The 144,179-nt window shown below is 42.0% G+C and overlaps 1 protein-coding gene and 1 long non-coding RNA gene across 7 annotated transcripts; one reads left to right on the top strand and one right to left on the bottom strand.

Annotated features, from left to right (window-relative positions):
- The first annotated feature begins 7,501 nt into the window (after positions 1 to 7,501).
- LOC139545980 (uncharacterized) lies at positions 7,502 to 9,019 on the top strand. The gene is made up of 4 exons (XR_011669170.1): positions 7,502 to 7,940; positions 8,059 to 8,163; positions 8,500 to 8,572; positions 8,784 to 9,019. It is a non-coding gene; the product is annotated as an uncharacterized lncRNA (long non-coding RNA).
- A 15,162-nt stretch (positions 9,020 to 24,181) lies between these two features.
- Positions 24,182 to 139,819, bottom strand: LOC139545814 (2-oxoglutarate dehydrogenase complex component E1). 6 transcript variants are annotated; one of them, XM_071354025.1, is made up of 26 exons: positions 139,666 to 139,819; positions 132,684 to 133,063; positions 114,066 to 114,242; positions 107,020 to 107,122; positions 104,468 to 104,512; positions 91,526 to 91,573; positions 87,991 to 88,106; positions 87,700 to 87,854; positions 72,405 to 72,551; positions 72,232 to 72,322; positions 71,955 to 72,134; positions 71,498 to 71,626; positions 71,162 to 71,341; positions 70,626 to 70,778; positions 70,268 to 70,370; positions 46,412 to 46,540; positions 46,001 to 46,151; positions 38,135 to 38,262; positions 34,766 to 34,944; positions 29,147 to 29,218; positions 28,414 to 28,539; positions 28,262 to 28,334; positions 27,963 to 28,126; positions 27,572 to 27,726; positions 27,002 to 27,491; positions 24,182 to 25,394 (listed from the first exon to the last, which is right to left on the bottom strand). In XM_071354025.1, the coding sequence occupies exons 2-25, from the start codon at positions 132,897 to 132,899 to the stop codon at positions 27,371 to 27,373; spliced, it is 3,141 nt and encodes a 1,046-aa protein (XP_071210126.1). In that variant the 5' UTR covers positions 132,900 to 133,063; positions 139,666 to 139,819; the 3' UTR covers positions 24,182 to 25,394; positions 27,002 to 27,370. The 6 variants fall into 6 exon arrangements, with proteins under 6 accessions (XP_071210126.1, XP_071210127.1, XP_071210128.1 ...); XM_071354026.1 differs by having other exon boundaries at positions 139,726 to 139,815; XM_071354027.1 differs by lacking the exon at positions 139,666 to 139,819 and adding an exon at positions 139,129 to 139,232.
- Between the last annotated feature and the right edge of the window lie 4,360 nt (positions 139,820 to 144,179).

The raw sequence follows: 144,179 nt of genomic DNA, 5'->3' as shown, positions 1-144,179 counted from the left end.
GGCAGGTGGTTAGAGCATTGGACTAGTTAACTGTAAGGTTGCAAGATTGAATCACCTTGCTGACAAGGTAAAAATCTATCTTTCTGCCCCTGTGGAAGGCAGTTTACCCACCGTTCCTAGGCCGTCATTGAAAATAAGAATGTGTTCTTAACTGACTTGCCTAGTTAAATAAAGGTGTAAAAAAACAACAACAAAAAACAATCGGTGTCCAAAAACACCGATTTCCGATTGTTATGAAAACTTGAAATCGGCCCTAATTAATCGGCCATTCCGATTAATCGGTCAACCCCTAATACAGTTGACTGGGTTTTCCATGCATGGGCAGGAAAGAACAACTACGTCCGGGTAAGACGAGGAGTGGTGGTGTGTGTCTATTTGTCAATAACAGCTGGTGCGCAATGTCTAATATTAAGGAAGTCTCGAGGTATTGCTCGTCTGAGGTAGAGTACCGCATGATAAGCTGTGGACCACACTATCTACCATCACCACAAACTGATTCTGGCACTAAGACCACACTCAAAGAGCTGTATAAGGCAATAAGTTAACAAGAAAATGCTCATCCAGAAGCGGCGCTCCTAGTGGCCGGAGACTTTAATGCAGGCAAACTTAAATCCGTTTTACCTCATTTCTACCAGCATGTCAAATGTGTAACCAGAGGAAAACATGCTCTAGATCACCTTTACTCCACACACAGTGATGCATACAAAGCTCTCCCTCGCCCTCCATTTTGCAAATCTGACCATAACTCTATCCTCCTGATTCCTGCTTACAAGTAAAAACTAAAGCAGGAAGTACCAGTGACTCGCTCAATATGGAAGTGGTCAGATGACACGGATGCTACACAACAGGACTGTTCTGGGATTCATCCAATGACATTGAGGAGTAAACCACCTTTATGCTCATTTTGAAGCAAGCAACACTGAAGCATGCATAAGAGAACAGGCTGCTCTGGATGACTGTGTGACCACGCTCTCCGTAGCCGATGTGAGCAAGACCTTTTAACAGGTCAACATTCACAAGGCCGTGGGGCCAGACAGATTACCAGGACATGGACTCAGAGGATGCGCGGACCAACTGGCAAGTGTCTTCTCTGACATTTTCAACCTCTCCCTGACCATGTCTGTAATACCTACATGTTTCAAGCAGACCACCAGAGTCCCTGTGCCACAGGAAGTGAAGGTAACTTGCCTAAATGACTACCACCCTGTAGCACTCATGTCGGTAGCCATGAAGTGCTTTGAAAGGCTGGTCATGGCTCACATCAAGACCATCATCCCGGAAACCCTAGACCCACTCCAATTCGTATACCGCCCCAACAGATCCACAGATGACGCAATCTCAATCGCTCTCCACACTGCCCTTTCTCACCTGGACAAAAGGAACACCTATGTGAGAATGCTATTCATTGAATACAGCTTAACGTCCAACACCATAGTGCCCACAAAGCTCATCACTAAGCTAAGGACCCTGGGACTAAACACCTCCCTCTGCAACTGGATCCTGGACTTCCTAACGGGCCGCCCCCAGGTGGTAAGGGTAGGCAACAACACATCTGTCGTTCTGCCCCTGAACAAGGCAGTTAACCAACTGTTCCTAGGACGTCATATAAGAATTTGTTCTTAACTGACTTGCCTAGTTAAATAAAGCTAAAATAAAAATATAAAATCTGCCACGCTGATCCTCAACACAGGGGCCCCTCAGGGGTGTGTGCCTAGTCCCCTCCTGTACTCCCTGTTCACCCATGACTGTGTGGCCAAGCACGACTAGAACACCACCATTAAGTTTGCTGACGACACAACAGTGACAGGCCTGATCACCGACAACGATGAGACAGCCTATAGGGAGGAGGTCAGAGACCTGTCCGTGTGGTACCTGGACAACAACCTCTCCCTCAACGTGAGCAAGACAAAGGAGCTGATCGTGGACTACAGAAAAAGGAGACCTGAGCATGCCCCCATTCTCATCGCAGTGGAGCATGTTGAAAACTTCAAGTTCTTTGGTGTTCACATCACCAACAAACTATCAATGCACTACACAGGGTATTGTGTACGGCCCAGTACACCACTGGGGCCAAGCTGCCTGCCATCCAGGACCTCTACACCAGGCGGTGTCAGAGGAAGGCCGTAAAAATTGTCAAAGACACCTTCCACCATAGTCATAGACTGTTCTCTCTACTATCGCACGGCAAGCAGTACCGGAGCACCAAGTCTAGGTCCAAAATGCTTCAGAACAGCTTCTACGCCCAAGACTCCTGAAATGCTCATCAAATGGCTACCCAGACCCCTCTTTGCGCTGCTGAAACTCTCTGTTTATTATCTACTCTCTTGTTATTATCTTTGCATGGTCACTTTAACTCTACCTACATGTACATATTACTTCAATTACCTCGACTAACCGATGCCCCTGCACATTGACTCTGTACCAGTACCCCCTGTGCATAGCCTCGCTATTGTTATTTTACTGTTGCTGTTTAATAGTTTGTTACTTTTATTTAAAACATTTGACCTATGTATTTTTTTTGTATGTTTTTCTTTTTAACTTATTAAAGCATTGTTGGTTAAGGGCTTTGTAAGTAAGCATTTCACTCTAATGTCTACACCTGTTGTATTCGTTACGTGTGACAAATAAAATTTGATTTGATTACTGACCACAACTACGAATGTAAACTACTCACCTACTACTCAACTACGGACCACAACCACACGATTACTGACCATGATTACTGGACCACGCGTCTAATTACAGACACTACTGACCACAACAACACAACTACTGACGAAAACGACTGGCCACATAACTACTGATCGCAACGAATGAACACAACTACTGACCAAAACAACACAACTACTGACCACACAACTACTGACCACACAACTCCTGAACCACACAACTACTCACCACAAGTACAGAACCACAACTACTGACCACAACTACTAAACACAACTACTGAACTACACAACTGAACCAAACAACTAATGACAACAACCACACAACTACTGACCACAACCTCAAAAGTACTGACCACAACTACTGATCACAACTACTGATCACAACCACTAATCACAGCTTCTTACCACAACAACTGACCACTAATGACCACAACCTAACAACATCTAACCATAACTACTGACCACAACTACTGACCACACGTTTACTGAACCACACAAACAATGAGTATAAGGACACAACTATTTACCACAAACACAATACTTCTAACCACACAACTAATGACCACAACTCCTGAACACAACTACACAGGCCACAACTACTCAGCACAACCACACAACTATTCACCACAACCACACAACTACTGACCACAACTGCTGACCACTAATGATCACAACTACTGATTAAAACTACTAACCACAAATACTGACAACTACTGACTATAACTACTGACCACATAACTACTGAACCACAACACAACTACTAACCACAAGTCCTGAACCACAACTACTAACGAGAACTGAACTACATAATTACTGAACCACTCAACTAATGACAACAACCACATAACTACCGACAAAAACTATTGACCACAACCACAAGTTCTTGACCACAACCACACAACTACTGACCAAAATTACACACCTACAGACTGATATCACTCACCATTACTGACCACAACTACTGATGAAAACGACTCGCCACAACTGACCACAACTACAGACCACAACCACATAACCACTGACCCTGACTACTGGACCATACACCTACTTACAGACAAGACTGACCACTACTGACAACAACTACTCACCACAACTACTGACCAAAACTACTGACCACAGCATTCTGTGGCACGTCATTTAATTCTCAGCCATTTCTTCTGTTACTGCAAGTTATTGCTAGTTTGACCACCAGAGGGCATCTTTGAGAATTATTTGATAGTATTCCGTATTGGCATTACCAGTTTTTTTTGTTGTTGTAATAACATAGTATATGGGATTGATTTTAAGAAATTTGGCTTAATTAAATTGATTAATATTATAGTGTTTCCATTCAGAGAAAAATTGTCAGTTTGTAAATTCAGACCGTTTCGCTTTCGGAGCGCACACTGGACGTTCGGGCTGAGGGGTAGGGTTGATTTGAGCGTTCTGGCCTTACAACGGCAGTCAAGCACCCAGCTAACGTTGGCTAGCTTGCTAGCTACTTCCAGACACAAATGACACCACTCTGACCATTTTACTCGCCCTAGCAGAGCTGGTAAGGCAGTTTTCGTGTTAACCAGAGCGTTGGTGACTGTAAACGTGCTGCTGTAAACAATTTAATTATGCTTTTTTCCGACGTTTACTGACACCGGCCATATTCAACGGGTGTTGAGCGCTCGTAAAGTAATTATTCTGCGCTCTGGTACACTCAGTTGAGAGTGCTCTGAAATCCATGTAGATAGTAGGCTGGACACATGAAATTTTTAACAACGTTCTTTTCTGATAAAAACTAGTTCAGTGCATCCGCTGTGGAGCCCAGTTTTTCCGCTGTGGAGCCCAGACCATATTTGCCAGCTTCTTGCCGTCATTTTGAAGTAATCGAGAAAAAACAGGCCTTATTTTAGTGCATTTTTTCACCCTGCCAGCTCCTATTAGTTCTTTCGAGCACCGTGGCACCAACTTGCATTCCGAAGGTTCAACGTCACAATGCCTCCTTCGCTATTGTTGGCAATGAGACCTCCTCACTAACTTTTTAATGTTAACAATAGGGGGCGCTGTTTTCACTTTGGAAAAAATCGTGCCCAATTTAAACAGCCTCGTACTCTATTCTAGATCATACAATATGCATATTATTATTACTATTGGATAGAAAACACTCTCAAGTTTCTAAAACTGTTTGAATTATATCTGTGAGTAAAACAGAACTCATTTGGCAGCAAACTTCCAGACAGGAAGTGAAAATGGGGCTCTGTTTCAGGGCCTGCCTATTCAACTGGCTTATATTTATCGATATACATGCACTTCATACGCCTTCCACTAGATGTCAACAGGCAGTGGAAGGTGGAATGGGGTGTCTAGCTTGATCTGAGGTCGAACAAGAGCTTTTGGAGTGGCAGGTCAGCCATTTTGTCAGTTTTCCAAGGCGCGAGAAGTACCTCGACATTGCCTTCTGAAAAGCGTTCGGTTTACACGGCGAATATCTCCGGCTCTGATTTTATTTGATACATATTAGAAAAACATCATAAAGTAGGTTTTTTCAACCGAGTTTCATCAGTTTATTCAACGTTTATTGGGACTTTTGGAGTTTTCCGTTCTTTGCGTCAAAAGAGGGTGGGAATGTTAGTAACCTTAGCTAGCATTGTGGCGCGAATTCGACAGAAGAAATGGACATTCTAAAACCAAACAACAATTTATTCTGGACCAAGGACTCCTTGTACAACATTCTGATGGAAGCTCAACAAAAGTAAGAAAACATTTATGATGTTATTTCGTATTTCTGTGTAAATTGTTGAGTCCTATTCTCCGCCGTTTTGGTGAGTGCTGTCTCACAATAACGCAAGCTGTATGTTATGGTAAAGTTATTTTTTTAAATCTAACACAGCGGTTGCATTAAGAACCAGTGTATCTTTCATTTGCCATACAACAAGTATTTTTATGTAAAGTTTATGATGAGTTCTTTGGTCAGATTAGGTTAGTGTCCAAAATATCTCTGGAGATTCTGGGGAATCGATGCTACGTATTCACAATGTATAATCAGGATTTGTAGCTCTAAATATGCACATTTTCGAACAAAACATAATTGTATTGTATAACATGATGTTATAAGACTGTCATCTGATGAATTTGTTCAAGGTTAGTGATTAATTTTATATCTTTTGCGGTGAATAAATGCGTTTGTGTGTTTGGCTATTGTGGTAAGCTAATATAATTCTATATTGGGTTTTCGCTGTAAATCGGAAATATTGGCTGGATTCACAAGATGTTTATCTTTCATTTGCTGTACACCATGTATTTTTCATAAATGTTTTATGATGAGTATTTATGTATTTCACGTTGCTCTCTGTAATTATTCTGGCTGCTTTGGTGATATTTTTGATGGTAGCTGCAATGTAAAACTATGATTTATACCTCAAATATGCACATTTTCGAACAAAACATAAATGTATTGTATAACATGTTATAAGATTGTCATCTGATGAAGTTGTTTCTTGGTTAGTGACTAATTTTATCTCTATTTGGTCGGTTTTGTGATAGCTACCTATGCGGTAGAAACATGGTGAAAATATGCGGTTGAGTCTTTGGCTATTGTGGTTAGCTAATATAAATACATATTGTGTTTTCGCTGTAAAACATTTTAAAAATCGGAAATTATGGCTGGATTCACAAGATGTTTATCTTTCATTTGCTGTATTGGACTTGTGATTTCATGAAAATTATATTATATGATATCCCTGTCCCGTTAGGCTAGGCTATGCTAGTCAGATCCCGGATCCGGGATGGGTATCACTGAAAGGTTAAAATGTAAACAACAAAAATAATATTGGAACTCTGTGGTCTTCAAATTGTTTCCTATGGGGGAAATATAGGCAAGTCTGTCTATTTCGCCAAATATCTCGCAATGTGTATATATATTTTTTTTTCAAGTCGGGTGTAACCGGTGTGAAATGGCTAGCTAGTTAGCGGGGTGCGCGCTAATAGCATTTCAATCGGTGACGTCACTCGCTCTGAGACCTTGAAGTAGTGGAGCGATGGGTAAGGAGGCTTCGAGGGTTTCTGTTGTCTATGTGTGCAGAGGGTCCCTGGTTTGAGCCCAGGTAGGGGCGAGAAGAGAGACGGAAGCAAAACTGTTACACGGGCACCATTTTAATCAGGAGAATCTCCTCTTTGTAATTATGTAAGTCTGGGCTGTGAGCTCGTTTGTCATCGATCGCTAGACCAGAAATAGTAGGACATTTTTTCCCCCCTACTTTTTCATTAGGCAGACATAAGCACAGTTGACACCATCGAGGTGCGGATGTTTACTTTCTACACAAGTAGTTTTTTTCCAGTTTCGTCCAATGAACAGATTTTAGTGGTAAAATAAAAAGGGATACATTTTTAAATGGAATTCTAAGCATCACTCCAGTCAAAACAGACTCTGTGAACGTTAGATTCCATTAATTTTCTATGGGCTCGTGCTAGTGTTCCAGTTTAGCCAACGTTCTTAAGCCATTTTTCAGCCTTGTGTGAATTTTGACTCATTCTATTGTCCAGCCTATAGATAGCCAGAGCAAATTTACGAAAGCACCCGAATGTCCATTGAGAAAGCATAACGACTATACCATTTAGCTAAGTTAAGAATGATGAGAATAATCAAGTCAATAAACGTTGGGTAGTTAGCCTATAGTTAATATACTGGCAAGTTTGATGTATAACTACTAACCGTTAGGTAGCTAGCTAACATTCCAGTACATACTCCTGTAATGATTTGCTATATGGTCCTTAAGGACAGCGTAGCTAACAAATTGTCAGCCAACATAACATGTAAGGTAACTTATTTGAAAAGTCATTACTTTATTACATTGCAAGCTACCCCTTGGTCGTTAGGGCAAATCTGGTCTGTGATAGGAGAGGGGTTTCACATATAGCTCGGCTATTAGACTATTCTTTAGTAAAGGTTGAATAGTCTATTGTTCAGCTAGCCCTCCTCCCCAACTTGCAACAAATTGCTGTTCCCATCTCATTCCTTTCCCTCTTCCACGCGTCATCATTCTGCTCCTGAGTGGCTCGCTTGTGGGCGTGCTGGCAGGATATGGCAGCATCTTCGGTTGTGCGTCAAGAATTCTGCATACAGTTGCACATTTGTATGAACGTGTGGTTATTCACAGGCAAATTGTTATATGCTATGGAGGTACATTTGTGTACTTTTGTCGAGAGCAAAACCATTATTATTTTCAATCAAAAATAATTGTTCTGAAAGCAACTTTTTTCCGACACAAAGGAAATCAAAGAGGACACCTACAAAAATCTCAGGTAAGCAGCACTGGGCTGTATTGACGTATCCTAAAAATGACATCTGCTGCTTTAGATTGAACGGTCATATCTCAGTTATTGTTTTCATATCTATAAAAATGTTTCTTTACTTTCAAAGAACGAGCTGATCAAGGGGTCGAAAATGTAGATATTGCCAGATGTTCACTGTCTGAGGAAAAGGCCGTGGAAGCCTTATTGCTGGCAAAAGTGCCCATAACCAGAGGTAATTAAACTGTTCTGTGTTATTTTTCTCCATCTCTGCCTGTCTTGTTGTACATGTAACCTGTCTCACATGCATTAATTAAAAAACCCTTAAGATGTCAGCTGCTAATTTTCACATAAACACAGACATTTTCACTGGACTATCTGTTGCTGCCAAGTCATGATTTCCCTGGGGGTTAGCCTTGCAATAACCAAGTGGTGAGAAACATGTTTGTCCTCGTGTGTCCGTTTTTCAGCATAAAGTACTCTGTGGACACCAGGTGAGACCACACACACACACAATAACAGTCTCTCTTCTTCACTTCATCCATCTCCACCTTCTCCCTAAATCCTCTAGGTTATATCAGCTGTTTTGGTGAACCTCTCCCGCAGCTGAACTGGCTGACACAGAGGGCACAGCATGATCATAGGTGAGATGTCACTTGGTCAGGTCAACAGGAAGTATTATTAAAGAGATGCTTTACATTGAAATACAGACAGAGATGTAGTAGTCCCAGAGTTAATGATCCAAGGTCAGTTTTGCATTTCACCTCCTGATTTAAGATGACTGATCGTGTTAGAATAAAAAAAACAAGGCTTAATCATGCTCTCTCTCTCTATCCATCTGTCACTCGTCTGCAGGTATGTTTTGATGTGAGAGAGGAAGCCAGTCCCGTCATCGCCACCTCACCCGCTCTTAAGATAACCTTCGGGCCAACTGGGGGCCCAAGGCTGGTTAGGAGCCACCGCAATTGTGATGATCTGATAGAATATTAGGGTAGCACTGTAATTCATGAATCATATGCTGTCTGCCGCTGTTATTACATCTTTCAATCAAATTCAATCAATCAAATTTATTTAAAAAAGCCCTTCTTACATCAGCTGATGTCACAAAGTGCTGTTCAGAAACCCAGCCTAAAACCCCAAACAGCAAGCAATGCAGCTGTAGAAGCACGGTGGCTAGGAAAAACTCCCTAGAAAGGCCTGAACCTAGGAAGAAACCTAGAGAGGAACCAGGCTATGAGGGGTGGCCAGTCCTCTTCATGCTGTGCCGGGTGGAGATTATAACAGAACATGGCCAAGATGTTCAAATGTTCATAAATAACCAGCAGGGTCAAATAATAATAATCACAGGGGTTGTCGAGGGTGCAACAGGTCAGCACCTCAGGAGTTAATGTCAGTTGGCTTTTCATAGCCGATCATTCAGAGTATCTCTATTGCTCCTGCTGTCTCTAGAGAGTTGAAAACAACAGGTCTGGGACTGGTAGCACGTCCGGTGAACAGGTCAGGGTTCCATAGCCGCAGGCAGAACAGTTGAATCTGGAGCAGCAGCACGGCCAGGTGGACTGGGGACAGCAAGGAGTCATCAGGCCAGGTAGTCCTGAGGCATGGTCCTAGGGCTCAGGTCCCCTGAGAGAAAGAAAGAAAGAAAGAAAGAAAGAAAGAAAGAAAGAGAGAATTAGAGAGAGCATACCTAAAGATACACAGGACACCGGATAAGACAGGAGAAATACTCCAGTTATAACAGACTGACCCCCCCCCCCCCCCGACACATAAACTAATGCAGCATAAATACTGGAGGCTGAGACAGGCGGGGTCGGGAGACACTGTGGCCCCTTCCGACAATACCCCCGGACAGGGCCAAACAGGCAGGATATAACCCCAACCACTTTGCCAAAGTACAGCCCCCACACCACTAGAGGGATATCTTCAACCACCAACTTACCATCCTGAGACAAGGCCGAGTATAGCTCACAAAGATCTCCGCCACGGCACAACCCAAGGGGGGGGGCGCCAACCCGGACAGGAAGATCACGTCAGTGACTCAACCCACTCAAGTGACGCACCCCTCCTAGGGACGGCATGAAAGAGCACCAGTAAGCCAGTGACTCAGCCCCTGCACAGCTCTGCCAGGGCCTGGGATCGGGAGAGACACTTAAGTGTTTTAGTACTATATCTCTTGACACAATGATGAAAATAATCATGGCCTCTAAACCTTCAAGCTGCATACTGGATCCTATTCCTACTAAACTACTGAAAGAGCTGCTTCCTGTGCTTGGCCCTCCTATGTTGAACATAATAAACGGCTCTCTATCCACCGGATGTGTACCAAACTCACTAAAAGTGGCAGTAATAAAGCCTCTCTTGAAAAAGCCAAACCTTGACCCGGAAAATTTAAAAAACTATCGGCCTATATCGAATCTTCCATTCCTCTCAATTTTTTTTGAAAAAGCTGTTGCGCAGCAACTCACTGCCTTCCTGAAGACAAACAATGTATACAAAATGCTTCAGTCTGGTTTTAGACCCCATCATAGCACTGAGACTGCACTTGTGAAGGTGGTAAATGACCTTTTAATGGCGTCAGACCGAGGCTCTGCATCTGTCCTCGTGCTACTAGACCTTAGTGCTGCCTTTGACACCATCGATCACCACATTCTTTTGGAGAGACTGGAAACCCAAATTGGTCTACACGGACAAGTTCTGGCCTGGTTTAGATCTTACCTGTCGGAAAGATATCAGTTTGTCTCTGTGAATGGTTTGTCCTCTGACAAATCAACTGTACATTTCGGTGTTCCTCAAGGTTCCGTTTTAGGACCACTATTGTTTTCACTATATATTTTACCTCTTGGGGATGTTATTCGAAAACATAATGTTAACTTTCACTGCTATGCGGATGACACACAGCTGTACATTTCAATGAAACATGGTGAAGCCCCAAAATTGACCTCGCTAGAAGCCTGTGTTTCAGACATAAGGAAGTGGATGGCTGAAAACTTTCTACTTTTAAACTCGGACAAAACAGAGATGCTTGTTCTAGGTCCCAAGAAACAAAGAGATCTTCTGTTAAATCCGACAATTAATCTTGATGGTTGTAAAGTCGTCTCAAATAAAACTGTGAAGGACCTCGGCGTTACTCTTGACCCTGATCTCTCTTTTGACGAACATATCAAGACTGTTTCAAGGACAGCTTTTTTCCATCTACGTAACATTGCAAAAATCAGAAATTTTCTGTCCAAAAATGATGCAGATAAATTAATTCATGCATTTGTTACTTCTAGGTTAGACTACTGCAATGCTCTACTTTCCGGCTACCCGGATAAAGCACTAAATAAACTTCAGTTAGTGCTAAATACGGCTGCTAGAATCCTGACTAGAACCAAGAAATTTGATCATATTACTCCAGTGCTAGCTTCCCTACACTGGCTTCCTGTTAAGGCAAGGGATGATTTCAAGGTTTTACTGTTAACCTATAAAGCGTTACATGGGCTTGCTCCTACCTATCTTTCCGAGTTGGTCCTGCTGTACATACCTACACGTACGCTACGGTCACAAGACGCAGGCCTCCTAATTGTCCCTAGAATTTCTAAGCAAACAGCTGGAGGCAGGGCTTTCTCCTATAGATCTCCATTTTTATGGAATGGTCTGCCTACCCATGTGAGAGACGCAGACTCGGTCTCAACCTTTAAGTCTTTACTGAAGACTTATCTCTTCAGTAGGTCATATGATTGAGTGTAGTCTGGCCCAGGAGTGTGAAGGTGAACGGAAAGGCTCTGGAGCAACGAACCACCCTTGCTGTCTCTGCCTGGCCGGTTCCCCCCCACTGGGATTCTCTACCTCTAACCCTATTACAGGGGCTGAGTCACTGGCTTACTGGTGCTCTTTCATGCCGTCCCTAGGAGGGGTGCGTCACTTGAGTGGGTTGAGTTACTGACGTGATCTTCCTGTCTGGGTTGGCGCCCCCCCCTTGGTTTGTGCTGTGGTGGAGATCTTTGGGGGCTATACTCGGCCTTGTCTCAGGATTGTAAGTTGGTGGTTGAAGACATCCCTCTAGTGGTGCGGGGGCTGTGCTTTGGCAAAGTGGGTGGGGTTATATCCTTCCTGTTTGGCCCTGTCCGGGGGTATCATCGGATGGGGCCACAGTGTCTCCTGACCCCTCCTGTCTCAGCCTCCAGTATTTATGCTGCAGTAGTTTGTGTCGGGGGGCTAGGGCCAGTTGGTTATATCTGGAGTACTTCTCCTGTCTTATCCAGTGTCCTGTGTGAATTTAAGTATGCTCTCTCTAATTCTCTCCTTCTCTCTTTCTTTCTCTCTCTCGGAGGACCTGAGCCCTAGGACCATACGTCAGGACTACTGGGCATGATGACTCCTTGCTGTCCCCAGTCCACCTGGCCTTGCTGCTGTCCCAGTTTCAACTGTTCTGCCTGCGGTTATGGAACCCCTACCTGTCCCAGACCTGCTGTTTTCAACTCTTAATGATAGGCTATGAAAAGCCAACTGACATTTATTCCTGATTATTATTTGACCATGCTTGTCATTTATGAACATTTTGAACATCTTGGCTCTCTCTAATTCTCTCCTTCTCTCTTTCTTTCTCTCTCTCGGAGGAACTGAGCCCTAGGACCATACGTCAGGACTACCGGCATGATGACTCCTTGCTGTCCCCAGTCCACCTGGCCTTGCTGCTGTCCCAGTTTCAACTGTTCTGCCTGCGGTTATGGAACCCCTACCTGTCCCAGACCTGCTGTTTTCAACTCTTAATTATCGGCTATGAAAAGCCAACTGACATTTATTCCTGATTATTATTTGACCATGCTTGTCATTTATGAACATTTTGAACATCTTGGCCATGTTCTGTTATAATCTCCACCCGGCACAGCCAGAAGAGGACTGGCCACCCCTCATAGCCTGGTTCCTCTCTAGGTTTCTTCCTAGGTTTTGGCCTTTCTAGGGAGTTTTTCCTAGCCACCGTGCTTCTACACCTGCATTGCTTGCTGTTTGGGGTTTTAGGCTGGGTTTCTTTACAGCACTTCGAGATATTAGCTGATGTACGAAGGGCTATATAAAATAAACTTGATTGAACTTGATTGATTAGCAGTAAAACCTTGAACTCATCCCTTGCCTTAACAGGAAGCCAGTGTAGAAAGACTAGCACTGGAGTAATATGATACTTTTTTTGTTTCTAGTCAAGATTCTAGCAGCCGTGTTCAGCACTAACTGAAGTTTATTTAGTGCTTTATCCGGGTAGCCGGAAAGTAGAGCATTGCAATAGTCTAACCTAGAGGTGACAAAAGCATGGATTAATTTTTCTGCATCATTTTTGGACAGAAGGTTTCTGATTTTTGCAATGTTACATAGATGGAATAAGATGTCCTTGAAACAGTCTTGATATGTTCATCAAAAGAGAGATCAGGGTTCAGAGTAACGCCGAGGTCCGTATGCCTATGTATGTTTCCCTTTCTGTCTTCTACACCTCTCTCCTCACCTCGTCTTTCTTCCTCATTTTATAATGCACACCATATGTGCATTGAAGTACAGATTGAACTTGTATTTACGTACTTATAACACCTGGATAATGAATTTCTTTCAATAAAGCGTTTCACATTCTCCACTGGTTGAAATTAAGTATCTCATTGAAACACTATCCTGTGTCCTCAGATTAATGCAGATGAAGGGAGTTAGATATGCATCGTTTTTTTTGTTGGTATATATGAATTACAAATCAATCATGTTTCTAGTCTATTGCATAGTTACAATGTGTAATCATTGATGTCCCAGGCGCAGGAGTGGTAAACACTGTTGAAGTGTATAATTGTAATACATATATGCAGAAACAGCATCATTCAAATAATGGAGTTTGATATGACTGAAAAAGAATGTCTCAGAGATTCATCCCTGAACCGCACCTTTATTTGAGTATATGATCAGTGAATATATTCAATGTACTGGCTACAATGTGGGAATCTCATGCGTGGTAATAACTACAGTACATGTGGATATAGGACTTGCATCCTTGGCACAATAAAGTTATTATATTCTACTCTATCCATAGGCTTCATTAATGCCATTCAGACGTGAAGTTGATACATCTATGATAGCTGAGGTTCATAGATAGGTTCTGAACTAATATTCACACCAAACGTTTTAGGGTCCATACACAGATCAGCTACATACTGTAGCTAGCTACACATCCATAGGCATACAGTTATGTTCATCCTCCACTACACAATAAGCAAGTAAATAGTTAGCAAGTTATCTTTTTTGGGATAGGGGGCAGCATTTTCACTTTTGGATGAATAGCTTGCCCAGAGTGAACTGCATCCTACTCTGTCCCAGATGCTAATCTATGCATAATATTATTACTATTGGATAGAAAACACTCTGAAGTTTCTAAAACTGTTTGAATGATGTCTGTGAGTATAACAGAACTCATATGGCAGGCGAAATCCTGAGAAAAATCCAATCAGGAAGTGGGATATCTGAGGTTGATCGATTTTCAACTCAGTCCCTATTGAATGCACAGTAGGATATGGATATGTTTGCACTTCCTACGGCTTCCACTAGATGTCAACCGTCTTTAGAAACTTGAATGAGGCTTCTACTGTGTTGTGGGGCTGAATAAGAGGGGAATGAGTCAGGTTACTGGCAGAGATTAATTTCCTGGTCAAGCGCATTTCACATGATAGCGACCTGTGTTCCATTGCTTCTCTACACAGAAAGGAATTCTCCGGTTGGAACATTATTGAATATTTATGATAACAACATCCTAAAGATTGATTCTATACTTAGTTTGACAAGTTTCTTCAACCTGTAATATAACTTTTTGAAGTTTTCGTCCGACGTTCGCCTGGACCTGCACGAGCGTTTGGATATGTGTACTAAACGTGCTAACAAAAGTAGCTACTTGGACATAAATAATGGACATTATCGAACAAAACAACAATTTATTGTGGAACTAGGATTCCTGGGAGTGCATTCTGACAAAGATCATCAAAGGTAAGGGAATATTTATAGTGTAATTTCTGATTTCTGTTGACTCCAACATGGCGGAGAATATATATTTTTTTCTCAGCACCGTCTCAGATTATTGCATGGTTTGCTTTTTCCGTAAAGTTTTTTTGAAATCTGACACAGCGGTTGCATTAACTTCTCTGCGCTACGGATCCCTTTAGCGAGATCATTTTCCTAAACAACCGCTGAATTGCAGGGCGCAAAATATTACTAAAAATATTTATAATCATGCAATCACAAGTGAAATATACCAAAACACAGCTTAGCTTGTTGTTAATCCACCTATCGTGTCAGATTTTGAAAATATGCTTTGCAGCGAAAGCAATCCAAGCTTTTGTGAGTGTATCAATCAATGCTAGAACAGCTAGCCCCAAATTAGCATGGTCACGAAAGTCAGAAAAGCAATAAAATGAATCGCTTACCTTTGATAATCTTCGGATGTTTGCACTCACGAGACTCCCAGTTACACAATAAATGTTATTTTTGTTCGATAAATATAATTTTTACAACAAAAAAATGCCATTTGGGTTGCGCGTTATGTTCAGAAAACTACAGCCTCGTTCCGGTCCTGAAAGGCAGAAGAAAATTCCCAAACGTATCAGATTCAAAAATATTACTAGAAATATTTATAATCATGCAATCACGAGTGAAATATACCAAAACACAGCTTAGCTTGTTGTTAATCCACCTATCGTGTCAGATTTTGAAAATATGCTTTGCAGCGAAAGCAATCCAAGCTTTTGTGAGTGTATCAATCAATGCTAGAACAGTTAGCCTTATATTAGCTTGGTTAGCTTGGTCACGAAAGTCAGAAAAGCAATCAAATTAATCGCTTACCTTTGATAATCTTCGGATGTTTGCACTCACGAGACTCCCAGTTACACAACAATTTTTCCAGCCAAAGATAGGAGTCACAAAAATCAGAAATAGAGATCAAATTAATCACTAACCTTTGATGATCTTCATCAGATGACACTCATAGGACATCATGTTACACAATACATGTATGTTTTGTTCGATAATGTGCATATTTATATCTAAAAATCTCAGTTTACATTGGAGCCATGTTCAGAAATGCCTCCAAAATATCCGGAGAAATTGCAGAGAGCCACATCAAATAACAGAAATACTCATCATAAACTTTGATGAAAGATACATGTTTTACATAGAATTAAAGATACACTTGTTCTTATGCTTTTTCAGCTGCATTGCAAGGCAAGCTTACACAATTGTACATTCAATTTGCAGTAAATGCTTTAGCTAGCTAGATTCTATACATCCACTGTTTCACAAGACAACAGTCTGGTTTGCTGGTTTTCTCAGGAGTCCCTAAAACATTAAACAACACAAATTACAAATTAATTCTCCTAACACTAGCTAGCTGGCTAATGTTAGCTAGTCAGATAACTTGCTAAATAGCGATTTTCGTAAATTAACCCAATGACAAAAAATATGCACAAATGTTTGTCTCTACATTAACTGTCTCAATTGTAAATTTTTTGCTTGACTCGTTATGACGTTATAACAACTTCCATTTGGTTCCGCCGTAATGTTTTGTGAGCCATCTTTGTTTAAGAACACCACAAGGCAAGGGTGGCTCGCGTCAAAATTTGTCATTGGAACCACTTGATATGATTTGTCAAATAAAAACCTTGGGACCCAAATGCATAATGAGTGCTCTCACTCCCCCTTGTGGTGGTCTGGAGCAATGAAGCCGTGACGATGGGTACCTTTAAGTCCCATGGTGCAAGCTCGCAACTTTTAAAGGTGGAACCACTGTACTGCACCACAACTACTGGCCAGAACCACAGACTTACTTACCACTATTACTGACAACAACTACTGACCAGACCTACTACAGAACCACACAACTAATGACTACAACCACACAACTACTATCCAAAACTACTGAACTCCATAATTTCTCAATCACACAACTACTGAAAGAAATACAAAACATTTGACCACAAATACTGACCGCTACTGAACAACCACACAACTACTAAATCACAATTACTGACCAAAAGCACAGAACTGCTACTGACCACAAGTATTGACCACAACCAAACAACTACTGACCATAACTACTGAGCACAACTACTGATCACACAACTACTGAACAAGACAAATAATAAGCACAGACACAAAACTATTGACCACAAACACAACACTTCTGACCACACAACTACTGACCCCAACTCCTGAACACAACTGCGAACAAAACTACTGACCACAAAACTACAACTTCACAACTACTGACCACAACCACACTACTGACCAATACTACTCACCATTACTGACCACAACTACTGAAAAAAACTACTCACCACAACTGACCACAACCACACAATTACTGACCATGACTACTGGATCACATAACTACTTACACACACTACTGACTACAACTACTCACCACAACTACTGACCACAACTACTGATCACAACGACTCACCACAACTACTGAACCACAACAACACAACTACTGACCACAAGAACTGAACCACAACTATTGACCAAACCACATAATTACTTACCAAAACTACTGACAACTACTGACAACAACTACTGAATAAAATACAAAACTAATGACCTCAGATACTAACCGCTACTGAACACAACTACAGATCACAACTACTGACTACAAGTATTGACCACAACCAAACAACTACTGATCAGTAGCGGTTAGTATAACGTCATAACGAGTCAAGCATAAAATGTACAATTGAGACAGTTAATGTAGAGACAAACATTTGTGCATATTTTTTGTCATTGGGTTAATTTACGAAAATCGCTATTTAGCAAGTTATCTGACTAGCTAACATTAACTACTGACCACAACTACTAACCACACAACTACTGAACCAGACAAATAATGAGCAAACACAAAACTATTGACCAAAAACACAACGCTACTGACCACAACTCCTGAACCCAACTACCAACAAAGCTACTGACCACAACCACAGAACTACTCACCACTACACAACTACTGACCACACCCACACAACTAATGACCAATACTACTCACCATTAATGACCACAACTACAGACCACAACCACACAATTACTGACCATGACTACGGGACCACACAACTACTTACATACACTGCTGACTACAACTACTCACCACAACTACTGATCACAACAACTGATCACAACGACTCACCACAACGTTTGAACACACAACTACTGAACCACAAAAACACAACTACTCACCACAAGTACTGAACCACAACTTTTGACCACAACCACACAACTACTAACAACAAATTCTGAACTACACAATTACTGAACCACACTGTTAAATGATGAGACAGAGACATTCATAGAGTAACCAGCCTTGTTCTGTACATCACAACACATCCGGGTATCTCAAGCACCCCGGTATAAATACATGAGTTGCAGTAATGAACATTTACCAACAGATGGCATCACTGTGCCATCTTACACCCATAACACACACAACTAATGAAAACAACTACTGACCACAACTACTAAACCACAACTACTGACCACAACCACATAATTACTTACCAGAACTACTGACAACTACTGAAAAAAATACAAAACTACAGATCACAACTACTGACCATAACCACACAACTACTAAACCACAATTACTGACCAAAAGCACAGAACTACTTTATTAAGAACAAAGTCTTATTTACAATAACGGCCTACTAGGGAACAGTGGGTTAACTGCCTTGTTCAGGGGCAGAACAACAGATTTTTACCTTGTCAGCTCGGGGACTCAATCCATCAACCTTTTGGTGACTGGGCCAACGCTCTAACCACTAGGCTACCTGCTGCCCAACTAGGTTACCTGCCACCCACAACTACTTACCACAACTACTGACCACAAGAATTGACTACAACCAAACAACTATTGACCATAACTACTGACCACAACTACTGACCACACAAGCACAAACACAATACGTCTGACCACACAACTGCTGACCACAACTCCTGAACACAACTACCAACAAAACTACTGACCACAACCAGACAACTATTCACCACAACATCTGACCACAACCACACAACTACTGACCTATACTACTCACCTATACTGACCACTACTACCGAAGAAAACTAATCACCACAACTGACCACAACTACAGACCACAACCACACAATTATTGACCATGACTACTGGACCACACAAATACTTAGAGACACTATTGACTACAACCACTCACCACAACTACACAACTACTGACCACAACTACTGATCACAACAAATCACAACAACTACTGACCAAATAACTACTGACCATACAACTACTGAACCACAACAACACAACTACTCACCACAAGTACTGAACCACAATTACTGACCACAACCACACAACTACTAACCACACAACTACTGAACCACACAAATAATGAGCACAAAGACATAAATATTGACCCAAAACACAAGACTTCTAACCACACAAATACTAACCACTACTACTGCCACCCCAGGTAGTCTATATAACAACATTTTGGAGATGAGCGATTGTAATCTGAATAAAGGCCAAAATAATATTTATGAAGGCCAAAATGTAGCCCTGCTAAAAGCCATAATGGTGCTATACAACGTGACTGTATGTTTGAAAGAGTACTTTCCAGTAAGCAACAATTTGTTCACCTTCATTAGACAACTTTGTTCAAATATTTCTGTAATTCAGTGATATTTATTCCCATAGTAATTCGTTATGGATCCATAACTAAATATATATATACTTTCAGAACATTAACCGTGTGTAGGTAGATATGTGTGTATGTAGATGTGGAAAGGTAGATACAAATGATTTGTTGCAAGTTGGTGAGGGGGGGGGGGGGGTTCACACCTACAGTTGAAGTCGGAAGTTTACATACACTTAGGTTGGAGTCATTAAAACTCGTTTTTCAACCACTCCACAAATGTCTTGTTAACAAACTATAGGTTTGGCAAGTCAGTTAGGACATCTACTTTGTGCATGACACAAGTCATTTTTCCAACAATTGTTTACAGACAGATTATTTCACTTTTAATTCACAATTCAAGTGGGTCAGAAGTTTACATACACTAAGTTGACTGTACCTTTAAACAGCTTGGAAAATTCCAGAAAATGATGTCATGGCTTTAGAAGGTTCTGATGGGCTAATTGACATAATTTGAGTCAATTGGAGGTGTACCTGTGGATGTATTTCAAGGCCTACCTTCAAACTGAGTGCCTCTTTGCTTGACATCATGTGAAAGTCAAAAGAAATCAGCCAAGACCTCAGAATTTTTTTTTGTAGACCTCCACAAGTCTGGTTCATCCATGGGAGCAATTTCCAAACGCCTGAAAGTACCACGTTCATCTGTAAAAACAATAGTACACAAGTATAAACACCATGGGATCACGCAGCCGTCATACCGCTCAGGAAGGAGACGCGTTCGGTCTCCTAGAGATGAACGTACTTTGCTGCGAAAAGTGCAAATCAATCCCAGAACAACAGCAAAGGACCTTGTGAAGATGCTGGAGGAAGTATCTATATCCACAGTAAAACGAGTCCTATATCAACATAACCTGATACGCCGCTCAGCAAGGAAGAAGTCACTGCTCCAAAACCGCCAGAAAAATGCCAGACTACGGTTTGCAACTGCACATGGGTACAAAGATTGTACTTTTTTGAGAATTGTCCTCTGGTCTGATGAAACAAAAATAGAACTGTTTGGCCATAATGACCATCATTATGTTTGGAGGAAAAATGAGGAGGCTTGCAAGCCGAAGAACACCATCCCAACCGTGAAGCACGGGGGTGGCAGCATCATGTTGTGGGGGTGCATTGCTGCAGGAGGGACTGGTGCACTTCACAAAATAGATGGCATCATGAGGCAGGAAAATGATGTGGATGTATTGAAGCAGTATCTCCAGACATCAGTCAGGAAGTGAAAGCTTGGTCGCAAATGTGTCTTCCAATGACCCCAAGCATACTTCCAAAGTTGTGGCAAAATGGCTTAAGGACAACAAAGTCAAGGTATTGGAGTGGCCATCACAAAGCCCTGACCTCAATCCTATAAAAAATTTGTGTGAAGAACTGAAAAAGCGTGTGCGAGCAAGGAGGCCTACAAACCTGACTCAGTTACACCAGCTCTGTCAGGAGGAATGGGTCAATATTCACCCAGCTTATTGTGGGAAGCTTGTGGAAGGCTACCCAAAATGTTGGACCCAAGTTAAACAATTTAAAGGCAATACTAGCAAATATTCATTGTGTGTATGTAAACTTCTGACACACTGGGAATGTGATGAAAGAAATAAAAGGTGAAATAAATCATTCTCTATTATTATTCTGACATTTCACATTCTTAAAATAAAGTGTTGATCCTATCTAACCTAAGACAGGGAATTTCACTAGGATTAAATGTCAGTAATTGTGACAAACTGAGTTTAAATGTATTTTGCTAAGGTGTATGTAAACTTCAGACTTCAACTGTACATGTAAATAGGTCTAAACAAAATGGCGCTATAATCCTACCTTGAAAGAAACGACGTGGTCCCAAAAACAACTCCCTGACATAGGGTCCAGCATATCTCGATGATTTCTTCCTCAAAGAAAGACGAGCCATGATACCCGAAAAAGGAGGCAAGAGTGAATTATTGTGAAACACATAACAGTTTGTGAGGTGTAGGCTACAATATTTTATGTACCATTATAGCCAAACGTACCATTAAAAATAAAATATGGGCTTGGTCGCTGGGGAGAAATTGCTCCCCACACATGGAGTGTGAGCGGATTCTTGGGACTCGGGTTTCTTGATTTTCTTCCTTTTTTTCTGTAGCAATTTTGAGCAAATTGCTCAAGGGCCACGGTTGATTCGTCTGTGAAGATGACGTCATTGAAAGTCTCACCAGCCATGATCCACTAGGTCGAAACTACAGAACAAGCTTACACACATGGTTAATGTTCAGAGAATTTAAAAAATATATATATAATTAATATATATATAAATAAAACATATAAAACATTTCTTATCGAGCCTTTCCATAAGTCTACACAAGTTTCTTCAACTGTCTTCTGACTGATTAGAGGAATGTTGATGTTGTGCCGTGATGCCAGCAGATTACAGATGGCCTTTGCCGATCGCTCATCGTCTTCATTCATCAGTGAGTCAAAGGCTTGAACAGTCTCGCTGGAAATGAAATACAATGTAAAAATATGCAGCATACAGTAAGTCCAGCAGACCAGCAGTCAATTTAATTAAGCATTATTTTTAGCAGTATTAGGCCTACTTTACAGTATTGCCGCCTACTGTACCTGTTAATTTTCCTGGACTTTCAAGTTCGGCATAAAACAGGCATCTGATGATAGTGTTTGCAAATAGCACTGTCCGTGACCAAAATCCCCAAGTCTATCATTTTCTTTTTTTTATGTCTCCAGTAGATTTTCCATTCCTGCTGATTGCCCTAATGGCACTACAGTATAATCAAAGCCTATTGTAACCTGAAAGTCACACCTTTCCTCACCCGGACCAAAACTCCACCCTTAACAAAGTTACCATTCAAAAACGAGCTGCTTATCTAAAAAAATGACATTGGGACCAAAGAGAACAGACAAAATGGACATAGTTTTCATCAAGCCAGCTTCTTTCTATGGTGCTACCCATTCCAGGGTTAGGACTGTAACCACCAGAGGACTTGAAAATGAGCTGGAGCTGAAAGGATCAAAAATACTAAAGGTATTTTGGTTTCAGTGTATTTTATATATCAAAAAAGGTATAGAGCCTATCAAACGCTTCTCAAAGATGCCCTCTAGTGGTCAAACTAGCACTAACTTGCATTAACAGAACAAATGGCCGACAATTAGATAACGTGCCACAGAATGCTGCAGCAGCCCGCAACGTGTGCTGCAGTATGACAACTTTTTAAGGAGGAACCAGTGTATGCAGGCTACTTTGCCTGATGCTTTAAGCACTGCAAATATAAATGAAGAAACACAAATGACTAAATTTGGCATGGGTCCTCAGATCCTCAAAAGGTTCTACAGCTGCACTATCGAGAGCATCCCGACGGCTTGCATCACTGCCTGGTATGGCAACTGCTCGGCCTTTGACCGCAAGGCACAACTGAGGGTAGAGCGTACAGCTCAGTACATCACTGTGGCCAAGCTTCCTGCCATCCAGGACCTCTATACCAGGCGGTGTCAGAGGAAGACCCTAAAAATTGACTCCAGCCACCCTAGACATTGACTGTTCTGTCTGCTACCGCACAGCAAGCGGTACCGGAGCACCAAGTCTAGGTCCAAAAGGCTTCTTAACAGCTTCTACCCCCAAGACACAGGTCTCCTGAACAGCTAATCAAATGGCTACCTAGACTATTTGCATTGCCCTCCCCCCCTCTCTTTTATACTGCTGCTACTCTGTTTATTATCTATGCATAGTCACTAACTCTACCTAAATGTACATATTACCTCAACTAACCGGTGCCCCCGCACATTGACTCTGTACCGGTACCCCCTGTATATAGCCTCTCTATTGTTATTTTACTGCTTTTTAAAATTGTTACTTTTATTTTTACTTAAACACTTATTTTTCTTAAAACTGCATTGTTGGTTAAGGGCTTGTAAGTAAGCATTTCACTGTAAGGTACCTGTTGTGTTCGGTGCATGTGACAAATAACATTTGATTTGATTTAAAGAGGGACCCAGTGATCAATATTTTGCCTAACCAGAAGAATGGGATGACATGACTCATGAAAGCCGAGTTAGCTAGCATACTTAAAGGTGGCAATATGGCTCAATGTAAAGCTTTGAATTTGAGGAGATAAGATGTTATTCTTAAATCTCATAGAGACTGGAAATATGGTGCAGGTTCCTAAATAACAAAGGATTAACTTGACCTGAATTCAACGGTCAAAATGGAATGACTCAGACAGATGAAGGACATTCAGAGGTCACTGACATACTCACCCAAATGTAGTAACGGACTCACTGTAATATAGTATTGGATGAGCTTGTTGCAAAACATGCCAATTCCCTTGGTACCACAACCCATAACCATACCACAACCCATTGCCCTCAGTCAAATTACAATCTCTGATTGCATTTGCTCCTTTCATTTGCTCCTGGGAACATTGGCACGAGAGATCGGCTCTTATTTGAACGAGGTAGTGAGATTTGCATTTGTATTTGTTATGGATCCCCATTAGTTACTCTTCCTGGAGTTAATTAAGGCAGTAATGCCAGAGATGGCATCTGATGAGCATTATTTGAAAGAGGCACAAGAATTCAACACCTGATTTGGGAAGATAAGTCTTTATTGAATAAAGCAAAATAATAAAAGGGGAAGAATCTCAATCCCCTATTTGAAAATAAATAATTAGCTTTCTTTCCATACAAAATGTGATTGTATAAATCTATTTGTATTAGGTATGCAGCTAGCTAAAAATAAATCCTCTGGTAATTAATTCATACACACCCTCAAACAAATTATAAATGCTTGGAAAAATGTTTTGGCACGGTGGGGGATATGTCAAGATCAGCTCCAACCTGCTTGTCCTGCACTGCAGAAGGACAAACATGGTACTAAGTCATCTCACCATTTCAACATTCCAATTTCCCTCATCCAACTCTCAGCCCATTTCGCAAGAAACTGTGCAAGATAGAGAAAAATAAGATCATTCATCTAGTTAAATGTACTAGTATTTCACTGAACACAACTGTGAGTGAATCCAAAGATATCGCCCATTCCCCTTATTCAATATCTCTTTTTCTATTAGCCATTACGAGAACGTTGATTTGAAAAGCAAAAAAATAAAACAACCAATAAACTAACTAAAAGGTAAATCTGTTGCAGATGGTGATATCAGCAACACTCACAAAGGGGATAGCCCTGGAGCTCAGAGAGGAAAGGGAAGGGGTTTCATCACTGCAGTGCACTCAGAGCAGAGAACAGGAGGTGGGAACACCTGATTCCTATCAAAATTGAACTAACCGTTGTGTGTTTGCCAAATACTAGCTGTAGTTATCTCAAACTGGTTGCCCCATCCTCTGGCTATGTAAGGAGCCAAAGGATGAAGGTGCTTTTCGAAAGGATGACAATTGTGATAGCAACAGAATGAAATACAATCACCAGTACAGCTCTCACACACACACACACACACACACACACACACACACACACACACACACACACACACACACACACACACACACACACACACACACACACACACACACACACACACACACACACACACACACACACACACACACACACACGGCTTAAGAAGCAAAATCCAACACAAGAAGGTTATATTGTTGGTGAGTGGAGTGTTAACCAGAGAAATACAGGTAGAGAACACCAGAAGAAGAATTATCATTTAATGACCATAGTAAATTGTAATGTTTGTTTATGTGTCAATTAATCCCATAAAGGATGGGTTGCCAATTTGACATGAAAATAAAATGCCATTAATTCGGTAGTAGAACATGAAATGAAGCTAAGGATCACTTACAGTGAGGGAAAAAAGTATTTGATCCCCTGCTGATTTTGTACGTTTGCCCACTGACAAAGAAATGATCAGTCTATAATTTTAATGGTAGGTTTATTTGAACAGTGAGAGACAGAATATCAACAAAAAAATCCAGAAAAACGCATGTCAAAAATGTTATGAATTGATTTGCATTTTAATGAGGGAAATAAGTATTTGACCCCTCTGCAAAACATGACTTAGTACTTGGTGGCAAAACCCTTGTTGGCAATCACAGAGGTCAGACGTTTCTTGTAGTTGGCCACCAGGTTTGCACACATCTCAGGAGGGATTTTGTCCCACTCCTCTTTGCAGATCTTCTTCAAGTCATTAAGGTTTCGAGGCTGACGTTTGGCAACTCGAACCTTCAGCTCCCTCCACAGATTTTCTATGGGATTAAGGTCTGGAGACTGGCTAGGCCACTCCAGGACCTTAATGTGCTTCTTCTTGAGCCACTCCTTTGTTGCCTTGGCCGTGTGTTTTGGGTCATTGTCATGCTGGAATACCCATCCACGACCCATTTTCAATACCCTGGCTGAGGGAAGGAGGTTTTCACCCAAGATTTGACGGTACATGGCCCCGTCCATCGTCCCTTTGATGCGGTGAAGTTGTCCTGTCCCTTTAGCAGAAAAACACCCCCAAAGCATAATGTTTCCACCTCCATGTTTGACGGTGGGGATGGTTTCTTGGGGTCATAGGCAGCATTCCTCCTCCTCCAAACACGGCAAGTTGGGTTGATGCCAAAGAACTCCATTTTGGTCTCATCTGACCACAACACGTTCACCCAGTTGTCCTCTGAATCATTCAGATGTTCATTGGCAAACTTCAGACGGGCATGTATATGTGCTTTCTTGAGCAGGGGGACCTTGCGGGCGCTGCAGGATTTCAGTCCTTCACGGCATAGTGTGTTACCAATTGTTTTCTTGATGACTATGGTCCCAGCTGCCTTGAGATCATTGACAAGATCCTCCTGTGTAGTTCTGGGCTGATTCCTCACCGTTCTCATGATCATTGCAACTCCACAAGGTGAGATCTTGCATGGAGCCCCAGGCTGAGGGAGATTGACAGTTCTTTTGTGTTTCTTCCATTTGCGAATAATCACAGAAACTGTTGTCACCTTCTCACCAAGCTGCTTGGCGATGGTCTTGTAGCCCATTCCAGCCTTGTGTAGGTCTACAATCTTGTCCCTGACATCCTTGGAGAGCTCTTTGGTCTTGGCCATGGTGGAGAGTTTGGAATCTGATTGATTGATTGCTTCTGTGGACAAGTGTCTTTTATACAGGTAACAAGCTGAGATTAGGAGCACTCCCTTTAAGAGTGTGCTCCTAATCTCTGCTCGTTACCTGTATAAAAGACACCTGGGAGCCAGAAATCTTTTTGATTGAGAAGGGGTCAAATACTTATTTCCCTCATTAAAATGCAAATCAATTTATAACATTTTTGACATGCATTTTTCTGGATATTTTTGTTGTTATTCTGTCTCTCACTGGTCAAATAAACCTACCATTAAAATTATAGACTGATAATTTCTTTGTCAGTGGGCAAACGTACAAAATCAGCAGGGGATCAAATACTTTTTTCCCTCACTGTATCACTGACTGTACAAAGGTTCTCTTTCCTGACCACTGACTGACTGGCTGGCTCTCTACTGCTGAGTGTGTGGTTTCGGGGCATGTGTCTGATGAAGGTGGGAGAGGGCATGCTCAAACAGAACCAAGAGGAGTGGATGAGGGAGGGTCTGGGTAGGGGAAAGATAGCAGTGGTTTAAAATGAACAGGACTGGTGCTGTTGTGGACTAGGCAGAGAGACCCCGGCCAGGAGAGTAGGCTTGCTGTGAGCGACAAGTTCAGGTGGTATGTGGGCATATGTGTGTGCGTGTATGGGACGGAGGGGCTTCTGGGTTGCAGAGGGTGAAGGCTACCCCTTCTCCTGGGACCGAGGAGGTGGGGGAGATGGTTACATCTGGTCCTTGAAGGCATCCAGATCAAAGGCAGTGTCCAGGAAATTCTTCAGCTCCACTAGGTGGGCCTTCTTGTTTCCTGTGGCTGGGGCCGCGGCAGGTGGGCGACCAGCATACCTGAACACACACGTGATGGAAGAGCTTAATAAGAGTTTAAACACAGAGAGAAGACAAGAAGAGATGAAGGGTTTGTTTACCAGACTGGCTTGGCGCGTTCGATGGTGGTGCGCATGCGGGGCTTGACATAGTCATAGTAGCCCTGATTCTTGTGCTCCTCCTGGCACCACACCAGGTCGGCATTGGGGTACTTCTTGGACTCAGCCTTCACTAGGTCGAAGGGGAAGGGAGACAGCTGCATACAGAGACAAGGGTCATGTGATGAGTAAGGGGAAGGTAGCTCGGATAGCCAAAGGAAGCACCAGTCGGTTTAGGTCACCATATACACAGAGAACACGTCAAACACTTTAGGTCAGGCAAAAGTTCAATTCTTTTCACCTTTCAACTGAGCATTTTTCTAGCACATACCTTTATGTATGTAGGAGCCCTGAGATGTATGCCTGTATACGTGTTGAGTGTGTGTGTAGCTACCTGCTCCATGCGAGCAATGGCGACCATGTCTTCCATGCCGTGGGCCTTGCGTTCCTTGGTTAGCTCGTAGTACACCTTTCCTGTGCAGAAGACTATGCGTTTCACCCCGGCTGGGTTCTGGGTCACGGGGCCACTGTCTGGGATCAGGCGCTGGAATTCTGTGCCTGGAACACAGCGTCGGGACACGGCAACACTCACTGACTGCCAGACATCCAAATGGCATATACACCAGCACTGTCCTTCACACACGCCTACACACCAACAAACACACACACACGCAAACACACAAGCACTCTTACCTGGCAACATCTCGTCAAAGTTGGACCTTGCATCAGGGTGGCGCAGCAGGGATTTGGGGGTGAAAACAATGAGCTATAAAAAAGGCCAGATCAGAGGTCAATGAGCTCTAATAAGCAGCTTTAGGGTAAACCTGTTGTTGACGGGGACTCACAGGCTTCCTGAAGGGCGCCAGAATCTGCCGCCTCAGCACGTGGAAGAAGTTGCCAGGGTTGGAGCAGTTGACCACAATCCAGTTGCAGTCATGGAGCTGGCGAATGGCAAAGTCGTCTGTGATGCTCTGGTGGCAAGGAGGGTGAGAGGAAAGGGTGAGGACCAGTCACTGTTTCATCCACATACAGTCTACACTTCCACTGATACTTTGTGTTCTCACATTATGTACCATGCCACTGAAGATTTAGGTGTTTAAATTTGATTTGAAATTCTGTTTATGGGACTTTTATATTCTACCCCCTCAGTCTTTGTCTTCATGTCTGACGAAGGTCTATGTGACTAATGTATACACTTGCGAGTTCACACAGTGTGCAGGAGACACATCGACCACCTGTTTCAGTTGCAAAATTGCCTTGATCGGTTACTGTATGATTCTGATTTACCCAGTCAGTTTATCTTGTGGATACCACTTTTATATCTCTGCGTGCAGTATGAAGAAAGTTTCATGAGCCAATGCTAACTAGCATTAACGCAATGACTGGAAGACCACAGGTACAGTAGCACATTGCCAGAATCTTGCAGTATTCTTTTAATAACATTACCCCAGCGAAAGCATAGAATCTGTTTGGAAGAAAATGTCTAGCTATGTCAGGCATGAACGAGTAAATGAAAGTGAGTGGTATTTTGGATACAAGAGGCAGTGCAGAATGATTAGGAGACAGGGATGGACCCACTGGGAGCATGTCAGGATCATCGTTGCACATCTGGAGGAACCTCTCTGGACGAGCAGAGGAGTGTTCTGGGCCCTGTGGAGAGAAGAGAAAGGAGGTCAGAAGGGCTGGCACAGTCACTGTATAATCGTGTAACTAACTTTATTGTCAAGTAGATATACTTTACCCAAAAGCATATAGTGTATTTGTATTTATTATGGATCCCCAGTCAGGCAGAATTAAGGAAGTGATACAATTTTAAAAACATGTGCCCTCAGGCCCATACTCCACTATCACATATTTACAACACAAAATCCATTGTGGTGGATGAATCAGAATTAGTTGGGTAACATAAGTAATTAAGATGTCATATCTGCATAATATTCTTATGTGATATACTTTTTATTAGAATGTATCCCTTTGGACTATAGTGTTGACAGTTGCACTTTTCCCTTCTCAAACAGGGCTCAGTCACTTGGGGCCCAGAGAGGGGAGAGGTCAGGCTTGTCTTTTACATGTCTCTGGTGCTATGCAGAATATCAGAAAGGGAAGAGGACAGGATGGAACATTGTCTTCATATGTCAATGTATCTGTTAAACCATGTGAAGGGATGGCGTGATTAAGGGGGAACCAATTACTTGTCTCTACAATGTCTGTGCGCAAGTCACTCCCCTCAGTGAGCTTGTCCAGGAGTGGGGTCAAGAGGGGGTTGACTTGAGATGGGAGTATCTAGAGTTGACAATTGAGTTATGCCTTGGATGAGGTAATGTTTTTGTACTATGAAGTACCAGGAACGAGATTAGAACCTCGTCTTAGAGACCAAACTGAACGATAATTTATAGCGAATGCTATCTGGCTATGGGATATTCCTCTCTCAAGTAAAAGGCCCTTTGTGAACTTTTCCTAAGATCTGTGGTTCGTCATGTAAGTTGAGAGGGGTGTATCTTGGCTATAAAATATATTTGTATTCTTATGTAGGGACTCTCAGAATTCATTATAGACACTGAATTGATCTGAGAGTCAAAGGGCTATTGTAAAGCTCATATTATTAAAGATGAAGTTTAAGTATAACTCTGACTGGTGTGTGGTTTGTAATTCTCCTCATTTGGTAATACAGGAAATTGCCACGACAGCATGTTATCATGTGTGTGTATGCATGTGTTTGTGCCTATGTTTGTGTTACTTCACAGACCCTGCTGTTCCATAAGGTGTATTTTTATCTGCTTTTTAAATCTGATTCTACTGATTGCATCAGTTACCTGATGTGGAATAGAGATCCATGTAGTCATGGCTCTATGTAGTACTGTGCGCCTCCCATAGTCTGTTCTGGACTTGTGGACTGTGAAGAGACCTCTTGTGGCATGTCTTGTGGGGTATGCATGGGTGTCCAAGCTGTGTGCCAGTGTTTTAAACAGACAGCTCGGTACCTTCAGCTTGTCAACAACTCTTACAAAAATAAGTAATGAGGAAGTCAATCTCGCTTCCACTTTGATCCATGAACGATTGACATGCATGTTAGCTCTCCGTGTACTTTTAAGGGCCAGCCGTGCTGCCCTGTTCTGAGCCAACTGCAATTTTCTCAAGTCCCTCTTTGTCGCACCTCACCACACAACTGAACAGTAGTCCAGGTGCGACAAAACCAGGGCCTGTAGGACCTGCCTTAGTGATAGTGTTGTTAAGAAGTCAGAGCAGCACTTTATTATGGACAGACTTCTCCGCATCTTAGCTACTGTTGTATTAATATGTTTTGACTATGACCGTATACAATCCAGAGTAACTCCAAGCAGTTTAGTCAACTTGCTCAATTTCCACATTATTCATTACGAGACGTAGTTGAGCTTTAGGGTTTAGGGAATGATTTGTCCCAAATACAATGCTTTAAGTTTTTGAAATATTTAGGACTAACTTATTCCTTGCTCCCCATTCTTAAACTGCAGCTCTTAATGGGCCTAAACAGCTACCCTGGGAAATTCCTGATTCTACCTGAATTATGTTTGAGACTTCCATTAAAGCACACCCTCTGCGTTCACCCACTGAAGTCTAACAAGACAGCCCCCACAATCATTTTATCATCAATTTCGCTCAGCCAATCATCAGTCATTTGTGTAAGTGCTGTGCTTGTTGAGTGTCCTTCTCTCTTTGCGTGCTGAAAGTCTGTTGTCAATTTGTTTACTGTGAAATAGCATTGTCTGGTCAAACACCATTTTTTCCAGAAGTTAACTACGGTTTGGTAACAGGCTGATTGGTCGGCTATTTGAGCCAGTAAAGGGGGCTTTACTCTTCTTGGGTAGTGGAATAACTGTAGCTTTCCTCCAGGCCTGAAGGCACATACTTTCTAGTAGGCTTAATTTGAAGATGTGGCAATATCGTCCACTATTATCCTCAGTCATTTTCCATCCAGATTGTCAGACCCTGGTGGCTTGTCATTGTTGATAGACAACAATCATTTTTTCACCTCCTCCACACTGGCTTTACAGAATTCAAAAGTACAATTATTGTCTTTCATAATTTGGTCAGATATACTTGGATGTGTAGTGTCAGCGTTTGTTGCTGGCATGTTTATCTTGCCAATGAAAAAGTAATTAAATATCAGTGGGTTTTGTGATAAATGAGCCATCTGATTCAATGAATGATGGAGCCGAGTTGGCTTTTCCCACCCAAATGTCATTTAAGGTGCTCCAAAGCTTTTTAATATCATTCTTTATATAATGTATATTTGTTTCAAAGTATAGTTTCTTTTGATTTCGCTTAGTCACATGATTTCTTAATTTGCTGTACGTTTGCCAATCGGTGTAACGGTTCTCCTCCTCCTCTTCATCCGAAGAGGAGGAGCAAGGATTCGACCAAAATGCAGAGAGGTGTGATGACATATTGAAATTTATTTAGAGACGAAGACGAACACGAAAAACACTTGGAAAATTACAAAATAACAAAACGACGTAGACAGACCTGAACATGGAACTTACATAACTACACGAAGAACTCACGAACAGGAACAGACTACATCAAACGAACGAACAACCGAAACAGTCCCGTGTGGTGCGCAGACACAGACACGGAAGACATTCACCCCCAAACAAACAGTGTGAACAGCCAACCTATATATGGTTCTCAATCAGAGGAAAACGTCAAACACCTGTCTCTGATTGAGAACCATATAAGGCTAATTACAAGTGACCTAAACATAGAAACACAAAACATAGAATGCCCACCCCAACTCACGCCCTGACCAACTAAACACATACAAAAATAACATAAAACAGGTCAGGAACGTGACAATCGGTTGTACAACCAGACCGATTTGCCATTTATTTTGCCTCATCACAATTTTTAAATTCCTCATCAATCAAAGGGGATTTAACAGTTTTTACAGTCATTTTCTTAATGGGTGCGGGCTTATTAGAACTGGAGTAAGCTATTTCAAATGTGTCAAGTGCAGCGTCTGGTTGCTCCTCATTACACACCACAGACCAGCAAATATTCTTTAAATCAACATATGAATCACTACAAAACTTCTTGTATGACCTCTTACACTATATTAGGCCCAGCCTTTGGAACTTTGGTTTTCCTAGATAAGTCTATTATATTGTGATCACTACATCCTATGGATTTGGATACTGCTTTAAAGCAAATAACTGCGGCATTAGTAAAAACGTGATCAATACATGATGATTTCATTTGTGTGCTGTTTGTAACTACCCTGGAAGGTTGACTGACAACCTGATCCAGGTTGCAGGCACTGGTTACAGTTTGAAGCTTTTTCTTGAGTGGGCAGCTTGATGAGAGCAAGTTAATATTTAAATCACCCAGAAAATATACACTGCTCAAAAAAATGAAGGGAACACTTAAACAACACAATGTAACTCCAAGTCAATCACACTTCTGTGAAATCAAACTGTCCACTTAGGAAGCAACACTGATTGACAATAAATTTCACATGCTGTTGTGCAAATGGAATAGACAAAAGGTGGAAATTATAGGCAATTAGCAAGACACCCCCAATAAAGGAGTGGTTCTGCAGGTGGTGACCACAGACCACTTCTCAGTTCCTATGCTTCCTGGCTGATGTTTTGGTCACTTTTGAATGCTGCCGGTGCTTTCACTCTAGTGGTAGCATGAGACGGAGTCTACAACCCACACAAGTGGCTCAGGTAGTGCAGCTCATCCAGGAGAGCACATCAATGCGAGCTGGGGCAAGAAGGTTTGCTGTGTCTGTCAGCGTAGTGTCCAGAGCATGGAGACGCTACCAGGAGACAGGCCAGTACATCAGGAGACGTGGAGGAGGCCGTAGGAGGGCAACAACCCAGCAGCAGGACCGCTACCTCCGCCTTTGTGCAAGGAGGAGCAGGAGGAGCACTGCCAGAGCCCTGCAAAATGACCTCCAGCAGGCCACAAATGTGCATGTGTCTGCTCAAACGGTCAGAAACAGACTCCATGAGGGTGGTATGAGGGCCCGACGTCCACAGGTGGCATTTCTTTGGGGGGCCGCACAGCCCTCCATGTGCTCGCCAGAGGTAGCCTGACTGCCATTAGGTACCGAGATGAGATCCTCAGACCCCTTGTGAGACCAAATGCTGGTGCGGTTGGCCCTGGGTTCCTCCTAATGCAAGACAATGCTAGACCTCATGTGGCTGGAGTGTGTCAGCAGTTCCTGCAAGAGGAAGGCATTGATGCTATGGACTGGCCCGCCCGTTCCCCAGACCTGAATCCAATTGAGCACATCTGGGACATCATGTCTCGCTCCATCCACCAACGCCACGTTGCACCACAGACTGTCCAGGAGTTGGCGGATGCTTTAGTCCAGGTCTGGGAGGAGATCCCTCAGGAGACCATCCGCCACCTCATCAGGAGCATGCCCAGGCGTTGTAGGGAGGTCATACAGGCACGTGGAGGCCACACACACTACTGAGCCTCATTTTGACTTGTTTTAAGGACATTACATCAAAGTTGGGTCAGCCTGTAGTGTGGTTTTCCACTTTAATTTTGAGTGTGACTCCAAATCCAGACCTCCATGGGTTGATAAATTTGATTTCCATTGATAATTTTTGTGTGATTTTGTTGTCAGCACATTCAACGATGTAAAGAAAAAAGTATTTAATAAGAATATTTCATTCATTCAGATCTAGGATGTGTTATTTTAGTGTTCCCTTTATTTTTTTGAGCAGTGTACTTCTCTGTTGATATCACATACATTATCAAGCATTTCACACATATTATCCAGATACTGACTGTTAGCACTTAAAGTCTTAATTCTTTACTGGGAAACTTATCAGAAGTAGACTTCACAGTCCAGGGTGAGCTACACAATGGGGTCTTCCTACTAGGGCACACCGCCTCAGTGCTAACAGTAACTCTGATTCATAGGCTCATGATTACTGCATCCAATAGCTGTAGGATTAACAGAGGTATTCTGGAAATTAAGTTACTTACATTGTGTCTGCCAACGCCCCTAGGATAATGTACATTTTATGCAGCATTATGACGACTCATTTTCACAATGGTAGGGATTAATTGAGCTGGTTTTGGGTAATTGATAAGTCATTGTAAATTAATGATTGTGTAAATGTGTAAAAGGGTAAATTAATGATTATGAACAATTGACACTCCATCTCCTCCCTCCAATTGGCGCTCTGGAGGACTCACCATGCCCTCCATGCCGTGGGGCAGCAGCAGGACGATGCCGTTCTGGCGGACCCACTTGGCCTGGCCGGGGCAGATGAACTGGTCGATGATGCACTGGGCTGTGTTGTGGAAGTCTCCGAACTGAGCCTCCCACAGCACCAGGGCATTGGGACTGGCCATGGCAAAGCCCAGCTCGAAACCTAACAACACAGACAGGGAGAAAAGGAAAGAGAATGCAACTGAGAGAGAGTAAGAGAGGTTCATAACTCTGGACGATGCACACTTGCCGAGATGATAATCAATGAGCAAGTCGTTGAGATCTCTTCTGGTGGGTGTATCATTCAAACAGAATGCATGACGGCAGTTGTTATAGCCAATGGCAAGAGCTGCCCTTTCCCAATTGGCTGTCGCGTCACTGAAATTTGAATTGTTGAATGTTGGCTGCTGCTGTGCATCTACGTTCATTGAAAAGGACTGGTCGCTGATTATCTCACGAAGTGTGAGTCCCCAATTAGTAGCGGTGGAGACAGTAGTAAGCGGTTATTTGAATGAGCATTCCTGTGTATTCCAGTTTCTCCAATTGTAGTTTCACACTAAATGCGAGTGAGTGAGTGAGTGAGTATGTGAGGGAGGATACTGTGTGTGTCAGTGTGGTGTCATGACTGTCCTATGAGGATTCAAATAGGTCAGATCAGGTTTGCAATGAATGACTTCAACCAGACCCCCTCTCACCCACAGAGGGGTAGAGGAAGGAACTGGTGGGGGTTAAAAACTCACACCCTGTTGTAAATCAAGGACAGAACATTCATCTCTCCCTCTCCAAATTCACCAAAGGAATGTGCCTTTGTTTCAGGAGTTTTTTTCCCACCAAAACTAACACGTTCAAGGGCAACTACTGGAACAATGTTTCTAACATAGAACGTGGGGAATGGTCAGAGGCGATCTAAAGATCTAGCAAACTTTCGGTTACTGGCCCAACGCTCTAACCACTAGGCTACCTTCCACCCCAAAGAACAGTGAAGTCGTTTTGGTTTGTTATTTTGTGATGTCTTTAAAAATACTATAAAAGGAAATACTGTAACCTGGAAAGTGTACCCACTACAAGTACGAAGTTTCCATCCTATGTGTTGTGTATGAAATATGAAAAGAATGTGTTTTTGTTGAGAGGGATGTGATTTGAGAAACTATAAGAGAAAAGTGTTTCTATAACTGTGCCCAGTAAGTAGTGAGGTCAGAGCGTGTCATCCGGACGGAACCGCCTCCTAACAAACTGTATAAAAGAATGGGTTAAGAATGAACATATCAGACCAGAGAGACGTAGAGCTGCAGGTCTGTGGTCTGAACTCAATCTCAACGCGAGGTAGAGACGATAAACTCAACTCCCGGACCATCACTGGTACGGCTGATTAGCTGTCCTCAGTATCTAGAAAAGTGAATTTAAGTGGGACCATTCTATTACTCTGCTCAAACCATCTCATCACCCTACTGCGAACCATCGACACGGCTGGCTAGCCTATCTTCAAAAAGGCATCTTCCAGAGTGAATGGAAGGAGAATCAACTCTGTAGTTCTGTTCAGGACTACACGACAAGTCACCGGTTACTGGACAACTGCAGAGGAGAACAACAGTAGAAGACTTGTGGAACCATTTTGGGACAATCAGAGTCTTACAAGCGTGCCGTGAAAAGGCCCAACCCCCTTTCTAAGGCGGCCCGGTTCCGAGAGATACACGGCGAACCAAGGAATTGCGCGTAAATACATTCACGTGCAAGCGTCCGGTGGTTCGTGTGCAAAGTATAAGAGTACTAAAACAGAGTAGTTTCTAAATGTACCAGCGTTAAGTTACTCTGTCCCGTTCTCTCTCACGCCATCTCCATGTCTTTTGTAACAAGCAGCCATATTGTTGACAGTCTGCTAGGGACCTGTTTTTAACATATTAAGTGTGTATGTTTATCCTGTGTTACCATTTACTATCTAGTAAATAAATAATTAAACCAATTTGTGTAGTACTGAATCATAAGTAAGGCTCAGGTTTTTGCAGATGCAAGGAGGTTACGACTGTTCAGAATTATATGATATTAGGTTATGATTAATAAGTTGACTGTTTATAAACATTTACAGTTTAATTCGGGAGATTGTAACTCTTTAAAGAACCGCTCTCGTGGTACCCCAGATCCATCACGATTAATTTAAAATCGGGTAACAATTAAACATAGTCAGTTGATTAGATAAATAACAGTCTTCAGATTAATGTTAAGTCACGACAGTGTGTGCGAGAAAGATACAGACAGACACAGAGAGAGAGAGAGACAGACACAGAGAGAGAGAGAGAGACACAGACAGATAGACACACAGAGAGAGAGAGAGAGACCGAGACACACACAGAGACCGAGACCCAGACACACAGAGACCGAGACCCAGACACACAGAGACCGAGACCCAGACACACAGAGACCGAGACACACACACAAACAGAGACCGAGACCCAGACACACAGAGACCAAGACCCAAACACACAGAGACCGAGACACACAGAGACCGAGACACACAGAGACCCAGACCGAGACCGAGACCGAGACCCACACACACAGAGACCGAGACCCAGACACACAGAGACCGAGACAGAGACCGATACCGAGACAGAGACACACAGACAGAGACCGAGACACCCAGACAGAGACCGAGACACACAGACAGAGACCGAGACCGAGACACACAGACAGAGACCGAGACACACAGACAGAGACCGAGACACACAGACAGAGACCGAGACTGAGACACACAGACAGAGACCGAGACACACACACAGACAGAGACCGAGACACACACACAGACAGAGACCAAGACACACACACAAACAGAGACCGAGAAAGACACACAGACAGAGACCGAGACACACACACAGACAGAGACCGAGACACACACACAGACAGAGACCGAGACAGACACACACAGACAGAGACAGACACACAGAGACAGACACACAGAGACAGAGACAGACACACAGAGACAGAGACAGACACACAGAGACCGAGACAGACACACAGAGACAGAGACAGACACACAGAGACCGAGACAGACACACAGAGACCGAGACAGACACACAGAGACCGAGACAGACACACAGAGACCGAGACAGACACACAGAGACCGAGACAGACACACAGAGACCGAGACAGACACACAGAGACCGAGACAGACACACAGAGACAGAGACAGACACACAGAGACCGAGGCAGACACACAGAGACCGAGACAGACACACAGAGACCGAGACAGACACACAGAGACCGAGACAGACACACAGAGACCGAGACAGACACACAGAGATCGAGACACAGAGACCGAGACAGACACACAGAGACAGACAGAGAGAGAGACCGAGACTGACCCAGCACACCGTACTCCGACAGGGAGCTGTTGCAGACGGTGTAGGGGGCCTGGTTGGGGGCCACGTGGTTCATGGGGATGCAGACCCTCTTGTCCACGTTCTGATCGTGCAGCACATGGTGACGATGACTGGCAAGGAGGGAAACACACCAACAAGGACAATGAGGGACAAGATCTGCAAATCCCAAACGGCACCCTATTCCCTTTATAGTGCACTTCTTTTGACCAGACATTTCTTCATATGGATTGCTCCGCACTTGCCTTTATTATGCCGGACTCTGAATTGGCTCTAGAACTTCTCATCTATTCATTTTTAATTTTTAATTTCTGGCAGACAAAAAAATGCCCCTTTAAACACCTTAGTTAAAACAAATAAAAAAATAAAGATTGATCCTTGGTTCTCTATAGAACTTTCAGATGTCATTATGATGAGAAATCAGGCCTGGGCCAAGGATAGAAAAACTGACTTGGTAGCTGATTGCCAGCGCTTCAGGCAATTAATAATTAGATGTACAGTTGAAGTTGGAAGTTTACATACACTTAGGTTGGAGTCATTAAAACTCCATTTTCAACCACTCCACAAATGTCTTGTTAACAAACTATAGTTTTGGCAAGTCGGTTAAGACATTTACTTTGTGCATGACACGAGTAATTTTTCCAACAATTGTTTACAGAGATTATTTCACTTAATCACAATTCCAGTGGGTCAGAAGTTGACTGTGCCTTTAAACAGCTGGGAAAATTTCAGAAAATTATGTCATGGCTTTAGAAGCTTCTGATAGTCTAATTGACATCATTTGAGTCAATTGGAGGTGTACATGTGGATGTATTTCAAGACCTACCTTCAACTCAGTGCCTCTTTGCTTGACATCATTGGAAAATCAAAAGAAATCAGCCAAGACCTCAGAAAAAAAATGGTAGACCTCCACAAGTCTGGTTCATCCTTGGGAGCAATTGCCAAACGCCTGAAGGTACCACGTTCATCTGTACAAAGAATAGTACGCAAGTATAAACACCATGGGACAGCACAGCCGTCATACCGCTCAGGAAGGAGACGTGTTCTGTCTCCTAGAGATTTGGTGCAAAAAGTGCAAATCAATCCCAGAAAAACAGCAAAGGACCTTGTGAAGATGCTTGAGGAAACGGGTTCAAAAGTATCTATATCCACAGTGAAACGAGTCCTATAGACACAATCTGAAAGGCCGCTCAGCAAGGAAGAAGCTACTGTTCCAAAACCGCCATTAAAGCCAGACTATGGTTTGCAACTGCACATGGGGACAAAGATCGCACTTTTTGGAGAAATGTTCTCTGGTCTGATGAAACAAAAATAGAACTATTTGGCCATAATGACCATCGTTATGCTTGGAGGAAAAAGGGGGATGCTTGCAAGCCGAAGAACACCATCCGAAACAAGAAGCAGGGGGTGGCAGCATCATGTTGTGGGGGTGCTTTGCTGCAGGAGGGACTGGTGCACTTCACAAAATAGATGGCATCATGAGGAGGAAAATTATGTAGATATATTGAAGCTCAAGACATCAGGAAGTTAAAGCTTGGTCGCAAATGGGTCTTCCAAATGGACAATGACCCCAAGCATACATCCAAAGTTGTGGCAAAATGGCTTAAGGACAACAAAGTCAAAGTATTGGAGTGGCCATCACAAAGCCCTGACCTCAATTCCATAGAAGAGTTGTGGGCAGGACTGAAAAAGTATTTGCGAGCAAGGAGGCCTACAAACCTGACTCAGTTACACCAGCTCTGTCAGGAGGAATGGGCCAATATTCACCCAATTTATTGTGGAAGGCTACCCAAAACGTTTGACCCAAGTTAAGCAATTTAAAGGCAATGCTATCAAATACTTATTGACTGTATGTAAACTTCTGACCCACTGGGTATGTGATGAAATAAATAAAAGCTGAAAAATAATTCTCTACTATTATCCTGACATTTCACATTCTTAAAATAAAGTGGTGATCCTAACTGACCGAAGACAGGGAATTTTTACTAGGATTAAATGTCAGGAATAGTGAAAAACTGAGTTTAAATGTACAGTGGGGAGAACAAGTATTTGATACACTGCCGATTTTGCAGGTTTTCCTACTTACAAAGCATGTAGAGGTCTGTCATTTTTATCATAGGTACACTTCAACTGTGAGAGACGGAATCTAAAACAAAAATCCAGAAAATCACATTGTATGATTTTTAAATAATTAATTTGCATTTTATTGCATGACATAAGTATTTGATCACCTACCAACCAGTAAGAATTCCGGCTCTCACAGACCTGTTAGTTTTTCTTTAAGAAGCCCTCCTGTTCTCCACTCATTACCTGTATTAACTGCACCTGTTTGAACTCGTTACCTGTATAAAAGACACCTGTCCACACACTCAATCAAACAGATTCCAACCTCTCCACAATGGCCAAGACCAGAGAGCTGTGTAAGGACATCAGGGATAAAATTGTAGACCTGCACAAGGCTGGGATGGGCTACAGGACAATAGGCAAGCAGCTTGGTGAGAAGGAAACAACTGTTGGCGCAATTATTAGAAAATGGAAGAAGTTCAAGATGACGGTCAATCACCCTCGGTCTGGGGCTCCATGCAAGATTTCACCTCGTGGGGCATCAATGCTCATGAGGAAGGTGAGGGATCAGCCCAGAACTACACGGCAGGACCTGGTAAATGACCTGAAGAGAGCTGGGACCACAGTCTCAAAGAAAACCATTAGTAACACACTACGCCGTCATGGATTAAAATCCTGCAGCGCACGCAAGGTCCCCCTGCTTAAGCCAGTGCATGTCCAGGCCTGTCTGAAGTTTGCCAATGACCATCTGGATGATCCAGAGGAGGAATGGGAGAAGGTCATGTGGTCTGATGAGACAAAAATATAGCTTTTTGGTCTAACTCCACTCGCCGTGTTTGGAGGAAGAAGAAGTATGAGTACAACCCCAAGAACACATTTACATTACATTTAAGTCATTTAGCAGACGCTCTTATCCAGAGCGACTTACAAATTGGTGCATTCACCTTATGATATCCAGTGGAACAACCACTTTACAATAGTGCATCTAACTCTTTTAAGGGGGGGGGGGGGGTTAGAAGGATTACTTTATCCTATCCTAGGTATTCCTTAAAGAGGTGGGGTTTCAGGTGTCTCCGGAAGGTGGTGATTGACTCCGCTGACCTGGCGTCGTGAGGGAGTTTGTTCCACCATTGGGGTGCCAGAGCAGCGAACAGTTTTGACTGGGCTGAGCGGGAACTGTACTTCCTCAGAGGTAGGGAGGCGAGCAGGCCAGAGGTGGATGAACGCAGTGCCCTTGTTTGGGTGTAGGGCCTGATCAGAGCCTGAAGGTACGGAGGTGCCGTTCCCCTCACAGCTCCGTAGGCAAGCACCATGGTCTTGTAACGGATGCGAGCTTCAACTGGAAGCCAGTGGAGAGAGCGGAGGAGCGGGGTGACGTGAGAGAACTTGGGAAAGTTGAACACCAGACGGGCTGCGGCGTTCTGGATGAGTTGTAGGGGTTTAATGGCACAGGCAGGGAGCCCAGCCAACAGCGAGTTGCAGTAATCCAGACGGGAGATGACAAGTGCCTGGATTAGGACCTGCGCCGCTTCCTGCGTGAGGCAGGGTCGTACTCACCATCCCAACCGTGAAGCATGGAGGTGGAAACATCATTCTTTGGGAATGCTTTTCTGCAAAGGGGACAGGACGACTGCACCGTATTGAGGGGAGGATGGATGGGGCCATGTATCGCGAGATCTTGGCCAACAACCTCCTTCCCTCAGTAAGAGCATTGAAGATGGGTCGTGGCTGGGTCTTCCAGCATGACAACGACACGAAGCACACAGCCATGGCAACTAAGGAGTGGCTCCGTAAGAAGCATCTCAAGGTCCTGGAGTGGCCTAGCCAGTCTCCAGACCTGAACCCAATAGAAAATCTTTGGAGGGAGCTGAAACTCCGTATTGCCCAGCGACAGCCCCGAAACCTGAAGGATCTGGAGAAGATCTGTAGGGAGGAGTGGGCCAAAATCCCTGCTGCAGTGTGTGCAAACCTAGTCAAGAACTACAGGAAACGTATGATCTCTGTAATTGCAAACAAAGGTTTCTGTACCAAATATTAAGTTCTGCTTTTCTGATGTATCAAATACTTATGTCATGCAATAAAATGCAAATTAATTACTTAAAAATCATACAATGTGATTTTCTGGATTTTTGTTTTAGATTCCGTCTCTCATAGTTGAAGTGTACCTATGATAAAAATTACAGACCTCTACACGCTTTGTAAGTAGGAAAACCTGCAAAATCGGCAGTGTATCAAATACTTGTTCTCCCCACTGTATTTGGCTAAGGTGTATGTAAACTTCCGACTTCAACTGTATATCTGTTGGTCACAGATACTGTAGCTTAAAAAAAATGCAGGGGCCTAGATCAGAAAACCAGCCAGTATCTGGTGTGACCACTATTTGCCTCGTGCAGCCCGACACATCTCCTTCGCATAGAGTTGATCAGGCAGTTGATTGTGGCCTGTGGAATGTTGCCCCACTCTTCAATGACCGTGCGAAGTTGCTGTATATTGGAAGGAACTGGAACACGCTGTCGTACACGTCAATTCATGATCATGCCATTTAATCAGCTTCTTGATATGCCACGCTTGTCAGAAGAATGAATTATCTTGGCAAAAGGAGAAATGCTCACTAACAGAGATGTAAACAAATTTGTGCACAAAATTTGAGAGTAATAACATTTTTGGCGTATGGAACCTTTCTGGGATCTTTTATTTCAGCTCATGAAATCAACACTTTACATGTTGCGTTTATATTGTTTTTCAGTGTATATGTTACTCTACAAATCACAAAAATGTATCTGATGATTTATGCATATGTTATTTGGATGGAGCCCTCATTGATCCGAGTCCCCGCTTATAAATATCTGGGTATCTGAATTGACGAAAAGCCATCTCTCAAAAAGCATCTTGATGAGTTCAATAATAGGAATAGGTCATGCCTTTCATTAATCCCTATGATGTCCGGAGCCTGCTGGTTTTCTATTCTACTTGAAAATTAATTGCACACACCTGGTGTCCAGGTCTAAATCAGTCCCTGATTAGAGTGGAACAATAAAAAAAAGCAGTGTTGAGTTTGAGGGATCTATATTAGAGGTCGACCGATTAATCGGAATGGCCGATTAATTAGGGCCGATTTCGAGTTTTCATAAAAAAAAATGTTTTTACACCTTTATTTAACTAGGCAAGTCAGTTAAGAACACATTCTTATTTTCAATGACGGCCTAGGAACGTTGGGTTAACTGCCTTGTTCAGGGGCAGAACGACAGATTTTTACCTTGTCAGCTCAGGGAATCAATCTTGCAACCTTAACGGTTAACTAGTCCAACGCTCAAACCACCTGCCTCACGATGTCACGTTCCTGACCTGTTTTCTTTTGTCTTGTATTTATTTAGTTGGTCAGGGCGTGAGTTGGGTGGGTTTGTCTATGTGTGATTTTCTATGTTGGGATGTTTGTGTTCGGCCGGGTATGATTCTCAATCAGAGGCAGCTGTCAATCGTTGTCCCTGATTGAGAATCATACTTAGGCAGCCTGGGTTTCACGTGTGTGTTGTGGGTGTTTGTTTCCGTGTTTGTATTCGTGCCACACGGGACTGTTGTCGGTTGTATTCATTTTGTTATTTTGTTTCATGTTAGTGTTCAGTTTCGATTTAATAAATTATCATGAGCACTACCCACTCTGCGTGTTGGTCCGATCCATGCTCCTCCTCGTCTGAGGAGGAGAACGACTATGACGACCGTTACACACGAGGAGCCCGCCTGTTACGCGAATGCAGTAAGAAGCCAAGGTAAGTTGCTAGCTAGCATTAAACTTATCTTATAAAAAACAATCAATCAATCATAATCACTAGTTATAACTACACATGGTTGATGATATTACTAGTTTATCTAGTGTGTCCTGCGTTGTATATAATCGATGCAGTGCGCATTCGCGAAAAAGGACTGTCATTGCTCCAACGTGTACCTAACCATAAACATCAATGCCTTTCTTAAAATCAATACACAGAAGTATATATTTTTAAACCTGCATATTTAGCTAAAAGAAATCCAGGTTAGCAGGCAATATTAACCAGGTGAAATTGTGTCACTTCTCTTGCGTTCATTGCACGCAGAGTCAGGGTATATGCAACATTTTGGGCCGCCTGGCTCATTGCGAACTAATTTGCCAGAATTTTACGTAATTATGACATAACATTGAAGGTTGTGCAATGTAACAGGAATATTTACACTGATGGATGCCACCCATTATATAAAATAAGGAACGGTTCCGTATTTCACTGAAAGAATAAATGTTTTGTTTTTGAGATGATAGTTTCCGGATTCGACCATATTAATGACCTAAGGCTCGTATTTCTGTGTGTAATTATGTTATAATTAAGTCTATGATTTGATAGAGCAGTCTGACTGAGCGATGGTGGGCACCAGCACGCTCGTAAGCATTCATTCAAACAGCACTTTCGTGCGTTTTGCCAGCAGCTCTGCTGTTTATGAATTCAAGCCTATCAACTCCCGAAATTAGGCTGGTGTAACCGATGTGAAATGACTAGCTAGTTAGCGGGGTGCGCGCTAATAGCATTTCAAACGTCACTCGCTCTGAGACTTGGAGTAGTTGTTCCCCTTGCTCTGCATGGGTAACGCTGCTTCGAGGGTGGCTGCGAGGAGAGGGATGGAAGCTATACTGTTACACTGGCAATACTAAAGTGCCTATAAGATCATCCAATAGTCAAAGGTATATGAAATACAAATCGTATAGAGAGAAATAGTCCTATAATTCCTATAATAACTACAACCTAAAACTTCTTACCTGGGAATATTGAAGACTCATGTTAAAAGGAACCACCAGCTTTCATATGTTCTCATGTTCTGAGCAAGGAACTTAAACGTTAGCTTTCTTACATGGCACATATTGCACTTTTACTTTCTTCTCCAACACTTTGTTTTTGCATTATTTAAACCAAATTGAACATGTTTCATTATTTATTTGAGGCTAAATTGATTTTATTGATGTATTATATTAAGTTAAAATAAGTTTTCATTCAGTATTGTTGTAATTGTCTGCCGATTAATCGGTATCGGCTTTTTTGGTCCTCCAATTATCGGTATCGGCGTTGAAAAATCATAATCGGTCGACCTCTAGTCGACCTCTAAATGCAGCTGCCACTGTATTAAAGCCATTGGACGCAGTTTGTCACAGCGCAGTATGCTTTATTACATGTGATAGGTTAAGTACACATAACTGCAATCTGTATTAGAAAGCAGGCTGGCCGTCTTTCAAGTCTCATAGGTCAATGCATTGTACTCTTTTTGTTTATAAAGCCCTCCTGCAGAAACTTCCGCCGTACCTTACTTCATTGCTAACTTAAAATGTACGATACCAGACCCGGTCTCAGGGATGGCTAACTCTGTAGATCCCTTCGATCTCCACGGAGTTAGGTAAATCTGCTTTCAGGTTTTCTGCACCTTACTTGTAATCTCCAAGGCTCTCTAAAGTTTGATGAATTGGTGCCTCTTGGGCAGATCAAAGAGCTGATTGGGGACATTTTTACTGAAGAGTGTGTTCTCTATGATTGTGTTTTTCGTTTCATGTATGGGATGTCAATAATGTATGTGTATAGTGTATATTGATGTGTATATAGGGCTCATCTGTGAAAGAGACCTTGGTCTCAGCACGACACCCTGTACAAGGTACAAAAAAATTAAGTAGTGCACTATAAAAAGGCCCGTTTGACACAAGCCAAGATTACACACTCAAAAATGGAAACCATTGTTTTGTCTGAGATCGAGACTCTTTTCCCCCCTTCTCCTCACCTGAAGGTGCCTCTCTCCACATCCTGGCCACTGAGGCGAACATGGATGCCCTCTTTGAGCAGTGAGCCAAAGGCCATATACTCCCCCAGGGCCCAGTCCACTGTGCGGTTTTTGATCATCTCTCCTCGGGCCTTCAAGATACGGCTCAGACCTGCGGAGTAGCAGAAAACCAGACGTTCGTCACCAGGTAACGAGGCAGTCTTTTTGTAATCTGTTCTCACCTAAAACCGCTCCAATCTTATGGTGTGTACATTTTACTGTATGCACAGAAAACAAAGGTGCCATCAAATGTGTGTTTAAAGCCAGTCATTGAAAAGCCATGTGTTCACTCTTTTGGCCTCCCTACCTCAAGAAATACATGATATCATATTATTATGTAATATTTATGCAACGGTCAAGAGGGTTTCCCACCACCATGGATGGTGAAGTCTTCGACTGGCACTGAAGAGGCCACCTGTCCGATGTGGATCAGCTCCTCCTCAGTCAGGCCGGTTGTCGGGCAGGTCAAGCTCTTGGGCTGGCCATCGAGGTTGAAAAAACCTGCACACAAACAGGCACATTATTCACAACCTACAACACACACACACACACACACACTGCAGGGTCCGACAATGTGTGTTATTAGTTTAAGCAGACAGTGTTTGTCTGTTGTTGCGACTTACATGAAGATCAGATCAAATTTTATGACCAATTTATGCAGAAATCCAGATAATTCACATACTTTTTCTTGCAACTGTACCTGCTCTGTCACAGTATACCATTGGAGACTACACACAGAAAAGTCGTGCCATTTGTACATTGTACATACAAATGGCACGATGGTACATATTTGGTACATATTATTTTACTTAGTTACAGTTCATATAAGGAAATATGAACAGATATGCATCTGTTGGTCACAGATGGCTTAAAAAAAAAGTAGGGGTGTGGATCAGAGAAGTAGTCAGTGTCTGGTGTGACCAACATTTGCCTCATGCAGCACGACACATCTCCTTCGCATGGAGTTGATCAGGCTGTTGATGTGGCCAGTGGAATGTTGTCCCACTCCTCTTCAATGGCTGTGCGAAGTTGCTGAATATTGGAGGGAACTGGAACACGCTGTCGTACACGTCGATCCATGAACATGCTTCTTGATATGCCACGCTGTTGTACGCGTCGATCCAGAACATCCCAAACATGCTCAATGGGTGACATGTCTGAGTATGCAGGCCATGGAAGAACTGGGACATTTTCAGCTTCCAGGAATTGTGTACAGATCCTTGTGACATGGGGCTGTGCATTATCATGCTAAAACATGAGGTGATGGCGGCGGATTAACGACACGACAATGGGCCTCATGATCTCGCCACGGTATCTCTGTGCACTCAAATTGCCGTCCATAAAATGCAATTGTGTTCATTGTCGGTAGCTTATGCCTGCCCATACCATCACCATGGGACACTCGTTGACACACTGTATTTGTATTTATTATCGATCCCCATTAGCTGCCAAAGCAGCAGCAACTCTTCCTTGGGTCCAGCAAAATTAAGGCAGTTCATACAATTTTAAAACATTACAATACATTCACAACACACTGTGTGCCCACATGCCCCTACTCCAGCACTACCACATATCTACAGTACTAAATCCATGTGTATGTATAGTGCATATGTTATTGTGTGTGTGTGTGTCTGTGTGTGTGCATGCGTCTGTGCCAATGTTTGTCTTGCTTCACAGTCCCCGCTGTTGCATAAGGTGTTTATCTTATCTGTTTATATTTTTCTGTTTTTTAAATCTAATTTTACTGCGTGCATCAGTTACTTGATGTGGAATAGAGTTCCATGTAGTCATGGCTCTATGTAGTACTGTGTGCCTCCCATAGTCTGTTCTGGACTTGGGGACTGTGAAGAGACCTCTTGTGGCATGTCTTGTGGGGTATGCATGGGTGTACAAGCTGTGTGCCAGTAGTTTAGACAGCTCGGTGCATTCAAAATGTCAATACCTCTTATAAATAAAATTAGTGATGAAGTCAATCTCTCCTCCACTTTCAGCCAGGAGAGATTGACATGCATATTATTAATATTAGCTCTCTGTGTACATCCAAGGGCCAGCCGTGCTGCCCTGTTCTGAGACCATTGCAATTAAGTCCTTTTTTGTGGCACCTGACCACACGACTGAACAATAGTCAAGGTGCGACAAAACAAGGGCCTGTAGGACCTGCCTTGTTGATCGTGTTGTTAAAGGCAGAGCATCGCTTTATTATAGACAAACTTCTCCCCATCTTAGCTACTACTGCATCAATATGTTTTGACCATGACAGTTTACAATCTAGGGTTACTCCAAGCAGTTTAGTCATCTCAATTTCCACATGATTTATTACAAGATTTAGTTGAGGTTTAGGGTTTAGTTAGTGTTTTGTTCCAAATACAATGCTTTTAGTTTTATAAAAATGTAGGGCTAACTTATTGCTTGCCACCCACTCAAACTAACTGCAGCTCTTTGTTGAGTGTTGCAGTCATTTCAGTCGCTGTAGTAGCTGACGTGTATAGTGTTGAGTCACCTGCATACATAGAAATTCTGGCTTTATTCAAAGTCAGTGGCATGTCATTAGTAAAAAAATGTAAAAAGCAAGGGGTCTAAACAGCTACCCTGGGAAATTCCTGATTCTAACTGGATTATATTTCATAGGCTTCCATTAAAGAACACCCTGTGTTTTGTTAGACAAGTAACTCTTTATCCACATTATAGCAGGGGGTGTAAAGCCATAGCACAAGTTTTTCCAGCAGCAGACTATGATCAATAATGTCAAAAGCTGCACTGAAGTCTAACAAGACAGCCCCCACAATTGTATCGTCAATTTCTGTATGCCCTTCTTCTCCAGGGTGGCAGTGGCCATCGAAGGTGAGCATTTGCCCATTGATGTCAGTGTCGACGCCGATCTGCAGTCAGGTCAAGACCCTGGTGAGGACAACGAGCACGCAGATGAGCTTCCCCGAGACAGAAATTCTTCAGTTGTGCAAAGCCACAGTTTCATCAGCTGTCCAGGTGGCTGGTGTCAGACGATCCCCGCAGGTGAAGAAGCCAGATGTGAAGATCCTGGGCTCCACAGGTTGGACGTAGTGAAAATATTCTCTAAAACAACATTTGAGGTGGCTTATGGTAGAGAAATACACATTAAATTCTCCGGAAACTGCTCTGGTGGACATTCATGCAGTCAGCACAGCATGACCAGCCCCCAAACTTGATACATCTGTGCTATTGTGTTGTGTGACCAAAGTGCAAATTTTAGAGCGGGCTTTTATTGTCCCCAGCACAAGGTGCAATGATCATGCCGTTTAATCAGCTTCTTGATATTCCACACCCGTCAGGTGGATGGATTATCTTGACAAAGGAGAAATGTTCACTAACAGAGATAAACAAATGTGTATACAAAATTTGAGAGAAAAGTTTTTTGTGCATATGGAAAATGTTGGGGGATCTTTTATTTCAGCTCAGGAAACATGGGACCAACACTTTACATGTTGCATTTATATTTTTGTTCAGTATAATTAATACAATGCAATTCTAAAGAATAGAGTAATGCCTTACGATTGGTTGATATGATGTATTTAAGTGCATACACCTACCGGTGCCCAGCCCACCTAGGCATACAAGACACTACTAAACACAGTATCATTTCCTTGTACTCAAAGCAAAATAACAAATTATACACATACAATAATCATGGCAAGTATATCTACCATTTAGCCACAAACAGTACATTTCTCATTCTCCTCCAAGCATTTTGAACAAACTGAGTAATCTCAAACACACCCTGTCTGAAACAAAATTCAAGCCTCTGCTCGTCCCGTAACCAGAATACTTCAGGGTAATCGCCAACATTTTTACAAAAAATGATCATACAGAGGGAAATAAAACAAATTGGATTTTGTTTTCCCCAAGATCACGCAGTAGGCAAATGCTGTCTTCAGGTACTCTGTTAAATCTACCTGTCTATAGCCAGGGGGAGGGTGCCGGATCTGTTGTGCACAAACTAACCTTCGGCTTTTTGTTGTAGTTCTCTTTGATGAGAGTGTATGTTCTAAGTTAAAGTTTAAACCAAATATCAGCTGCCCATTTTACATTGTGGATCAGAAAAAGCTTGTCCTTGATTTGATTAACACCACTTGGTAATTTGTTCCTGAATATATTCTGCAAATCAGTTTCACAAAAAATAGATGATTCTCTAGCCCACGGATAGTTATGAGTAAGGTCCCAGTTGAACACTTGTTTTGTGATTCTGTTTTCTGGCATATTTAACAGTCCGTTCCATAGACATACCGTGTCATCTTTTGCCTAACCACACATGGTTCCCAACCCATATCTCCACAGATGGGTTTGGAGTCAGTTTGTGCACACAAAGAGAGCAGCGGATTGCTCTGTTTTACAATTAGTACGCACTTTGGATCCCCATAACCTAGCAGCATAGTCCATCACTAGGCAAACACAGGATGTATAGAGCTGAGAATAAGCAAAGTAACAAAGATCCTTACATATTTTAATTTTGTTTAACAATGACCCCAAGGCTCTACCTGCAGAATCTGCTAGTGATCTAATGCCATCTTCAAAGGTCATCTCTTCATCCAGAGTGAAACCAAGGTATTTATAGAGCCTAGTGTAGAATAATGGGGTTGTACCAAAACAAAATTTGTATGCACTTTTCTGCATGCCTTTCTGTCTGAAATGAACATTATGGGTCTTCTCTTGATTTATCGAATGTCTCCATTTACTACACCATAAATTAACCATATTCAACATATTCTGGAGGTGATCTTCGGTCTCAGCAAGGATAACTATGTCACCAGCATACAACAAGATGGCCAGGAATATATGCACAACTTTAACTCCAAGTTTAGCATGTTTGATTTGTAGGGCTAAATCAATAACACCCTACAGTCGATTGACACACCAGCGCGTCAATGTAAGTAACATTTAAAAAAATCCCCATCAAAATCCGTGTTTTTTTTGCATTGGATGCGTCTCAATCCACCACATTCTCTGATATCGCACTTCAACATCTGCAGTGAAAGGTGAAAGAGCTAGAGCGGTGTTTGTCAGACCATGAGACATCCCAGAAAATCGGTCTTCTCACGAAAACATCTGTACCGTCCGGTTTGACCTACAAACTATTGTGACCAGTCTATGGAAAAGGGAGACTATGACCCCCATAAGTGTCAGGGGACTCGTCTGAAGTCGGTACAGTCGATATGCCAACTTCTGTTTGTAGTGTTCAAACTGTTTGGGCTACACACTGTGGAAAAGGGAGATTATCACGAACGTGGTGGCTTTCTCCGTTTTGCTCTACGACAAGTGTCACAGAACGTGTCTGAAGGTAACCAGTACAATTTTATTTATTTTTTAAATTATCAAAAAGGTAGTTTTATGCCAAAAAAGGGGTTAAATGTGTAAAAAAAGAGCTCTTATATATCCTAGATATATTCCAAACACATCAAAACCTTGCTTCTTGTGATACATCTTTTTGACTTCATTTATGAATGTGTTATTCAATGCGTTTCTCTGGGCTACAGTAGTTAAGGCCAGATATATCTCTATAAAAAAATAGATATAAAGGGGTCCTAAAATTAAAAATCAAATAGCTAAATGATCCACAATTCCATGTCAGCTTAGACCTCCCCAACGGCAAAGAGAACTAAGAATGAACAACGCCTTAGACTTAAGAATTAACATGTAGTACAAATAAAGTGGGCGAGAGTATGCCCCCCCTACTTTACACCTTAAGGGGTTGGAAACGAGCCTGATAAAGAGCTTTGACGGCGTCACAGAATCTTCCATCATATACCATTTTAATTAGTCTAAAAGCAAGGAGGTCTCTATTCACCCAATTGAAAGCCTTTTGAAAATCAATAAAAACAGGCTAAAGTTGCAGCCCGAACCACTGTGGAGACCGTAATGTGGTTTATACACACTGGCTTCCATTCTGTTCACTATAGAGAGCCTATTTAGAATGTAGGAATACAATTGACATAGTGTTAATTATCCCTCAACAGATCTATGGGATTCTAGGGTCATTTGGGGACAGGCTTGATTATGGATGTGTACCATACAGCTGGAATAATGCCATTCTCAAAAGAAGCCTGGAAGAGTTCAAATAATATTTGAAACTATTTCGATGACTCCAAAACTTCAAAAGACAAATAATCAATTCCTGTAGCTTTCTTGTGGTTTTGCATGCTAAACCACTTACTGACCTTCTCTAGGGTAAGACTGGCATTCAGATACTGGTTAGGGTAGTATGACTCCCTATGCATTTCCTCCTCCAACTAACTCATCACTACAAGAACATGTTTCTAAAATAAAAATAAAATAAAAAAAAACATTTTTGGGCTGAAAATAAACCTGAAAATAAAAGTGCTAAATCTATTTTCAAATTTTCATGTTAATTTGATTAACCTTTTTGGAGCCCAACTTGTTGATCTCACTCCAAAACTGTTGTGAGTTGTTGGTCTTTTGCTGCTCTAGTTGTAACGCCTAGTAAGTAGCCTTGTACGAGCCTGGGCTTGTGTGAGCCAGAACGGCTCATAGGTTCCTGCCCTATCTCCTGTTTCTGTAGTGTGAGGCAGCTTGACGTACAAGTACACCCCCTGGTCTATCGCAGGGCCTTAACCCTAATCCATCTCCTTAATGCTGAGTGCCAAGCAGAGACGCACCAGGATCCATTTTTATAGTTTTTTTTAAACCTTCCAATTGTAATGCCTAACCAAAAATCTACATATTATAGACCGTTACTTTTTATAAAATATATTTGACACTTTAAATACATTTCTTAGCTCTTCCTACAGCTTTTGATTTCCTTTAAATTGTAGAATAATAGTTTAGACATCAAAACAATGAAATAACACATATGGAATCATGTAACCAAAAGTGTTAACAAATTTTAGATTTGAGATTCTTCAAAGTAGCCACCCTTTGCCTTGACAGCTTTGCACACTTGGCATTCTCTCAACCAGTTTCACCTGGAATGCTCTCCCAACAGTCTTGAAGGAGTTCCCACATATGCTGAGCACTTGTTGGCTGCTTTTCCTTCACTCTGCGGTCCAAGTCATTCCAAACCATCTTAATTGGGTTGAGGTCGGGTGATTGTGGAGGCCAGGTCATCTGATGCAGCACTCCATCACTCTCCTTCTTGGTCAAATAGCCCTTACACAGCCTGGAGGTGTGTTGGGTCATTGTCCTGAAAAACAAATTATAGTCCCACTGAGCGCAAACAAGATGGGATGGCGTATCGCTGCAGAATGTGCTGTAGTAGCCATGTTGGTTAAGTGTGCTTTGAATTCTAAATAAATCACAGACAGTGTCACCAGCAAAGCATCATCACACCTCCTCCTCCATACTTAATGGTGGGAACCACACATGCGGATCATCCATTAATCTACTCTGTCTCACACGGTTGGAACCAAAAACCTCAAATTTGGACTCAGATTTCCACCAGTCTAATGTCCATTGCTCATGTTTCTTGGCCCAAGAAGGTCTCTTCTTACTGGTGTCCTTTAGTAGTGATTCACGCAGTCTCCTCTGAACAGTTGATTCTGAGATGTGTCTGTTACTTTAACTCTGAAGCATTTATTTTGGCTGCAATTTTTTAGGCTGGTCATTCTAATGAACATATCCTCTGCAGGAGAGGTAACTCTGGGTCTTCCTTTCCTGTGGCGGTCCTCATGAGAGCCAGATTCATCATAGCGCTTGGCGGTTTTTGCGACTGCACTTGAAGAAGCATTCAAAGTTCTTGAAATTGTATGGATTGACTGACCTTCATGTCTTAAAGTCATGATGGACTGTCGTTTCTCCTTGCTTATTTGAGCTGTTCTTGCCATAATATGGACTTTGTTCTTTTACCAAATAGGGCTATCTTCTGTATACCACACCTACCTTGTCAACAACTGATTGGCTCAGACGCATTAAGGAAAGAAATTCCACAAAAGAACATCTGTTAATTGAAATGCATTACAGGTGACTACCTCATGATGCAGGTTGAGAGAATGCCAAGAGTGCGCAAAGCGGTCAAGGCAAAACATGGCTACTTTGAAGAAACTCAAATATAAAATAATTTCATTTGTTAAACAGTTTTGTTTACTACATGATTCCATGTGTTATGTCTTCACTATTATTCTACAATGTAGAAAATAGTAAAAAAATCGAGAAAAACATTTGACTGGTACTTTATTGAAACGCAACAAGTTAACTGTTTCATGAGCCCATGTTTCATGAGCCCATGTTTCATGAGCCCATGTTTCATGAGCCCATGTTTCATGAGCTGAAATAAAAGATCCCAGAAATTGCACACATACAAAAAGCTTACTTCTCTTCAATTTTGTGCACAGATTTGTTTACATCCTCATTAGTGAGCAATTCTACATTGCCAAGATAATACATCCACAAGACACATGTGGCATATTAAGAAGCTAAATGTTAACGTCTTTACCATAAGCCGCCTCCAACCTTGTTTTAGAGAATTTGGCAGTACATCAAACCAGCCTCAACCTCAAACCACGTGTAACCACGCCAGCCCAAGACCGCCACATCTGGATTCTTCACCTGCAGGATTGTCTGAGACCAGCTGTAGGTTAGCACAACCGAAGAATTTCTGCAAAAACTATCAGAACTCGTCTCAGGGAAGCTCATTTGCTTGCTCAGTGTCCGGACCTGACTGCAGTTTGACGTTGTAACTGACTTCAGTGGGCAAATGCTCAACTTCGATGGCAATTGGGGAAGTGTGCTCTTCACAGATGAATCCGGTTTCAACTGTACCGGGCAGATAGCATACGGCGAGCAGTTTGCTGAAGTCAACGTTGGGAACAGAGTGACCCTTGGTGGCGGTGGGGTTACATAAGCTATGGGAAAAATACACAATTGCATTTTATCAATGGCAATTTGAATGCACAGAGATACCGTGACAAGATCCTGAGGCCCACTGTCGTTCAATTCCTCCGCCGCCATCACCTCGTGTTTCAGAATGATAATGCATGACTCCATGTCGCAAGGATCTACACATAATTGCTGGAAGCTGATCATTTCCCAGTTCTTCCATGGCCTGCATACTCAGACATGTCACAGCTTGCTGTGGCGCCGACAGAGATGGTCGCCTCGCTTCTAGTCCTTAGGAAACTAAGCAGTATTTTTATGTATTATTTCTTATATTTTTAGCCCAGAAAATCTTAAGTGTTATTACATACAGGCGGGAAGAACTATTGGATATCAGAGCGACGTCAAATTACCAACATTACGACCAGCAATACGACTTCCCCGAAGCGGATGCTTTGTTTGCACCACCACTCAGGACATTGGATCTAATCCCAGAGGCCAACACCCATGACAACGTCGCCGCAAAAGAGGTAGACGGAGCGGCCTCCTGGTCAGACTTCGAAGGCGTGTACACCACCCACCGCTTCCGAGTATATTACTTGCCCATGTCCAGTCTCTAGACAACAAGGTAGACGAAATTAGGGGCAAGGATTGCTTTCCAGAGAGACAGAGAATGTAACATTCTCTGTTTCATAGAAACATGGCTCTCTCGTGATATGTGTGAGTCGGTACAGCCCCCGTAACATACACGAACTCAAGTCCTTTGTTCACCTGACCTAGAATTCCTTACAATCAAATGCCGACCATATCTCCCAAGAGAATTCTCGTCGGTGATTGTATATCCCCCCTCAAGCCGATACCACAACGGCCCTCAAGGAACTTCACTGGACTCTATGCAAACTGGAAATCATATAGCCTGAGGCAGCATTTATTGTAGCTGGGGATTTTAACAAAGCAAATTTGAGAACAAGGCTACCTAAATTCTAACAGCATATTGATTGTAGCACTCGTGCGGGCAACACACTGGATCACTACTACTCTAACTTCCGCGGTGCATACAAAGCCCTCCCCCGCCCTCTCTTCGGTAAATCCGACCACAACTCCATTTTGCTACTTCTGTTCTACAGGCAGAAACTCAAAACAGGATGTGCCCATGACAAGAACTGTTCAATGCCGGTCTGACCAATCGGAATCCACGCTTCAAGATTGTTTTGATCACGCGGACTGGGAAATTTTCCGGGCAGCCTCAGAATAACATTGATCTATATGCTGATTCGGTGAGTGAGTTTATGAGGAAGTGCATTGCCGATGTTGTACCCACTGACTATTAAAACCTACCTTAACCAGAACCCGTGGATGGATGGCGGCATTCGTGCAAAACTGAAAGCGCACATTTAACCATGGAAAGATGACTGGGAATATGGCAGAATATAAACAGTGTTGTTATTCCCTCCGCAAGGCAATCAAACAAGCGAAATGTCGGTATAGGGACAGAGTGGAGTTGCAATTCAATGGCTCAGACACGAGATGTATGTGGCAGGCTCTACAGACAATCACGGACTACAAAAAGAAAACCAGCCATGTCACGGACACTGAAGTCTTGCTTCCAGAGAAACTAAACACCTTTCCCGCTTTGAGGATAATGCAGCGCCACCAACGCGGCCCGCTACCAAGGACTGTGGGCACCCCCCCCTCTTTCTCCATGGCCAACGTGAGTAAGATATTGAAACGTGTTAACCCTTGCAAGGCTGCCGGCCCAGACGGCATCTCTAGCCGGGTCCTCAGAGCATGCGCAGACCAGCTGGCTGGTGTGTTTACGGACATATTCAATCTCTACCTATCCCAGTCTGCTGTCCCCACATGCTTCAAGATGTCAACCATTGTCTCTGTACCCAAGAATGCAAAGATAACTGAACTGTCTATTGCCCCGTAGCACTCACTGTCATCATGAAGTGCTTTGAGAGACTAGTCAAGGATCATATTACCTCCACCTTAGACCCAATTCCGCTTACTTACCGCCCCATTAAGTCCACAGACAAAAATATCGCCATCCGTCTGTAACACTGCCCTATCCCATCTGGACAAGAAAAAAACCTATGTAAGAATGCTGTTCATTGACTACAGCTCAGCATTCAACACCATACTACCCTCCAAGCTCATCATTAAGCTGGAGGCCCTGGGTCTCAACCCCACCCTATGCAATTGGGTCCTGGACTTTGACAGGCCGCCCCCAGGTGGTGAAGGTAGGAAACACCTCCACTTCACTGATCCTCAACACTGGGGCCCCACAAGGGTGCGTGCTCCACCCCCGCCTGTACTCCCTGTTCACCCATGACTGCGTGGCCACGCACGCCTCCAACTCAATCATCAAGTTTGCAGACGACAACAGTAGTGGGCTTGATTACCAACAACGACGAGACAGTCTACAGGGAGGTGGTAAGGGCACTCGGAGTGCGGTGTCAGGAAAACAACCTGTCACTCAACGTTAACAAAACATAGGAGATGATCGTGGACTTCAGGAATCAGCAGAGCTATCACCCCCTATCCACATTGACGGGACAGCAGTGGAGAAAGTGGAAAGTTTTAAGTTCCTCGGTGTACACATCACAGACAAACTGAAATGGTCCACCCACACAGACAGCGTGGTGAAGAAGGCGCAACAGCGCCTCTTCAACCTCAGGAGGCTGAAGAAATTGGGCTTGTCACCTAAAACCCTCACAAACCTTTACAGATGCACAATTGAGAGCATCCTGTCGGGCTGTATCACCGCCTGGTACGGCAACTGCACCGCCCACAACCGCAGGGCTCTCCAGAGGGTGGTGCGGTCTGCACAACGCATCACCGGGGACAAACTACCTGCCCTCCAGGACAACCACAGCACCCGATGTCACAGGAAGCCCAAAAAGATCATCAAGGACAACAACCACCCGAGCCACTGCCTGTTCACCCCACTACCATCTAGAAGGCGAGGTCAGTACAGAGGTCAGTACAAAACATCCTTCACTAACACAGAGAGGCTGCTGCCTACATACAGACTCGAAATCATTGGCCACTTTAATAAATGGATCACTAGTCACTTTAATAATGCCACTTTAATAATAATGTTTACATATCTTGCATTACTCATGCCATATGTATATACTGTATTTTATACCATCTTGCCTATGCCGCTTGGTTGTTGTTCATCCATATATAACATTCTTATTCCACCCCTTTACATGTGTGTGTATTAGGTAGTTGTGGAATTGTTAGATTACTTGTTGATATTACTGCACTGTCGGAACTAGAAGCACAAGCATTTCACTACACTCGCAATAACATCTGCTTACCATGTGTATGTGACCAATAAAATTTGACATGATTTGATTTGACTTGGAGGATGTTGCGAAAAGTCTGCCTACAAGTCCCAGCCAGTCGGCGCCAACGACTCAAGTGGACAGCGAACCCAGCGGAGAGACCGGAGCTGCGCCAGGACGAAAAGAGGGAGTGGCTTCTCAGCCCAGCAGAGAGGTGGACCCAGCTCCAGAAATGCACACACCACAGAGAGAGGTGTGTATGCCCAGTAATAAAGACTAAAATTCATGGACAGATAAACCAGAAAGATAAGCTCAGCTTCAGCAGCCTAGAACATCAGATTGTAAATGGACTGAAAAAAGAATACAGTGATTTAGAAATTAGAAGTAATCAGAGATGTCAGCCCATGGCTTAAGTTGAGGAGTTATCTGGAGTGAAAAACAGACATGACACTCTACTAGGGCTGTCCCAAACAAAAAAATAATAAGTAGTCTGATCAAGAGTAAGTAGTCTGATCTTTTGACCAATGGATTCGTACATTTTTAAATGTGTATGTTTCCATATATTGACACATCCCATGTGTTTTCATCAAATCTATTCACTGAGCTTGTCTGATGCTTTAAGCTCACGGTTTGGTTAAAGAACTAAGACACAACGAATGACAAGAGGGAGTCCGACCAGCAAATGGTTCGATTGTGCCAGGCTGGGCTCAGACTGGCACAATCTGTGAGAGAGAAAAAATTATGCTGAAAATATTAGTTTTTCGGATGTTGAAATGTGGCTCATTTTTGGTTCTAAATGAAAGGTGTTCATCAAAATAACAACACAATGTCAAATACAGGTATCCTAGTCAAATAATTAACATCCAATCACATTAACCGTTACTCCTTCGCAGTAACGTAGCTGCAATCAGTACAGATACCAACATGTGCAGCAGCTACGTTCCCGCGAGAGATTAACTTCTCTAGGATAGGGGGCAGCTTTCGGAATTTTGGATGAAAAGTGTGCCCAAATTAAACTGCCTGCTACTCATGCCCAGAAGCTAAGATATGCATATTATTAGTAGATTTGGAAAGAAAACACTCAGAAGTTTCTAAAACTGTTTGAATCATGTCTGTGAGTATAACAGAACTTATTTGGCAGGCGAAAGAGGACAAACCATTCAGATCTTCTTATTTTTTTAGGTCAATCTTTTCAATGAGTTTTCATTGGGAATCCAGATTTCTAAGGGACCTTATTGCAGTTCCTATCGCTTCCACTGGATGTCAACAGTCTTTAGAAATTGGTTGAGGTTTTTCCTTTGAGAAATTAAGAATTAACACTGTTCAGAATGAGGGTAGAGGGAAGTGTACTCTTTGTTAGAGGCGCGTGACCAGAAAGCTAGCTACACTTTGTTTTCCTCCGGTATTGAACACAGTATATGCTGTCTTCAACTTTATCGATTATTTAAGTAAAAAAATATCTAAAGTTGTATTACAAAAGTAGTTTGAAATGTTTGGACAAAGCTTACAGGTAACTTTTGAGATATTTTGTAGTCAAGCGCAAGTTGGAACCAGCGTTTTTCTGGATCAAACGCGCCAAATAAATCGACATTTTGGATATATATCGACGGAATTAATCGAACAAAAGGACCATTTGTGATGTTTATGGGACATATTGGAGTGCCAACAGAAGAAGCTCGTCAAAGGTAAGGCCTGAATTATATCTTTATTTCTGTGTTTTGTGTCGCGCCTGGAGGGTTGAAATATGATGGTCTGTATTTGTTTGCTTTGGTGTTATCCTCAGATAATAGCATTGTTTGCTTTCGCCGTAAAGAATTTTTGAAATCTGAGGCGTTGGCTGGATTCACAACAAGTGTAGCTTTAATTTGGTATATTGAATGTGTGATTTCATCAAAGTTGAATTTTTATAGTAATTTATTTGAATTTGGCACTCTGCATTTTCACTGGATGTTGGCCAGTTGGGACGCAAGCGTCCCACATATCCCAGAGAGGTTAAGAAGTTGGAGCTCTTCTCTGTCTGCATTAACAAGGACAACACACAGGTCTTTCCATCATTGGATGATTTGTGTGCAAATGAACTCAACCTTACGGACAAATGTGATACAGCGAAGCACCTGAGTGAGTTTGGTGCGCAATTACACAGGTACTTTCCCGAAACGGATGACACAAACTGGATTCGTTATCCCTTTCATGCCCTGCCTCCAGTCCACTTACCGATATCTGAACAAGAGAGCTTCATCGAAATTGCAACCAGCAATTCTGTGAAAATTTAATTTAATAAGAAGCCACCGCCAGATCTCTGGATTGGGCTGCGCTCAGAGTATACTGCCTAGGCAAAACGCACTGTTAAGACACTGATGCCCTTTGCAACCACGTACCTATGTGAGAGTGAATTCTCTGCCCTCACTAGCATGAAAACTAAATACAGGCACAGACTGTGTGTGGAAAAGGGTAGTGAGGGTAGTGCTTACGGCCCAGTAGATCACTGGGGCCAAGCTTCCTGCCATCCTGGACCACTATACGAGGCGGTATCAGAGGAAGGCCCTAAAAACTGTCAGACCCTAGCCACCTTAGTCATAGACTGTTCTCTCTGCTACCGCACGGCAAGTGGTACCAGTGTGCCAAGTCTATGTCCAAGAGGCTTCTAAACAGCTTCTACCCCCAAGCCATAAGACTCCTGAAAAGCTAATCAAATGGCTACCCAGACTATTTGCCCCCCCAACACTGCTGCTACTCTGTTATTATCTATGCATAGCCACTTTAATAACCCTACCTGCATGTAATTGTACATGTACAGTTCCCGCTCAGCCCAGTCAAAACTGTTCGCTGCTCTGGCACCCCAATGGTGGAACAAACTCCCTCACGACGCCAGGTCAGCGGAGTCAATCACCACCTTCCGGAGACACCTGAAACCCCACCTCTTTAAGGAATACCTAGGATAGGATAAAGTAATCCTTCTAACCCCCCCCCCCCTTAAAAGAGTTAGATGCACTATTGTAAAGTGGTTGTTCCACTGGATATCATAAGGTGAATGCACCAATTTGTAAGTCGCTCTGGATAAGAGCGTCTGCTAAATGACTTAAATGTAAAATGTAATGTAATTAATTACTCGACACCAGTGCTCCCGGACATTGACTCTGAACCAGTACCCCCTGTATATAGCCCCGCTATTGTTATTTACTGCTACTCCTTAATTATTAGTTTTTCCTATCTCTTACTTTTTTTTTGTTGGTATTTTCTTAAAACTACATTGTTGGTTAAGGGCTTGTAAGTAAGCATTCCACTGTAAGGGCTACCTATACCTGTTGTATTCGGCGAATGTGAGAAATAAAATTATCTGATTTGAAATGATTTAAGACAGAGACTCTCTCCAATACAACATTGCAGAGTTATGTGCATCCTTTCAAGCACACCCTTCTCATTAACCTGTGGTGAGTTATTCACAGTTTTTGATGAACAAATAAGGTTTCATATGTAAGATGGTTAAATAAAGAACAAAATCGATTATTATTATTTGTGCCCTGGTCCTATAAGAGCTTCTGTCACTTCCCACGAGCCGAAAACTCACATTCATTCTTATGTTTAATAAATGTATCGTATAGTGTGTGTGTGTGTGGCAGGCTTACAATGATGGCAAAAACACAATTTGAGAGTGCACTGACTCTGCTGCTAGAGGGGGTACGCAGCTGGAAGTTGAATGTTTGAAGGGGTACGGGTCTATAAAAAGTTTGGGTACCACTGCAGTAGCCTATTGAAGTATTGAAATATATTACTAAGTTACAGTATTAAGACTAAACAGGATGTGTTCTAAGGCCTACAGCTCGATGGTAGTTATGCAAGGCTGCTATACTAAGCCTACTAAATGATGACATTCCTTATTATAATAATAAGGGGATATTATTATCATAAATATAATTTTTCCGACAATTTGGAACAGTGTAAACACTAAATAAATTATACAAAGTTAAAATAGTGTAAAGCCTTTATTACAGCAAAGCAAAGTTTAAAACAGCCAAATTTGTGAAATTGGTTACTTGACAGGGCGTTGCGTGAGGCTTTGTGCACACTGAATCAGTAGGCTATTAAACAAACACCCAAAACAGGCAACAGAAGCAGGATCTGTCTTATTTCTGTAGATAAATTGACTTATAAAGCGAGGCACATTTAACAGTTAGGCTGTTGATTTATAGACCTAATTAAATTTGGGTTTCCTCTCTCCTCACTTTTCTTAGACAATAAGGCAAGGGCTGTTTTCTCATCTCCTCATTCTGCTGCTGCCTCCACGGCATTGTTCTCAACACCAATATGCTGGTTAACTTTGCTATTATGCACATAGCAACATGGTCTAGGAAAAGGCACCAATTCAACAGCGCACTGATGATTTCAGATCCGTGGACAACAACCGCTATCCAACGAGGGAGAAAGCACATTTGTAATAAAATAATATTTTTATTAGTGTTGCACCATTGTTCTTATGAAACATAACCACATACAATTTCAGTAGCACATCTTAGACTGATGGACTCTGCCATCCCAACGGCCTCCACAATTGAGCAGTCCACTCACAAGCGCAAATCAGACAGGTGTCTTTTTTTGCTACTGCTCGACTAAAGAAATCTTAGTCAACCAAAAGCCTATCGACCAAACAATCGACCAGTTGACTAAATGCGGTCAGCCCTACAATCTACACACTAAGGCAAATCTTGAGGACACATTATGCAGAGAAGGACGCCACTGAACTGTATCACAAGTTGAATTAGGCAACACAAGAGTCGGGAGAGTCCACCTTGGACTTCCTAGTCAGACTCTTCGACCTGAGACAGAAAGTGTTAGCCTCAGCTCGTGCCCAATCAGGACTGAAAAATGGCACAGAGTTAGAGCCAATGCCTGCAGGCCATTGTTTGTAACTGGATTAACAAATGATAACGTCAGGGCAGAGAGGAGAGTGCATTTCCAGAATATTAACACCAGTGCTGAACTTAGAAAATGCAAATTGCCCAGGGAAATTAGAGTGCGCGCATGCCAAATGCTGGGATTTCACTCAAGTTCACACTCACATGAGTGAACGCAGTACAGAGTGATGATAACAGACATAGTGGAGAGGAATGTGCACAGGTCGAGCCCCCACAGACCACAGTCCGAAAACGAAAGAAATACAATCGTCTCCCGGTTAAAATGTTTGCGAGCAATGAAGCAATCAAAGAACTGACCTGTCAGGTAGCATCATTAGTACAGTCAGTGCAGGGCCAGTGGGACAGTTTAGTTAGGAATTGCTCCAACAGAAAACCAAATACAACCAACAGAGAGAAAATAAAATGCAAAAGTTATGAGACTGGTCAACATTGCTACAAATGTGGCAGTGATAGCCATTGGGCAGTAGGATGTAGAATCAGGGGCAACGCACACCCATCAGGAAATGCCTGGGGTTCACAACCCTGGAGCGGGGAGTGACCTCAGATACATCTAGTTCCATCCAGGGTTGCAGCGGCTGCAGTGCAAAGGGAGTCAAGAGTCAAGAGTCAAGCGTCAAGAGAGGATGGGAATGTTAGCAACCTTGGCTAGCATTGTGGCGCGAATTCGACAGAAGAAATGGACATTCTAAAACCAAACAACAATTTATTCTGGACCAAGGACTCCTTGTACAACATTCTGTATAACATATGATGTTATTTCGTATTTCTGTGTAAAATGTTGAGTCCTATTCTCCGCCGTTTTGGTGAGCGCTATCTCGCAATAACGCATGCTGTATGTTATGGTAAAGTTATTTTTTTAAATCTAACACAGCGGTTGCATTAAGAACCAGTGTATCTTTCATTTGCCATACAACAAGTATTTTTATGTAAAGTTTATGATGAGTTCTTTGGTCAGATTAGGTGAGTGTCCAAAATATCTCCGGAGATTCTGGTGAATCGATGCTACGTATTCACAATGTATAATCAGGATTTGTAGCTCTAAATATGCACATTTTCAAACAAAACATAATTGTATTGTATAACATGATGTTATAAGACTGTCATCTGATGAATTTGTTCAAGGTTAGTGATTAATTCTATCTCTATTTTGTCGGTTTTGTGCAAGCTATTTTTTGCGGGGAGTAAATTGCATTGTGTGTTTGGCTACTGTAGTGAGCCAATAGAAATATATATTGTGTTTTCGCTGTAAAACACTTAAAAAATCGGAAATATTGGCTGGATTCACAAGATGTTTATCTTTCATTTGCTGTACACTATGTATTTTTCATAAATGTTTTATGATGAGTATTTATGTATTTCACGTTGCTCTCTGTAATTATTCTGGCTGCTTTGGTGCTATTTGTGATTGTGGCTGCAATGTAAAACTATGATTTATACCTCAAATATGCACATTTTCGAACAAAACATAAATGTATTGTATAACATGTTATAAGACTGTCATCTGATGAAGTTGTTTCTTGGTTAGTGACTAATTTTATCTCTATTTTGTCGGTTTTGTGAAAGCTACCTATGCAGTGGAAACATGGTGAAAATATGCGGTTGTGTGTTTGGCTATTGTAGTTAGCTAATAGAAATACATATTGTGTTTTCGCTGTAAAGCATTTTAAAAATCGGAAATGATGGCTGGATTCACAAGATGTTTATCTTTCATTTGCTGTATTGGACTTGTGATTTCATGAAAATTATATTATATGATATCCCTGTCCCGTTAGGCTAGGCTATGCTAGTCAGCTTTTTTGATGAGGAGGATCCCGGATCCGGGATGGGTATTAAGTAAAGGTTATTAAGCTGCTGATTGTTCCAAAGTGTGCAAACAGGATCATTGGAAACAGCAAGGGCTCAGGTATCCATCACTCAAAGAAACACAATTTAGACCACTGGCAGAAATCTGATGGCATTCAATGGCACTGAAATTCCCTTTCTGGGTGTGATGGACATTTGTTTTAGTTTGCTTGATCCCAAAGCTGATGCCATTGCAGGAAAATAATTGATGATTCTTCTATTAGTCACAAATGAAAGACTGGAGAAACCAATCATTGGGTTTAATGCAATTGAAGAAATAGTAAAAACTAAAAGTAACAATGAGCCCTCAGAGCTGATGTATACAGTAAAGACGATAAGAAATGCACTTAAACTAGGAAACGGCAAGGCAAATAATCTACACAATCTGCTTCAGCACATGGAGGAATGCTTGCTTACAGCAGGCAAACGTGACTTTGTCATTCCAGGTTGACAAACAAAATGGATTCGTCCCTGTATCTCAAAAGAGGCCTCCTTCAATGATGAAATGGTGTTCTTTGAACCACACATAAGAGTGATCTGGGGCCTGGACCTACAAAGTCAGGTAGTGAAAACATCAAAACGCCCATCTCGAAACATTGCAGTAGTGAATACTACCACACATGACATTACCTTAGACAAACAGTGACAGGGACGTTACAAAGAGCGGTAGCGTGTCACCCAATTTCTGTGCACACATGAGATGCCCACCGGAGCCTGGCCCTGACACCGGTCACAGAGTGGTGGGACCCACCTGTAGCTATACAGCACTTGAACCAAGAACAGGCTTTAATCAAACAGATGCTCAGAAAGGAATCAATCATTTTTGCCAAAGATGACATCTGTATACCATATTTGGATGTGCTTATTATTTGTCGTCAGTCATTTGAACAACATGTGGAAGATGTCCGTCAGGTACTCAGGCAGCAAAATAAATGGGGTATTAAACTTAGGGCGGAATGAGGTCCGTTATTTAGGAAAAAATAATTTCTGCTGAGGGTTACAGAATGGATATTAAAGAAATTGTAGCAGTGCAAGAATTTGGTAAACAGGCCTCCAACAAACGTGAGAGAGCTGAGGAAACTACTGGGCTTTATAGGGTACTACAGGGGTTATGTATAGAACTTCACACAACATGCAAAATGTCTCTGATTTACTAGCAGTGAAGTCAGAGACCTCAGCATCCGGGAAGCGAAGGACCAAGATAGCTATACAGTCGGGACAGGCTCCGCCTCACCAAAAGTTATTTGGGAGGATGCGCACCAGAGAGCATTAGAACATTTCATGAGTGTGTTGATTAATCCAACTGTGCTTGATTACCCAGATTTCATGAACCCTTTTATTTGCACGTTGATGCCTCCGAAGAAGGATTGGGAGGTGTGTTATACCAAGAACAAAGTGGCAAACAGAGTCATTGGATATGGCTCCCGCACACTGACACAAGCAGAGACAAACTATCACCTTCACTCGGGGAAAGTGGAATTCTGGGCACGCAAATGGGCAGTGACAGAGCGGTTCCGAGATGACCTCTTTTATGCTCCCCTCTGTGACAGTGTACAGTGATAATAACCACTTGACATGGGCTCTCGAGTGGCACAGCGGTCTAAGGCACTGCATCTCAAGAGGCTTCACTACAGTCCCTGGTTCGAGCTGTTGGTCCCGAACTTCATGAAATGGGTTTCCATGGCCAAGCAGCCGCACACAAGCCTAAGATCACCATGCTCAATGCCAAGCGTCGGATGAAATGGTGTAAAGCTCACCGCCATTGCACTCTGGAAAAGAGGAAACGCGTTCTCTGGAGTGATGAATCACGCTTCACCATTAGGCAGTCCGACGGACGAATCTGGGTTTGCGGATGCCAGGAGAACACTACCTGCACCAATGCATAGTGCCAACTGTAAAGTTAGGTGGAGGAATAATGGTCTGGGGCTGTTTTTCATGGTTTGGGCTAGGCCCCTTAGTTCCAGTGAAGGGAAATCTTAATGCTACAGCACACTGTACAATGACATTCTAGACGATTCTGTGCTTCCGACTTTATGAAAACAGTTTGGGGAAGGCCCATTCCAGTTTCAGCATGACAATGCCCCCTTGCACAAAGCGAGTGCACGCCCTCACTAAAGCTTGTGGCTGAATGGAAGCAACTCCCCATAGCAATGTTCCAACATCTAGTGGAAAGCCTTCCCAGAAGCCTGGAGGCTGTTATAGCAGCAAAGGGGGGAGCGACTCCATATTTATGCCTATGATTATGGAATGAGATTTTCGTCGAGCAGGTGTCCAGTCGTGGCCAAAAGTTTTGAGAATGACAAATATACATTTTCACAAAGTCTGCTGCCCCATTTTGTATGATGCCAATTTGCAAATACTCCAGAATGTTATGAAGAGTGATCACATGAATTGCAATTAATTGCAAAGTCCCTCTTTGCCATGCAAATGAACTGAATCCCCCCCCCAAAAATTCCACTGCATTTCAGCCCTGCCACAAAAGCTGAGAATCAGTGATTCTCTCGTTAACACAGGTGTGAGTGTTGACGAGGACATGGCTGGAGATCACTCTGTCATGCTGATTGAGTTCGAATAACAGACTGGAAGCTTCAAAAGGAGGGTGGTGCTTGGAATCATTGTTCTTCCTCTGTCAACTATGGTTACCTGCAAGGAAACACGTGCCGTCATCATTGCTTTGCACAAAAAGGGCTTCACAGGCAAGGATATTGCTGCCAGTAAGATTGCACCTAAATCAACCATTTATCGGATCATCAAGAACTTCAAGGAGAGCGGTTCAATTGTTGTGAAGAAGGCTTCAGGGCACCCAAGAAAGTCCAGCAAGCGCCAGGACAATCTCCTAAAGTTGATTCAGCTGCGGGATCGGGGCACCACCAGTACAGAGCTTGCTCAGGAATGGCAGCAGGCAGAAGACTTTTGGAGGACGGCCTGGTGTCAAGAAGGGCTGCAAAGAAGCCACTTCTCTCCAGGAAAAACATCAGGGACAGACTGATATTCTGCAAAAGGTACAGGGATTGGACTGCTGAGGACTGGGGTAAAGTAATTTTCTCTGATGAATCCCCTTTCCGATTGTTTGGGGCAGCCGGAAAAAAGCTTGTCCGGAGAAGACAAGGTGAGCGCTACCATCAGTCTTGTGTCATGCCAACAGTAAAGCATCCTGAGACCATTCATGTGTGGTTGTTGCTTCTCAGCCAAGGGAGTGGGCTCACTCACAATTTTGCCTAAGAACACAGCCATGAATAAAGAATGGTACCAACACATCCTCCGAGAGCAACTTCTCCCAACCATCCAGGAATAGTTTGGTGACGAACAATGCCTTTTCCAGCACGATGGAGCACCTTGCCATAAGACAAAAGTGATAACTAAGTGGCTCGGGGAACAAAAGATCAATATTTTGGGTCCATGGCCAGGAAACTCCAGACCTTAATCCCATTGAGAACTTGTGGTCAATCCTCAAGAGGCGGGTGGACAAACAAAAACCCACAAATTCTGACAAACTCCAAGCATTGGTTATGCAAGAATGGCCTGCCATCAGTCAGGATGTGGCCCAGAAGTTAATTGAAAGCATGCCAGGGCGGATTGCAGAGGTCTTGCATTCTGCATGAGCCTGCCCATGATCTTGCCCCACAGTTCAGACGGGCAGAGGAGGCCTTCTCTACGGCTGGCCATGCTTTCCTCCTGGCTACCCCAACCCCGGCCAACAGCTCTGCACCATCCGCAGCTACTTTTTCCGAGCCTCCCAAGCTTCTCCTTCACCCAAATCCAGATCGCAGATGTTCTGAAAGAGCTGCAAAACCTGGACCCGTACAAATCAGCTGGGTTAGACAATCTGGACCCTCTCTTTCTAAAATTATTCAACCTCTCTTTCATATCGGCCGAGATCCCTAAAGATTGGAAAGCTGCCGCGGTCATCCCCCTCTTCAAAGGGGGTGACACTCTAGACCCAAACTGTTACAGACCTGTATACATCCTGCCCTGCCTTTCTAACATTTTCGAAAGCCAAGTTAACAAACAGATCACCGACCATTTCGAATCCCACCGTACCTTCTCCGCTGTGCAATCCGGTTTCTGAGCTGGTCATGGGTGCACCTCAGCCACGCTCAAGGTCCTAAACGATATCATAACCCGCCATCGATAAAAGACAGTACTCTGCAGCCGTCTTCATCGACCTGGCCAAGGCTTTCGACTCTTTTTTGTCACTAAACAGTCCCCCATATTACTTCCATTTATTTTTGCAACTGGTACAGGGGGACCTTCAGACGAGTCTTGTGAGGCCTGTGGGCATCCTAGAGCAAACTGATCGGACACTACAGACAGAAGATGTCAAATCGACTGTGCCAACTTCAAACGAGTCCCAAGACGCTTTTGGGGGTCGTAGAGCAAAACGGTGAACACCATCGTGTTACTCAGAGTCCTAGTCTCATCTTTCCATAGAAGGGTCAAAATAGTTTGTAGGCCAAACCATTCAGACGCTAGAGCCGATTTTGTGAGAAGACCAATTTTCGGGATGTCTCATGGTCTGACAAACACTGCTCTAGCTCGGTCACCTTTCACCGCAGATTAGGAAGTGTTACATAGGCCTATGCGGTGGATTGAGAAGCATAATCCAAAAACGGATATATCTTGCTTAAACTGATAGATTTTTAAGGGGATTTTTTTATTATTATAATTCTATTTCTGCAGGGGAGTGGACATCGACTCTAGGGGGTTAACCTCAGACCTTATTTTCAGAGTTTATCTAAAAACCCTACAAAATTCCCTTTCATTTCCCCAAAGGCTTAGACCAACAAGCCATTGCTAACTCATTTCTGTTTTTTAGGACTATAAGCTGGCAAGATTTATTTTGTAATTGTAGAGTAATCATTGTAAAAAATGTCCTCCCGGGCCATTACGTTCTATTGACATGGCATATTGTAGTCTGCTTCTAGATACACCCATCAAGGCATTCTAAACTATTGACAATGGCTGAATATCAACTACAATCACTTCTATAAACAGCGCAGTGATTTCCTCACGGTCCCTTATCGCACTTCTTTTGTGTGAAGCCGTCTAATGTCTGTTGTTGTGGGGCCTGCGCTGCTGCCAGTAACGGTTTGGTTGTCATTGTGTGTCCCTTTCAGATGGTTAAGCATTGCGCCTGTACTACCATTACACCTCGCTAAGTTTGCATTTCACCATCGTCTCATTTAACTTTCAAAGTATTGCCATACAGGACTTTGCTGCCGTTTCTTGCTTTTCTCTGCCATTTTTCAACTGTTAATGACAATGACGAGCGGAGTGCTTTATATCAGTTTTTCGGTTAAGGATTTTTTCTTTAACGATCTCAATTTAGTTTAAACGTTCACACCCCTAGTATGTGTCTGAGCAGTTAGCACACTCACCAGGCCAGGGAGAGTCCAGCCAGTGCTTGATGTGGAGGATCTTCTCATCCTTGGAGCGAACATGTGCCTCCTCACAGATCTTATCATACTTGGCTATCTCCTCCTGTAGAGAGGGAGATGAGGGTGGGGGCAGACATGGAGATAGATGGTCACCACAAGACTCTGTTCTATGTAGTGTGTGTGTGTGTGTGTGTGTGTGTGTGTGTGTGTGTGTGTGTGTGTGTGTGTGTGTGTGTGTGTGTGTGTGTGTGTGTGTGTGTGTGTGTGTGTGTGTGTGTGTGTGTGTGTGTGTGTGTGTGTGTGTGTGTGTGTGTGTGTGTGTGTGTGTGAGATCGGGTCAGAGCGGTCAAGCCCTGACCTCGTACTCCTGTCTCGAGACGGCGCCCTCGGCGATTAGCTTCTCGCCATACTTCTGCATCACTCCCTTCTGCTTCTTGATCTGCTTGTACATCAGGGGCTGGGTAAACATGGGCTCGTCCATCTCATTGTGGCCCAATCGCCGGTAGCACACCTGCCGACACAAAAACATTACTGCTGCTGCTTGATAAACACAAAACCGCACACACAGTGATAATGATGACTGCGGTGGACATGGGTCATAAGGTGGGGGTTACACTGGTACTCCTGCATACGTGAGTAATTAGACAGATTTCCCTATTTATTTCCCCTAACCTCTATGGTGTAATGTGTGTGTACTATGTGTATGACATGAGTAATGTGCTATGTATGTATTATGTTTAGTGTATTATGTTTAATTTGTATATTGCAGTACTGTGTGTCAAAGACAAATGTGTGTCGAATGTCCCCTTGGGGACATTAAAGTTCATCCTATCCTATAACCACAGTGAGTTGAACTTAATTATAATTTCCAGGGAGTGGGGAACTCTTACTCACCAGGTCCACCACCACGTCCTTGTGGAAGGTGGCTCTCCACTCGGCCGCCACGTTGCACACGTACACCACAGCCTCAGGGTCGTCAGCGTTGACATGGAAGATGGGAGCATTGACCACCCTGGCCACGTCAGTGGGGTACGGAGAGGAACGCGCCATACGGGGGTCAGTGGTGAAGCCAATCTAGGGGTAGACAGGTTAATATGGTTAGCATGCCATCCATCCACACCACTAATGGTTTCCTGGCATGGCTGTAACCCACGTGGAACAAAGTCTATTTCTATCTTCTCCAGACCAGGTGTGGTCTGTGGTTAGCTTGGTGTGAGTGTGTGTCTGCACCTGGTTGTTGACAACCACGTGCACCGTGCCGTGAGTGGAATAAGAGGGCAGGTCGCTGAGATGGAAGGTCTCGTACACGACGCCCTGGCCGGCGAAGGCAGCATCACCGTGCATCAGGATAGACATCACCTGGAACACAAACAATCCAAATTCAAAAACCATTTACAACCCAATATTTAAGGTAATAACGCAACAGATAAAGTCAGATTGGTGAAACCGATATGGTGAAAAACATAGTTTCACTCATCCGTTACATATCAGTGTGTATGTGAAGGGTAGAAAAAGGTGCATTTCTTTTTGTTGCTGCCGAAACCCGGGATTGAACCTTAAGGGTGCATTTTTTACAGAACAAAAAAGGACAATGATCTTTACAAGGACTTCCAACACTTTGAGAAAATGCATATATCGCTATTCAAACTGCATTTTAAACCAGCTGTGTCAGTCAGTGGGTTGGTACCTTGTGTCCCTCTGTGTCTCCACAGTAGAATTGCTCGGCCTTGGTCTTGCCCTGCACCACGGGGTCCACGGCCTCTAGGTGGGAGGGGTTAGCCATGAGGGACAGGGTGATGTTGCGGTCCGTCACACGGTTGATCCTCCTGTGGTACATTCCCAGGTGGTACTTTACGTCTCCAGAGCCCTGAAAGAACACAGCCATATCCCACTGAAAGCAGTTGTATTGGATTGATTACAGAATCGAGAATTCCCATGCAGTGGGTGGGCTAGATGGGACTCGCCTCATCAGCAGCCTCCAGCTTGGAGTCAAACTGGCAGAAGATTTGCTCCAGCTCCTTGCGGATGACGTTGGCCAGGACGTTCAGACGACCCCTAAAAAACGAGGAGCACTTGTCAGATAAGGCAGACAGTGAAACCCCTTAGCAGAAACTCAAGCGTTCCTGTTGTTACCTACCTGTGTGGCATGCCCATGACAATGTTCTCCACACCCTTCTCGCTGGACTTGTCAATGATGGTCTTGAGGGCGGGGATCAGAGACTCGCAGCCCTCCAGGCCGAACCGCTTCTCTGATGACCACTTCCTCTGGAGAAACTCCTCGAACCTGCGGTACACAGCATACGACGTCAGCACACAGCCATATCCCTTTGGAGAGAAGGACTCCAGAAATCTCCTTTGATATTAGTGTGTAGGATTGGCACAATGTAGTGTTGCACGGTATACCGAAACTTCTGAACTTTTTCGATACTAGAACATTAATAATGGTTCAGTAGTAGAATTTGTGTTACTTTCGGCACTTCTATCAATTAAGTCTCGAGTCGTATACTGACTGAGCGGATCATGTCTGTCTAGTAATTTGTCTGAATTTTCTCAAGGAGGCAATAGTAGGCTGTGTTACTTGCTCTTGCGCATGCAATGTTGCATCAGCTGAAACAGAGCAAGCCACTTGTAAGAACCAAAGAGAGCAAGAGAAGACTGGGAGAGACATAGGGCTTCTGACAACAAAACGAGTAATGAACAACAGAATCAGACAACCCCATTGTAGAATAGTTAACCTAGTCAGCTTGACGTTGCGCGCTCCATGCGAGAAATAAATATTCCTCTGGAGGTGCATTCAACTTGTGAGTTCAAAAACGGAGAACGCCATGCATTCTGATAAGCAGACAATGCACCACATTTCTTAATGCAAAAATCGGGAAAAACCCTCCCACCACTTTGTTAAACACTTTGCACTGTTTTAAGAGTATCAGCATAGGTAGGTGTGTTAGCGCTCCCGAATCTGTAATTTTGGCGTTCCAGTTCAACACTTACCTGCTCTGTCGCAGTCTACCATTAAAAACAATTGAAGACCACACGCGGAAAAGTCATGCTATTTGTGTTTGAGCAATATGATTGGCCGTTCATTCAATCACCACCATGCTCCCGAAAGTCACAACTTTCCCGATCAGTAGGCTACATAAGTCTACACATCATACACAAGCTGTCCAGAGCAAAAAGAAGCACCCATCAATCTGCTCACTGAACTTATTTACTTAAGGAAAGTGATTTACAAAAGTAAACCTTCAATAGCGGACATACTAGCAATATGCTGTTGACAGTCTGCAAAAAGAAGGCTACAAAAAATAAAAAACCAGCAAGTCGATATCTCTTTAAGAACGTTTGTCTTAAAGAGGCAGCGTCCTATTCTCAAAATGACTTACTTTAGAGATAAAATGAATACAATTAATCAAATGCAATTCTAAGGAATTCAGTAATGACTTGCATTGCTAAATTATATTACTGTTTTTTTTTATATATATATATCATAATAACCAAATATAGCCTATTAAACCTCTAAAAGTCTATGCCGTGGGGGGGGGGGGGGGGGGATTGTAACATATGGAATTGTTTTAAGATGTTCATACCATGGATCATTTTACATTTTAGGTATCTCAAACAAGTATTTGTGTTAACTTCTACTTGCTACGCATCCCGGATCCGGGAGCACCCCCCACAGTAAAAAAGCTGACTAGCATAGCCTAGCATAGCGTCACAAGTAAATACTAGCATCTAAATATCATTAACCTTTTCTCAATCTAGGGGGTGCTGTTTCCACTTTGGAAAATATCATCTCCAAATTAAACTGCCTCATACTCAATTCTTGCTCGTACAATATGCATATTATTATTACTATTGGATAGAAAACAATCTCTAGTTTCTAAAACCGTTTGAATTATGTCTGTGGGTGAACCAGAACTCTTTCTGCAGCGAAATCCATGACAGGAACTGCGAAGGTCTGAAAACGAGGCTCTGTTCTCAGATCAGTTTAAAGCTCTGTATGTATCCTATGGGTCGACATGAACTGTACCCGCCTTCCCCTGGATGTCAGTAACCAATGAGAAGTGGAATGGAGTGTCTACGTAGTTCTCAGAGCTTATAAAAGGCCAAGGAACGAAGTGAGCTCTCTTTTCGTCGTTCGTCATTGCGCAAAGCAAGACCTCAAGATGGCATTTTGAAACGCTCAGTTATCGGCCTTAGCTATATCCGTCTGTAATTTAATTCGATATAGGTGTTAGAAACATCATAACGAAGTTATTTTAAACCGAGTTATATCAGTTTATGCGAGTATATTGCTATTTTCGGAATTTCCTTAGTATTGCGTTTTGGGGATTTGGGCATGTTGTGGCCACATAGCTATTGTTAGCTGCTAATTCCGAAGTTGAAGACGACGTTTTACAACCAAGCAACGATTCTTTTGGACAAAGGACACCTTGCCCAAGATTCTGATGGAAGCTCGTCCAAAAGTAAGAGCTATTTATGATGTTATTCCGTATTTATGTGGAAAAATGTAAACGCATTTGTCCGCCATTATTGCGGCACTAGTCTGGCTGTAACGCACACTGTATGTCTAGTAACGTTAATTTTAAAAATCTAACTCAGCGGTTGCATTAATAACTAATGCATCTTTCATTTGCTGTCCAACCTGTATTTTTTAGTCAATCTAATCGATAAATAATCGTAAACTTAGGTGCCTTTCCAAGATGGCGCCGGCCAGAATGCATGACCTGTTGCCACTGATCACATTGTATAGCCACGATTTGTGCTGCTAAATATGCACATTTTCGAACAAAACCTATATGCATTGTGTAATATGATGTTACAGGACTGTCATCTGACGAAGTATATCAAGGTTAGTCAAAAATTATATATCTTTTGCTGTATTGTTACGATCGCTAACCTGTGCTGCTGGTAAATTGCTTGTGTTTCTGGCTATTGTGCTAAGCTAATATAATGCTATATTGTGTTTTCGCTGTAAAACACTTAAAAAATCTGACATATTGGCTGGATTCACAAGATGTTGGGCTTTCATTTGCTGTACGCTGTGTATTTTTCAGAAATGTTTTAAGATGAGTAATTAGATATTTGACGTTGGTCTCTGTAATTATTCTGGCAGCTTCGGCACTATTTCAGATTGCAGCTGCAATGTAGAACTGTGATTTATACCTGAAATATGCACATTTTTCTAAAAAAACATATGCTATACAATAAATATGTTATCAGACTGTCATCTTATGAAGTTGTTTCTTGGTTAGTGGCTATTTATATCTTTATTTGGTCGAATTAGTGATGGCTACTGATGGAGTAAAAAACTGGTGGAGTAAAAAAAAGTGGTGTCTTTTGCTAACGTGGTTAGCTAATAGATTTACATATTGTGTCTTCCCTGTAAAACATTTTAAAAATCAGAAATGATGGCTGGATTCACAAGATGTGTATCTTTCATCTGGTGTCTTGGACTTGTGATTTAATGATATTTAGATGCTAGTATTTACTTGTGACGCTATGCTAGGCTATGCTAGTCAGCTTTTTTACTGTGGGGGGTGCTCCCGGATCCGGGTTTGGGAGGAATTAGAGGTTAAATCACAAGTAATCTAAATGATGAAAGACAAGAATTGTACTTTTGAATTCCGTAAAGTCAGTGTCGAAGAGGTGCAGTTAGTTTCGGAATGGGTAGCAAGGAATAAGATAGTCCTAAATATTAACAAAACTAAATGCATTGTATTTGGGACAAATCATTCACTAAACCTCAACTACATCTCGTAATGAATCATGTGGAAATGTATCAAGTTGAGGTGACTAAACTGCTTGGAGTAACCCTGGATTGTAAACTGTCAGGGTAAAAAACATATTGATACAACAATAGCTAAGATGGGGGGGATGTCTGTCCATAATAAAGCGCCGCTCTGCCTTCTTAACAACACTATCAACAAGGAAGGTCCTACAGGCCCTAGTTTTGTCGCACCTAGACTACTGTTCAGTCGTTGTGGTTGAGTGCCACAGAGACAGACTAGGGAAAAGTGCAGTTGGCTCAGAACAGGGCAGCAAGGCTGGCCCTTAAAAGTACACGGAGCGCTAACAATGACATGCATGTCAATCTCTCGGCTCAAAGTGGAAGAGAGATTGACTTCATCACTACTTGTTTTTGAAAGAGGTGTTGACAAGCTGAATGTACCGAGCTGTCTGTTGACAATACGAGCACACAGCTTGTACACGCATGCATACCCCACAAGACATGCCACCAGAGGTCTCTTCACAGTCCACAAGTCCAAAACAGACTATGGGAGGCACACAGTAGTACAAAGAGCCATGACTACATGGAACTACAGTTGAAGTCGGAAGTTTACATACACTTAAGTTGAAGTCATCAAAACTCGTTTTTCAACCACTCCACAAATTTCTTGTTAACAAACTGTAGTTTTTGCAAGTTGGTTATGACATCTACTTTGCGCATGACCCAAGTAATTTTTCCAACAATTGTTTACGGACAGATTATTTCACTATCACAATTCCAGTGGGTCAGCCGTCATACCGCTCAGGAAGGAGACGTGTTCTGTCTCCTAGAGATGAACATACTTTGGTGCGAAAAGTGCAAATCATTCCCAGAACAACAGCAAAGGACCTTGTGAAGATGTTGGAGGAAACCGGAACAAAGGTATCTATATCCACAGTAAAACGAGTCCTATATCAACATAACCTGAAAGGCCGCTCAGCAAGGAAGAAGCCACTGCTCCAAAACCGCCATAAAAAAGACAGACTACGGTTTGCAACTGCACATGGGGACAAAGATTGTACTTTTTGGAGAAATGGCCTCTGGTCTGATGAAACAAAATTGGCCATAATTGCCATAAAGACCATCGTTATGTTTGGAGGTAAAAGGGGGAGGCTTGCAAGCCGAAGAACACCATTCCAACCGTGAAGCACAGGAGTGGCAGCATCATGTTGTGGGGGTGCTTTGCTGCAGGAGGGACACTATTTTGTGCACTTCACAAAATAGATGGCATCATGAGCGAGGAAAATTACGTGCATATATTGAAGCAACATCTCAAGACATCAGTCAGGAAGTTAAAGCTTGGTCGCAAATGGGTCTTCCAAATGGACAATGACCCCAAGCACACTTCCAAAGTTGTATCAACATGGCTTAAGGACAAAGTCAAAGTATTGGAGTGGCCATCACAAAGCCCTGACCTCAATCCTATAGAAAATTGTGTAGGCAGAACTGAAAAAGCATGTGTGAGCAAGGAGGCCTACAAACCTGACTCAGTTACACCAGCTCTGTCAGGAGGAATGGGCCAAAATTCACCCAACTTATTGTGGGAAGCTTGTGGAAAGCTACCTGAAACGTTTGACCCAAGTTAAACCATTTAAAGGCAATGCTACCAAATACTAATTAAGTGCATGTAAACTTCTGACCCACTGGGAATGTGATGAAAGAAATCAAAGCTGAAAGAAATCCTTCTCTAGTATTATTCTGACATTTCACATTCTTAAAACAAAGTGGTGATCTTAACTGACCTAAGACAGGGAATTTTTACTAGGGTTAAATGTCAGGAATTGTGAAAAACTGAGTTTAATGTATTTGGCTCAGGTGTATGTAAACTTCCGACTTCAACTGTATATTCCACATCAGGTAACTGATGCAAGAAGTAGAGTCAGATTTTTTTTAAACAGGTAAAAATACACCTTATGGAACAACAGGGACTGAAGAGACAGACAACGGTACAGACACATGCATACGCACACATTGTGATATTGTTGTATGGTGATACTAAACATTTTGTATTGTAGATATGTAGTGGTGTAATAATGTTATATGATGTACTGTTTAATCTTTTGCTTTAATATGTTTCAACCCCAAGAAGAGTAGCTGCTACCTTGGCAGTAGCTAATGGGGATCCCTAATAAATACAACTACAAATACCTTCAGACGACTCTCCTGAAACTTGTGTGTATCATAGAGCAAAACAACCGACACCTTCGTGAGAGTCTCCCCTATCGATATTGGTGACATATTAGTTTGTACCTCAAATGATTCGGATTTTAGAGATTTTCTTGTCCGGATCTTAATTTGTAAAAAAAATTAAAATAAAAAAGAGAGAAAAAAATAATACTTTCACAAGCCCCATGTTATGGAATAGGAACAAGCTTTATATTGGCGGAAAGAGGGGATTGAGCTGCAGCCACCACAAGAAACGGCAAGTCTCTAGCATAAACATAATGACATCCCTGTGTGACGCTAGGGAGCATCAATTGACCTTAGGGGGTTGAACATTCAGGTGTATATGATCATTTTTAGATATACAGTGGGGAGAACAAATATTTGATACACTGCCGATTTTGCAGGTTTTCCTACTTACAAAGCATGTAGAGGTCTGTAATTTTTATCATAGGTACACTTCAACTGTGAGAGAAGGAATCTAAAACAAAAATCCAGAAAATCACATTGTATGATTTTTAAGTAATTAATTTGCATTTTATTGCATGACATAAGTATTTGATCACGTACCAACCAGTAAGAACTCCGGCTCTCGCAGACCTGTTAGTTTTTCTTTAAGAAGCCCTCCTGTTCTCCACTCATTACCTGTATTAACTGCACCTGTTTGAACTCGTTACCTGTATAAAAGACACCTGTCTACACACTCAATCAAACAGACTCCAACCTCTCCACAATGGCCAAGACCAGAGAGCTGTGTAAGGACATCAGGGGTAAAATTGTAGACCTGCACAAGGCTGGTATGGGCTACAGGACAATAGGCAAGCAGCTTGGTGAGAAGGCAACAACTGTTGGCGCAATTATTAGAAAATGGAAGGAGTTCAAGATGACGGTCAATCACCCTCGGTCTGGGGCTCCATGCAAGATCTCACCTCGTGAGGCATCAATGATCATGAGGAAGGTGAGGGATCAGCCCAGAACTACACGGCAGGACCTGGTCAATGACCTGAAGAGAGCTGGGACCACAGTCTCAAAGAAAACCATTAGTAACACACTACGCCGTCATGGATTAAAATCCTGCAGTGCACGCAAGGTCCCCCTGCTCAAGCCAGCGCATGTCCAGGCCCGTCTGAAGTTTGCCAATGACCATCTGGATGATCCATAGGAGGAATGGGAGAAGGTCATGTGGTCTGATGAGACAAAAATAGAGCTTTTTGGTCTAAACTCCACTCGCCGTGTTTAGAAGAAGAAGAAGGATGAGTACAACCCCAAGAACACCATCCCAACCGTGAAGCATGGAGGTGGAAACATCATTCTTTGGGGATGCTTTTCTGCAAAGGGGACAGGACGACTGCACCGTATTGAGGGGAGGATAGATGGGGCCATGTATCGCGAGATCTTGGCCAACAACCTCCTTCCCTCAGTAAGAGCATTGAAGATGGGTCGTGGCTGGGTCTTCCAGCATGACAACGACCCGAAACACACCGCCCGGGCAACGAAGGAGTGGCTTCGTAAGAAGCATCTCAAGGTCCTGGAGTGGCCTAGCCAGTCTCCAGATCTCAACCCCATAGAAAATCTTTGGAGGGAGTTGAAAGTCCGTGTTGCCCAGCAACAGCCCCAAAACATCACTGCTCTAGAGGAGATCTGCATGGAGGAATGAGCCAAAATACCAGCAACAGTGTGTGAAAACCTTGTGAAGACTTACAGAAAACGTTTGACCTCTGTCATTGCCAACAACATCTCGACAGTATTGAGATAAACTTTTGTTATTGACCAAATACTTATTTTCCACCATAATTTGCAAATAAATTCATTAAAAATCCTACAATGTGATTTTCTGGATTTTTTTTCTCATTTTGTCTGTCATAGTTGAAGTGTACCTATGATGAAAATTACAGGCCTCTCTCATCTTTTTAAGTGGGAGAACTTGCACAATTGGTGGCTGACTAAATACTTTTTTGACCCACTGTAACTCCACCAGTCCTATTCATGATACCATTCACTAAAATTATACCTATTTTAAAAATGTATTCAAAAATATGTTTAAAAAAAAATCTATTAGTATATTTGAGTTTAATCACAATATTTGTTGTATCATTTGTTCTGTCTGTTCAGGTGGATTAAACTGAAATTGCAACCAACTTTCTAAGGCTTGTTTAAAAAAATAACAATATTGGAGATTATTTCCTTTTCAAACAACCGAAAGTGAGCAGGTATAATATGAACAAAGGGAAAAAGGCCATTATTGAATATAGGATGAGACATTCTTACCAATTTACTAGAGAAACAGTTTGGATTTATGTATAACTTTTGTATGACTGATGCCTTTAATGAGAGTTCTAATGCTTTAATATTCAATTTCTGCCCTCCAAATTCATATTCGTTATATAAATAGGCCCTTTTAAGTTTGTCTGGCTTGCCATTCCAAATAAAATATAATATTTTTTGCTCATATAATTTAAAAAGCAGGTTACTAGGTATAGGCAAAACCATAAGCAAATAGGTCAACTGTGATATGACTAAAGAGTTAAATCAGGGTGATTTTTCCAAAAATAGACAGGTATTTTCCTTTCCATGGTAGCAAGGTCTTATCTATTTTTGCTAACTTTTTGAAAATGTATTGGAGTGAGATAATTTCTTTCTTTTGGGATTTGTATGTCCACATCTCCGTCAAACAATTGATTTGGTAAACTACACGGTAATGTAAAATTCACATTTTTCTAGTGATCCAATACGTAATATAGTACACTTATCATAATTTGGTTTTAATCCAGAGAGGATAGCAAAAGTATCTAGATCCCTCTATGAGGCCGTGGAGAGATTCTAATTGTGGTTTTAAAAGAAAACATGAATCAGCAGCGTACAATGACACCTTAGTTTTTAAGCCACGGATTTCTAATCCCTTAATATTATTGTTTGATCTAATTTTAACAGCTAACATTTCAATGGCAATAATAAATAGATATGCCGATAGTGGACAACCTAGTTTTACTCTAGATAGTTTAAAACTTTCTGAGATGTAGCCATTATTTACTATTTTATACCTTGGGTTACTATACATAACTAACCCATTTTATAAGAGATTCCCCAAAGTTGAAATATTCTAGGCATTTATATATAAACTCCATTCGTACTTTTTTTGTTGTTAACCTTTATTTAAGTGAGTCAAGTGAGTTAAGAACAAATTCTTATTTTCAATGACGGCCAAGGAACAGTGGGTTAACTGCCTTGTTCAGGGGCAGAACAACAGAATTTTACCTTGTCAGCTCAGGGATTCGATCTGCAACCTTTCGGTTACTGGCCCAATGCTCTAACCACTAGGCTACCTGCCGCCCCAACGCTCTAACCACTAGGCTACCTGCCGCCACCACTTTATCAAAAGCCATAGTATTCTATTGTTTCCAGTACTTGTCTTATATTATCTCCAATGTATCGTCCATGTAAAAAACCTGTTTGATTAGGATAAATAATATCTGACAACACTTTAAGTCTACGCGCCAAGCATTTTGCTAGGACTTTTGCATCACAACACTGAAGTGTAAGAGGTCTCCAATTTTTTTAATGGACTGGATCTTTATATATACACCACTTGGGTCCTGTCTCAGGAATAATGATATCAGACCTTCTTGTTGCATGCCTGATAATCTACCATTTATATAGGAGTGGTTAAAACATGCTAATAATGGTCCTCTGAGTATATCAAAAAAAGTTGCGTATACTTCCACTGGTATGCCATCCAGCCCTGGAGTTTTCCCAGCCTTAAAGGCTTTAATTGCATGAAGAAGTTCCTACTTTGTAATTTGGCCTTCACATGAGTCTTTCTGTACAGATGTTAATTTTACATTATTAGGAAAAAAATCCATACAATTAGCTTCAGTTAGCGGAGATGGAGGAGACAAACGAAAACATATTCTTAATGTACTTTACTTCATCTTTCAAAATATATTTCGGTAAATTATGCGTGACTCCATTTCTAACAAGTTTCAATACATTTTTTTTTAGTAGTATTTCTATGTTGAATTATGTGATGATCCGACCGCATTCTGTCCCCTATCAACACTAACTTTTGGTGCCAGAGAGAATGGCATAAGAAAGTAATCAAGACAACTAGCTTGATTAAGCCTCCGCCATGTATATCTCACTAGGTCAGGGTATTTAAGTCTCCATATATTCACTAATTCCAATATATCCATAACATTCATGACTTCCTTAAGTGCCCGAAGGTGATAGTTTGTAGTGTGATTTCCTTTCCGGTCCATAGAGGTATTTAAGACCGTATTAAAATCTCCCACTATGCCTCCAGGGTGGCGCAGTGGTCTAAGGCACTGCATCGCAGTGCTAGCTGTGCCACCAGAGACTCTGGGTTCGAGCAAAGGCTCTGCCGCAGCCGGCCGCGACCGGGAGGCTCATGGGGAGACGCATAATTGGCCCAGCGTCGTCCGGGTAGGGAGGGTTTGGCAGGGAGGGTTTGGCTGGCAGGGATATCCTTGTCTCATCGGGCACTAGCGTTCTTTGTTTCACGGAAACATGGCTCACTCGAGACACGCTATCGGAGTCGGTACAGCCACCTGGTTTCTTCACTCATCGCGCCGACAGAAACAAACATCTTTCTGGTAAGAAGAAGGGTGGGGGTGTATGCCTTATGATTAATGAGACGTGGTGTGTTCATAGCAACATACAGGAACTCAAGTCCTTCTGTTCGCCTGACTTAGAATTCCTCACAATCAAATGCCGACCACATTATCTACCTAGAGAATTCTCTTCGATCATAATCACAGTCGTGTATATTCCCCCCCAAGCAGACACATCGACAGCCCTGAAATAACTTAATTTGACTATGTAAACTGGAAACCATAAATCCTGAGGCTGCGTTTATTGTAGCTGGGGAATTTAACAAGGCTAATCTGAAAACAAGGCTCCCTAAATTCTATCAGCATATCGATTGCGCAACCAGGGCTGGCAAAACCCTAGATCATTGTTATTCTAACTTCCGCAACGCATATAAGGCCTTCCCACGCCCTCCTTTCGGAAAAGCTGACCAGGATTCCATTTTGTTGCTCCCAGCCTATAGACAGAAACTAAAACAGGAAGCTCCCGCGCTCAGGTCTGTCCAACGCTGGTCTGACCAATCGGATTACACGCTTCAAGATTGCTTCGATAACGTGGACCGGGATATGTTCCGCACTGCGTCGAACAACAGCATTGATGAATACGCTGATTCGGTGAGCGGGTTTATTAGCAAGTGCATCGGCGATGTCGTACCCACAGCTTCTATTAAAACATTCCCAAACCAGAAACCGTGGATTGATGGCAGCATTCACGCAAAACTGAAAGCACATATCTGCAGCATTAGCGAAGATGTGATCAATACATGTTGATGATTTAATTCCTGTGCTGTTTGTAACTACCCTGGAAGGTTGACTGACAACCTGATCCAGGTTGCTGGCACAGGTTAGTTTATTCCTGAGTGGGCAGCTTGAGGATAGCCAGTCAATATTTAAAATCACCCAGAAAATATACTTCTCTGTTGATATCACATACATTATCAAGCATTTCACACATATTATCCAGATACTGACTGTTAGCACTTGGTGGTCTATAGCAGCTTCCCACAAGAATGGGCTTTAGGTGAGGCAGCTGAACCTGTAGCCACATTACTTCAACAGTATTTAACATTAGATCGTCTCTAAGCTTCACAGGAATGTGGTTCTGAATATAGACAGCAACACCGCCCCGTTGGCATTTCTGTATTTTCGATAGATGTTATAACCATGCATTGCTACCACTGTATCAAAGGTATCTCTAAGTGAGTTTCAGAGATAGAATATGAATGTCATCTGTTACCAGCAAGTGATTTACTTCATGGACCTTGTTTCTTAGGCTACATATGTTAATATGGGGTATTTTTAGCACTTTTCTGGGTTGCTTGATTGTTTTTAATGCTTTACTGGGAAGCTTTTCAGAGGTAGACTTACTCATGTTATTTACATTGGAGCTGATAGTGCAGAGTGAGCTGCATAAAGTGGTGTTCCTACTATTGCACACCGCTTCAGTGCTAACAGTGTAACTCTGGTTTATAGGCTCATGATTACTGCTGTCATGACTGTCCTGATCAGGTCAGGTTACAGGAGACCACAACCCTACAGATTATCTCTTACCCCCAACAGAGGAGGAGAGATCTAGGGGTCTGAAGATGTGGGGGTTTTATGACCCCTCACGCCCATGGTAAATCTTAGGCCACAGACAAAATTCCTTTGTCCTCTCACTATGGAGAACCAGCCTCAGAACATTAAACATGCAATAAAGGGACTTTGGAACAATGGTTTCCGTCAGCCACAATGGTGGTCATGACGATAGATGGAATATGAAAATGTATGTAATTTTTGTTTAGTTATTAAAGGTTAATAGATGACGTTATTACAAAAACATTGTAACTTTAAGAGTTTTCCCAGTATATGCTTGATGTCTATACATTGTACGATGTGTGGAAAATGTCCAAATCAAAGAGAATGTTTTGGTAAAGATGAAATGTGAAGTTAGTTGTTTAAAACACGATTTGAATAAAATCTATACCTTGCCTCTTAACCTCTCTAGGGTATGTGGGACGGTAGCGTCTCACCTCGTCAACAGCCAGTGAAACTGCAGGGCGCCAAATTCAAAACAACAGAAATCCCATAATTAAAATTCCTCAAACATACAAGTATTTTACACCATTTTAAAGATACACTTGTTGTAAATCCAGCCACAGTGTCCGATTTCAAAAAGTCTTTACGATGAAAGCACACCAAACGATTATGTTAGGTCAGAGCCAAGTCACAGAAAAACACAGCCATTTTTCCAGCCAAAGAGTCACAAAAAGCAGAAATAGAGATAAAATGAATCACTAACCTTTGATGAAATTCATCAGATGACACTCATAGGACTTCATGTTACACAATACATGTATGTTTTGTTCGGTAAAGTTCATATTTATATCCAAAAATCTGAGTTTACATTGGCGCGTTACGTTCAGTAGTTCCAAAACATCCGGTGATTTTGCTGAGAGCCACATCAATTTACAGAAATGCAACCGCTGTGTCAGATTTCAAAAAAACTTTATGGAAAAAGCACACCATGCAATAATCTGAGTACAGCGCTCAGAGACCAACACAACCCAAAGAGATATCCGCCATGTTGTGTAGTCAACAGATGTCAGAATAGCATTATACATATTCACTTACGTTTGATGATCTTCATCAGAATGCACTCCCAGGAATCCCAGTTCAACAATAAATGTTTGTTTTGTTCGATAAAGTCCATCATTTATGTCCAAATACCTCCTTTTTGTTAGCCCAGTAATCAAAATTCATGACGCGCGATCACTAGGTGCAGACGAAAAGTCAAGTTCCGTTACAGTCTGTAGAAACATGTCAAACGATGTATAAAATCAATCTTTAGGATGTTTTTAACGTAAATCTTCAATAATGTTCCAACCCGAGAATTCCTTTGTCTTCAGAAATGCAATGGAACGCAAGCTAACTCTCTCACGAACGCGCCTGGTCAGCTCGTGGCTCTCTGGCAGACCTCTGACTCATTCCCCTCTCATTCGCCCCCACTTCACAGTAGAAGCCTCAAACAAGGTTCTAAAGACTGTTGACATCTAGTGGAAGTCTTAGGAAGTGCAATATGACCCCATTCCCACTGTACCTTGGATAAGCAAAGAGTTGAAAAACTACAAACCTCAGATGTCCAACTTCCTGGTTGGATTTCTTCTCAGGTTTTTGCCTGCCATATGAGTTATGTTATACTCACAGACATCATTCAAACAGTTTTAGAAACTTCAGAGTGTTTTCTATCCAAATATACTAATATTATGCATATCCTAGCATCTGGGCCTGAGTAACAGGCAGTTTACTCTGGGCACGCTTTTGATCCGGACGTGAAAATACTGCCCCCTACCCAAGATAGGTTAACTTGGTACGCCCAGAGAATTGCCCTAAAGGTGGTTACGCCCACTTCTGACCTGAGGGTATAAGACATGTGAGTTAAGAATTAACATAGGAGACTAAGTGACCCAAGCTGCAGCCAAGGTCTAAAATGTCGAACCCAAAACGCAACACAAGACTGAAGAAAAATAAATATTTGTTTTTTTACCCATGCTACGGATCCATCGAATCGTGGTATCTACACTGTTTCATTCCTACGCTGTGACCTCTGAGCTACAGAGCTGTCTGTCCTCAGAAGGACACTGACATCGTGAGGACAACCAGAGAGTTGCGCCGGAGAAGTGCGTCATTGAGAAGCCTAAACCACCCACGCGGAGCTTCCCCTCAGACCTCCAACACGTAATTACATCATTATATTCTGACCCATAAGAACGGCAGTTCGGGGCAAGGCTAGGGTTAAGATAAGCATTGCTGACAAATGCACCCAAATGTATATTTCTGTCGTGTACTTTCTCTTTTTCTCTCTCTTTTAAATCCCCATTTTGGGTAACACGCGCCATAGTGTGTTGGCACGTTATACTAAGCTCTAATCAATAGCCAAGAGTGTGTTTTGTGTATGTGTATCTGTTATCATCATTTTAGCTTCCTAGTAAATAAATAATCAACTAAGATTGGTGTGGTACGAACTCATTGGTGGGACCTGGATCCGTGCAGATTCCCGGATTATGCGAAGTTCCGAATGAGATTGAAGAGGAAACTGATTAATTAGCGACTGTTGTAAAATCGATATTCTGATATTCTTTGAGTTGTCAAATTGTCAAATTGACACTTATCAAGAGAACATCCCTACTGCATATGATCTGGCAGACTCACTAAACACAAATGCTTCGTTTGTAAATTCTCTGAGTGTTGGAGTGTGCCCCTGGCTATCAGTCAAAAAAAAATAAAAAATAATAATAATCAAATATGAAAATGTTGTACTTTTTCCACCACTGGATGTGGCTGGGGGTTACAGCATTTCTTTCACATGATCCATCAATTTAAGGGTAAGCAAGTGTGTAAGGGTAAGCGTCATCTAATATTTCTAAAATATTTTTTATCTGGACACTTTGTTAACTTGGAATTTTTCCTTATTGTAGGCTACTACCACTTTTAGTCTTAAACTTTACTACACTACTCACTGTTTAGCACATGACCTCACATGTGAATCCTTAATGAGATGGGTGGGGCTGGTTTAAGAGGGTGTGAACAATGCTGAATGGGTGTAGACAAAGGAGAGCTCTCCAGCAGGTACCAAAACATTCAAAGGCCATTTTTTACAAGTGTTTTAGTTTCCCATTGTTCCTCAAAAATGCTGTGTATGATATACCATTTTGTAGTCTCTACTTTTAGCCAATGTAAAAAAAATTAAAAAAATCTAATTTTGCTACATAAGACCAAATTCAGGTGGTGAGTCAAATCACTTAAGGACAACTGTTGATGTGAAAAGGGCTTTATAAATACATCTGATTGATTGATTGGCTGACTAAGATGTTTGCGTAGGTGGGGGTGAGTGAAGTGTTGTAGAGCGTCGCTCTGACCTGGTGGAGCGAACCATGCGGGCCAACAGGGTCCTCTTCTCCTCCAGGGTGAACTGCATGACGCCGGGCTTCTCAAACTTCTCCCTGATCCACTGGCACTGGTCCAAGTCATTGATGAACATGAACTCCACCCCAATGTGCTGGCAGTAGGCCATCTGAAATATGGGACAATGTGTCTTGTCACTTTACAAGGCTAATAAGCCTGTATTGTACACCATTCACCCATTCAAGACAAAACGGTTGACAGGAACCCAACTTCTTTGACAGACGTGTGTGGTTTAGTTTGAATACCTCCAGGCGGCGGATGATCTCCCTCAGGGGCAAGACTGTCTCAGTGCCCCCGATGAAGGTGGTGGTAGGCAGACGGAACACTTTGTCCAAGTCCGACTCATCCAGTCCATAGAAGCCTGTCCAGCATCCAGGGGCAGCAGACCGTCCAGAAGGGCAGAGGAGCAGGAGGGAGGGGGTTGAGGAGGAGGGCATATGTGGAGACAGTCAGGCCAGAGGAGAAAACACCCAGAGACCAGAAACACAGAGGGAAAGAATGTAGGCCACAAAGACATCCACCATCGAAAAACAAAACAGAAAAACAACCAGAGATTAGTTATTAGGATTTAGGCCGGAAAAAAAGAGGGCAATGGATGGATTAAAACACAGGAATATGCCATATGGTTGATGGCACCATAATGGCAACATTGAGTTAATGCAGCAAAATCAAAAGGTTGTGCAGCATCACAGGCAAACGAATATGACAGAGGTGGAGGCATGCAACATGAATGAATGGAAAGTGAATGAAGGGGTGAAACAAAGCGTGGTTGAGTGGTTACAAAACAAGCACAAGCCATTGAATGAGGTATACTTGTGGGGTAAAAAAAAAATATGCCTGGTTTTACAGGGTCTAGCAGAACGCTTATGACCTGAGCTGCACCCAAAATTATAATTTTTCATATGTTCTTATACACCTTAAGATCCAGTCAACTCATTTCTTGGGGACTATATCTACTTTGAAAATAATGGTAACTGTGATGAACATTTGCAAAGTTAATTTCAAAATGCTGTTTCCTGTGATGCAAATATGAGCCCATGTGTCTCTATGGTTTCAGTGCTTCTCTATTAGAGAGGGTATGGAGAAGGTAATAGCATCTAGAATACCCAGATTGGTGGAGCATGTCTATGAAGTAAGGGAAGGCTACACCAGTTTTAGGTCAACAGATACAGCAGTGTTTCCTCTGCGTTCATTTAAGTGTGGCGCTGCGCCACGGCATAATCATTGCCTCTACATCAAAGGAAACATCCATTTCTACCGAACATAGTTTCAATAAAGTTGCTTTTCTTGGTAAATAGATCTGTCTGGGTTCAACACAGTTCTTAAGGTTATTTAGCTCTGTGAGCTGTGGCAGGCAGCCTGCAACTCAACACAGCGCGCCAGTGACCAGTGCTCAATACAGGTGCTCTGGCACAAAACACAATTCACTTGAATCACGTTAGAATGCACCTGTGCGAGAAATGGAATGCCAGGGAACAGTGCATGAGTGACCAGTGCGCAATACAGAAGCTCTGCAGCGCGAAACACAATTAACTTGAATCACCTCAGAGTGCTCTTGTGTGAGAAACTGCAAGGTACATTAGCTTGTTTGACTAACATTAGCTAGCCTACTACTTAACTACATAAGCTAGGTATAACCTAAAAACTCTACTAACATAATTTAGATCTATAATATTGCTGCCACAATTGTAACGGCAATTAGCTATCTGAATTCCACAAGTATGTTGATGATAGAAACATGGTTACTAGTTAAGCAAGTTAGCTAGCTAGTTTGTTTGGAACTGTATCAAGTGCAAGCAAGATAGCTACATTTATCGGTCTTCGATTAGATAATTGTTTTCTCAGATGAGTTCATTGTAATATTTCCAGCCACAGCAGCGAAAGAGAAAGGGGAAACAGGGACAAGAGTGTCAGGTAACTCTTCTTTAATGTTGTATATTTTTTGGTTTTTCATGTATTTCAGAGCTTGGACCAGCTGACACCAATGACAAAGCTGGCCTCACAGTTTGATGAGTGGGGGCAGTCTACCCCTGCCTTAGACAGCTGGCAGCAATCGCACTGACTTTACCAGTGTCTTCCGTTAATTGAGAGAGGGACTTCTCTGCAATGAAACGAGTAAGAAGATTTGAATGTACTATAATAATTTGACCAATACGTTATTGAGCTCATTTCTTGGGGTGGAAATTATATTTAGTTTTTTCTGTTTAAAAAGTCACCAGAACCAAGCTTTTCAGTACTTATATTATATTATTATTATATATATATTTTAACCCCCCCCACCCCCGCTAACTTTTCCCCCACAGCTAACACATTTTCCAGAGGAAACACAGATACATTAGATTTTGTTTTTCAAAGACAGCCTACTCCGGATAAGCACCTTTCCTACAAAATGTACAGACACATCGAAAATCTTTTGTTAGACAAACAATAGCTGGTAGGGGAAACATGAAATTGTTAAAACTCTACCCAACAGAGCAAGTGTAGGGGGGGAAAACACACCTAACTATCCACACAGATCAATGCGTGCTTAAAGTTAAGTGTAGATTTCCACCATATCTTTATGGGGACTAGATTTTCCAGGAGATGAAAGCGAATTTAAAGAGATATTTTGAGGCAATTAAGAAATAATCAGATTTCATTACCCAAATTTGTAGTGTGGCATCTATGGTCCAGGAGGATAACTAAATAAATTGCTTGTTGTTTTATGGTAGAGGTAACTCTTAAAATGCAAGTGCCAAAAGAAAGGTAATGAACTAGAAGTCAGGGCAATCTAAGATAAGAATAATCATCTCTGTTTCTTTGATTGCCTCAGGAAAAGAAGAGAAGGGCAACAACATTGTAATTGCAAAAAATAACAACTATGACCTTGGCTAGTCAATGCATAAACCAAAAAAAATGAATGCGAGCATTGGTGATATAGGAAATTCATTTAACAACTGTAATAGTTCTAGCTACAACAAATTGGCAGTTATAGGGATTATATTATATAGATCAAAGAAAGACAGATCAAAATGTAAAAGAATGTGTGTGTGGGTTTGTGCATGACTGACTGAAAGGGTGTGTTAAGGACTTGAGCAATACTGAAGAGTATCCAAGCAAAGAAGAATAAGCTCTGGGACAGAACAAAAGCTTCAAACGACTGGACAGGAAGCAGGACAAACTATGGGTATCCTATAACACTGTGGCATCAGAAACAAACAGCATTTAGCTGACCTGACCGAAGAGCTGACCTGCAGTAGTGAAGCTTCTCCAAGGACAGGGAGAGCAGCTTCTGGCAGACTCTGCACACTGACTGCAAGTTCACTTCCAACAACAAAACTGTCAGCTCACAAGGCAGCAACAAACATGGCTGCTCCTTAACGCCAGACAGACAGCAGCAGCACACAGCAAGGAATACACATTCTCCACCGCAAAGTGGAGACAAGACATGGCTCACCAATGCCCAGGTCATTACCATCGCGAGCGAGACAGCACACGTCATCTTTATATGGTGTGAGAGACAGTGTGACCCATGGCGGTTCCATAGCAGCAGTCTTCTAGCATTACACTGGGCCAAAGCTGTGCAAAAGCAGCTGTGCAAAAGCATCATCAGGGTACAACGAGGGTCGGTGATGATTTCTTAATCGCAGTTATCCAAAGGCAAGATCCTGCTATTCTACAGTATGTCGTAGTGCAAGCAGTGAAGTGCAAAAACTTGTGCACATTTTCAAAAACCTAGCATAAGGCAACTAACTACGAGAGCATTTGGGTGCGTGTTATGACAAATTAGTTGATTATTACCACTCTCCCAATGTTTGTCAGCTCTAAAATGTGACACGCAGTCAGATTCTGAAACAAAGTGGAAGCAGATAAACACACTTAAGTTGGTTTTACAAGAGATCCAACTGGGACTTTCAGTGAAATATTCCTACCGACAATTTAAACAAAACTCGCCACAGTTTGAGAGAAATATTACTAGGCATCACACATCACACATCCACCAGTAAGCAAACAACAACTACAACTTTAACACTTATGTACAGTGCCTTCAGAAAGTATTCACAGCCCTTTACTTTTTCCACATTTTGTTGTGTTACAGCTTGAATTTAAAATGTATTACATTTAGATTTTGTGTCACTGGCCTACACACAATGCCCCATAATGTCAAAATAGAATTTATTAAAAAGTTTTTACGAATTGTTTAAAAATGAAAAGCTGAAATTTCATCTTCAGTCAATAAGTATTCAAGCCCTTTGTTATGGCAAGCCTAAATAAGTTCAGGAGTCAAAATTTGCTTAACAAGTCACATTAGTTTAATCAAATCAAAATCAAATCACATGTTATTTGTCACACTCGCCGAACCTTACAGTGAAATGTTTACTTACAAGCCCTAAACCATCAATGCAGTGTAAAAATTTTTTTTTTGAATGTAAGAGATACGAATAACAAACAACTAAAGAGCAGCGGTAAAATAACAACAGCAAGACTATATACAGAGGGTACCGGTACAGAGTCAATGTGCGGGGGCACTGGTTAGTCGAGGTAATATGTAGATGTAGGTAGAGTTATTAAAGTGACTATGCATAGATAATAACAGAGTAGCAGCAGAGTAAAGGGGTAATCTGGGTAGCCAATTGATTAGATGTTCAGGAGTCTTATGGCTTGGGGGTGAAGCTGTTTAGAAACCTCTTGGACCTAGACTTGGTACTCTGGTGCCGCGCGGTAGCAGAGATAACAGTCTATGACTAGGGTGGCTGGAGTCTTTTACAATTTTTAGGGCCTTCCTCTTACACCGCCTGGTATACAGGTCCTGGATGGCAGGAAGCTTGGCCACAGTGATGTACTGGGCCGTACGCTCTACCATCTGTAGTGCCTTGCGGTCGGAGGCCAAGCAGTTGCAATACCAGGCAGTGATGCAAACCGTCAGGAATCTCTGTTGGTAATGTGGATGCCAAGGAATTTGAAGCTCTCAACCTGCTTCACTACTGTCGATGAGAATGAGGGCGTGCTCGGTCCTCCTTTTCCTGTAGTCCACACTCATCCCCTTTGTCTTGATCACGTTGAGGGAGAGGTTGTTGTCCATGCACCACACGGTCTCGTCGTTGTATGTGATCAGGCCTAACATTATTGCGTCATCGGCAAACTTAATGATGGTGGGGCCTCCCGGGTGGCGCAGTGGTCTAGGGCACTGCATCGCAGTGCTAGCTGCGCCACCAGAGTCTCTGGGTTCGCGCCCAGGCTCTGTCGCAGCCGGCCGCACCCGGGAGGTCCGTGGGGCGACGCACAATTGGCATAGCGTCGTCTGGGTTAGAGAGGGTTTGGCCGGTAGGGATATCCTTGTCTCATCGCGCTCCAGCGACTCCTGTGGCGGGCCGAGCGCAGTGCGCGCTAACCAAGGGGGCCAGGTGCACGGTGTTTCCTCCGACACATTGGTGCGGCTGGCTTCCGGGTTGGAGGCGCGCTGTGTTAAGAAGCAGTGCGGCTTGGTTGGGTTGTGCTTCGGAGGACGCGTGGCTTTCGACCTTCGTCTCTCCCGAGCCCGTATGAGAGTTGTAGCGATGAGACAAGATAGTAATTACTAGCGATTGGATATCACGAAAATTGGGGAGAAAAGGGGATCAAATTTATTAAGAAATTAAATTAAAATAAAAAATAAAAAAACTTAATGATGGTGTTGGAGTTGTGCCTGACCGTGCAGTCATGAGTGAACAGGGAGTACAGGAAGGGCAGAGCACGCACCCCTGAGGGGCCCCCGTGTCGAGGATCAGTGTGGCGGATGTGTTGTTACCTACCCTTCCCAGCTGGGGGCAGCCCATCAAGAAGTCCATGATCCAGTTGCAGAGGGAGGTGTTTAGTCCCATGGTCCTTAGCTTAGTGATGAGCTTTGAGGGCACTACGGTGTTGAACGCTGAGCTGTAGTCAATGACTAGCATTCTCACATAGGTGTTCCCTTTGCCCAGGTGTGAAAGGGCAGTGTGGAGTGCAACAGATATTGCATCATCTGCGGATCTGTTGGGGCGGTATGCAAATTGAAGTTGGTCTAGGGTTTCTGGGATAATAGTGTTGATGTGAGCCATGACCAGCCTTTCAAAGCACTTCATGGCTACAAACATGAGTGCTACGGGTTGGTAGTCATTTAGGCAGGTTACCTTAGTGTTCTTGGGCACAGGGACTATGGTGGTCTGCTTGAAACATTTTGGTATTACAGACTCAGTCAGGGACTGGTTGAAAATATCAGAAGACACTTGCCAGTTGGTCAGCGCATGCTCAGAGTACACATCCTGGTAATCCGCCTGGCCCAGCGGCCTTGTGAATGTTGACCTGTTTAAAGGTCTTGGCTGCGGAGAGCATGATCACACAGTCGACCAGAACAGCTGATGCTCTCATGCATGTTTCAGTGTTACTTGCCTCGAAGCGAACATAGAAGTAATTTAGCTCGTCTGGTAGGCTCGTGTCTCTGGGCAGCTCTCGACTGTGCTTCCCTGAGTAGTCTAATAGTTTTCAAGCCCTGCCACATCCGACGAGCGTCGGAGCCGGTGTAGTACGATTCGATCTTAGTCCTGTATTGACATTTTGCCTGTTTGATGGTTCGTCGGATGGCATAGCGGGATTTCTTATAAGCTTCCGGGTTAGAGTCCCGCTCCTTGAAAGTGGCAGCTCTACCCTTAAGCTCAGTGCGGATGTTGCCTGTAATCCATGGCTTCTGGTTAGGGTATGTACGTACGGTCACTGTGGGGATGACGTCATTGATACACTTATTGATAAAGCCAGTGACTGTTGTGGTGTACTCCTCAATGCCATCGGAAGAATCCCGGAACATATTCCAGTCTGTGCTAGCAAAACAGTCCTGTAGCTTAGCATCTACTTCATCTGACCACTTTTTTATTGACCGAGTCACTTCCTGCTTTAATTATTGCTTGTAAGCAGGAATCAGGAGGACAGATGGAGGGCGAGCTTTGTACACGTCTCAGTGTGTGGAGTAAAGGTGGTCTAGAGTTTTTTTTCACTCTGGTTGCACATTTAACATGCTGGTAGATCTTGCCCTGCATTAAAGTCCCCGGCCACTAGGAGCGCCACCTCGATGAGCGTTTTCCAGTTTGCCTATGGCGGTATACAGCTCATTGAGTGCGGTCTTAGTGCCAGCATCGGTCTGTGGTGGTATGTAGACAGCTACGAAAAATAGAGATGAAAACTCTCTAGGTAGATAGAGTATCTCATGATAAGCTGTAGACCACACTACCTCATGCGAGCAAAACCTCGAGACTTCCTTAGATATTGTGCACCAGCTGTTGTTTACAAATATACATAGACCGCCACCCCGTGTCTTACCAGAGGCTGCTGTTCTATCCTGTCGATACAGTGTATAACCCGCCAGCTGTGTTATTAATGCCGTTGTTCAGCCACTACTCAGTGAAACATAAGATATTACAGTTTTAAATGTCTCGTTGGTAAGATACACGTGCTTTTAGTTCATCCAATTTAATATCCAGCGATTGTACATTGGCCAATAGGACCGATGGCAAAGGCAGATTAGCCACTCGTCGGCGGATCCTCACAAGGCACCCCGATCTCCTGCCGCGATACCTCTTCCGTCTCTTTCTCCTGGAAATGACGGGGATGAGGGCCTGTTCGGGTGTCAGGAGTAAATCGCTCTCGTCCGACTCATTAGAGAAAAATTCTTCATCCAATTCAAGGGGAGTAATAACTGTTCTGATGTCCAACATTATGTACAAAATAAGTTAAACAATGCAACAAAATAATAATAATAATAGCACGGTTGGTTAAGAGCCAATAAAACGGCAGTAATCCTCGCCATTACTAGATGGACTCACTATGTGCAATAATAGCGTTAAAAATACTTTTTTGAATGACTACCTCATCTCTGTACCCCACACATACAATTATCTGTAAGGTCTCTCAGTCGAGCACTGAATTTCAAACGCATGATTCAACCACAAAGACCAAGGAGTTTTTCCAATGCCTTGGTATATGCATTATACCTATTGGTATATGCATTAAAGAAAATACATTGAATATCCCTTTGAGCATGGTCAAGTTAATTAAATTTTGGATGGTGTGTCAATACACCCAGTCAATACAAAAATACAGGCGTCTTTCCTACGTCAGTTGCCAGAGAGAAAGAAAACCACTCAGGGATTTCACCACAAGGCCAATGGTGACTAAACAGTTAAAACAGTTAAAGTTTAATGGATGTGATAGGAGAAAACTGAGGATGGATCAACAACATTGTAATTACTCCACAATACTAACCTAAATGACAGAGTGAAAAGGAGGAAGCCTGTCCTGAATAAAAAATAATCCAAAACATGCATCTTGTTTGCAATAAGGCACTATTTGAGGTAAGTCCAACAACACATCACAGAGTACACCTCTTTATATTTACAAGCATGGTGGTGGCTGGAAAATGCATTATCATGGTTCACCTCGGCGTTACTCTGGACCCTGATCTCTCTTTTGACGAACATATCAAGACTGTTTCAACGATAGCTTTTTTCCATCTACGTAACATTGCAAAAATCTGAAGTTTTCTGTCAAAAAATTATGCAGAAAAATTAATCCATGCTTTTGGTACTTCTAGGTTAGACTACTGCAATGCTCTACTTTCCGGCTACCCGGATAAAGCACTAAATAAACTTCAGTTAGTGCTAAATATGGCTGCTAGAATCCTGACTAGAACAAAAAAATTTATCATATTACTCCAGTGCTAGCCTCCCTACACTGGCTTCCTGTTATTAAGGCAAGGGCTGATTTCAATGTTCTACTGCTAACCTACAAAGCATTACATGGGCTTGCTCCTACCTATCTTTCCGATTTGGTCCTGTCGTACATACCTACACGTACGCTACGGTCACAAGACGCAGGCCTCCTAATTGTCCCTATAATTTCTAAGCAAACAGCTGGAGGCAGTGCCTTCTCCTATAGAGCTCCATTTTTATGGAATGGTCTGCCTACCCATGTGAGAGACGTAGACTCGGTCTCAACCTTTAAGTCTTTATTGAAGACTCATCTCTTCAGTAGGTCCTATGATTGAGTGTAGTCTGGCCTAGGAGTGTGAAGGTGAACGAAACGGCACTGGAGCAACGAACCACCCTCTGCCTGGCCGGTTTCCCTCTCTCCACTGGGATTCTCTGCCTCGAACCCTATTAGAGGGGCTGAGTCACTGGTGCTCTTCCATGCCGTCCCAAGGAGGGGTGCGTCACTTGAGTGGGTTGAGTCACTGACGTGGTCTTCCTGTCTGGGTTGGCGCCCCCCCTTGGGTTGTGCCGTGGGGGAGATCTTTGTGGGCTACTCTCGGCCTTGTCTCAGGATGGTAAGTTGGTGGTTGAAGGTATCCCTCTAGTGGTGTGGGGGCTGTGCTTTGGCAAAGTGGGTGGGGTTATATCCTGCCTGTTTGGCCCTGTCCGGGGGTATTGTCGGATGGGGCCACAGTGTCTCCCGACCCCGCCTGTCTCAGCCTCCAGTATTTATGCTGCAGTAGTTAATGTGTCGGGGGGGTTGGGTCAGTCTGTTATATCTGGAGTATTTCTCATGTCTTATCCGGTGTCCTGTGTACCTTTAGGTATGCTCTCTCTCTTTCTTTCTTTCTTTCTTTCTTTCTTTCTCTCTCTCAGGGGACCTGAGCCCTAGGACCATGCCTCAGGACTACCTGGCCTGATGACTCCTTGCTGTCCCCAGTCCACCTGGCCGTGCTGCTGCTCCAGATTCAACTGTTCTGCCTGCGGCTATGGAACCCTGACCTGTTCACCGGACGTGCTACTTGTCCCAGACCTGCTGTTTTCAACTCTCTAGAGACAGCAGGAGCGGTAGAGATGCTCTTAATGATCGGCTATGAAAAGCCAACTGACATTTACTCCTGAGGTGCTGCACCCTCGACAACTACTGTGATTATTATTATTTGACCATGCTGGTCATTTATGAACATTTGAACATCTTGGCCATGTTCTGTTATAATCTCCACCCGGCACAGCCAGAAGAGGACTGGCCACCCCTCATAGCCTGGTTCCTCTCTAGGTTTCTTCCTAGGTTTTGGCCTTTCTAGGGAGTTTTTCCTAGCCACCGTGCTTCTACACCTGCATTGCTTGCTGTTTGGGGTTTTTGGCTGGGTTTCTGTACAGCACTTTGAGATATCAGCTGATCTAAGAAGGGCTATATAAATACATTTGATTCAGTCTGCTTTCCAACAGACACTGGGAGACAAATCCATCTTTCAGCAGGACAATAACCTAAAACACAAGACCAAATATACACTAGAGTTGCTTACCAAGACGAAATTGAATGTTCCCGAGTGGCTTAGCTACAGAGGCCTAGTTACAGTTTTCACTTAAATCGTCTTGAAAAGGGCTGTGTTGCAATGATCAACAACCAACTTCACAGAGCTTGAAGAATAAAAAAATGGTGGAAATATTGTACAAAGCTCTTAGACTTACCCAGAAAAACTCACAGCTGTAATCCCTGCCAGGTGATTTCAACGTATTGACTCAGAGGTGTGAATATTTATGTAAATTAAATTTTAAAAAATTTGATCGGTCATGGCAATAAGTTCTGAGAGACGGAGAACAAGCTATGAAGTAGAAATACTGGAGTTTGGGTGCAGGTACTGCCAACAAGCGCAAAAATATTGTGATATTCTCAAAACTATACATCGTCAAAAGAAATATCACGATATGTAACTGCAACGATTTCTTCCCACATCACTAGTTGTTTATAAAGTGCATTCTACTTTATGTAAATTTGATATTTTTGTATTTCATTTTCAATACATTTGCAAACATTTCTAAAAACATGTTTTCACGTTGTCATTATTGGGTATTGTGTGTAGGCGGGTAAAAAAAATATATTTAATCCATGAATTCAGGCTACAACAAAATGTGGAATAAGTTAAGGTGTATGAATACTTTCTGAAGGCACTGTGGATAGATTTAAATAAACCTATTGACTACTCCACACCCAGTGTCTACTCAGCTGGAGCAACGACAGGAAAGCACTATAGGAGGACTATGGCAGGAGCAGGACTGAGAAACACACTGCACTAAAATGTGAAAAGTACACTGACATATAGAGGAGCTTATTGTCTTAAAGAGTAATGGAAACACCTCAGCAAGTAAATCTAAGCAAAGAGATGTATTCAATCCACTATTACTAAACATGAAGACGTGCATTTAACATAAAAACAAGGTTTATTTGAGCTATGGTCAGCACCATTTTAAATTGCCATAGTAATGACCAACGCCAGTGCGTCACTAGCAGGAATCAAATTATCTGTGGTATTGAGTTTTCACGTGTATAGTGAATCAAAGAGTGAGGTTAAGTGCAGACAACGAAGATGGCAACAAGTAGTAATTCAAACATGAACTGTATAGCGCCAGGCTGTTCGACTGCCCAAGGACCCACAACTTTCGAAGTGGCTCCATGTCCTGAGAGGAAGAACATGTCAGCACAAGCTAGCAGGATCTGCAGACAGCACTTCGCGATGAAGGGCACTTTCGATTCGGCAACTGGGAGTTTCCGAATGGAAAGGAGTCATAGGCCTACGTTGAAGCCCTCTGCTTGCACCTCCATTTTACATTGAGGGTTATGGTGTAGGGGTTACCGACCGACCATCATCGCTTACTTCGGAGACAAGCAAATAAGACTGAACGGAGGAGGTGACGCGAGTCAATGCAATGGAGCCTAAGGTAACGTTAACCGGTCATTAGAAACTGGACAACTTTGTTGCAACTCTAGTTGAAGGTAACCAGCTAATTGCGTCTGAAGTGTTTTGTGTAACACCCCCCCCCCCCCCCCCCAGCAAATAACGTTAGCAAGCAACTCAACTGCAACAGTTTCTCCGTGAACCCATTATTAGGTAGTTACTGTAGCTAGCTTCCACCTCAGATTGTCAAGTAACGTTACTGGAATACATTTTGTTGACAGATTTGTTTTTGTAATGTTTTGTTAGCTCCACCTCATTTAGCTAGACTGAAGTTGACAAAGCTAGTTTGCTAAAAAAAAATCCCTTTATTTGCTGTGCGTGTTGACAAATCATAGAATACAGGTAGCTTGTGAATACCAACTGATATATTTGGGTTCAGTTGTCTTAACAAAAGGTTTGTTTGTTTTCAGGATGACATCTTCATCCCTGAAAAGGAGGCAAATCCATGTTATTCCTAAGTCTATTGTTTATTTCAAGTATATGCAGGGATTCTTGAATATAAATATAGCCTAATAGATGCCTTAATTGTTTCTACCAACAGGAAAGAACGGTTAGTACAGCATGCCAAACTGACCCCTGGGTGACAGTGTTCCTGTGCTGCGGTGGAGGAGAGGTCGACCGAGACCATCCCTAAAGAGCTCGAGGACCAGCTAGATTAAGCTCACAACCATCCGTGTACAACCGAGTCGTGCCCCTAAACGCCACAGATGGAGCTGACGGAGAGTGAGATCAGTGAAGAGCATAACTTGCTGTATGAACCTGAGAGCTCAGAATCACAATCATCACAGTGCGAACCAAGATATACTATCGATCACTTTGGGGGAGCGGGCTGGTGTTCTGAAAATGGAGAAGGATGTGCTACCTTGTCCCGGTCCTGCCGTTTCGACTCTCTCAACCTATGAATGCTCAGCTATGAAAAGCCAACTGCCATTTGCTCCTGAGGTGTTGAACTGTTGCACCCTCTATAACCACTGTGGTTATTATTTTGATGTAAAAAGGGCTTTTGTAAAATACATTTGATTGATTGATTGCTGTGCTGGATGCTGTGTATTCACTAACTGTCTGAGTGATGGGACATTTATATAGTACCTGTAACTAGGGATGCACGATTTATCGGTAAGGATATCGGAATCGGACGATATTAGATAAAAATGCCAACATCGGCCTGATGTCTAGTTTAACGCCAATGTGCAAAACCAACGTCAAAGCTGACGTGCATACCTACACTACTGTTCAAAAGTTTGGGGTCATTTAGAAAGGTCCTTGTTTTCCATGAAAACATACAGAAATTAGTTGCAAAATAAATACGAAATAGTCAAGACGTTGACAAGGTTATAATCATTTTTTATTTAAATAATTAGTGTCCTTCAAACTTTGCTTTCGTCAAAGAAACCTCCATTTGCAGCAATTGCAGCCTTGCAGACCTTTGGCATTCCAGTTGAGGTAATCTGAAGAGATTTCACCCCATGCTTCCTGAAGCACCTCCCACAAGTTGGATTGGCTTGATGGGCACTTGCGTACCATACGGTCAAGCTGCTCCGAAAACAACTCAATAGGGTTGAGATCTGGTGACTGTGCTGGCCACTCCATTATAGACAGAATACCAGCTGACTGCTTCTTCCCTAAATAGTTATTGCAAAGTTTGGAGCTGTGCTTTCGGTCATTGTCCAGTTGTAGGAGGAAATTGGCTCCAATTAAGTGCCGTCCACAGAGTATGACATGGCGTTGCAAAATGGAGCGATAGCCTTCCTTCAAGATCCCTTTTACCCTGTACAAATCTCCCTTTACCACCACCAAAGCACCCACAGACCATCACAATGCCTCCACCATGCTTGACAGATGGTGTGAAGCACTCCAGCATCTTTTCATTTCTTCTGCGTCTCAAAAATGTTCTTCTTTTTGATCCGAACACCTCAAACTTAGTTTAGTCTGTCCATAACACTTTTTTCCAATCTTCCTCTGTCCAGTGTCTGTTCTTTTGCCCATCTTAATCTTCTTTTTATTGGCCAGTCTGAGATATGGCTTTTTCTTTACAACTCTGCCTAGAAGGCCAGCATCCCTAAGTCACATCTTCACTATTGACGTTGAGACTGGTGTTTTGAGGGTACTATTTAATGAAGCTGCCAGTTGTTTCTCAAACTAGACACTAATGTACTTGTCCTCTTGCTCAGTTGTGCACCGGGGCCTCCCACACTTTCTATTCTGGTTAGAGCCAGTGTGTGCTGTTCTGTGAAGAGAGTAGTATACATATCTAATACAGCACACCCCATTATTGGTTAGAATGAGATTTCATGAATCATGATGCTGTCTGCGATTCAAACTCCGGTTGTCTAATCAAAAGGTAAATGTGTTTCCATCGCGCCAAACAGAGCTGGTGATAAACATCGTTATAGGATACATACATACACACACACACACATACACACACATACACTTGAAGTCGGAAGTTTACATACACCTTAGCCAGATACATTTAAACTCAGTTTTTCACAATTCCTGACAATGAATCCTAGTAAAAATTCCCTGTCTTAGGTCAGTTAGAATCACCACTTTATTTTAAGAATGTGAAATGTCAGAATAATAGTTGAAAGAATGATTTATTTCAGCTTTTATTTTTCATCACATTCCCAGTGGGTCAGAAGTTTACATACTAATTGAGTGTATTTGATAGCATTGCCTTTAAATTGCTTAACTTGGGTCAAACGTTTTGGGTAGCCTTCCACAATAAATTGGGTGAATATTGGCCCATTCCTCTTGACCGAGCTGGTGTAACTGAGTCAGGTTTGTAGGCCTCCTTGCACGCACACGCTTTTTCAGTTCTGCCCACACATTTTCTATAGGATTGAGGTCAGGGCTTTGTGATGGCCATTCCAATACCTTGCCTTTGTTGTCCTTAAGCCATGTTGCAACATCTTTGGAAGTATGCTTGGTGGCATTGTCCATTTGGAAGACCGATTTGCAATCAAGCTTTAACTTCCTGACTGATGTCTTTAGATGTTGCTTCAATATATCCACATAATTTCTCCTCCTCATGACGCCATCTATTTTGTGAAGTGCACCAGTCCCTCCTGCAGCAAAGCACCCCCACAACATGATGCTGCCACCCCTGTGCTTCACTGTTGGGATGGTGTTCTTCGGCTTGCAAGCCTCCCCCTTTTTCCTCCAAACACAACGATCGTCATTATGGCCAAACAATTATATTTTTGTTTCATCAGACCAGAGGACATTTCTCCAAAAAGTACGATCTTTGTCAACATGTGCAGCAAACCATAGTCTGTCTTTTTTATGGCAGTTTTGGAGCAGTGACTTCTTCCTTGCTGAGCTGCCTTTCAGGTTATGTCGATATAGGACTCGTTTTACTATATCTACTATTTAGATACTTTTGTACCAGTTTCCTACAACATCATCACAAGGTCCTTTGCTGTTGTTCTGGGATTGATTTGCACTTTTTGCACCAAAGTACGTTCATCTCTAGGAAACAGAACGCATAACCTTCCTGAGCGGTATGACGGCTATGTGGTCCCATGTGTTTATACTTGCGTACTATTGTTTGTACAGATGAACATGGTACCTTCAGGCGTTTGGAAATTGCCCCCAAGGATGAACCAGACTTGTGGAGGTCTTGGCTGATTTCTTTTGATTTTCCCATGATGTCAAGCAAAGCAGCACTGCGTTTGAAGGTAGGCCTTGAAAGACATCCACAGGTAAACCTCCAATAGACTCATCAGAAGCTTCTAAAGCTGTTTAAAGGCAGTCAATTTAGTGTGTAAACTTCTGACCCACTGGAATTGTGATAGCTAATTTCACTTATAATTCACTGTCTGTAAACAATTGTTGGAAAAATTACTTGTGTAATGCACAAAGTAGATGTCCTAACCGATTGCCAAAACTATAGTTTGTTAACAAGACATTTGTGGAGTGGTTGAAAAACGAGTTTTAATGTCTCCAACCTAAGTGTATGTATGTAAACTTCCGACTTACACTGTATATACATCAGTATCCTGAAACGATGTTTATCACCGGCGCTGTTTGGCAATATTTCACCAATTATTTAACTGGCATATCGGCTGCTGACTGGTTCGAGTAACCTCTTCTGCCAGGAAGTCCTTCATAAGGATTAGTGACACGTCCCCAAAAATATATCGCCATCCAGACAGATTGACAGGATGAATGACTGGATGAAATACAGCCACCATCCACTGGAATTTTGTGCCGTATCGCCACCATCTCTCTACAACACACACTCATACTCTCTAGCCATTATCTGGCAGCATTCGCACTCACACCAGATTGTGTCACCGCTACGCCGACCCTCTAGCTTAGGTGTTTCAGGCGGCATATCTGTGTTACTGCTACGAGAACAAACTCTTTGATCTGGGGCAACGATCAGCTCAAACATGAACGGCTTCAGTAGGTTTACCGGCTCCCTAACTAACGTTATTTCATCCTCTGTTATAAACTAATTCTCAGACTCTGAGCTACTCTTGATAAATTCAGCCATTTTTGGGAGTTCTAAAATTCTTTCCTGCCAGTGACGCAACAATGCCAACATGGCGATTTTCAGTTAGCTGGCGTTCTAAATCCTAGTGTTTCCATTCCCCTTTAAGACATCCGTGTGCTCCGACAGAGAGAGGCTCTTTATCTTTCTCAGTCTTTGTTTCAGGGCGGCTGTCTGAACGGCTTTGCATCCAATCATCTGATAAAAAAAAATAATAGGGAACCAATTGTTTATTTAAGACAGAGAACAAGCTATGAAGGAAAAATACTGGAGTTTGGGTGCAGGTACCACCAAATAGTGCAAAAGAATATTGCGATATTCTCAAAACTATACATTAAAAATAATATCACGATATGTAAACTGCATCGATTTCTTCCCCCATCACTAGTTGTTTATCAAGTGCATTCTACTCTGAAAAGAGGAAAAAGACATGAGAAAGATAAAGCAGAAGTTCCTACGTGAAAAATACAAAAAGCAAATACTCAAGCACAAAGATAGAGGGACAGAACTACAGGGACTTATGTTTCCATACCTCCAACAGTTAGAATACTGAGACGGTCCTTGAACATTGCCAGGTCTGAAGGAGGCATCAGGGGGCGAGAGACCCAGAAAAGGTTAGTGACTCATGCCCCCATCATGGACATGGGGGCCATCTCTACCACTACTCACGCAAACACCTCGAAGGGGTTGGCAAACTAGAATCGAAGTGGAACTGTGGGTGGTTCTCGAAGACAATAAGATGTCCTTTTCTCAAATTATACTCTGTGAAGTCATGTTCTCACCTATAATACTCAGATACAGTAAGTGGTGCTACTAGTGCCACTAGTATCTTTTGCTGGTGATGTGTGGCAGCAGGTTGTCAACTTTGCTATGACTTGGTACTATTTAATTAATTTATTGCCATAAACAGACTGTATGGGATGTAGCCAACACCAAGCTATGTAGCTAGCTAATACCACGATTATGTCCAACCTGACTTTTCCGAAATACAACTTTTAAAACTCGGAGCAACAAGTCGTGTCCATTCATGTGTTTCGAACTTGTTGAGAACGCTAAAGTACAGCTATCATGTTCACAAAATAGTAGTGTTCAAAGAGTATTGTTTTTGATAAATAGCATTTGTTTTCGCCGGGTGTGGCAACCACAGCCAAGTTACCTTGAAACAAAATAACTAGCTACCTAGTTATGGAAAAGTGCTTGTGTGAATGTAACACCAAGATAGTTTGGTAATATTTCCACCATCTCTGCATACCAGAGACCACCATTATGATGGTCAGCAGCCAGGGCAGGCATAAACGACTGGGAACCCTCCCACCACTTAATTAAATTGATCAGACAGTGGTGGGTTGGTGTTTGCTAAGTTAGAACATTTCAGTTGCAAACACCTCTGACAAACAGGTATTTTATTTTTAAATGTATCTAGTTTTGGACATTATAGAGAGCGGATGACAGTGGGGAAAGATAGGGGAGGTTGTGTCTAAGGACAGTAGGCCGGATTGGAACATATGCAGACACTAGACATGTGCCGGAGTCAGTGGCTTAGCGTGCTAGGCCACTGGCTTGTTATTTTAACTTAGATTTTGTTTGCGAGAAGCACCCAAACTTCGACTTCACCACACAACGTCAATCACTACAGCAACACACCGACTGATTGACTGCCTCCGAACTCTAGCGACAGCACCGACCACAACATGGGTGGCAAACAAAGCTTTCGGTGCCAATCATATCTAGAAAATGCAACACCTGCCTGGCTGCACAAATACAAACATCACACCTGGATCAAAGCCTCACTGAAAAACGTCCCATGCAGACTGAGACATGCTGTACTGGAAAGGACAACCATACGACACGCATAAGGTATACAAACCTTGAGAGTACTACTAATTAGGATATTCAGTCATCAACAAGAAGCGAGGTCCAAGGTTTAGGGGCATGCTGGTGCGTAAAAACTGCTGCTTGGGGATGTCCCTTCCCTACCCTTTTTTTCTTATAATCTAAGTTGAAGGCGATTTACCTTTTCAAACAGTTAACCTCTTACTGCTGGGAATCATACGGTAGCTGTTGTTGTGAGCAGTGAGTGACAACTAAGGCCTAAAAGTTATAGTTAGCAGTAGAGGAAAAACTCATGTGTCCCCCATCATTCAGCAGGAAACGACCAATGCGTTGAATTGCTGGGAGTTGTCACCGTATCACGCTTAGAAGTAGATTAATAGTCAGAGGGGCTTTCTCGACCATACTCAAGAAAGGGTGTGAGTAATGTGAGGGAAAATGTGGTCCAGTCCAGGAAGGTTTTAAGGCATGCAAAAAGGTTAGTAGAGCTAGAAGCTAAGCCAAGAAATCTGAAGCAGTCTAGAAATGTCCCTCCACATGTGTAATGGAACAATGAAATCATATCATAAAAACCAATGGTTCAACACTGGCTTCAAATTGGGAATCCACCTGTGTGTCCTCAACAAGGCTACTGTAGGTGAACTTAACACTGGAGCACTCCAGATAATATTGTTATGACGGTTCAATTTGTGCTTGGCTGCCTGCAGACAGAGAAGTCAGACAGAGCTGTCCTAGAAAGAAGTGCTAACCAAGAAGCTGCCTATTTGTGTTGATGATTTTTGGACTGTCACCTTGTCGTGGTGACGGGGCTTGAGTACCTCAATGACCCCTCAGAGCTATGCCCATTGGAGGTAACTCCCGGCAAGTCTATGCAAAACGGACAGGTCTAGGGCCAGCAGTCAGATGAACCACAGTCCACCTCTTAATCATAAAGCCTTGTAGGAAAATGATCTACGACCACTGCGGATCAATCCAGCTGTTAAAAAAAAGTATTACAGAAAACAAAACCATTGATACTCCAACTGTGGACGGTTGAAGTTAAGTCAGAAAGCATAAATATATTTGGCATTTCAGAAAAACAGGTTGCTAGGAGCCCTTTCATGACAGTGGGCAGACTGAAAACAGGGACAAACGGGCACGTTTACAGAGAAGGCCGGCGTAGGTGATACATAGACCAGCATTTCAAGCCAAACAGAGCTTGCTCAGCTTCCCAGCCTCACGAAGGCTCTGTAGTGAGTGGCTCATTCTTCTCACCGAGTTTATCCGAGGATGTTATAATGTCATTGGGGACATGAGCATCCAGATCGGCATCCATAATCCCTAGAGGGTCCAGCTGAGCAACATGGTGCCCACGGATCTACATAAACAGGTTTGAGTGGAAATGGAACAAAGCATCCGACAGGTGGTGGTGGTGGGGGGGGGCACGAATGTAGAGACATAAGTGTTGAAAGGGATTTGAAAGGAAACAGAGAAGAGAAAAAAGAGGGAGGAAATGGGAAAAGCAACATTAATACAAACAAGCTCATTGTTGTCTCGCACAGCTGTGAGGGAACATTTCTCACCGACATTCTGAACCCCAGTAGCTACTGGGGCATCATCAAAATTTATACAACTGATGCCAAGAGGATCAAGTTCTGCGTTGTGATGGCCATTCAACTGGAAATAAGGTAACATTAGTCACATGGTAAAACAAGGTATTCAATTAAAACAACAATACAACATAAAAATATGAAACATTCAAGAGTATATCATAATAGGCATTTCTGTTATGAAGTAACTAGTTCTTTATGGGATAAAAACAGACATCTCACCTTTGTCCCATCTTTCAAATGTCAACCATTTCAGCACAGGACAAGTGCCTTCTGAAAGTATTCATACCACTTGACTTATTCCACATTTTGTTGTTACAGCCTGAATTCAAAATGGATTAACTAGTTGTTTTTTTACCCATCTACACACACACACACCACCCTGTAATGACAAACTGAAAACATGTTTTAAGAAATATTAGAAATGTATTGAAAATGAAATACATAAATCTCATTTACATAACTATTCACACCCGAGTCAATATTTTGTAGAAGCACCTTGGGCAGCAATTACAGCTGTGTCTTTCTGGGTACGTCTCTAAGAGCTCTCCACACCTGGATTTTGTAACATTTGCCCATTATTATTTTTAAATTCCAGCATTCATAGCAAATCCTGATACCGCCCACTAGGTAGAGGGGGCGTGCCCTCGAATAATGGCATCGTTTGCATCGAACCATCAACACACAGTAATCTCAGAATTTCTCTAGGCAAGATTTTTTTTACTAACCTTTGTTTTTCACTAACATTACGGTCCGGTATTGAACGCTGAAAGCCATCAGCTAAATCTTTTATCTATCTTTTGGTATGCACACTGTCAATCCATTTCGCCTACGCCATGGTAGTCACTGCTAGATTGGTAGCTACCTTCAGCATAGTAAACATGTTTGTTCTATCTTTGACTAACGTAAACTAGCTAATGTCAGCAAAGAAGAGTCAATTTGGGAGCCAACTATTCCACCCTCGCCTGGAAAACACTCCGTTACTGTCGATATACAGTATCTAGCTCACTCTGTGTGTTGGTAGAAATTATGAATGTGTATAAATTGTCTATGGTTGCTTCTCAGACAGTCTCAGCTGGCAAGCTAGCAATCTTGCTGCCAATTTAGTGGGGTGGTTAAATTGTGTATTTTGTTGTAGTTCGTACAGAATCGGATTCCACCAACATGCACTTCCAACACCTAGCTCTGCACAAGGTGAAGGTAAGTTAAAATATTTACAAGCTGACAGCTAAGATTTACAAATTACAGTAAGCATGGTATAAACATGAATTGGGTAGTGTTTGTGTTATGGGGTTACCCGGGGTTACATGTGGTTAGAGGTAGCCTGAGGATCACAGAGTATCTTCCAAACCATGTAGTCTACCCCTCTTCTCTTTATGTAAAACTCAGGTTATCTGGAGTCATTCCAGTGCCCTGCTGAAAAATACCCCAAAGCAAGGGTATTTTGGGTACACAAGCATGAAGGAGCAGACCGTTATAGAGCACAACAAGAATGTTGGACAGAAACCAGCAAGGGACACAAAAAGGTATAAAATCAAGACTAAAACAGTAATGACAACCACCTAATTTACATAACTATTCACACCCGAGTCAATCTATGCAGATTCTCAACAACACAATACAAAGACATGTCTACAAATTTCCCCTGCAAAGGGCTACTATTAGAATGACTAGAATGATCTGTCAAAGTCAATGGGCTGGGGGAGGTTTAGACAGTACTTTGAGATGAAGGGGGTTTTGGTTGTGCTTAGACAGTAAATTAATTGTTGCCATTTCTCCTCAATCTCACATACACAAAAATTCATACTGTGTAAGAACTGCCTTCTGAAGACTTTTCACACCTTTAGCCCCCCAGCCCATTCACTCCCACTATCCCCTCATTGTCCTTAAACAATACTCTAGCCGGTCCAATTCAGTTGATACCATTTCCCTACGTCCCTTCCACAAAAATAAAAACAAAAAGACCACAACTGTGTCTTTCCAGTAGCCGTACAGTACCATAAGATATTCTGCAAGAGAAACAAACAGTTGGTGTTTAAAGAAGCCCTACAGCACTTTCGGCAGTGTCTTATTCAGCTGGCCGTTTACCGCAGACCATAAGCACATCTTCTTCAGCCCACCTTTGCCAGTGTACCGAACCCGGATAAAGGACTAAGTCTGCATTTCCACAGGCAGCCCAATACTGATATTTTTTCAAACTAAATTGGTCTTTTAACCAATCAGATCTGATATGATTAAGAACAATTCATGGAAAAAACGATCATAATTAGACTGCCTGTGTAAACGCAGCCAGTGTGGCTCAGCATAAGACAGTGTTTTCCAAACTCGGTCCTGGGGACCCCAAGGGGTACACGTTTAGTTTTTTGCCCTAGCACTACACAGCTGATTCAAATAACCAAAGCTTGATGATTAGTTGATTATTTTAATCCGCTGTGTAGTGCTATGTAAAAAAAAATTAAACGTGCACCCCTTAGAGTCCCCAGGACCAAGTCTGGGAACCCTGGCATAAAACCATGTAGAAAAGGTGTCTCCAACCCTGTTCCTGGAGAGCCAACCTCCTGTAGGATTTTGCTCCAACCCCAGTTGTAACTAACCTGGTTCAGTTTATCAACCAGCTAATTATTAGAATCCGGTGTGCTAGATTAGGGTTTGAGTGAAAACCTACAGGACAGTAGATCATCAGGAAAAAGAGTTGGAACCATCATAAAATTGGAAATATATCAGCCCTTATGGATTCACAGAAGATATTTATATAAGCTGTACAGGGCTCTGTAGCATCAAACAGATGCTAGACATTCAGATTGGATATCTAAAATACAAGAAATTGTACACTATTTAATGCTGACCTCAAGAGAAGTGGGTATTCAACAACGTTATATGGTAAAAAAAAAAAAATGTTAGGTCTTATCAGTGCAGTAAATGTCAGTGTGTCTCAGGTGTGAAGACAGGTGCAGAGAACTGTAGCTAGATTTGTACACCAGATAGTGATTTACCCAAAGATTTTTGCTGACATCTTGTCTATTTCTAGTCTTCTCTCATTGATCGAGACAGGTGGGTGTCCACCCCAAAGTGCTGCATGTCATGATGAGAGACCTGTCTCAATCAATGAGTGAAAAGACTTGAAAGACGATGGCAGCGGTCATATTGTTGGATTACATTTTAGTGCAAAAAAAGAAAATTTTGAATAAGGAGCATTTTCTAAATTCAAAATTGACCCCCTGCAACTGGACACAGACATTTTTATGAGACACCCGTTTCCCTGAATCAAGGACGAAGACGGTATCTCTAAGGTTGGTTGAAAATGATCTGTGCTACAACAAACAGTATCTTACCTACAAACATAGACAGGGCTCTAGCTCCACAATGAGATAGCCAGCCTGCCAGCTTAGTTGAGCCTGCCACTAGCACAGTCAGTGTAGTCAGCTCACCTATCCCCATTGAGACCGTGTCTATGCCTCGATCTAGGTTGGGCAAAACTAAACATGGCAGTGTTCGCTTTAGCAATCTCACTGGAAAAAATACCTCCTCCATTCTTGCCATTATTGAAAGAGATTGTGATCTCACATCTCAAAATAGAGCTACTTAATGTTAGATCCCTCACTTCCAAGGCAGTTAAAGTCAATGAACTAATCACTGATCAGAATCTTGATGTGATTGTTCTGCTACCAACAGTATCTTAAGCCTGATGAATTTACTGTGTTAAATGAGGCCTCACCTCCTGGTTACACTAGTGACCATATCCCCTGCGCATATTGCAGGGGATTTTGGTAAAACCAAAAAATGTGATCATATTACTCCAATGCTAGCCTCCCTACACTGGCTTCCTGTTAAGGCAAGGGCTGATTTCAAGGTTTTACTGCTAACCTACAAAGCATTACATGGGCTTGCTACAAACCATCTTTACGATTTGGTCCTTCCGAACATACCTACACGTACGCTACGATTACAAGACGCAGGCCTCCTTATTGTCCCTAGAATATCAAAGCAAACTACTGAAGGCAGGGCTTTCTCCTATAGAGCTCAATTTTTATGGAATGGTCTGCCTATCCATGTTAGAGACGCAGACTCGGTCTCAACCTTTAAGCCTTTATTGAGGACTCATCTCTTCAGTAGGTCTTATGATTGAGTGTAGTCTGGCCCAGGAGTGTGAAGGTGAACGGAAAGGCACTGGAGCAACGAACCGCCCTTGCTGTCTCTGCCTGGCCAGTTGCCCTCTCTCCACTGGGATTCTCTGCCTCTAACCCTATTACAGGGGCTGAGTTACTGGCTTACTGGTGCTCTTGCATGCCATCCGTAGGAGGGGTGCGTCACTTGAGTGGGTTGAGTCACTGACATGATCTTCCTGTCCGGTTTGAAGCCCCCCCCTTGGGTTATGCTGTGGGGGAGATCTTTGTGGGCTATACTCGGCCTTGTCTCAGGATGGTAAGTTGGTGGTTGGAGATATCCCTCTAGTGGTGTGGGGGCTGTGCTTTGGCAAAGTGAGTGGGGTTATATCCTTCCTGTTTGGCCCTGTCCGGGGGTATCATCGGATGGGGCCACAGTGTCTCCTGACCCCTCCTGTCTCAGCCTCCAGTATTTATGCTGCAGTAGTTTATGTGTCGGGGGATAGGGTCAGTTTGTTATATCTGGAGTACTTCTCCTGTCTTATCCGGTGTCCTGTGTGAATTTAAGTATGCTCTCTCTAATTCTCTCTTTCTCTCTTTCTTTCTCTCTCTCGGAGGACCTGAGCCCTAGGACCATGCCTCAGGACTACCCGGCCTGATGACTCCTTGCTGTCCCCAGTCCACCTGGTCGTGCTGTTGCTCCAGTTTCAACTGTTCTGCCTGCGGCTATGGAACCCTGACCTGTTCACCGGATGTGAAACCTGACCCAGACCTGCTGTTTTCAACTCTCTAGAGAGATACTCTGAATGATCGGCTATGAAAAGCCAACTGACATTTACTCCTGAGGTGCTGACCTGTTGCACCCTCTACAACCAGGGATACAGTTCAGCTACAATGACACACACAGGCAAAGAAATTCTGTATCTAGAATCCACTCCAGGAAGATGCCCAGGTTGTCTTTAAGACAAAACACAAACCAAATGATACTCGAACAACAGTTGAACCAGGCCAGCATAACATCAATATGAAGGTAGACTAGTTGAACATGCATACATGTGCACAGGCACAGAGATTACATTTACAACAATATGTAGCCTAATAGAAAGAAATAGGGCATAACCCTCAACCTTTGCACAGTGACAAGACTGTACAAATGAGCCTAGGTAGGTAGGTAGACAGTATCTACCTACAGCCATGTCTATCAGGCAAATATTTTTTATTGTAAAACCAGCTTCAGTTTTAGAGATTTACAACAGTAATTTGTTGTATTACTGTTTCTCCTCACTGTTAGTAAATTTAGCTATCTAGCTTAGATATGCAATACTTGTCATTTACATCTGTTTGGAATCCTATCTTGCGTCATGCCTATACATTTGATTGAAATGCATCCAAGGTCATAATCGTAACCAATGTCAACCCTTGTCAATGTTACATAGCTAGTAAAATGACTTACAGTTGCTGATCCGACATGTTTGCTAACAAGTTAAAAATGAGAGGCAAAAAGTTATTGGCTTTACCACAGTTGCAGTATTACTTTAGTGCCTTGTTGCAAACAGGATGCATGTTTTGGAATATTTTTTATTCTGTACAGGTTTCCTTTTCGCTGTCAATTAGGTTAGTATTGTGGAATAATTCATGTTGATCAGTTCTCCTATCACAGCCATTAAACTCTGTTTTAAAATCACCATTGGTCTCATGGTGAAACCCTGAGTAGTTTCCTGTTTCCTTCCTCTCCAGCAACTGAGTTAGGAAGGACACCTGTATCTTTGTAGTGACTGAGTGTATTGATGCACCATCCAAAGTGTAATTAATAACTTCACCATCCTCAAAGAGATATTCAATGTCTGCTTTTTTTTTTTTATCCATCTACCAATAGGTGCCCTTCTTTGCGAGGCATTGGAAAACCTCCCTCGTCTTTGTGGTTAAATCTGTGTTTGAAATTCACTGTTTGACTGAGGGACATTACAGATAATTGTATGTATAAGGTACAGAGATGAGGTTGTCATTCCAAAATCATGTTAAACATTATTATTGCACACAGAGTGAGTCCATGCAACAATGTGACTTGTTAAGTAACTTTATTCCTGAACTTATTTAGGTTTGCCATTAAACTTGTAAACATTTTGGAAAACATGATTCCACTTTGACAGTATGGGGTACTGCGTGTGTGTAGAACAGTGACAGAAAATCTCAACTGAATCAATTTAAATTGGGGCTGTAACAACAAAAAGTGGATCAAGTCTAGTGAATACTTTCTGAAGCCACTATTTCACTAGAATGTTAGTCCATCATGGAAATAATTAGCTTTGCTTACAGAAAACAGATTATACATCTTAAACCTTAAAACACAGGTAGAAATTGCTCAAATATTGAGGACAGGCAATACTGGTTCAATTCTTTGGCTGAAATAGTTTTCCGACCTTACGCGAAAGCCACAGCTCTAGACACATTTTACGAAATATTTTTGTTAAACAGTTACAGCTTTCCATCTGCTGAATGTGTTGTAGTGGTTAGACTACTTGGCATGCTTACTAAGATATAGACATGGTCGTCCTCGTTTTCTCAATTTACAGCTCTGTGAGACCCTGTGGTGACTGACTAGACTGACCTGGTAGGCACGGATGAGGGATTGGACAGCCAGGTGATCTTCCACCAGCTTCTCCACATTGATCTGAGCCCCCACCAGGGACTGGGCTTGGGGCAGCCCGGCCAGGCTCAGAGGGCTCTGGTGTGCCTTGCCTGGGGTAGCACCTGCATTGGCATTGCGGAAGAAAATGTCCCAAGACTGAAGGAAAAGAGAAGAGAAACAATAATTGGCATTAATGAAAAGTGGCATGAAAGGAGATGGCCAACAAATCCATCTATGACAAACGTACATTTTTTAAGATTACAGCTTTATGACCTGTAGTAACGCTAGAAATATTATATAAAAGTAACCCAAATGTTACCGTTTCCATTTTCTCTTTCTGATTAAACTAACCGGTGTGATTAATCTCACGGAGGGCAAATTCCACACATTCCTGTCAGAGCTACAACTGATTTGGTAATTAGAAAATTTTCTTTTCTAGTCTCATACTAAGCAGTAGGCTAACTGAAATCTTCAATGTTCCATGGTAAACTGAAAAATAGTAAATCCCTGACATATTCCTACAAATGAAACAATCCACGAAACAATGCAGTTCTCTGGGATTAGGTTATTTTGAAGTTATTGACTTCATACCAAACGGATACTTGAAACTAACACTAGTCACAAGATCCTTCATAGAAAGCTTGATCTACATTGCAGAGATGCGGGAACGGCAGACCCAGCACCTCAGAGTTTTCCCCCCACACGGCCGAAACACTATTTATACCAGTGCAATTAATGGTCAGTTCTGGCAAGACATCAGAAGTGTGGTCAGACTGCTCCGAACTCCAATTCACATATAAATGGTCCTTAATCTTCAGATATACCGCTGAATAACAGAAAATTGTTTGTAGAAATTCACCAATAATTTTCCCTTTCAACAACTAAATTATATTTCTTTACATGTTAAGTACTGTACTGTCTTGTGACCATGTTTCGGGGGACTAGCATGCCTGAAGCAGCGACTGAAATGCAACACCCTCTTGACCTGGGACACTCAAACCTGGCTGCACAACAGGGTCACAGCATCGGTTTCATTCAGATTTCTACAGAAATTTCCACTAAAGTGGCTTGAGCTTAAGAAGAACACATGACCTGGAACCATGTAAGGCCTTTAGAAGCTGTGCATGAATCAAACTGAATGAAGAGTTCAGAAGTCTGAGTCAAGAAACAGTGGGTGTTGGTCACATCACACACAGCCTTCGTGTTGCTACATTTAGGTTACCTAAAGGCCGCTACAAGCTCCACTCCATTTATCTACTTTCGTGCACGTGTGGATTTGCTTTTGGGGGGGGCAGTGGACTATCTGTGTTCCACCCAGAGAGGAAGTCCGCCTTGTGTAGTGTATATCCACTAGGACGCTTGGGGAGCCAGAGTAGCTTACCAAGCAACAGGGGCCGAGGCACTCTTTGGCTTTAGCTCGTGACTACATTTGGATTGACGATTCGGTGTTATGCTTGTTTACAAATACTAACTAACTAGCTAGATGTCAGTCTGGTGTTATATGCTTTACGACAACTTTTTAGACAAAGAACCAGAAACAAACCTGTCTCTTTTGGAATTGGAATTGGTGCAAAATGTGCAGCAGCTGTCGACGGAAAACATTTGGATACGAGCACCAGCAAACTCAGGCAGCGAGTACTACAACTACAAGGGCTTTTTCACAATGGTCCTGATGACAGTCTGTGATGCAAGGTACCACTTCACCGCTTTGACTTGACAGCGCTGGCCAAACAAGATGCAACTACAAACAAAACGGAGTTAAATGGTTTTAGTCTGCCGTGACGCGTTCATCCATGTATACAGGTAAGAGTCAAGCTACATTTTCAGATAAGTTTCTAATTTAGTCAGAAAGTCATTTTTATTGCAAGTTAAAGCATACTGTTAGTTAGCAAACATTAGCTTGCTGGCAATCTAGCATTACGTGTATGATCTGTAGTAATATTATTTGAATCAGAAATACATTTGCATTGCTAGTTATAGCCTAAATGTTAGCTAGCCAACATTGAACCTAGTTTCTTAGCTTTAGCTACCTGCAGATTCATACTACAGCTATGACAATGTTTGTATTGGTAGTAGTATGAATTGGGATTATGCCAGTTCATTGTTTAGCTTCCTACATGTCTAAACAAAAGATTCCACTTTGGCCGGATTACTACCTGAACCACTAAATTGGCCAGGTGTGTGGGGGTGATTACGGTCATCTATTGTATTTCATGAACCTGTGTACATGTCTAAACAATTGTGACCAATCCACTTAGCTAGATGTGGCTGGGGGGGGTGGACATAGCATTTTGTTCCCATGACCCGGCTAAATGTCATCTAATAATGATTTTTTTAATTATCTGGACACTTTGATATTGCTACTATGCAAGTAACCATTTCACTGTACTGTTTACACCTTCTGTATCCTGTGCATGTGACAAATAAACTGAGATTTTATTTGATATTGTGTGTGTTTCCCACATGGCTTCACATGTGAATCCTTAAAGAGATGGGTGGGGCAAAGGCTGAAGAGAGCGTGAACGATGCTAAATGGGTGTAGACAAAGAAGAGTTCACCATTAGGTGTACCAAAAATATTCAAAAGGACATTTTCTGAGAAGTGGGCTTACAAGTTTATCAACTTTCAAAGCAGAATGACTTTCCGCATTTTTCCTCAACTGCAGTGTATGATATTCCATGTTCTAGCTACTTTTAGCCAGTGTAAAAAACACAATTTCAAATGGTGTTACATAAGACCGAATCGAGGCAGTCGGTCACATATAGTCACGTATTTAGCATATGGGGAAAAAATTGCATATGCTATGCAGTTGTTACAGTACACATTTTATAGCCTTCATTTTCAATACTAATGGAAACACTTCTCTATTAATAAAACATAAAAAAATAAAGGTTATTCTAGAATTGACAGCACCAAGAAGATCTACAACTACCGCCACTCAAGAGGCAGAAGAATGTCAGAAAATTGCTTTGGAATCCTTGCTGCAAGATAGAGAATCCTAGGAAGAGCCCTTGGAAGAGCCCTTGAAGTTGCCCCAGTTGGGCCTACGTGGCCCTCCACAATTACCTTGCACTAAAGGTCGACCAATTATGATTTTTCTACGCCGATACCGATAATTGGATGACCAAAAAAATCCAATACATATTAAATCTGCAGATTTGTATTTATTTATTTGTTATAATGACAATTACAACAATACTGAATGAACACTTATTTTAACTAAATATAATACATCAATAAAATCAATTTAGCCTCAAATGAATAATGAATTACGTTTAATTTGGTTTAAATAATTCAAAAACAAAGTGTTGGAGAAGAAAGTAAAAGTGCAATATGTGCCATGTAAGAAAGATAACGTTTAAGTTCCTTGCTCAGAACATGAGAACATATGAAAACTGGTGGTTCCTTCTAACATGAGTCTTCAATATTCCCAGGTAAGAAGTTTTAGGTTGTAGTTATTATAGGAATTATAGGACTATTTCTCTCTATACCATTTGTATTTCATATACCTTTGACTATTGGATGTTCTTATAGGCACTTTAGTATTGCCAGTGTAACAGTATAGCTTCCGTCCCTCTCCTCGCTCCTACCTGGGCTCGAACCAGGAACACATCGACAACAGCCTCCCTCGAAGCAGCGTTACCCATGCAGAGCAAGGGGAACAACTACTCCAAGTCTCAGAGCGAGTGACGTTTGAAACACTATTAGCGCGCACCCCGCTAACTAGCTAGCCATTTCACATCGGTTACACCAGCCTAATCTCAGGAGTTGATAGGCTTGTAGTCATAAACAGCACAATGCTTGAAGCATTGCGAAGAGCTGCTGGCAAAATGCACGAAAGTGCTGTTTGAATGTATGCTTACGAGCCTGCTGGTGCCTACCATCGCTCAGTCAGACTGCTCTATCAAATCATAGACTTAATTATAACATAATAACACAAAGAAATACGAGCCTTGAGTCAGTAATATGGTCGAATCCGGAAACTATCATCTCGAAAACAAAACGTTTATTCTTTCAGTGAAATACGGAACCGTTACGTATTTTATCTAACGGGTGGCATCCATAAGTCTAAATATTCCTGTTACATTGCACAACCTTCAATGTTATGTCATAATTACGTAAAATTCTGGCAAATTAGTTCGCAATGAGCCAGGCGGCCCAAACTGTTGCATATACCCTGACTCTGCGTGCAATGAACACAAGAGAAGTGACAGAATTTCACCTGGTTAATATTGCTTGCTAACCTGGATTTCTTTTAGCTAAATATACAGGTTTAAAAATATATACTTCTGTGTATTGATTTTAAGAAAGGCATTGATGTTTATGGTTAGGTACACGTTGGAGCAACGACAGTCCTATTTCGCGAATGCGCACTGCATCGATTATATGCAACACAGGACACGCTAGATAAACTAGTAATATCATCAACCATGTGTAGTTATAACTAGTGATTATGATTGAATGATTGTTTTTTTATAAGATAGGTTTAATGCTAGCTAGCAACTTACCGTGGCTTCTTACTGCATTCGCGTAACAGGCGGGCTCCTCGTGAGGCAGGTGGTTAGAGCGTTGGACTAGTTAACCGTAAGGTTGCAAGATTGAATCCCTGAGCTGAGGTAAAAATCTATCGTTCTGACCCTGAACAAGGCAGTTAACCCACTGTTCCTTGGCCTTCATTGAAAATAAGAATGTGTTCTTAACTGACTTGCCTAGTTAAATAAATGTGTAAAAATATATATATAAATAAAAATCGGCAAAATCGGCGTCCAAAATTATCGATTTCCGATTGTTATGAAAACTTCAAATCAGCCCTAATAATCCTCCATTCCGATTAATCGGTCGACCTCTAGTTAGGTCAGCAACTAGCCAAAGAAAGCATACAGCGATTTTCCAAGCAAAGAGAGGAGTCACAAAAAGCAGAAATATTGATAAAATTAATCCCTAACCTTTGATATTCTTCATCAGATGACACTCCAGGGACAACACGTTACATAATACATGTATGTTTTGTTCGATCAAGTTCATATTTATATCCAAAACTTTCAGTTTACATTTGGCTTTGCCTCCAAAACATCCCGTGAATTTGCACAGAGCCACATCAAATCACAGAATACACATAATAAACATTAATAAAAGATACAAGTGTTATTCACAGATTTAATAGGTAAAAAAAACTTAAACTCGTTAAGACAAAAGCACACAACCAGTTTTTGGGTTGAGGAGGGCTCTGTCTCAAGAGCGGACAGAGCGGACACAGTACTGATCGATGGTACTGTGAAAGTACATTGTCATGTCCATGACAAACAGGAGACATTTATCAGCAAAAATAGACACCATCCATGACGTTGTAGACGGCCTTTGCTGGACACTGCTGCCGTTTCTGTAACTCCTGCTGCCATTTCTTTAAGTCATCCGTCTGCTGCATAATGTCAGTGTCCAAAGGATCCTCAGCTGTCTTCCTCCTTCATTGGAGCTGGGTCAGGGAGATGGGGCAGAGGTTGATGGAGTTGCAGAGCAGAGTGCTCCTGGACAGTACGTTGGGTGTTGGTGAGAAGGGCCTGGGGGTTGGGGAAAAAGTCCAGGGAGGTGATGAATCACCTGTAGATGTGCCTTCAAGCTCTGCTCAAAACACCACCCCCCTCCAAAACCTACAAGCAGATGGCGATCTACAGCGCAAGTAATCTTAAAACACCTCCATTGGCTCATTTGAGTTAAAATGTATACCCAAAGTAACTGATTTCATAAATGTCTCAATCTAATTAGCACACACAAAATCTGTTTTCAGATGTTTGAACTAGCCCTGCTAACCATTATGATTTGACAACACAGGCACTGAATATTTCCCACTCATAATTTCTCCAATCCAGAAAAGAGCCAAATCTCACATGTTCTAACTAGGTCTGCTAAACATAAGATCAAACACAGTACAAAAGGACTCGGCTTTATGACGAGTATACCGTGTCTGACGATGTTTCACGTGAACACGAAGCCAATCCAATTGTCAGAAAATCGGTGGGACACGCACACGAGCGGCAGCCTCACTCATCTCTTTCACCATGTTACATCGCCCAGTTTCTGTGTTGTTTTGGATATGTATGTGTGTATTTCAGGAAACGGCTTCCTGGATTCTAAGCAACTGATTGGTCGGCCCCATCTACGATTGAAGCTCTGAACCATCCCTCTCATCAGGGGAAACAGCTGGTTTCAATTACAAACTCCTTCTCCAGCTGGATAAAAGCCAGTGTTCCTTTGTTAGGGAAAAGAGAGCTTCTTGGTATGTGCTGTGTTGGTTGTTGGTTAGGTAAAAGTGTTGTAAAGTATTTTGTAGCCGGTCCTGCAGAGGCATGTGTATGCCAAAAGGACTGTTATTGATTATTGAAATTGTTCACTTTACGTTAGTAATTATTCTGTTTTTGTTCCCGGGGGTTAGGGGAAGGCACCTTGGGAGTGTTTAGGCAAGAGGCCTGCGGGCATACATATTCCCGTAGTATGTACTCTGTCTATGCACACTAGGTAAGACCTGAGTGGACCACCCCCGGTATTTTGGTTAGCGCGCCAGGTTGCATTAAGAATAGGTAGGTAAGGTAGGAGAGGGGACTATTTTACTATCTTTGCTTTGGTTCCATCCAGCCCCTTTTCCACACATTTACAGTTAAGGAAATATATTCCTTGTTTACTTTTTGGGGATAGGGTGCAGCATTCGGAATTTTGGATGAAAAGCGTGCTTAAAGTAAACTGCCTGCTACTCAGGCCCAGAAGCTAGGATATGCATATAATTGGATAGAAAAGACTAAAGGTTCCAAAACTATTAAAATAATGTCTGAGTATAACAGAACTGATATGGCAGGCGAAAACCTGAGGAAAATCCATCCAGGAAATGCTATTATTTTGAAATGGCTGTTTTTCCATTGAAAGCCTATCCACCATACAAAGACTTATGACCCAGTTCACGATCCCTATGGCTTCCACTACATGTGGCCAGTCTTTAGGCATTGTTTTAGGATTTTACTCTGAAAAAAATGGAGAAACATCACTTTCAATGAGTGGAAATTTCCACTGTCCTGATATGAGTTCTGATCGATTATTTATGACAAAAACAACCTGAGGATTGATTATGAACTTTTATTGTACTTTTTGATTTTGTCTGCCTGCTGTGACGGCGCTTTGTTCCAATGGATGACTGAACAAAACACGGAGGTTTTTGAAAATAAAGAGTAGAGGTCGACAGATTAAATCGGAATGGCCGATTAGTTAGGGCAGATTAAGTTTTCATAACAATCGGAAATCGGTAATTTTGGACGCAGATTTAGCCGATTTTATATATATTTATTTATTTATTTTTATTTACACCTTTAACTTTTGCGATACACACCCCCCCCCCCCTTCTCTCAATTTCCACCTGAAGACATACCCAAAACTAAATGTCTGTAGCTCAGGCCCAGAAGCAAGAATATGCATATTCTTGGTATCATTTGAAAGGAAACACTCTGAAATTTGTGGAAATGTGAATTGATTGTAGGAGAATATAACACCATAGATCTGGTAGAAGAAAATTCAAGGAAATAAACATACGTTCTCTGTTTTTTATTGTTGTTGCATCATCTTTCAACTGAACAAGAACATCAGAAATGATGCTGGGGATAATTTCGATGCAGAACATAAGGCAACAGTATTTGAAAAAAGTTTCAGAAAGATATCTTCAGGAACGAGTGAGCTACATGACATTGAGCATGTAGTCACCCAGGTGTCCCACACAAGTTGCCCAAATGTACCCAAGTAGCCAAATTGGTACAGTGATACATTTTGAAGTAAATGACTATATACAAAATACTAAAATGCTATTCTAACACACACCCCCAAAAAATATATATACAAAAAAAATATGAAAATTTGAAGAAAAATGTATAACAAGGGTAACTATTTACACACATTCAATGTATAATATACAATATTGTGAAGACCCTCAGTCCTCTACACAATATTGTGCTGCTGATGCCATGCCCAATAGCAGTCTCTTTCTGCTGTAAAGCAGAGGGTTACTGAACAAGTGGTGCAGGTGATGGGGCATTTCCTGTGACAAAGCGCACATCGACGCCTCCCCACTGTGCCCTTTTTGCCCTGAGGCACATTCATGCCTACAGAGATTAATCTGGGCAGGTGAACAGCACTGGTTGGAGCAGAAGGGACAGAGGTAGAGGGGACAGAGGTAGAGGGGACAGAAGGTGCTGCAGTAGACTTGCTGTAGCAAGCAAGCTCCTGGATGAGCAGCTCTCGGGAAGGCTAGCTTTGAGATGTGGGGCTGTCCACAGCTCTTAGCCATTTCCTTCTGGAGGATGAAGGAATTCACCACAGCAATGTCAATGAAATTATAGAAAAATGTCTTGTACCATTTCATTGTCTTGTGGAGAACATTGTAGTAGCCAATCAGTGCATCTGACAGGTCCACACCTCACATGCCCTTGTTATAGTCCTTGATAGCTGAAGGAATGGGGACATTTTTGGTGGTCCATGCCCCAGCCCACACCTCCAGCTTCCTCAGGTCTGCAAACAGGGTAGGGCTTGTGTAGAAGTTGTCCACAAAAATTTGTAGCCCTTCCCTAGCAGCTGAAAATCTATTAACTGTATAACGGAATCATAACTGAGTCCCTTACCGGTCGCAAAACTGCTCTTCCCCTCAGACCAAAAAATTGCACGTGTATGCACACACCGAATCAGCCAAAACAAACAGCCTGTAACCCCACTTAGTTGGTTTGTTACGGATGTATTGTTTTAGGCCAATTCTGGCCTTTGAGGCTACCATCCTCTCATCGATGGAAAGGTTCTGGGCAGGCTGAAAATAGGTCTTGCAGGCCTCAACGATGCTGGGGTAGAGAGGTTTTATTTTGCAGAGCTTATCAAACCTTGCTGTGCCTCTCATCTTCTCGTTGTTCTCATCAACTTTTGGGTCACTGATATGAAGCGACCGTGAGATTGTCAGAAACCTTTTGCATGACATGACAGTGGAGGGGAAAGGCAGTTGATAGAGAGCAGTTTTCCAGTAGTCATTCAGGGTTTTCAGCTCCACAAGACACGTAAATGACCATTGACAGGTAACAAAAAAGAGCTGACATGGAAATGGGCTTCCATCCCTCTTTCTTGCCTGCCTGCTTCTTAGCACCATACTTATTAGTGTTCAACACCAGGGAATCAACAACAGATGAGGTGAAAAACTGCTGAAAAAGTTGGGCTGTACAGCTGAAAAAGTGGGGCTGTACTTTAAGGTCATGTCCAGCTGAGGTCCTGATGTCCTTTTCGGTCTGAATATTGGAGGTGGAGGCGCCACATCCTCCTCCAGCACAGAGTGCCAACGACCCTCCTCCTCCTCTCTGATTGCAGGTTTATCTCTTCCCCACCTCCGCTTCTTTGTCACAGACTTCACACCTGGCAGGGCGGGGGTAGGTGTGGAGCCGGAGACAGCAGGGGTCCGGCTAGATGAACGAGCTCCTGTGGGGGATGGGCACCTTGGCAGTGGGGGCTCCCAATCAGAATCGGAGGGACTGTGAAATAAAGACAGACACAGATTATATATAGAGTAGGGAACCTCAATCATTATGGTGATCTGTTGTTCTATTCCATATTTTGCTAAAATACATGTAAAAAAAAAAATATATATCATATATACAGACACACAGATTATATATAGAGTAGGTAACCTCAATCATTTTGGTGATCTGTTGTTCTATTCCATGTGTAGATAAAATAAATGTAAAAAATATCTCCAAAACTCCTCAAATGAATAATATTTGATATTATTAATTTCAAACAGCATGAGAGTTACTTACCAATCGAGAATTGCGTCTTCTCCATACAAAAACATTTCTTCAAATTGGGAATCCAATCTTGTCTCACAATCTGACACATCTTCTAGTAACTCTATCACTTTCTCTAGTTTCCAGATTTACTAGCCATAATTCTTTCAATAAAATAGCGGAAAATGATCTCGACTCAATACTGATACGCGCAAACAAAGTGGCTCCTTCAGGTAGAAATTTCAATGGCGAATGGCTGTGTAACTCTCGACTTTCGTTCAAGAGCTGGTCTTCCCGGATATAACCATTAGATATTGCCGTTTACCTCAGCTCATTGGCTATCTACCAAGCTAGATTTCAAGACGATCAGTGGTCATTGGGCCGAAATACAGTCAATCAAAGAAGCACTGGTCATATCATTGGCGCGCAATGAGGTCATTGTTTGGTGTGTTCAAATCAGTTACTTTCGGTCAATACGTCCCGTAAAAATAACCATCAGGTATGGTTGTGTTACTAACAAACAGAGGATTGCAATGAAACCAACCATGACTAGATAAACGTAAATTTAGTGTGAGTAATTACATCGAATGTTTCGTCGAAAGTTGGAGACGGAACTCATGACACAAGCCGTTTACAAAATGTGTCGTGTTATGCTATAAAAATTGATTTAATAGAACAAAACGACCATTTATTGTGAAGATTGGACCTTTTGTATTGCGAAAAGATCTTCAAAAGGTAATTGATTATTTTATTGCTATTTCAGACTTGTGACACTACTGCTTGGTTGGAAAATGCTAGTTATACTTGTGTGTGCGGCGCGCTGTCGTCAGATTACCGTAAAGTATGCTTTCGCCAAAAAAAGCAGTTGGATTAAGAAGTTAAGCTTTTAAATGATGTTAGATACATGTATTTACAAGAACGTTTAATACTTCGAATGATGTATTTAGAATCTTTGCGCTCTGCTATTTCACCAGATGTTACCCAGGTGGGACGCTAACGCCCCACCTAGCCTAGAGAAGTTAACTAGGCAAGTCAGTTAAGAACACATTCTTCTTTTCAATGAAGGCCAAGGAACAGTGGGTTAACCTCTCTGGGATAGATGGGACGCTTGCGTCCCAACAGCCATGTCAAAATGTAGAGCGCCAAATTCAAAAAAATTATATAAAATTAAACTTGATTAAATCACACATATAAGATATCAAATTAAAGCTACACTCGTTGTGAATCCAGCCAACATGTCAGATTTCAAAAAGGCTTTTCGGCGAAAGCAAACGATGCTATTATCTGAGGATACACCATAGTAAACAGAGAGAGAAGCATATTTCAACCATGCCGGCGCTACTCAAAACGCAGAAATAAAATATAAAAAACGCATTACCTTTTATGAGATTCTTTTGTTGGCACTCCAATATGTCCCATAAACATCACAAGTGGTCCTTTAGTTCGATTAATTCCGTCCATATATATCCAAATTGTCCATTTATTTGGCGCCGTTGTACCAGGAAAAACAGCGTTCAATTTGAGCAAAATCACGACACAATATCTAACAAAAAATTACCTCTAAACTTTGCCAAAACATTTCAAAGTACTTTTGTAATACAGCTTAAGGTATTTGTAAACGTTAATAATCGATCAAATTGAAGACAGGTCAATCTGTTTTCAATACAGGATATCAACAAACTCACGGAACATTTCATTTCTTGCCCAAATCTCAAACATAAACAAACGACGTCACTCCACTTCCGGGTTAATATCGTTTTCACCTCACTATGAAAAAACCTTAACCATTTTCCATACAATGGCGACATCCAGTGGAAGCAGTAGAAACTGCGCATTTACTGATTAGAATTCTGGTTTGCCCAACACAATCCATTGAACATAGAGGAACTGAACAATAAAAAAGTTAGTCCTCAGGGTTTTGACTGCTATATAAGTTCTGTTATACTTACAGATATGATTCAAACTGTTTTAGAAACTTCAGAGTGTTTTCTATCCAAATCTACTAATTATATGCATATCTTATATTCTGGGGATGAGTAGCACGAAGTTGAAATTGCGCACGCTATTTTTCCCTAAGTGAAAACTCTGCACCCTATCCTAGAGAAGTTAACTGCCTTGTTCAGGGGCAGAACGACAGATTTTTACCTTGTCAGCTCAGGGATTCAATCTTGCAACCTTACGGTTAACTAGTCCAACGCTCTAACCACCTGCCTCACGAGGAGCCCGCCTGTTACGCGAATGCAGTAAGAAGCCACGGTAAGTTGCTAGCTAGCATTAAACCTATCTTATAAAAAAACAATCATTCAATCATAATCACTAGTTATAACTACACATGGTTGATGATATTACTAGTTTATCTAGCGTGTCCTGTGTTGCATATAATCGATGCAGTGCGCATTCGCGAAAAAGGTGTACCAAACCATAAACATCAATGCCTTTCTTAAAATCAATACACAGAAGTATATATTTTTAAACCTGCATATTTAGCTAAAAGAAATCCAGGTTAGCAGGCAATATTAACCAGGTGAAATTCTGTCACTTCTCTTGCGTTCATTGCACGCAGAGTCAGGGTATATGCAACAGTTTGTGCCGCCTGGCTCATTGCGAACTAATTTGCCAGAATTTTACGTAATTATGACATAACATTGAAGGTTGTGCAATGTAACAGGAATATTTAGACTTATGGATGCCACCCGTTAGATACGGAACGGTTCCGTATTTCACTGAAAGAATAAACGTTTTGTTTTCAAGATGATAGTTTCCGGATTCGACCATATTACTGACTCAAGGCTCGTATTTCTTTGTGTTATTATGTTATAATTAAGTCTATGATTTGATAGAGCAGTCTGACTGAGCGATGGTAGGCACCAGCAGGCTCGTAAGCATTCATTCAAACAGCACTTTCGTGCGTTTTGACAGCAGCTCTTCCCTGCGCTGTTTATGACTACAAGCCTATCAACTCCCGAGATTAGGCTGGTGTAACCGATGTGAAATGGCTAGCTAGTTAGCGGGGTGCGTGCTAATAGCGTTTCAAACGTCACTCGCTCTGAGACTTGGAGTAGTTGTTCCCCTTGCTCTGCATGGGTAACGCTGCTTCGAGGGTGGCTGTTGTCGATGTGTTCCTGGTTCGAGCCCAGGTAGGGGCGAGGAGAGGGACGGAAGCTATACTGTTACACTGGCAATACTAAAGTGCCGATAAGAACATCCAATAGTCAAAGGTATATGAAATACAAAATGGTATAGAGAGAAATAGTCCTATAATTCCTATAATAACTACAACCTAAAACTTCTTACCTGGGAATATTGAGACTCATGTTAAAAGGAACCACCAGCTTTCATATGTTCTCATGTTCTGAGCAAGGAACTTAAACGTTAGCTTTCTTACATGGCACATATTGCACTTTTACTTTCTTCTCCAACACTTTGTTTTTGCATTATTTAAACCAAAATTGATTTTATTTATGTATTATATTAAGTTAAAATGAGTGTTCATTCACTATTGTTGTAATTGTCATTATTACAAAAAAATAATAATAATCGGCCGATTAATCGGTATCGGCGGTTTATGGTCATCCAATAATCGGTATCGGTGTTGAAAAATCATAAACGGTCGACCTCAAATAAAGAGGGACATTATCAAACAAAACGAACATTTGTGTAACATGGAGTCTTGGGAGTGCAACCATATGAACATCAAAGGAAAGTGATACATTTTATCGTTATTTCTGACTTTTGTTACTCCTACTTGGCTGGTTACTGTTTGTAATGATTTGTCTGCTGGGCGCTGTTCAGATAATCGCATGGTTTGTATGCATGTTTATTATGAGAATTTCTGTTTTGTTGAGTTTCACGCTCTGCAATTTCACCGGATGTTGTTTGAGACAGTGGATTACTGAACAAAACGCGCTAACAAAACAGAGGTTTTTGGATATAAAGAGGGACTTTACCGAACAAAACGAGCTCTGTCCTCAGATAATCGCATGGTATTCTTTCGCCGTAAAGTATTTTTGAAATCTAACACGGCGGCTGGATTAACAAGATACGCTTTATTTTGATGTATTGCCCTTGTGATTTTATGAAAGTTAAATATTTATAGCAATTTAATTAGAATTTGGCACTCTGCAATTTCACCGGATGTTGTCGAGGTGGACTGTTCCATAAGAAGTTAACGGTAATATTCTCTGCCTCCGTCATCCTTACAATCACATACCTCTTTCACTCCACGGGGAGGTGAGTTGAGTGTAGCGGGGTGTTGCATTCCCTCCAAGAAACGTACGTAACACCTTTTCAGATTGCCAACATACCGGTCTCGATTCCGATTCTTTCTCCATGTTTCTTTGATATCAGCATCAGTGATCTCTCCCCAGCGGTTGTCTTTTTCATGCTTGTCCGAATACAACCGTAACTAAAGGTTGTAAAGGTTCTCGTATTCTCACCAGCTCGCACAGACACCCAAAACTGGACATGCATAATTGTGTGCAGCAAATCGAGAAAAAAGGTTGCTAGTAGAAGGTCCATCTCTTCCATGTTTATACTAGAAGGGATGTGATGTAGACATAGGGGTGGGACTTCAGTTAACTCACTCAATACTGCCCCCCGGAGCATATTACAAGGAGTCGCTCATTTCGTGAAGAAAAACATTGCAGCACTGCGCTAAGCTCCGTCTGCCCTGTTTGTGTATTGTTTGTCGACCCCTTGAGTTTAGAGAGCCAAGAATTACATCCCAAATGGCAACATTCCCTATATAGTGCAATACTTAGATCAAGGCCCATATGGCTCTGGTCAATAGTGCACCATGTAAGGAATACGGTAACATTTCGGACACAACCATGACGTTAATCTTCCTCTTTCAGATAATAGGCCAACTTGCCATCCGCTAAGCCCGATTCTAGTATATCGTTAATACTATGTATTAACATAGCCATTGTAAGCAAAAACTCACCTCTAATGCAGATAACCATCTATTGAGGTGATATGCAAGAGCTATTTGACATTGTACTGTATATGGACAACCCAGAGCAATGTTATTATGCAAGAAGACAAAGGATATTGGATTAATTAAAAGTTCATCATGTTCCTAAACACCAGTCAAAACCACAATAGTTTGTGCCAAGTAGTCTGTTGCAGACTAGTGGTAAAGTGGAGGCACCAACTTCACTGCAAATTACTGCTGAGCTCTAACAGCGGTTAGTGTGGTCAGACGTGATGTAAAACATCTTAAATTAAACACTCAAGTAGAACAGCCCATTTATCATTCTGTATAACAGAGAGGAGAAAAGCTTTCCAAAACACACCCTGGCACTGGAAATATAATATGGAATTTGTCTGAAGGATGGTGGGAAATGTAAGTAACAATATGAATAAGTAACAATATGAATAAGCCCCCTCCCATCTTGCCTGTGTGAGTCGGGAGCACTCAACCCAGCCCTCCAGCTCCCAACTGACGGGCCAGCTGTCTGAGAGCTGTTAAACGAAATGTCGGTTATTAAAGCACTGTTTGTGAAGGATCACCTTGATCTTGCCCTGGACCAAGGGTTTGTAAATGTTTTCGCTCAGGCCAGCTTTGGGCAACATCCCACGTGCCACATCTATTTTTCTATTGGCACAAGCACTGTTAACACGCATCTTGTTGGTGGGGAGAATGTGCAGTTTCAAGCTAATTTTCTTGCAATTCTATACTTTTTGCCACATCTAATGTGTATTCATGTGATATGAGTGACTCAAACATTACTATAAAATATATGAGATAAGAAACCTAGCATGGTTTAGTTGATTAGACATTTCTGAGAAGTTATAAATGGCTCTCCAAGGTATGACAAGAGAAACTGATGCACTACCAATTTCGATATTACATTGTACTATTAAAATTTCAAGAGTTGAAAGCCGAAAGTTGAAAAGCTGGGATGTGGGGGGGGCACAGTTTGGGAACCACTGCCCTAGACCTTCTACAATTTGCATACCGCCCAACAGATCCACGGATGACACAATTGCCATCGCACTGCACACTTCCCTATCCCATCTGGACAAGAGGAATACTCATGTAAAAATGCTGTTCAACTACAGCTCAGCCTTCAACACCAAAGTGCCCTCCAAGCTCATCACTAAGCTTGGGGTCCTGGGTCTGGACCCTACAAGGGTGCGTGCTCAGCCCCCTCCTGTACTCTCAGTTCACCCATGACTGCATGGCCACACACCTCAAATGCAATCCAGTTTGCAGATGACAACAATGACGAGACAGCCTACAAGGAGTAGGTGAGGGCCCTGGCGGAGTGGTGCCAGGAAAAAATAAATAAAAATCTACTCTTCAGTTAACTTCTTTGGGACTAAGGGGGCAGTATTGAGTAGCTTGGATGAAAAGGTGCCCAGAGTAAACTGCCTGCTACTCAGGCCCAAAAGCTAGAATATGCATATAATTAGTAGATTTGGATAGAAAACACTGAAGTTTCCAAAACTGTTTGAATGATGTCTGTGAGTATAACAGAACTCATATGGCAGGCAAAACCTGAGAAAAAATCCAACCAGGAAGTGAGAAATCTGAGGTTTGTAGGTTTTCAAGTCTTTGCCTATCCAATATAGTGTCTATGGGGTCATATTGCACTTCCACTAGATGTCAACAGTCTTTAGAACATTGTTTCAGGCTTCTACCATGAAGGGGGAAGAGAATGAGATCTGTTTCAACCAGGTGTCTTGCAGAGTGCCATGAGCTCAGTCAGGCGCGCCCCCGTGAGAGGTAGCTGCGTTCCATCGCATTTCTACAGACAAAGGAATTCTCCGGTTGAAACATTTTGAAGATTTATGTTAAAAACATCCTAAAGATTGATTCTATACATCGTTTGACATGTTTCTACAAAATGTAATATAACTGACTTTTCATCTGGCCTGCGCATCGTGAATTTGGATTTGTGAACTAAACGTGAACAAAAAGGAGGTATTTGGACATAAATGATAGACTTCATCGAACAAAACAAACATTTATTGTGGAACTGGGATTCCTGGGAGTGCATTCTGATGAAGATCATCAAAGGTAAGTGAATATTTATAATGCTTTTTCTGACTTCTGTTGACTCCACAACATGGCGGGTATCTGTATGCCTTGTTTTGGTCTCTGAGCGCTGTACTCAGATTATTGCATGGTGTGTTTTTTCAGTAAAGCTTTTTTGAAATCTGACACAGCGGTTGCATTAAGGAGAAGTATATTTATAATTCCATGTATAACACTTGTATTTTCATCAAGGTTTATGATGAGTATTTCTGTAAATTGATGTGGCTCTCTGCAAAAATCACCGGATGTTTTGGAAGCAAAACATTACTGAACATAACGCGCAAATGTAAACTGAGATTTTTGGATATAAATATGAACTTTATCGAACAAAACATACATGTATTATGTAACATGAAGTCCTATGAGTGTCATCTGATGATCATCAAAGGTTAGTGATTAATTTTTGTTCTATCTGCTTTTTGCGACTCCTCTTTTTGGCTGTAGAAATGGCTGTTTTTCTGTGACTAGGTGCTGACCTAACATAATCGCATGGTATGCTTTCGTCGTAAATCCTTTTTGAAATCGGACACTGTGGTGGGATTAACAAGTTTATCTTTAAAATGCAATAAATGCAAATTAATTACTTAAAAATCATACAATGTGATTTTCTGGATTTTGGTTTTAGATTCCGTCTCTCACAGTTGAAGTGTACCTATGATAAAAAATTACAGACCTCTACATGCTTTGTAAGTAGGAAAACCTGCAAAATCGTCAATGTATCAAATACTTGTTCTCCCCACTGTATATACACAGATTCTTTTATTAGTTATACTATTTTGATATTGATTACTGCACTGTTGGATAGAGCTTGAACTTGAAAAATAAAGTCTAATAAAAACATAGAAATATACACAAATGGAGATATTTTATTATTTCATAGAAATTTCCTATTGATGTCTACCCAATGTGGACCTGACTGAGACAATGGGATGTTTTGGCAATTGAATGTTCCCTATTTTTGGCTTTGGAAAAAAATAGAAACCCAAAACCGTTATTATTTTAATAACCAAAGCACTAATCGCAATGGCACAGAGGACTGGCTCTGGTCTATACTGCCGACCTGCATTCAGGCTAAAGGCTAGCCTAATAATAGCAGAACAGGCAGACCGTGGTCAGAGATCACAGCAATCCTATGACAACGCTCCAGTAGCTAGCTATAAATACACAAACTGGGATCCCAGCAATGTGACCTTGCTGTCAAACAGGTGCCTATGCTGCTGTACATAATTAACCTGGCTTTCCTAAATTCATTATATTATGTAAACTGGTAACGTTTAAAACCATCAAAGAATTACTCAAAGCTACAATTGGTGTGTGCACGGAGTAAGAGTAAGTTAAATGTTAAATGGCAGCAGAACTCATTCTGGAGCAATTGCTTTTGCCACAGGACTGTAATGTTCGAGTAGTGAGAATGTTTCATAGGCAGTATTGGTTAATAACCGTGTTTTTTGGGGGGGGCATTAACAAAACATTAAAAACCCTTGTAACGCATGGGCATATTTGGGGATGCAGTCTACAAATACTTTGCCACTTGGTATTGCAAGCGGTTTTTAAAATAACCAAAGAAAAACGCCTCTGAATCATGTCTATGATAATTAGACCATCATACATGTTAACAATGCTGCATTCTCTGCACTGTAACTGCCCATGAATTTCACACCACAAAAAAAGAGAACCCCCAGAGACAGGAGAGAGAAGGAACATCTCCCTCTATAGGAGGTAGATGTCCCTCCAGCACCCCAATATTCTGGAAGTAAAGGGCCTTACCTTATGCACACTCTTGGGGTCCTCTAACCATGAATAGTACATCTCCTCCACGTAATTAGAGCTCGTTCCATTGAGGAAAGGCTCTGCAGCCACAGGTGAAGTGTAGCATCTGACTGGCTGAAACGTCTTTGGTACGGCCGCAGGCCTCTGCTGTGAAAAGGTCTGAGAGACAGTCAGTGGCCGCAGCCGGGCAGCACAAGTCCTTAAGCGGTGCATCGCAGTCCTTTAGCACACACACAACTCGCCTGTCTCTCCAAAACAACCACAGAGCAGGTTTGAGACTACTTTCACTTCAACCAAACTGCAGTCAAATGATCCACTGGAAACCTATTTCTCCAGAGGGCATTTGATTTCCACTTGTCAGCGGTCTGTTTCCTGACCTGCAAAAGATTGAGAGGTTGTGTGAATATATAGGCAATGATAACAGAGAGGAAAAGGGACAGCCCGATACTTAAAATAAAACAGGGCAAAGCCAACTTTGATTGATGTCACTGCCAGTACAATTCTTTACACCAAGGTTCAGCAACCTTTTCTTGCATGAGAGCTACTTTTAAAACATGAAACGTCACAAGCTAGTGTTTTTTATAGCCTTCAAATAGTCCCATTCTTCTGCTTTACCCTGCAACTCTTCCCCGGGTCCTTGGTGTACAAGAGTGTTGTGTCAATATACACCTAGTAAAATAAATGGTTAATAAATGTTTTTCTCTCAATATTACAATTATTCAGAGAAACAACGAAATTGGAAAAAATATGAAAAAACAATGCATGTAGCCTCCTTTCAGAATTGCATGGCAAGCTACTCATAGGTGGGCTGCGAGCTACTGGAAGCTCACGATCTACCTGTTGGAGACCCCTGCTATATATACACACACACACACACACACACAGAGAGAGAGTAATAAACTGTCAAAATTTAAATTGCATCATTTGTTTTAAGGGCATGAGAGTACAGTTTAATGAGGGCTGGGTTAAAGCCCCAAAACATCTCATGACTGAAACTTAAGTTCATCTCAGATGGGTAAAAAAAAATATATATAAAAAATAAAAAAAAATTAAGTGGCCTTGGGGGCCACACCGGATTTTCTAAATTCAAACGGTAGGCCACACAGATTTTTTTTATGACCAATTTGTTTATCAAAATTGATTTGCGGGCCAGAAAAAGGCTAGTCGTTTGAAAATATATAGGTCCATTATACAGTGTACAAAACCTTATCACCTGATATTTCCATGACAGACTGACCAGGTGAATCCAGGTGAAAGCTATGATCCGCTTCAATCAGTATCGAAGAAAGGTAGAAGGCTTGAGACAATTGAGACATGGATTGATTATGTGTGCCATTCAAAGGGTGAATGGGCAAGACAAAATACTTAAGTGCCTTTGAACGGGTTATGGTAAGTAGGTGCCAGGCGCACCGGTAAGTGTCAAGAACTGCAACGCTGCTGGGTTTTTCACAATCAACAATATCCCGTGTATCAAATGGTCCACCGCCCAAAGAACATTCAGCCAACTTGAAAACTGGGACGCAGTCCCTGTGGAATGCCCCAAGAAATTGAGGCTGTTCTGAGACAAAAAGGGAGGTGCAACTCAATATTAAGGTGTTCAGTATAATTTCTAGACTTTATCTAGTTTTAGACGTTCAAGTGTGGCCTCGAGTTTTACAACCCCCCCCCCCCAAAAAAAAAATATGTACTTCAAAACTTCAATTAAATGCAGTCTCAAATAGCCACCTGTCCCTTTTAATAGCCGGACAATGGCACACATTTCAGCAAATAAACAATGGCTCTAAATGAATTGTTTACAAGGATACCATTAACTGTTTAAGGTTTAATGTTTGATTTGTTACATTAAATAATTCAGTAATGACTCAGAAAAATGGCAATCAGTTTTTAATCGCCATTAAGAAACGGCTAGCCATTGGCTGCTAACAACTGAGAACTGTTAACTGGCAAGTACAAAAAGTAAAAACAGCAAATGTATCCAACATATTTGTAGTCACTGTATGAATATGGGACCAAATACTTCACTTTTTACTAGGGGTGTGCCGAGTAGTAGGACAAAACGAGTATCGTAACAGATATGGGCAATTTTCTGGATATTATTATGATCGTTTGACATGTTTCTACGAACTGTAATATGACTTTTCGCCTGGACTTGCCCGCGCCTCCTGAGTTTGGATTTGTGTACTAAACGCACTAACAAAAAGGAGGTATTTGGACATAAATGATAGACTTCATCGAACAAAACAAACATTTATTGTGGAACTGGGATTCCTGGGAGTGCATTCTGATGAAGATCATCAAAGGTAAGTGAATATTTATAATGCTATTTCTGACTTCTGTTGACTCCACAACATGGCAGGTATCTGTATGGGTTGTTTTGGTCTCTGAGCGCTGTACTCAGATTATTGCATGGTGTGCTTTTTCGAAATCTGATACAGCGGTTGCATTAACTTCTTTGGGGTAGGGGGCAGTATTTTCACATCCGGATGAAAAGCGTGCCCAGAGTAAACGGCCTGTTACTCAGCCATAAAAGCTAGAATGTGCATATTATTAGTAGATTTGGATAGAATACACTCTGAAGTTTCTAAAACTGTTTGAATGATGTCTGAGTATAACAGAACTCATATGGCTGGCAAAAACCTGAGTAAAATCCAACCAGGAAGTGGGAAATCTGAGGTTGGTCGATATTCAACTCTGCCCCTATTGAAGATAGTGGGATATTGGTCATTTTGCACTTCCTAAAGCTTCCACTAGATGTCAACAGTCTTTAGAGCCTTGTCTGACGCTTCTACTGTGAAGTGGGGCCGAATGAAGGGATTGAGTACGGTCTACCATGAGCTGAACATGCGCTGACCATGCGCGTTCATGTGAGAGCGAGCTCTGTTCCATCGCACTTCTGAAGACAAAGGAATTCTCCAGTTGGAACATTATTGAAGAATTATGTTAAAAACATCCTAAAGATTGACTCAATACTTTGTTTGTCATGTTTTTACAGGCTGTAATATAACTTTTTTTTACTTTGCGTCCGTACTTTCCGCTGGACTTGAACGTGCGTCGTGAGTTTGGAAAGTGTACTGGACGCTAAAACAACAAGGAGGAATTTGGACATATGGACATTATCGAACAAAACAAACATTTATTGTGGAACTGGGATTCCTGGGAGTGCATTCTGATGAAGATCATCAAAGGTAAGTGAATGTTTATAATGTTATTTCTGACTTATGTTGACTGCACAATATGGCGGATATATTTTTTCTTGATTGGGCTCTGAGCGCCGACCTCAGATTATTGCATGGTTTGCTTTTTCCGTAAAGCTTTTTTGAAATCTGACACAGCGGTTGCATTAAGGAGAAGTGCATCTAAAGTTCCATGCATAACACTTGTACTTTCATCAACAATAATGAGTATTTCTGTAAATTGATGTGGCTCGCTGCAAAATCACCAGATGTTTTGGAACTACTGAACGTAACGCGCCAATGTAAACTCAGATTTTTGATATAAATATGAACTTTATCGAACAAAACATACATGTATTGTGTAACATGAAGTCCTATGAGTGTCATCTGATGGAGATCAAAGGTTAGTGATTAATTTGATCTATATTTCTGCTTTTTGTGAATCCTCTCTTTGGCTGGAAAAATTGCTGTGTTATTCTGTGAATAGGCACTCACCTAACATAATCGTTTGGTTTGCTTTCGTCGTAAAGCCTTTTTCAAATCGGACACTGTGGCTGGATTTACAACAAGTGTATCTTTAAAATGGGGTAAAATACATGTATGTTTGAGGAATTGTAATTATGGGATTTCTGTTGTTTTGAATTTGGTGCCGTGCAATTTCACTGGCTGTTGGCGAGGTGGGACGCTACGCCCCACATATCCCAGAGAGGTTAACACCCTTACTCTTACGATAAGTGCCATGGGATCTTTAGTGACCACAGTCAGGACACCCGTTTTTAACGTCCCATCCGAAAGACAGTACCCTACACAGGACAATGTCCCCAATCACTGCCCTGGGGCATTGGAATATTTTTTTATAGACCAACGGGTGCCTCCTACTGGCCCTCCAACACCACTTCCAGCAGCATCTGGTCTCCCATCCAGGGACTGGCCAGGACCAACCCTGCTTAGCTTTAAAAGCAAGCCAGCAGCTGGATTTAACTGTATCAGTAGTCAAAGTGAGTTGGGAGAAAACTGAAATAATGCCCATTTCTAGTTTAATTTTCAAGCGTAGAAAGTAGATTTTAGTGGAAATGGTAAACCTGGGTGTGACATACCTAAGTGTATTGATAGCATGCAATTTGTGACCTATTTCAGGAAGCTAGGCGTATGTCACTACTTCACAGAAGGCATTAGAATGTTTTTAAAAAATGATCAGGAACATATGAAATTTCCTGTGCCTCAATAACAAACTTGCATGCCATCTGTAAATACAAATAAAATTGTTAAATTACTAGTTGGTTTAGCCACGGAAAAAGCCAGGAACTTTCCCGATAGCCATGATTGGCTGAGAATTAATGGGCTGGACATGAGATTAGTTCAGATTGGTTGACACCACGGGCAAAAAAAAGCATTAATCCATGGATATGGTAAGAGTCTAGCTACATTTTCAGATATTATGTTTCTAATTTCGTCAGAAAGTCATTTTCATTGCACGTTAAAGTGTAATGTTAGCTAGCCAGCGAATGTTAGCTTGTTGGCTCGCTAGATAACACCACGTGTATGATCTTTGTCTTAATATTATTTGTATCTCAGAAATCCCATTTGCATTGCTAGTTATAGCATAATGTTAGCTAGCTAACATTGAACATAGTTGGTTAGCTTTTGCTGCAGATTCATACTACAGCATTTCATGCATGGTGACTAGCTATGATAAACCATCTGTACTGTATCTATGGGTTGGGAGTTTGGTTCATTATTCATCTTGCAGGCAATTTTTGTGGGGTGAAATACTCTGAATTCTGCATTAACACAACCCCTAAATTCAACATGCTATTTAATCCAAGTAAGTGGCCGAATTAATAAGGTGCCAGGGCATAATATTGTGTTAGCTTTCTGCCGTGTTTGACAAGTCTTCTCTCCCCTGTTCTCGGAGTAGAGCAGGCCTGTTGCCCTAGGGCAGGGCTGTCCAACCCTGTTCCTGGAGAGCTATCCAACCCTGTTCCTGGAGAGCTATCCTACTGTAGGTTTTCAATCCAACCCCAGTTGTAACCAACCTGATTCAGCTTTTCAAGCAGCTAATTATTAGAATCAGGTGCACTAGATGAGGGTTGGAGTGAAAACCTACAGGATGGTAGATCTCCAGGAACAGGGTTGGACAGCCCTGCCCTAGGGACTCCAGACAGACAACGTGTAGCCTACACATGCTGCTCCACAGCCAGTACTGTTCATTTGCACAATGTCTCTTGTTCACATTCGCTTGTAAATGTCCAAACTCACCAAAAATGACATTCGGTAGCTCCCCCACACATATATAAACTTTATGAGTTGTGCAACGTATATCCCGAGTGGCGCAGCGGTCTAAGGCACTGCATCATCCGGCCGTGATAGGGAGTCCCATTGGGCTGCACACAATTTGCCCAGCGTCATCCGGGTTTGGCCGTCATTGTAAATAAGACTGTTCTTAACTGACTTGGATAGTTAAATAATGATTAAATAAATACAAAAAAATGAGACAGTATGAAAATCTGAATACAGTCCAACCCTAGAGGCTATGTTTTTTGTGCATTCGTGGACAAGTGTGGGCATGCTGTGGTGTGTACTGTGCATAGTATGGGGGTGCTGCAGGACCCCCTGAAAAATCGGAATGAAAAAAAAATATATATATATATATCACCAAAGTAGTGCACTGGGCGTTTACTACTACTACTTCTGTAGTATCCGCACGGATATAGTTTTGTTGCCCGCGCTACAGACGGCTATCAGCATGAGATTTGTCACTAGCCGCTTACCAATGAAAGTCGCTGGAGGGGTCTGAAAACTCGCTAAAAATAGCAGCAATGGCCGCTACGCCTGTTTTGATCTTGCATTCATACTTTAAATGTTCTCATTCCCACCTAATGTGAAGCCGCCTAAAATTGCTTTTCTAAAAGAGCCCATTGGTTCTCTAAATGAAATCCCGCATGAAAACAGGACCAAATGTCAAAAACTTTGTTCATACAAGACATGGGTTTCCGACTCGCAAAACACAATGTTCTAACGTCAGTTAACAAACAAGCATATTTTGAATTCTAACAGTTGGTTTGTAGTTTCTATACTTATTTAGATACCTTTAGTCAAATGATATACTAAGCCGGGCGAGGGGCCTGCTTCAATGACATGATTCTCTCGCACACACAAGATAGCTAACGGAGCGAATTAACGTTAGCTGGCTAGTTATCCAACTAACGTTATCTATCTTTTAGCCGCTAACTATCTGCTAGATAACATAGATATCGACCATTACTTACCACAAACCATTGAAACGTGTGAATGTTGTTTTTTTTACTGTTAATTAGGAACAAAGTTCCCAAGAATTGCTGGCTAGCCAACTCTCGAGAAACCAGAACTGGGTGGGTATAATTTGTGGAACGTTCCAATAGGAATCTGTTCCAAAAACGTCGTAAACAACGCATACAACGTTGTATAGCGGCAGAGTAAGATACCAGGTAGGGAGTGAGCAATTTTGTTGAGTTTTTCCACTCACCACGTTTATTCCGAAAAATGTCTAACCTCACACTGGTAGCCTATGGACAAACATTAAGAATAAACTACGTGGTGAGTTGATGCCTATTCGGCAGCTAGTTAGCTAGGTGAATTGACCATGCTACGTTGTATGCATTGTTTGTTGACATCCTTGTTATTTACGCAGTTTTGGGAACAGATTCCTGTTGGAACGTTCCCCAAATTATACCCACCCACCAGAACTAGCTAACGTTACTTCGTCGCAGCGACTGACAATGCCCCTCGTTGAAGCAAAATTGTATAAACTTCACAAAATCACCTACTTTCAATATCAAGTCGTTTGAAGATTGAATATGACGCTAATCCAGTGGCTCCTAAATTACCTCTTTCTCGTTGCCCTCTGTGTCCTGAATGAAAATGACAGCTAAGCACACACAAAAGCAACAGCGATATGTGTAGGAGCCTGCTTCTTCTTCTATGGTATAAATGCTTCCTCTTCGATGGGGTTTATTGGTGCAATTACCGCCACCAGCTGGACGGGGTATTGAATAAGAAACAAAAACTGCGGGAAAGGGGGAAAACGACATCATACAAAATTAAACACTTCAACTAACAAAACCCATACTACTTCAATCACAGTCCACTCCAAAATACACCCATACACACGCTCAAGGTCCTGTGATGGCAGAGCATTCAACAACAGGATTTCTTTCAAGGCCTCGGCTGTGAAATCACAAAGACCCCAAAAACGTTCAGCTGCATTCACAATAATTCCAATTGTCTTAGACTTCTCCTCCGCTTGTACTGTACAGTTTATGACCATTGCAATAAATAATAGAAAGTCCACTTTTTTAACATGTATCATTTCACTATCCCTCGGTCGATGAGAAACCATCAAATCAAACTTTATTGGTCACATACAAGTGTTTAGCAGATGTTATTGCGGGTGTAGCGAAATGCGTGTGCTTCTAGCTCCAACAGTGCAGTAATATCTAACAATATATACCCAATACACACAAATCTAAGTAGAAATGAATTAAGACTATATACATATGGCCTAGCGATGTCCGAGCGGAACGGACTAAGATACAGTAAAATAGCATAGAAAAACAGTATATACATATGAGATGAGTAATGCAAGATATGTAAGTATTATTAAGTGAATGAGATACCGTAGAATAGTATAGAAAACAGTATATACACATGAGATGAGTAATGCCAGATATGTAAACATTATTAAGTGACTAAGAAACCGTAGAATAGTATAGAATATAGTATATACATATGAGATCAGTAATGCCAGATCTGTGACTAGTGTTCCATTCCTTAAAGTGGCCAGTGATTCCTAGGCTATGCCTATAGGCAGAAGCCTCTAATGTGCTAGTGATGACTGTTTAACAGTCTGATGGCCTTAAGATAGAAGCTGTTTTTCAGTCTCTCAGTAACTGCCATTTTTTCCTTAACTATAGACTTAAGAAGAAAGTTAAGCAAAGTTGCTATTCCTCAATAAAGTTATTGGAAATGTTCTTAATTGTTTTCCTGAGTTTCTTCCTTCAGAAGAAATTTAAGAAGAAATGGATTCTTGAAAATAATGCTTTAGGATTTGTTCTTGGAAATGTACCTTTAGGACAGCTAAACCCGTCTCTTGTGCAGACTGGGCCCAGAAGGTGAGCGTTTTAAAAATACATTATAACTAAAAACACCAATGTAAACCTTAATCTGAAAAGCTTTTAATGACATATTTGACAATAATTAATATTATTATTATAATTTTTGAAATGGTCATAATATCAAATGATGACAAACGCTAAATGTATTGATTAGAAAAGCTATTAAAATAACATAAGTCAAAAAACAGAATAATCAAACTGGAATATTTAGTAATTCAAAGCTTTTCTAATACTGTACATTAAAGGATTCTTTGGGTAGGTGCTAGAGAGAGGGAGAACCCACAGAGACCTCTCAGAGATCGGATGAATCCTCGACATGTCCCTGACCATGTTCTAGTGAGGAAATATCGACTACCACGAGACTCTATCATGTACTTGGCTGATCTTCTAAATGAAAACTTAAAAAGAAAGACCATGAGATCATGATAGCACTGAGATTCCTAGCATCGGGATCCTTTCAAGCCTTGCTTGCAGGGACAGTGGGAGTTAGTCAGTCCTCTGTGAGTCGGGTGGCTAGTGCGGTGTGTGATGCACTGTGTCGTCATGTGCAAAGATTCATCAAGTTCTCATCAACTGCAGCTGAACAAATAAGCACCAAACAAAAGTTTGAGGTGGCTAACTTCCCCAATGTCCTTGGTGTTGTGGATGGGACCCATGTGGCAGAAAAGGTCAGTGACGATAACCAGCTTCTGTCAAAACATGTCTACATAAGTAGAGTTTGCACACCATCAAAATGTATTATTTCAGTAGTATCGTGTCTTTGGCATCATTAAAGTGAAGACTGTTATTTTATCAAATCAATTCTCTGTAATTATTGTTACGTGATTAAACTAATCATGTAAATGTAATTAACTAGGAAGTTGAGGCACCAAGGAAAATCTTCAGATTACAAAGTTATATTTTCCTAATATAACTCCTTAGATAATTTAATATCTGATCAATTAGTCTTCTAATTAATGAATTATTCTTTACCTCACGTTAGTCTCATTCCAAACATCGTAAATTGTTGGTTATCTGTACGAACCCAGCCTTCACTATGAATCATCCATACACCAATTGTCTTAATCATTTATTTACTAACTAACAAAATAATCACAGAAATGCATAAACAAACAAACAGTAGATAAGGTTACAAGGAAATGATAGGGGAGGTTCCCTAGCGGGCTAAGCCGATATGACGGCTTGGTGGACAAAGGGAAGTGGGTGTGGACTGAGAACAGCGGGAAAGACAAAAAAGGAATCACTACACAGTTGATATTTATATTAATTGAAATGCTAATCCTTTAAACATGAACTCATTCGGGAATAACTCCAATCAATATACACTGCTCAAAAAAATAAAGGGAACACTTAAACAACACAATGTAACTCCAAGTCAATCACACTTCTGTGAAATCAAACTGTCCACTTAGGAAGCAACACTGATTGACAATAAATTTCACATGCTGTTGTGCGAATGGAATAGACAACAGGTGGAAATTATAGGCAATTAGCAAGACACCCCCAATAAAGGAGTGGTTCTGCAGGTGGTGACCACAGACCACTTCTCAGTTCCTATGCTTCCTGGCTGATGCTTTGGTCACTTTTGAATGCTGGCGGTGCTTTCACTCTAGTGGTAGCATGAGACGGAGTCTACAACCCACACAAGTGGCTCAGGTAGTGCAGCTCATCTAGGATGGCACATCAATGCGAGCTGTGGCAAGAAGGTTTGCTGTGTCTGTCAGCGTAGTGTCCAGAGCATGGAGGCGCTACCAGGAGACAGGCCAGTACATCAGGAGACGTGGAGGAGGCCGTAGGAGGGCAACAACCCAGCAGCAGGACCGCTACCTCCGCCTTTGTGCAAGGAGGAGCACTGCCAGAGCCCTGCAAAATGACCTCCAGCAGGCCACAAATGTGCAAAAAAATCCTACTAATATTAGGCTGTTTGCATCATAGCCTACCTTAGCCAGTTAAGTTATTTTATATAGGCTCTGAAGAAATAGACTCAAATTAAGCCCTCTTGTTTTTTGTAAATTAAAATTAAAATAATGATTATTGTTGAAATGAATTGCTTGACTGGTGTAGGTTTTCTCCATCTGTTGGTGTGCAACACTTGCATAACAAGTTAGCTATATTTTCAGCACCAGCCACTGTTCACCTCTTATTGATTGCGCTGTTGTTGCCGGCAGTTTTTTTAAATTGAACCTTTATTTAACTAGGCAAGTCAGGTAGGAACAAATTCTTATTTACAATGACGGCCTACCCCGGCCAAATCCGGATGACGCTGGGCCAATTGTGCGCCACCTTATGGCACTCCCAATCACGGTCGGATGTAATACAGCCTGAATTCAAGCCAGGGACTGTAGTAAAGCCTCTTGCACCGAGCTGCAGTGCCTTAGACCGCTGCGCCACTCTGGAGCCATGATGTCATGGCAAATTGAGGGGGAGGGGGGTTCACACCTAGCGCGGCTATTAGACAATTCTTTAGTAAAGGTTGAATAGTCTATTGTTCAGCTAATAGCCCATCCTGCTAAGCTTGTGAAAAACTATAATAATATTTTTTCCCTTTCCACATGTTAAAGATTTCAGTTGATAAAGTTTTTTTAGCCACAATCGGCCCCAACCCCAATTAATACATTTGGTGCAATTAATCAATAGTGTGCTGGACTTCGGGCAAGATTGTTGAGGGTTCGAAACCTGCTCCCTGCTTGTTTCATTACATTATTATGCCGGTCTCAGAGCAAATAGCCTGGCTTGTTACTTCCATCTCGTTCCTCGCTCTCTTACACACGTCATTCTCCGCCTGAGTGGCTCGCTTGTGGGCGTGCTGGAAGGATGTACTGTTTTTATTCTGTTTATATGATTTACAAATCAGCCTTTAGTTAAATCATGTTTCTAGTCTATTGCATAGTTACAATGTGTAATCTATGATGTCCCAGGAGCAGGAGTGGTAAAAACTGTTGAAGTGTATAATTTTAATACATACATGCATACACAGCATCATTCAAAGAATGGAGTTTGATACACCTGGTATTGGATATGACTGGAAAAATCTTGCTAAATAGAAATTTTTGTAAATTAACTTTATGACAAACAAATATGCACAATCGTTTGTCTCTACATTAACTAACATATTCCTCTCAATTGTATTTTTTTTGCTTGACCTGTTATGACGTTATAATTACTTA

Source organism: Salvelinus alpinus, chromosome 19 (assembly GCF_045679555.1).
Source record: "Salvelinus alpinus chromosome 19, SLU_Salpinus.1, whole genome shotgun sequence".
In the NCBI taxonomy this organism is placed as follows: domain Eukaryota; kingdom Metazoa; phylum Chordata; class Actinopteri; order Salmoniformes; family Salmonidae; genus Salvelinus; species Salvelinus alpinus.
The sequence above is the reverse complement of the archived record's forward strand: the minus strand, read 5'-3'. Positions and strand labels throughout refer to the sequence as shown.

Coding starts and splice junctions, on each gene's coding strand:
- LOC139545814 (XM_071354025.1), bottom strand. CDS start 132,899: ATGCACCGCTTAAGGACTTGTGCTGCCCGGCTGCGGCCACTGACTGTC. Junction 27,727..27,962: donor CCATTGCTCGCATGGAGCAG/GTAGCTACACAC, acceptor CTCTGTATGCAG/CTGTCTCCCTTCCCCTTCGA. Junction 27,492..27,571: donor GAACGCGCCAAGCCAGTCTG/GTAAACAAACCC, acceptor GTGTGTGTTCAG/GTATGCTGGTCGCCCACCTG.